General features: G+C 33.1%; 1 protein-coding gene and 1 long non-coding RNA gene across 7 annotated transcripts; both read right to left on the bottom strand.

Moving 5' to 3' along the window:
- Positions 1-5,648: 5,648 nt before the first annotated feature.
- On the bottom strand, positions 5,649-32,766 carry LOC143253176 (synaptotagmin-7-like). 4 transcript variants are annotated; one of them, XM_076506570.1, is made up of 7 exons: positions 32,761-32,766; positions 31,393-31,480; positions 27,137-27,290; positions 21,823-21,939; positions 14,860-15,029; positions 11,658-11,766; positions 5,649-6,432 (listed from the first exon to the last, which is right to left on the bottom strand). In XM_076506570.1, the coding sequence occupies exons 2-7, from the start codon at positions 31,450-31,452 to the stop codon at positions 6,125-6,127; spliced, it is 918 nt and encodes a 305-aa protein (XP_076362685.1). In that variant the 5' UTR covers positions 31,453-31,480; positions 32,761-32,766; the 3' UTR covers positions 5,649-6,124. The 4 variants fall into 4 exon arrangements, with proteins under 4 accessions (XP_076362685.1, XP_076362683.1, XP_076362684.1 ...); XM_076506568.1 differs by lacking the exon at positions 32,761-32,766 and adding an exon at positions 31,747-31,963; XM_076506569.1 differs by lacking the exon at positions 32,761-32,766 and adding an exon at positions 31,728-31,960.
- Positions 32,761-98,038, bottom strand: LOC143253177 (uncharacterized). Of its 3 annotated transcripts, none has more exons than XR_013029426.1 (3): positions 97,693-98,008; positions 38,889-39,194; positions 32,761-32,772 (listed from the first exon to the last, which is right to left on the bottom strand). It is a non-coding gene; the product is annotated as an uncharacterized LOC143253177 (long non-coding RNA). The 3 variants fall into 3 exon arrangements; XR_013029427.1 differs by lacking the exon at positions 32,761-32,772 and having other exon boundaries at positions 38,849-39,194; positions 97,693-97,767; positions 97,919-98,038; XR_013029425.1 differs by lacking the exon at positions 32,761-32,772 and having other exon boundaries at positions 35,137-39,194; positions 97,693-98,015.
- Positions 98,039-126,912: the final 28,874 nt, after the last annotated feature.

The raw sequence follows: 126,912 nt of genomic DNA, 5'->3' as shown, positions 1-126,912 counted from the left end.
AGGTAAAGTCCATTTCGTGCGAGAAAATTAGTGAATGTTATTAGGTTTGTGTGGTTAATGAGGGCCTAGTTTGCTCCTTAAGAAGAAAAGCCACCTTTTGAATGCGCTTTTGTTATATGACTTTTATAATTTTGTAATTTCGTATAACTTATCTCCCTTCTTGACGTAAGTTTGAAGGATATCTTACGACTGTCGCTTGGAGCAGGGTATTTCGCACTTTGGTTCTCTCTTTATGGTTGGCCAGCTACACAGATAACATGCCTAGTGGATGGAGTTAAGAGCTTTTAATTAAAAAACATTTATTTCCGATCCTAAAAAAGACAAAACATATCATGGTAGTTTTGTTCCAGCTGACAGCATTCTTGAAGGTGTTAGTTAGTATTGTATGTTTTCTTCTCTTAAACTCGTTAATCTTCCTTAAATAAAGTTAAATATTTTTTTAATTTCGACATACTACCATAGACTTTCTAACTACAGTATCAGTTCATTTGGTTGTAGTTGTTTCAATAGAATAGTGGTCTTTTCTAAAATTTCTAACCATTATATTTTATACTATTATTTTGTTGTTTTTCCCAAACTTCAGCATTGCGTTTTTTACTTTATTCCGTATGTCACAAATTATTGCGCATTTTATTTACATATTAGATCTTCTAATCACTCATTTTTATATCTATTAACTCAAGTTTTCTGCAGGTATCTGCCTCTATGAATACATCTTTAAAATAACATTGAAAATGACCCGTCAAAGCCAGGTGGTTAGAGGCATGATCGTTATAAGCGTTTGCAGAAGGCTGGCTGGAATGTTGTTCCAAGGGGTGAAGATGGCTTCACGAATATCATGCATTGTTTGGAATTAACGTCTATTTCTATTGCCATCCACCCCCATACATTTTCATTGGGGTTCAGTTCGGGCGAACACGCTGGAAGGTCCAAAAGAATCACGTTATTCGCCATGAAAAAGTCCTTTGTCCTACGGGCTTTGTGGATTGCAACGTTATCCTGCTGAAAGATCCAGTCATTTCCACACAAGCGAGGGCCTTCAGTCAATAAGGATGCTCTCTCCAACAGGCCGATGTAGTCAGCTGCTGTTTGATGCCCCTGTATAACCTGAAGCTCCATTGTTCCATGGAAGAAGAAAGCACCCCAGATCATGAGGGAACCTCCTCCACTGTGTCGTGTAGAAAATGTCTCCGGTGGGAAATCCTTATCGTGCCAGTAACGTTGGAAGCCATCTGGAACATCCAGATTAATTTTGTTCTCATCAGAGAACAAAACCTTCTAGTTTTCTACGTCCCATGTTTGGTACTTCTCAACAATGTTAACTGAGCTGTTTCGTGGTGTAGAAAGAGGCGTGGCCTTTCAAGACGTTTAGGGTTTTTAAAGTCTTTTTCTCGTAGATACCGTCTTATTGTTCTTGAGCTGCATTCTGCGTCCGTAAAGGCCTTAATATGGTTTGACGGTCGGCTGGTGTCTTGCCGGACAACCCCTCGAATCTTCCTGCTCAACGCCGGCGAAATTTTCCTGGGCCGACCACTTGAAATTCTCGTTCGGTATCCCTCAGGATCTTTTAATAAATTTCCAACAGCAATTTTACTACACCCAATCTCACCAGCGATGGCACGTTGAAAGAGACCTTGCTTTAGCAACTCGACAATTCTGCCACGTTCAAACTCTGTCAACTTTTTAGCCTTTGCCATGTTTTTACCCAATGTAACACAGGAGGTGTCAGTGGAAGATATTGACAACGCTAATGCTTGAACACAAATGACTAAATTTCGTTACGTGTTTAGCGATTAACGCTTCGTTTCAGTATGGTCTTAAACTTTTGACCAGCTAGTATTTAGGCTAATTTCATAGTGTTTACATTTTCCCTACTAAATGCGAAAAAGTGTGTTATTTTTATTTTCCCTTTTCTTATTTTCATCTTTCGAAGCTATACTCAAATAAGTGATTGAGTCTATAGTGGTTGCATATTTTTTCTTTATGTTCATTGGCCTTAAAATTTTGGCCAGCAGGGTATATATATATACACACACACACATACACACTAGCATTTGATAGCATATTGTTTCCAGAAAAGCTCGACTAGATTCAATTTTTAATGAAATATAAATCTAAAGCAAAAAGAAAGACTTCTTTCCCAACGTGTGTTGCCCAATACATTTATTAACATTTGACATACATTGTATGTTTATATTTATATACAGATTTGGGGAGGGGGAAAAAGATGAGAAATTTGAAACATATGTTACATATTACGAACCGTGGTGTCTGTCTAAGGAGGCCCGTCATGGCCAGGTGGTTAAGGCACTCGACTCGTAATCTGAGGGTCACGGATTCGAATCCCTGTTACACCAAACGTGCTCGCCCTTTCAGTCGTGTGGGCGTAATAATGTGACGGTCAATCCCATTATTAGTTGGTAAAAGATTAGCCCAAGAGTCTGAGAAGGATGGTGATAACTAGCTGCCTTTCCTCTATTCTTATACTGCTGAATTAGAAACGGCTAACGCAGATAGCCTTCATGTGGCTTTATGTGAAATTTAAAAACAAAACAAACAAAGTGTACGAGCACTCAGATAAAGCTAAATATCCACTTTTGAATTGTTCCTCGCTGGGATAACGGTAAGTCTTTGGAGTTACAACGCTAAAATCAGGAGTTTTATTCCTATCGGTGGACAGAATAGATAGCTCAATGCGTATTTGCTATAAGAAAGCATACACACACACACACACACTCTTGAAATGACTGGAAAATAGGCTTCAGTAATGTTGACACCAAATTTTATTTCGCAGACAGGATGTTCTATAATAAATTATGAGGAATTAATCACAATATCATTCATGTTTGAAAATGTGACGTGTGTTAAAGAACAAAAATGTAGATTTACTGTACGTTATTGTTAAGTGGCTTCAAGCACGAATGAAATGCTCAAAAATTACTTTTCACTGTGGGCGGTATAAGTAGCTCAGAGCTTTGGGTCTGAGTGAAACCAAGAGCGTAACACAATTAATCTTTTTAAAGTTTATAAAATAATATAAACTGATAAATTAACATACTTCTCCCGTCACTGGGAAAGAGTACTTTTTTTGTTGATTTTATAATTCAATTAACAGAACATGTCATGAGTGCAAACATAGCAGTGGTGAATTATAATTTGTTATGCAATGTGTGTGTGTGTGCCTGTGTGTACGTCAATTTGGATTAACATACATGCACTTACATGAGTTCTTCAACTTATTGCGGTTGATAGTTAGTGATGTTTTAGCACTTGTTTTCCTTCCATAATAATTTGTAGCCGTATTTTATTTGTATTCAAATACGTTTTGAAACTCAATATCTTTATTGATAATACGTGAAACGCCTCATAATTAAAACAACCCCAATCTCATATTCCTGAAGTAAAATTCCACCAAAGGATTATCAGTAAGTGTTAACAAAAACAGGTAAATAAAAAGATAAATCGACAGACACATAGCATTTAGTTCCACTGGACAACTTGACGAACACAGTTGGACTTGACCGTTTCGTTCACTAATTATTAAGCAGCACTGTCTATTGCAATACCTTTACTTAGTTCTTCAGACTCACAACGCGAGAAACCAGAGTGGTGGGCAGATCACAGTGAGTTCATTGTATAGCGTTATGATCGCTTACAAACAAAAATCTCTTTCTGAAATATTATTTGTATCATTTACAACTACATGTAGTTTTTATAATACAGGAAGAGATGAATCTATAGTAGTTACTCAACCGTTTCTGTTTTAACAACTGTAGGCACCACAAGCATGTAGTTATTTATGCTTGCTACATGAATTGTCTATACACACATTTTTTTAAATGTAACTCTTTTACCAAGCTATTGTAGAAATATTGCTCTCAATTCTATTGACATTTATGCACATATATATTGCTAGTTTATCAATAAATATAAACAAATGATTTCAATTACATTTCAAGCTGTTACTAATCCACCAATAAGGAATAAATAAAGATTGTGTGCTGTCATACGAAGAGTACTTTATATTAATATTTTATCTTATCTAAAGGACTTTTATTTTAATATATTTTTAGTCTTTGGGACACTTTAAAGTTGCAATAATCTACTTTTTTTGCAAAATTTTTATCTTGCATTTCAATCTTCAGTTTGTGTAATAACTTTTGAGTTTGATCCCCTGTTGCATAACTCCATATACACGGAAGGAGTAATTTATGTCGATCAATACCGACCAGTGGCACAGCGGTATGTCTGCCCATTGTAAAACTTTGTACTTTATTCAAAAACAACATCAATCTTGTCCTTGAGGAACAATTTTAGGTAATTTTTTACAACGCTAAAATCAGGTGATCAGTGGAAGTCTAAATCACTTTGTACAACGCCATTTGCCGCTATTCTCTTAATTTCTGCCAATCAGGAATTATTTGTTTCGTTTTGTTTTTTTTTCAACCTAACCTACATCAGGAATTATTTGTTTCGTTTTGGCCCGGCATGGCCAGGTGGGTTAAGGCGTAAAACTCGTAATCTGGGGGTTGCGGGTTCGAATCTCCGTTACACCAAACATGCTCCCCCTTGCAGCCGTGGGGGCGTTATAATGTTACGGCCAATCTCACTATTCGTTGGTAAAAGAGTAGCCCAAGAGTTGGCGGTGGTGGTGATGACTAGCTGTCTTTCCTCTAGTCTTACACTGCTAAATTAGGGACAGCTAGCGCAGATAGCCATTGAGTAGCTATGCGCGAAATTCAAAACAAAAGTGTTTCGTGTTTTTTTTTCGACCTACATTACATTTTATTTTTCGTATTCAGTTGATTTATGAATAGAGAAAATTATATATTTTCTTTATGTGTAATTTAAATGATGCGCTAGAGCATTCGTCAGTTACATTCGTATTAATGAACAAATGATTTCGTGAAATTTTTGCTATTAACTTGTATTTCTGACATAGGTTTTTATATGATTATTTCTATACATTACAATTTTTATATGAGTATCTTTGAATCCAAGTCAATTTTATTTTGTTTGTATTATTAAAAAGACTACATGTCCTCGACTACTTGAATGTTGTTTTCAGATTGTTAAATTTTTTATCGATTTAAAAACCTTGACAGTGTATATAAACAAACGAGTTAATAAATACACACAAACTATATAAATATGATTTTGACTGATACTCAAGCTGATGAAACAAATGTGAAGAAAACAAAAACTAAAAATATTATAACGATTTTTCTTAAAATACAATTATACAAAACGTATAGTTATATATCATGCATATATTTAAGGTTCTCGAGGATCAGTGACAAGTCCGGAAGCTTATAATGCTATAAATCTACCTTCGATACCCGTGGTAAGCATAGCAGTGATAACCCATTGTGTAGCCTTGTGCTTACTACAAATTAGAAGGATATGTTTAATTTAACAAAGATAAGATTATTGTAGAAGTTGTTATTATTTTTAACATGGAATTAACATAGAGCCAAACTTGTTAAACTGCTAATTGGTAACAGTACCATCGTTTGTTTTGTTTCATAGCCAAGTCTACACAGTTTTTGTTGAAATATTTAATCTTGTTTTGTTATATATTAAACCTTCGTGATATAAGTTTTCCTAAGTTCTTTCAACGTAATAAATAACAACTCGTGTTACTCAAATTACATGTAAACAATATCTATTAACATAAACAAAACCAATCAATCCTCCATGAATTTACTGTCGAAAATTTCCTGAAAAAGAAATGACAACACCACTATACTAATTACGAAGTTTCTTGATAACATACAGAAACTATAGCACAAAAACAACGTCGAAATCATTTCCTATCTACACGATCCATGAAGCATTTGAAGCAACATAAGATAAAAGCTGAACTACCTGCTATATATTTTAAGTTCTACTGCTTAAGGCGGTATACTTTTATACAATTAAGTCTACATATAGTCTGAAACTTCTGCTCTTTGCTTAGTCTATTTCAAAAAACGTGTTAACTACAACTTAAATGAACATTCTCGGTACTAGAAATCCTAGCAAAACTCTCTCTATATATAATCCTTTATTCTCATTCATTTCAGATCAACGCAGCAAGCAACCCAAAAACAAACGTGAAACCTGCGATATAATAGCAGAAAAGTTAAAACGATTTCAATCTGTGCCACTGGGAGCCAGGTATTCTAGGTTTGCTCAGCATATCTCCCCAGTGCTTGGTCTCAGTTGGGCCACTTCGTGAAGAGAGAACTACCTTTCCGATTACCTCGTTCCTTCCTACGGTGTCGTAATCCATGACGGTGATCACAAATGAGGTCTCCCGGATGTGCTCCCAAGGAACGACAAACCGAAAAGTTTCATTGAAAACAGGGTCCAGTGTTTTTTTATGTACTCGAGTCTTTTTCTTTTCAATTCGCTTGTCTCCCCGATGTAGCCAGACTTTAACGTACGGATCTGGAAATTAAGCAGGATTGTATCATTTAAAATTACCTAAGAGCGAAAAACATGCATATAGAAAGAGTAGTAAGCATTCAATATTATTATACCCCAAACAAGAAAATTAGTTGTGTTTATACACACACAGAAATGTATATGTTGTAAGGCTTGTTCACATTGTTTACGAACTACATTATGTTTACAATATTTATTTAGAAGCTTTGTCAACAAATGTACGTCAAGTCTAAGATAAACTGAACTTACGATGTTTATTAAGTAGTTTAACCAATCATGTTATTAACTTTTATTCATACGATCTAAAAAACAGATAACAAAGGTCTGCAACGGTTTTATTACCTTCAAATTTTTATATGTTTTACAATAATTCCTGTACGCTGAATCTTCAAATTATATCCAGTTTTCTACATCACATACAGATTTTTCACAAAACGTAATATACACTTTTACAAAGGTGAATCATTGTCACTGAAATCGGGTCATATTTTATTATGCTTAAAATGTTGACAACCATTGGCTATAGGTTTCTCTAAACCAATCGCGACGTGAGAGCCTTATCGATCGTTCTAGAACCCAAACATAACGAACATATTAATAAAAAATGTTTATTGTGATAAACAAAGTAATAACTGACTTAAGTAAAAGTAAGCTGAATTATGAAAGATCCGTTATTTAAACCAAACCTTTTTATGAAGTCTAGATTCTCAGTCTTGTGTTAATCACTAAACTTAGCTGCTGCTCACCATCAGCTCTACAATAAAAAATTTTCAGCTTTAACACAGTGACACTGTATTGTGTTGAGTAGTACTGGTTCCACTCCCAAATTTAAATAGAGTGTGTTCTTAATACGTAGGGTAGACAACCATTTGGTGATAGTTCTTACAAATAATTCATTTTTACAACAAAAAACAAAACGTGAACCTGTAAATAACAGATGGTCATTTGTTCTTGAGAATGACGTCCTTAAATTGACACATTCCGAAAATAAATATTTATATAACGAATTGTGGATAAAACTGCCAAAGAGAGAAATTAGTATAATGTCAATAAACTATAACTGTTTTTATATATGGCAGCACTACTAGATGTACTTCGGCAGGGTACTCAAAAGTGTTCTGTTTCAAAAGTAAATAGAATGAAAATTGAGAGTAACAACCCAAACATAACGAACATATTAATCAAAAATGTTTATTGTGATAAACAAAGTAATAACTGACTTAAGTAAAAGTAAGCTGAATTATGAAAGATCCGTTATTTAAACCAAACCTTTTTATGAAGTCTAGATTCTCAGTCTTGTGTTAATCACTAAACTTAGCTGCTGCTCACCATCAGCTCTACAATAAAAAAATTTCAGCTTTAACACAGTGACACTGTATTGTGTTGAGTAGTACTGGTTCCACTCCCAAATTTAAATAGAGTGTGTTCTTAATACGTAGGGTAGACAACCATCTGGTGATAGTTCTTACAAATAATTCATTTTTACAACAAAAAACAAAACGTGAACCTGTAAATAACAGATGGTCATTTGTTCTTGAGAATGACGTCCTTAAATTGACACATTCCGAAAATAAATATTTATATAACGAATTGTGGATAAAACTGCCAAAGAGAGAAATTAGTATAATGTCAATAAACTATAACTGTTTTTTATATATGGCAGCACTACTAGATGTACTTCGGCAGGGTACTCAAAAGTGTTCTGTTTCAAAAGTAAATAGAATGAAAATTGAGAGTAACAACCCAAACATAACGAACATATTAATAAAAAATGTTTATTGTGATAAACAAAGTAATAACTGACTTAAGTAAAAGTAAGCTGAATTATGAAAGATCCGTTATTTAAACCAAACATTTTTTTGAAGTCTAGATTCTCAGTCTTGTGTTAATCACTAAACTTAGCTGCTGCTCACCATCAGCTCTACAATAAAAAATTTTCAGCTTTAACACAGTGACACTGTATTGTGTTGAGTAGTACTGGTTCCACTCCCAAATTTAAATAGAGTGTGTTCTTAATATGTAGGGTAGACAACCATCTGGTGATAGTTCTTACAAATAATTCATTTTTACAACAAGAAACAAAACGTGAACCTGTAAATAACAGATGGTCATTTGTTCTTGAGAATGACGTCCTTAAACTGACACATTCCGAAAATAAATATTTATATAACGAATTGTGGATAAAACTGCCAAAGAGAGAAATTAGTATAATGTTAATAAACTATAACTGTTTTTATATATGGCAGCACTACTAGATGTACTTCGGCAGGGTACTCAAAAGTGTTCTGTTTCAAAAGTAAATAGAATGAAAATTGAGAGTAACAAATATTTATATTTCTTACTTTCGAAATTCATATATCATGCTGTATTGTAGCTTACAGAGTGCATAATTCTTATCGTGATTCATAGCATGCAAATGTTTTTATGATGTCACGACAGCACAAATTGCAACGTTAAGCGTCCCTTATGTGACACCGTCACATTGGTGCTTGTGTTTAAAGCACGTGACTACTCCAAGCAACCTTGGACCCCTTTCGGGGAAATAAATAACTACAATATTGTAAGAAATGCTATCGAATGCTTTACAAAAACAAATTTGAATATTATCAAGATAAACATATAACACAAAAACTTGCAGAAACGATACATATTTAAGTTGATACCCTCTGCATCGAAGGAATCATATTGTATTGTCAGTGACTTTAATTGATATCAACAAGTCAGAAAGTGATCAGATTTCGCGTTTAATGTTATTTATTCGCTTTTACGTTTTTACTGGAGATATGGTTAGAGAAATGTTCTCTTAGTTTTAAACTACCATAAGTAGCATATTTATCATTATTGGTAAACGATACATGCTTATACGTTTCTAAATATATTTGAGCATTAACTTGTTATTATTATTTGGAATACACCACAAAGCTACACAACGGCCTATCTGTGCTTTGTCCACCACGGGTATCGAAACCCGGTTTCTAGCAGGGTGAATTCGCAGACATACTGCTGTGCCACTCCCCAGTGAGCATTACCATTTAAGTAAAAATTCTATTACATTAAATACCTTAATGTATTACCAACAACACACTTTGAAGTAACGGTATATCGTAAACTGACATTTTCTAGTGAATATGCTAATTTTAATATAGAATAACGTTTACAGTATGTTATGTACAAGCAAGTTTTTGTTTTAGACAAAGTTTATATAAAGTCAATTTTCAAAATTAAACATTTACTTCATCTTACGAAAGTTATTTCAAAAATAAGCGATGATTTTGAATTCACAAAATCATACTCTTTAGTACAAACGAGTATTTAGGCTCCGTCATGCGATAGTTCAAATAAACATTCCAAATAAACCCGGAAATTTGTTCAGCACTGTCAGTAATCTGTGACAGAATTCATTGAGTTGAGCACTAGCTGACAATCTCAGCTGACCTTTACACCATAGAATTCTGTTTTTCAGAATGTAGAAGGGAATTTCATTACTGACGTTATCAGTTTGTTGGACGAAGTATTCACTTTTTCACATGTCAGGCACGATGAGTTGATCACGGTTTGAGACTTAGTGACGTAGCTAGTCGATTGTTTATCTTAGGTTGTAGCTTACGAATAAGGTCTGTTTCGTTTTTTTCCTTAGCATCCATTTATCATTCGCTGAGTGAGACTTATTCAGAATTGTTCACTCTTCGGTTTTTCGTTACAGTCTGTGCTTAGGTGGTCGTAAATTTTTGTTTTCCAGTTGTGGAGTCGATATTCTTGTACTTTGAATTTAAATAATCTTGAAACTTGATGGCATGACTTGCTTTCTGAATATGATAGAAGTGTCATTTACGTATCTCTTATAAACGTGAGGTTTAAATTCGGATGTACGTGACTGTAACCGTCTCGTTTCATGATGACACATGAACAAATTAGCTAGCATGGAAACAAACACAAACTGTAACGTAAAACCGAACAATGAAAACTCCAGAATACTAATCTTACTCAGCGAATGATGAATGAAAGCTGGTTAGGTCAGCATTGCAAACAAAACTGCTGTGCATGTACTGCTAAATATGCTGCATATGTCGGCTCTAATGAATAAGCTACTGATGTTTGAACTGCTAAATCAAAACATGATGTCGAATGTCAAATAAACTTGTTATGTATGAATTGCTAACTAATCTGGTTGTGTCTGAACTGCAAAGTTAGCTGGTTGTGTCTGAATTCCTACATATACTGTTTATGTGTGTACAGCTAACTAAACTAATGATACCAGAGCTGCTGCGTAAGATGGTTACGTCCATAGTGCTATATAAGCATACTATGTCTGAACTGCTAAATGAGCTTGTTATGTCTGTACTGATTAATAAGCTAGAGATGTTTATACTGATAATTATTCTATTGTTGTCTGAAGTGCTAAATAAATTGGTTATCTATGAACTGCTAAGTAATCTGGTTGAGTCTGTGCTGATTAATAAAGTAGTGATGTCTGAACTGCTGGATGAATTAATAGAGTCTGATTTGCTAAATAAGCTGGTTACGTGTTTACTGCTAAATAAGTTAACGATGTCTGAACTGCTAAATATGTTAGTTTTGTCGAATTGCTAGATAAGCTAATATGTCTGTACCGTTACTACTAGTAAAGCTACCCGTTTGGGATATTTTAATGCACAGCTAACAACATAGGCCTAAAGTAACTATAAATCTTAAGCCAATGTGTTCTGGATTATGTATTTATATCAATACTTTTGTTCTTGTATCATTCAATATTATTTTATAAAATGTTTACAGAGTTTTTGTTCTCATCAGATTACAAACAGTTAAACTTTGTTAAGTATGCTGGTTTGTGCCTACCTTACTCAATAACATGGTGTAATATACACTGTGAAGTACGTTGTTTGTGTCTGCGCTGATCAATAATCTGATGGTATCTACCTCGTGAAGTAAGTTGTTTGTGTCTGCTCTGATGAATAACCTGGGGGTATCTATACTGTGAAGTGCGTAGTCTGCGCGTGGATTGATTACCATCAGCTTTACGACATAGTAAATATCTAGAAATTGGTTTGACTTTCTATATCGACAAATATCTGAATATTGTATGGTCGTCTTGTCCTTTTTATCTCATGCATTTTAACTAAGCTTCTAGGATCTCATTGGGTTTCAGAAAAGTATGTTTAACGGAATAACCTCTCATGTGTTTGCTTTTCGACTCTCCAATAGATATTTGTTTTAACATTATCACCTACCTGAATACCCTGTAATGTCTTTGGCCTTCAGGTTTCTAGCTTTAACTAGTGTTATGGATAATTCACCAGTACGAGGTATGTATAACAAAGTCACCAGTATTTCACCAAGCTGGAAACGAAAAGAGCTAATAATTAGAAAAGTCATCCTCATTTTCCTCCCATTACAAAGAACATATACTGTAAAAGCAAACTGTTCACTATATTTAACAGTACAAATAGTTTATTAGTATTTGCTCTAATTAAACTAAAATGTGGATAAATGATATTTGTAACATATATAGCTTCAGAAATTAAGTTAATGAGGTGATACATTTTTACCTACACTAAAATTAGGAACAGATGACTGTTATCATCATCAGATTATCCTGATGTTAAGAAAAACTTGAATTAGCATGTTGAATTATAGTTTATTCTGGGTTTTTCTTCTTGGCATTTCAAAAAAGATTTCAGTGCTTACCTGAGTTATTTGTGCAAATTTAAAAAAAAAATGCCTTGAAATTTTCTAATGATTTTCTTGAAAACTTCTTTTTGTATTTTCTACTCGCTCCCTTGTAACTCCCTTAAAGCCACAGAAAGAGGAGATATCCATTGTCCTTTTGATTCATTATGAGATATGACTTGAAATTTGAAGTTTTATATGTTTTGCAGGATTACTTTCAATTGCATAGGTAATTGTCAAGCATTGAAGAGTGTGGATAATTGAATAAGTTAGTGGCTGTTTAATTGTTTTTAAGTAGCTTTTCACCTGTAGCTTTAATGCTTGGCGTGCTTTGTGACATGCAAAACACGTTTACAAGATTGTTGGTAAATGTAAGCAGTTTACTTCAATTTCGAAAACTCGATGCGACATTAAAGATCGAATGATTTTCTTTGTGAAAGTTGGTTATGGTTATGAGTTTTCTCAAAACCAAAATTTCAACCAAACAAATAATACAGTCTTGGTCAAAATGTTTGCATATTTTGTAACCGATAAGAATGTTATTATTGATATAGAATACAAGTACACTTACCACTGTCAACTGAGGAATGCATGTTATATTAAACATCTATATATGTACTTTGCATAGTGAAACAGATTCTATACATAAAATGAACGACTCATTAGAACAGCAAACAATTTTATCGGACGTCTATACAAAGATGCGTAATTCAACATTTTATGTATCACAATAAAACCTCACTAAAGCATATATAACGACAACATATAACATCAAATATTATAACTAGCGTCTGTATCCGTATATTAATTATTATGCACTCAGTACTGGTTGATCATCGTAATACTCTAATAACCTGAGTAAGACGAAATGGCGTGCTGTCGAAGAATATATTGATGTAATCTATCATGATTTCATCCCAACTTTTCACTATAAGATGCTGCAATCCAATTACAGTAGCCGTTTTAGGGTCTTTGTTAGCAATTTCTCTGCCAAACAGTTCTCAATGAGATTACAGTTTGGAGACAATGCTGCCCGTGGCAATTTTGTAACGTCCTCCTGGACGACTAATCTTAAACAATATACGCACAGTGGACAGTGGTATTGTCATCATAGAACACAAAGGTACTGCCAAACCTTGTCCTAGTGTGTGGCAAACAATACACGTACAGTGGACAGTGGTATTGTCATCATAGAATACAAATATATTGCCAAACCGTGTCCTAGTGTGTGGCAAACAATACACGCACAGTGGACAGTGGTATTGTCATCATAGAACACAAATGTATTGCCAAACCTTGTCCTAGTGTGTGGCAAACAATACACGCACAGTGGACAGTGACATTGTCATCATAGAACACAAAGGTATTACCAAACCTTGTTCTAGTGTGTGGCAACAATATCGTATTCATGTGATTCCTGTAACAGGCACTACTGACACTTATCTGAAGTATATGAAAAGCAGTTTTGTTCACCATGATGAACAGTTGCATAAACATGTAATACACCATTTCTTTTGTGTGTTTTCTCATTTGTTCTGCAAGCAAATAAAGAACACGCATCTACCATCAACTTTAAGAAGCTGGAAAAGAAATAGGACCCATCTGAAAAGATGACATGTCGCTATTGTTCTAACTATAAGTTGGCATGCGGTCTTTCCCAAGTAACACAGTGATGGCGGTGAATTCTGGTTAATATCGGTTTGTAGATAGTCCTTCTTGCAAAATAATCTTGTTTGGTCAGTTTTCAATTTACTGTTCATCTGGATATCTTGAAATGAATGTGTTCATACCACTCCTGTCGTAAGGTGTAGTAAGACTTCTTTCGACCTTGACATGTTAACGTGATGGAAACACAGTTATCTTGAGCAGTAGTTTTTCGGTGTCTACCGATAGAATTTCCTGGAACAACATTTCCTGTACTCCGATATATAGTGTTTCAGAATTTTGGATGTAGTACACTGGGAGTGCCACACTGTTCTGGCAATGTCTGTTTGTTTTATACCATTAATTGACAGTCGAACAATCAGACGTCTGATGACTTTTGGCAGGTAACGAGGCATGACTGTACAACAAATACAGAGAAATTATCTGAACAAAGCATTTACCTGTTTCGAAAAAGTATATACCAAAAGCACACCCTTTAAAATAACACAGGTATGTACGTGCCTTTTGACGAACAAAAGTTCAAAACAACTTTTACAGACCAAAATAACAACTCGTACACGTTTATCTGGTCATACATTGCATTCTCTGTTACTTCTTGAGCATTTACTCAGTAACTACTTAGACCCGGCATAGCCAGTGGGTTAAAGTATACTATTATCGTCTACATAACAGATAGTCCTATGTGGCTTTGCTTTATAAAAACAAAATCACACAAACACACTACATACACATATTTGGCCCGGCATGGCCGAACTAATTTTGAATTTTTTGCGTAAAGCTACTCAAGGGCTATCTTCGCTAGCTGTCCCTAATTTAGCAGTTAAGACTAGAGGGAAGGCAGCTAGGCATCACCATCCACCGTTAACTCTTAGGCTACTCTTTTACCAACGAACAGATGGATTGACCGTCACATTATAACACCCCCACGGCTGAAAGGGCGAGCATGTTTGATGCGACGGGAATTCGAACCCGCGACCCTCAGATTACGAGTCGAACGCCTTAACTCACCTGGCTATGCCAGGCTCGTTTTCACGAGAATAAAGAACATGGTGATTCACTGAATAGACAGAAAATACATCAACTGGTTGAGCTACGTACCTTTGAATCTTCAGCTGGCCTGATACACTTCCAGTAACAAGGTTTTTCGGACAAGTCCACGTCAGTGAGCGGAAGATAAACATCACCAATCGGATCATCACGACTAAATCGGTCATAGTCAAATATACTTAAGTAAAGAATAGACTTCTGTAGCTTACTAAGAGGATAACCTGTAAAAGAAGTTATGGTTATAATTTAAGAGACGAGAAAGCTAAAAAATTCTATCGCAACCGAGCCTTGGAATAATAGTGTTACTTACACTTTATGGTGTCACTTATTTCGATGACAGGTGAAAAGTGTCGCATGGGGTAACTGTAATAAAATCATTTAAATCTCATTGCATCTCATGGGTGTGTAAAAACTTGTAATTTGTTCATATTAAATCACAGTTCTATAAATTAATGGAATCAAGATACAAAGAGAACATCACCTATCTCACAGACTAATAACTTTGTGAGTTTGGTTTGGTGCTGAAAATGGAGTCTTGAGAGGGAAAGGATTAACAGCACCTAACACGTAAGTGGAGTTTCACGGTATATTATAGATGAAAGTTAGTTTGTTGTTGTTGTCTGATGAGGTAATGTTGATGAATAAAATACATTACTTTTATCTATACAAACTAGCCTTCATCTGTAGTATACCGTGAAACTCTACTTGAGAGTGAAAAGAGTGACAGTACCTAATACCTAAGTGGAATTTTACGGTCTACTATAGATGAAGGCTAATTTGTTGTAGTGTCTGATGAGGTAATGTTGATGAATAAAATACATGATTTTTATATGGAAAACAGACAGTATTAGCTCGACCAATTATCCCTCTTAAAGATAATATTATACCAGTGTTACCCTCCTTTTATGAACATTTAGCTTCAAGCTTCTCACTGAAATTGTCTTCGGGAACTGTAAGTGAAGTGAAATAACTGAAACTAGTAGTATTACTACAACTGATTCTGTTCTGCACAGTCTAAGAGTAGACACATAGCCGTCAGTACATCAGATATTGCTTAATGTTTAGGGAAGCAATATGGGTTAAACAGAGATAGAATTGACTTATCTGTTAATTGAATAAATCGATATATTTATCTGACTATAGGGGCAAATTGGTTAAAAACAGTATTTCAGTCTAACATAGATATAGGACGCCCAATATAAACACTGCATAGGCTGTCCTGGAAAACTAGGAATACAGTCATTAATAAAATAGTGGAAATACTAAAGGACGGATCTACTTCATGGATACTGTGGTCAGATTCAGTAAAAGTTGTTAAGGTTTAGTATTGGTGCCAGGTATATGAACACAGTAACTCGTACCAATGTGTTTTTACGTCTCTGGACTGATGAATTTCTGGACACATTAGAAATTTCCCATTGAATCAGTAGTTTAGATCTGGCTTTCCAATAGTAGCAAGTTGAAATGTGTGACAAGAGCATGCATAAGACTGTTTTAGCATTAAGAGTGGTTTGTAGGAGTTACTATTTATGCCTTTCAGCCTGCATAGTGTACCTACTACTTTCAAGAAGCTAATAAAGCTTACACTGAAATGGATTCAATGAGAAAAATGTCTGATGTCAACAACAACGTTTTACTAACTGGAAACTTGAGCTTCAGTAAGTAAGAGAAACTTTGAAACCTTTGAAGTGTGCACTCATGCATAAACAAGTAACATTCCTTTGTCATTGTATATGGACAATGCAAATATCATAAAAAGTACAATACTGACTTAAATCAAAACCAAACAACGGGTCTATAGTCTCTTTGTCTCGCACCTTATCACCGGTGTTTTGTGTATAAGTTTTCTCACATTGAATCCCCATTATCACTAAAGCTGATTTAAATTAGGTCAAGAGTGAAAACTGTGACCAAGCTTTACAGTTGCTAAAGAATGCTTTAGTTAAACTCTCATTGATGACACACCAAAGATGAGATTGTTAATTTGTGCTGCATACTGCTGTGAAAATAGCTCTGAGTATAACTGGTCATCTCCCAATAACTGAATAAAGTAATGAATATTTGCTGGTCATTAATTATTATGTCATCAACTGACTTGAAGCTTATCCATTGGTTGATATGCTGACACAGTTTGTCATTGATGTGTTGGCTGAACAATGGATAAGACGATTCAGCTTACCTGTATGGACCAGGACCCTAAGTTTAAAAAACAGCATTTTCTGAATTGTGAAAAATGTTGGGTTTGGGGAAGACATGCAGTTCACTTCATCACCTCCAGTTTGATGGTTTGACAGAATGGGTAAGACAGGCTTGTAAAGTTTATAATCTTGGATGAAAGATGTGAAAGAACATTTATTGAACATTATTATTATATACTTCTAAGAAAACGAAAGTCAATTAGTTTTTACCAAACATGCTTACATTGGCCAGAGATATACATCTTCTTCTGTATTTAATATATTATTTGCTATATACAGCAGATGTATCATAATGTCCACAAAAATATAGATTTGTTTATCAACAGATAAGAAAGACTGTGGTATGTGAGAAAACAGGCGACAACAAAGAAGTTGTTCCAGCATGAAGACTGGATGTGGCATTTGATACGTGCCTGCGCCAAGTAAACGAATCATTACTGACTAGACTGGCCCTTATTTCATTCTCTTTCACGAAATAAGGCAGCAGTAGTAGTATGGTGCATTTAAGTATGTGGAACAGACTGATAAGCTGAGGTCATATTCATTGATGAACCTCTAGTTCCCTGCCTAAACCAGGAATCAGAGGTTGAAGTTGGTAAATCAGAAGATAGTGAGAGTTCTGTTTTGAATCACCTATTCCCAATTGATGAGAAGGGGCATGTTGGTATGTTTATCTGTCTGTCTTGAAGAACTCAGATGAGGAAGTACCAGTAGAGAAACCGCATGTCAGCTTCAGTAACTGGTCTTGACGCCAACAGATACCAAATTCATATGGCTGGGATTAACTACCAGATAGCAGTCAGGACATTCTTTTGATTGTAAAATCAATTACTGAAAAGAAGTTTCATATCTTATCTCCTAAGATATCAACCATAATGAAAAAATTATATATATATATATATATATGTGCAGAATATTTTAAGACAGGTGGCCAATTACTACATTGTAATAATGACTGATATCATTAGAAATAATACCTAGAGCACCTTTTGTTTGTACTATCACGAATGATTAGTACGAATTTAAAAAATAAGCTGAAATGGCATTATAGTCATTATTTTATGAGTTTATGAGATATAAGCGGAAAACCTTTTTCTCATTTCGTCCAGCCCTACTAATGATGTACGATATTTTATGAAAGGCTTCTTGGGAAATGGCATATAGGAAGCAAAAGTCAGATCTGAAATGTTATTTTGATCCACCTCTGATTTCAAATCCAAATTAGACAAATTAATGTTTCACTTTAACGAAGGTAACTTACATTACATTTCGCTTCTTCAAAGAATGCTGGGATTCCACTTTATTAAATCTCAAAATATAAAATTAGAGATGGTTGGGAAAGCCTGAAGACTGTTTAGTTAGTAAGACGAATGTTCTATGTAGTTTTATTAGTAAAATTTTGATCACTGAATGTGGTTACATTTTTTCACGCTAGCTACCTATTGTTCTGAGTCATTCCCTTGTAGTTTCAGATGCGCTTTTTTGTGGCAAAGGTAAGTATATTATGTTAGGGAAGGTAGTGTTATTTTTCACTTGCTGCAGATGTGGTACCTTTAGGATATGATCTACCTCATTTCTCTATTTGAACGACTTTTTTTCCTTTTACCAGCCTCCTATTTATTCCAAATTCAATAAGAGTCAAAATTCAGATTTCCTCCTTTATATATTTTCTGATTGAAAACCTCTAGTTATATATGCATAATATCTGAAATGTATGTCAATGTTCTTGAGAATGCCACACTACTGCAGTCTCCAACAAATATTAGTTTTAAATGTCTATACCGATTCAGAGTCGAACGTTTTATACAATACTTTATTACAAACTTTGTTTTATAAAAGTGGATTTGTAAATTTGAGTTTTCTGCAAAACTATAGTTTAATGTCTTACTCTACTGTTTGCTTCCAAGTAACATAGCGGTATGTCCGTGGACTTTCGTCAGTCGAAATCGGATTTCAGAATCCATGGTGGGCAGCGCACAAATAGCTATTCGTGTAGCTTTGTGATTAATTTCAAACAATCAACGTATTTCGTCAAATGATTTTGTTATTACTCTAGCTTACATTCAACTTTTCTGACAAACAATATACATGAACAATTCACAAACGTTCTTGAGTACTTTAACGTCATAATCCATCAAATAAGGTTATTTCGTTGTTCCTCAGTATGCCAGAGGTAACTTTACTTTTAAAGCTGAAATTCCGAATTAACTACCCTGGGGTGGATATAGAGCAGATAACTTATTATGTAGCTTTGGACTAAACCGAAACAAACAATATTTATTGTTAAGTAGGAGGATAACCAAATAGTTTACATTTTAGAACATTGGCAGGAATTTTAAAATTATTCAATTAAAAGTTTCACAGAGATGTCATCGGGAAAGTTCAGACAGTGCGATTAACATATAAACATTTATTCTACAAGCAGCTGGTACAGAAGTAAGTCTTCGGACTTACAATTCTAAAATCAGGCGTTCGACTCCCCTCGGTAAAGTCGGGAGATTGTCCGATGTGACTTTGCTATAAGAAAACATACACACTTTACGAGTCGTTATATCTACTATATCTTTAGCATAAAAGTAACATAATCACACGTACTGAATGGTCAACAGTCCTATTTTTCAATGGGCAATCATCGTTCCAACTTATATCATACTGGTGAAGTACACATTTTACTGAAATTTCGCTTTCATAATCATAATAAATTATCCATATTTTTATTTATGCAAAGACAATTAACTGCGCTACAGGCGGCTGAGGCTATTCTTTTAACCTACTTACTTCTCGTCAAACCACTGCACTATGATACCTATGGATTCAAAATACATAATGTCGCAAAATAATTATTAAAAAGGGATTTATATACATATAATTGGGACATACATTTAAACTTCAAATAAAAAGTATCATATAGTATCTAGCTTATTTTTAAGACATGCAACAAAATATTATCATCATCAAGTTCTCACCATAATATTTGCAGTCTTACGTCATGGATATATATGAACCACCCTAAGAATATTCAAGTGAAGACACGTAATTTCACGAACTTTTAAAATTCTGCAAAAACAGTCTGTAACTTAATTGGAAAATCCTTTGAGTTTGTTTTTTTTTTTATCCCAAAACGTAACTGATTGAGATAAACAGGCTCACAGCCCGAGAACAATAATCATATAAACCAGCACAAGAAATGTAACTGGAGAAAATTAACTAATAATTAATTTAGTCATTTTTTTCTTTCATTGCTAGATTTATATTTAGAGTTAAATAATGTCTATTTAGATTATTTTGTCTTTCATACATGGTCTCACATAATATGAATAAAGGTAGAACCATACCTTAACTCAAAACTATATTGTAATAATGTAATTCTCTGATGAATGTTTTGTCTCGAAATCACAAACATTTTCTAGTGGTGCTCACATCATCCTAAATAATCCAGTTTTACATTATTCCACTTTCCGAAGGCTTCATTAACAGATGAATGCGTTGTAACTTAAAACACTCGAAAACGCCAGGTGCCGCTGTAAATTGTAAGTGAATTTTAGTGATAAAAACAAGGTGAAGCTGTCGTCATGTTTGGTAAATTTTCAAAATATGATAACGGAACATTTTCAAAGATTGGATAAATGTTTACATTGCACACGCACGTAAGTGTTTGATTTCGATAAATCATAACGCTTCAATGATGTATTTCGCAACTGTTGAAATAAACAACAGGAAAAAGGAAAAGTTCACGCAAACTTATTAACTTCGCTTAATTTTAATTGGAAGGTGTGAATCCGACCAGAAAAAGTAAAATTTGATAACAAATTCAGACGTTAGTGAAACAACTGGACAACAGAGGAATTATACAACGTCAGTAAAATACTAGTGTATATTGCCTCTAGTTGTGGGTACGAATTTGTAATTGTAATTGTGAGGTATGATTTTCGTACTTAACTTGTTTAATTTTATTTGCACTAAATATTTTTACAATGTCCGTGTGTTTCATTGTTTTCGTATTCCTTCATATTAGTTTTGTTCTTCTAAACATTCAGAAAATAAATGCAATTTAGTTTTCTACAAGACTTAATTGATTTTATAATTTGCTCTTTTCGTTCTTTGTTCAATGTTAAAAGTCATGATATGGTGCGTAAGATTTTCTTGACATATTTTCAATAAATTATTTATCCAGTTTTGCTACCTACTAAGCTGCTTTAGTAAGGTTTTAAGCTATAATTTTCCTTTTTTAAGGACTATCAAATTCATTATTCAAATACATTTTGTTCAGTAAATGTATAAGTATACATGTATCAAATTGCAGTATGATTTAATCACAAAGTATTGAAAGACCGTCAAAGTAAAATATAACAGGAAGCTTAATGGTTTCAAAGAAACAAATTTTATTAATACTCCGTAACTTTTCAAGATGACTTGATGTCATTTCGTTCTGAGAGCCGATATTTTTAAAACGTTGTATACATACCACACAATTAAAGTGTTTATTTCAGCACCTTATTTGTTTTATTTATTAAAGGTGCACAATGGACTTTTTACCTTGTGTTTACCAACAGGTACCGAAACCAGAATTCTAACGTTGTAAGCCCTAAAGTTTACCTCAAAACAATTTAGGTCACCAGAGTACAAATTTAATACATAATCCAATTTGAAACAAAAAGAGAGGGGCCTCTATTACCTTTCAAGTAAAAAAATACGGTTTACCAAAAAACTAAAATTTCCACTTACGTTTATTGGTCATTTTTTGAGATTTGAAAAATTTTGCAAAGATATTACGCGCGCGCACGCACGCACAGACTTATACAGGTGGGCAACTTACCCTCAAAATAAAATGTTTCATTCCAACGAGGGTTTAAAGTTCGATGTTTAACCTTAGTCTCAAGCTTGTGCTTTTTATCTGGAAGAAGAAACACCCTCACATATGGGTCGCTTGTTCCTAAAAAAAAAAAAACTCATGCATTTATACACCTTGTCAATGATATGTTACATTTTACACACATATTTTTTACTCTTAGATTTATTACTTAAAGATGTTTTTTTTTAGTTTCTGATAAAAAATACGGAACATGATTTTTTTCTTGGGCGTGTTGTGTTCATCAGCGAACACTTTTTTTAGAGTACTCTGCACGGTGAACTTGTTTATTGAATGTTGATGTACTTTTAGCAAATTGTATTTTTACTTGTGGTTGTGAAGGCAAACTGAGTATATTCCTACATTCTAAACAAGTATTCATATGATATGTATATTGTGTTCATCTAATTAGTTTTACGTGCTATATAAACCACTCCTATTATTTACATTTTATAGCATCGGTTAATTAATATGCAAGAAATGTTTCATGTAGATGACAAACCGTGTAAATCTGTTTACATAAGTCACTCCTACTACATTGTAATCCACTGGTCCTATATATTCACTCATATATTTTTCAATCTCTAAGTAATAACTACGTTCTAAGCAGCTGTTTCAGCTACATTCTTATGAATATTTCAGAATTTCAGAACCATTCTTAGTTGCATTATAAGTAATCTTCCCTATACCTCCATTGTAAACAATAGTATTTCTATAACAACGCTCTAACCAACCGTTGTCACGACTACATTCACTATTCATAGCTATACTTTAACAACCGTCCTATATTCCTTCCGTTTAAGCAAACACTATACCTAAATTCTAAGCAGTTCTAACTTCATATATTCTGGCGAAATGTATTTCTAGCTGCACTGTAGCTACACACAAATATTCTCTAAGTATGTTTTTACAAGCCATTTCTATAGTTACATTCTATGCAAACACATGTACAGCTATATAGTAAGCAACATCTGCAGCTACATTCTAAGCAACCATTCTTAGTTACATTTTATACAACTATTTCTATATCTACATTTTACAGAAACATTTTTTAAAATGCTTTCTATATAACCATTCCTAAAACTACATTCTAATCATTCTTCATTGACTATATCCGCTCAGTATTAGCTACATTATTTTGGATTTTACAGTTATTACTAGCTGAGGATCCAATTAGAAAACGACATATATAGTAATTGTGTCAACACTTGGAAACTTATTATATATCCTGATGTACATGCGTTTGGTGCATTAATGGTCGTTGTTTCACTCCGCCTCCAGTTAACCTGTAATTTGTTAATACAACCATCAGTTTCTCAGCTAGATTCAGCTGAAAAGTAAGTAATTTCCAACTACACCATATAAATTTAATGTAAATTGGTTCTCTGTGGTTTCAGGTGATTCAGATTTAAAGGGAATATTGAATCGTAACATGTAGTATTACACTGAGTTCTCAGGTTAACTTGAAAGATCTAACCATGCTTTATGAGTAATTCCATTGAACACAACATACCTGACACTTGTTTAAGCTAAGCAGTCTGTGGACTTATAGTGCTAGAATCTGGGTTTTGATACCTTTGATGGGTGGGAAGAGCAGAGATAGCTCGTTGTATTGCTTTATGCTTATCTTCAAACAAACAAAGCTAAGTAGCAACAAATAAGGTCTTCAGATTCTATTTTGAGGCACACAGGAACAACCACTTGCGGGCGTTGTAAGAACTTAGTGACGTTTGACATCTTCGTTTAACAACCCTGAAAGTTTTGACATTGAAAACCCGTTCTAATATTAGTTCAAACAGATGTCTTATTCTTTGGCCTTAATTGCACAATATAAAAAAACGTACAAATAAACCCAAAGCTACGTTATTTGTTTGCACAAAAGAAAAGCGACATTTTATGCAGGGTTTTGCAAAGGGAAACTTTATTAATTAAATTTTTGATGGAAAGCTAGAACGAAGATTACATCACTTAGGTTTTGATATAATACATGAAAACACAAACAGATTATTACCATAAAACCTTTTGTGACAAATATCGCAACACTTGACGGCAGTTCGCAAAAGTTGGAAAATAAATACATTTAAATTGTATCTTAGCAAAACAATTTTTGAAATGAAAAAAATTCAGGAACCCTTGAGATATTGCTTTACGTTGACCAATGTTAGTATAATATAGTTCTTTTACACTTAAAGTAGTAACAATTATAAAATAAAAATACCTTTTTGGGGTTGAAATATTTTGCAAAATGTTTTGTTGTAATGTAACTATTATAGAAAAAACAGAACAAGTCTTTGGATGGAAATGCCTTAGTTTGTAAAAGCATGACACTTAGTTGTAATTGGTTTGTGGTATTGCGTTACAATAATGCTGGTCATAATTCAAATCTAAATCTTTCTTCCCTAATACAGAGTTCAAGTATGAAAAGTGTATGTTATTATTTCAGCTATTTCATGATTATTCAGAAGTCCATTTACAGACGGAAATGGAGAGATATTGAAAAATAATTGTTAGTGATATAGAATGATGTGTTGTGGGCTCACTCTGCGACGATATAACTGAATTCGTTCAAAGTCATCATCAAGGTCATGCCCTTCAAAGATTTTATTATTATGCCTCATATAACCAAAGCATCAAGAGCAAATGCGTAAAAATTGAAACCATTTTAACCATACCATTACCAAAATCAGTCCTCAACAACTATATCTGTAGGCAGAAATACATTTCTTCCATGCATATATAGCTGTGCTTCAGGATGTTATAACTTAGGTTTGAGAGGCAAAGCTAGAATTCTGCATTAATATGTATCTATGAAGGGTTCAAAAGGTTAAAAACTTATTGAAATAGAAGTTTCCTAAACAAGATATATTACACAAATACTTCGCTGCAGCTGTTCCCAAGTAACTTAAAATAATTATGAAATATTCAAACAAACGACAGTTTAACATAATCCTAATGTATGAAGAGTGGCACCAAAATGCCACACTTTATTTCTAAAGAATGTTGCCATTCATATCAGATAATAGGAAAAGTATTAGCGACTGCTTATAACAAGATCATTTACACAAAGACAGCGTGAGGACAGACAGAGAGTAAACAATATTGAGAGTAAAAGAAGTAAAAGCATTCCGATATCTGCGATCTTGTTTTCCATCACTGAGTTAGTCAAACATGTTGTTGTAATGCTCATTAGAAACAGTTCTTTGAGTACAGAGATTGGTTGATTTCCACCATTTTGTAGTACTGTTTATCTAAGCTGCATTTAGACCTAGATGTGTTTGAAATTTTTAATTTAAAATGTTTCTTTTTCTTATTGCTCTCACCAGCTCATTGGTAAGTCTTCAAGTTTACAATATAAAAATCGGCGTTCGATATCCGTGCCTCCTAACAACTGAACTTTTGTTATTTTTATATCTTTGCAATAGACATATTTGGTGTTTGCAAAAACTGAGTAATCTCTATCGCACGATTGACCCACAGCCCATCATTATGTGCCACTAACAGATATACCTTTCAATTTCTGAATTATTTGCGTACCAATGATCTTTCGAATCAACCTACACACCCTCTTTGTTGTAAGCTGTCGTCGACGAGGTTTTTTGCCAATACCAATTTTCCTCATGCCAACTGGGATAAAACATTCAAAGATTTAGGTGAGGCACTATATGATCAGTCGTTTACTACTAAGAATAGAACCATTTGACAGTAGTTAGCTAGCATAATACAAACGATATGCAATTTCTGGTCATTGGTGCTGTGTTTTACATATATAATGTTTTGACACATATGTATCAGACAGTGTAGATAACACTTTGCATCAAATATTTATATTGTTTTTTATTCTCGTCACTTTCACTTTACACATTGTTTCATTGTCACTGATTATAAAAACGATGCAAGAGCCAGAAAGTAGTCGAAAGTTTCTCATTAATAAATATTCAAATGTCTCAATACTTTGTCGCTCTTTTGTTTGTGAATTTCGCATAAAGCTACACGAGGGCTATCTGTGCTAGCTTTCCCTAACTTAGCAGTGTAAGGCTTGAGGGAAGGCAGCTAGTCATCACCACCCACAGTTAACTCTTAGGCTATTCTTTTACAAACGAATAGTGGGATTGACCGTCACGTTATAACGCCCTCATGGCTGAAAAGGCGAGCATGTTTGGTATGACGGGGATTCAAATCCGCGAACCTCGGGTTACGCTTTGTCGTTGGAAAAGAGATTTTAAAACCGTACGATTGAATGTATTCACGGATTACTTCACAACAATTACCGAAAATGTTTTGTTGTCTTCCAAAATTTGTTGCGCATACTGAAGGAATTTACACATTTTTGTAAAAAGCTTTAGAAAAAAACGATCTTTATACTCCAAATATATATACAAAATATTTATATTTTATGTTAATCAACGTTTCGCCTTGACGGCTTCATCAGGGTTAATATACACAACTGTTTGATAGTAGAATATTCGTTACGTTATAAACACTGCTTGTAATGTTCTATTTGTTATGTTTCTTGGCAGCTTCTATTTTCATTCTGTATTTTTCTTCAGTTAATTATAAAACATATTGCAGTTCTCTTTATTTTCGTATCTCATATAAAAGTAATATATAGCATATGTTTGTGCAGCTGTATAGTATTATACCTACACGATAATATTAGAACAATAATGAAAGAATATTATTAATCAAAACTTGTTAGACTCGCAAAAGCGAAACGTTCGTTAAATTTTTAAAAAATATATATATCTTGACTATAAAGGTTGTTTATTTAAACTTTTCAACAGTTACCAAAACCGAAACAAAACAGATAAATTATGTAACAAACTAACTATTTTACATAAATGCAAAAATAATCTCAACAATATTTAAATAGTTATATACATTTAAAGTGCTTAAGAAGAAATAGTTAGTAATATGATGAAATGTTATTACGTAATAAAATATATAGATACGATGAAATAAGTAGCTAATGCTAAGTTCATAATTTTAGTTCTTTTTATTGTGTTATAATATAAGGTTTCATTTGTGGAACTGATAATGAATATCTACCGTTTTCTCACTGTCTCATTATGTACTTAATGTATCGCCTGAGAACTACTCAGCAAAATTATTTGAAAATAAATTAAATGGGCTTCAAATTAATCGTATGGCATTGTTGAGAGCCGGGTATAGCCCCACTGTATCCAAGGGTACGTGATTTGAATTAAACCAGAGACAGTAGAAAATATAAAATTCGTTACTGTTCTGGTAACAATACTTAAACTACTGAGAGTGAAAAACTTACCGATAATGTCCTTGGCGGGTAAACCTTTAGCTTGAATTACCTTGAGAATCAGAGTAGAAGAATTAAAGTTATACTCTAAGCTGAACTGAATCTGACCCGCTGGCTCATCTGGATCACACATTTCTCTGGCCAAGTCGGCAGCTGCTTCCTGTTGCTGTAAGTAAAGTCGAAATCTATATAGTACTTTCTGATTGAGAGTCAACAAACAAATCTATATATTACTTTCTAATTGATAGTGAACGAACAAATCCATATATTACCTTCTGATTGAGAGTCAACAAACAAATCTATGCACTACCTTCTAATTGGGAGTCAACAAACAAATCTATATATTACTTTCTGAATAAGAATCAACAAACAAATCTATATATTACTTTCTGATTAAGAATCAACAAACAAATCTATGCACTACTTTCTTATTGAGAATGAACAAACAAATCTATACACTACTTTCTGACTGAGAGTCAACAAACTCACAAATACAACATTTATGTTGTAATAGCTACTGTATACATATACATTGATATCATTTTTGTAATTTCAAGACCGTGACTCTGAGGTTAAGATCTAATATAGAGATAATTCAATGTCGCTAGATTAAACTTATCGCTGTGGATTATTGTACAGGCCTTTCCAAGGAAGGATATTCGTACTTTAACGTTCTTCAAAGAAACTGTGTGAGTTTAGGAAAGGAACAATCTTCGAAACTACATCTCAAACTTACTCCGAGCAACATGCCTGTACACGGAGTGAAAGTTACAAACAAAAGGTCTTTGTCTTTAGAAAACACAACGACGAAACTTGGCATATTTTTGGTGCCATCAACAAAATAATAAAATTAGGCTTAAAGCTGGTGAAATCTCACAAACAAAAAGTTCATAAACTTCCAGCAACACCTTCAATCAATAACTATCACCATATGTGAATAAACTTGAATCACAATAACCCCATTCGACATCAAGTCCTACGATGTAGTTTCAAATAACTTTTTAGGTACGCTGCTTTCAGGTGGCCTTCGAAGCTTGTTACAGTGGATCTTTTAGTATCATAATATAGTGTATTGATGATATCAAATTGAGCATATTTGAGTTTGAAGTAGTTTCTAGAATATCATAAGATCTGGAACACCATTTTTATTAAGTGTCTTTAGCCATTGGTATATCAGGCACGGAAAACTCTTTTGATAATTAAAATAGTGTTACTTTCAAAAATCAAATTTTCTTCGAGGAACCTCATTTCACCCAAATTACGTTGTTTACTATCGCTAAAACGTAAAATATAAACTTACGATATTGCCTTATACCTTCAATCGCATCACGCTATAATTGTAAATATTTAAATACCTATTATTATCACTGTGAATATTAATTAGGTGCTACTACCTCTGTAAATATTTTGTACTTTCTGTAATTACCAGCTACTATCACTGTGAATCTGTAATCACGCTTTCACTGTAAATAGCCTATCACATTCTATGTACGTTTGTGTGTGTTTTCTTATAGCAAAGCCACATTGGGCTATTTGCTGAGCTCACTGAGGGGAATTGAACCCCTGATTATAGCGTTGTAAGTGCGTAGACATACCACTACACTAGCGGGGCCTCGCATACTATAATCACGGTCAATTTTATTCACAATTTTTATCATCGTAAATCTTCAATTATGTCCAACTATCATTCAGATGGGAATTTTAAATATTTATTTCAATTCATCGCAGATATTAAATAAGGATTTTCTATTATCATTTATCTTTAAAATAATAATAAGCATATTTAAATACTTTTTATCACTCATCATTTGTTTTTATTTCACTATACCTTTCAATCACGACCATTCAACTCTTGTACTTAAGAACATTAGACCGTTGATGTTGTTTGGAATTAAGCACAAAGCTACACAATGGGCTATCTGTGCTCTGCCCACGACGGGTATTGAAACTCGGTTATTAGCGTTGTAAGTCCACAGACATACCGCTGAGCCACTGGGAGCTTAGACTGTTGATAATTTAAACAAGTATAAAATCATCTTATGAAATCGAGTTCATATTCCTTCTGTAAAAACAATGAGTATGGGGAGCTGTGCATGGCAAAAATGTTTTTGAATGTAGTTCTAATACACTTTCAAGATAATTTCAGATTTTGAATTAAAATTTCGGCGTTCACTGGAGCCACCTTCAGGTGAAACTTTGCGGCCGAAAGTTTAATAAAAAGAAATTGTTCACCACAAAACTCAAACAAAAGTTCTCATTAATAACCAATTGAAAGTGTTTTGAAATAAAATTCAAGTTTTGGTTATTGAGACATTTTAATTACCCTGTGAATTTTCACCTGAAGGGAGCTCCACTGAGTATCAAAAACCGGGTCTCGATACCCATTGTTGGTGCAGCACAGATAGCTCGTTGTGTAGCTTTATGCTTAGCATTAAACAAAAACTCAAAAGTTCAATTAAAGAGACTTTATCCACCAAGAAACTCAAACCAAAGTTGAATCCTAACAGAGTAACCTTTGGACTAACACCGCTAGAAATCGAGTTTAGATACCCCTGGTGACCAGAGTACATATAGCACATTATGTAGCTTTGTGTTTTATTCTAAACAAACAGACAAAATCAGTCAATTTATTTATGGGTACCTCAATATAACTCATCATAAAAGAACAATACTGTATTTTATATTTATGACAAAGCTACCTTCTTCCTACGTTCGACTCGTAATCTGAGGGTCGTGGGTTCGAATCCCCGTCGTACTACACATAGTCGCCCTTTCAGCCGTAGGAGCGTTATAATCTGACGGTGAATCCCACCATTCGTTGGTAAAAGAGGAGTCCAAGAGTTGGTGGTGGGTGATGATGACTTCCCTCTAGTCTTACACTGCTAAATTAGGGACGGCTAGTGCAGATAGTCCTTGTGTAGCTTTGCGCAAAATTCCAAACAAACAAACAATCTTCTGCGGTCTCTGGTTTTGAGCTATTGAGCAGAATGAAAGAAGACATTCAGCAATACTCTACCAGGGGCGTAGCCAGTGTGGTCAGGAGGAGGGTAAAATGACCACCCCAATATTCTAGAAGATACGCTGTTTTCTGAGTTTTTTAATAAACATTTCACATTCATGTAGATTATTTAACTTAGTTGTGTAGAAGGAAAAGTCCACATTGTTAGTGGTACTAGTTACGCCCCTGCACACCACCTATCATTCACACAATAATTAATTGTCACCATAAAAGCGCATCTAAAGATTAAAATAAGGAAATATTTTGTGGTGCGGCACTGATTTGAATCTGGTTCGCCAGTTCCGAAATCCAAAGCCCCATTGTAAGGTAATATTAAGATCACAAAGGAATATAAGTAGTTTAGTGTTTAAAAACGGTTATGTTATTCACTATGATATAGAAATATAAAAGGTTAATTAGTTTCCACTATACTAAACTTTTGTTAACGTAACGATAATCTTATACTGTTAATTTAAGTCTATCCAACAAAAATCTTAGACTATAGCTTTATCTGTGAATATGTTGCTCATTTTAAAATTCCATAAAAACTACAGAAATACAATATATGCATAACCATTCTTAATTTCGAACTGAGATCCTAAAATGGAAGACAAGTAATCAACAGCACCTACCTGCAACTCTTATGCTACTCTAAAACAATACTAAAATTTAATCGTAACTCTTATAATTAAACTTTTGCACCAAACATGCTCACAATTTCAGCCATGGGAGCGTTATAACGTTACGGTAAATCCAACTATTCGTTGGTAAAAGAGTAGCCCAAGAGTTGACGGTGGGTGGTGATGACTAGCTGCCTTCCCTCTAGTCTTTCCCTGCTAAATTAGGGACGGCTAGCGCAGATAGCCCTCGTGTAGCTTTGTGCAAAATTCAGAAACAAACAAATAATAACGAAACTTCGGCCTCAAATTCTGAAGCATGCTTTTAGGGCAAATGGTTGCAAACCATGAATCCTTAAATTCAAAATCTGGACATGCAAACAATTTACCCAAGACCAGCCCTTAATAACTGTTACAGAATTTGTATTTTAATTATCAAACTTATGGTAAATAACCATTACCACATTATATGGTTTTGGATTTTCAACCTGTCAGTATTAAAAGGAAAGTTGTTCTTAAACAATACGTTATATAAATTAGCGTAACAGTGATTACATAAATGAGATGGTAAAAACTTTACAAAAGTAGTTATTTATGCGCTTCATCTGAATGTAGTGAGAAATGTCTAGAGTTAAAAAAATAGATTCACTCACTTCAGCTGAGGGAAGTAAGGACTGTAGAAAAGACATGGCTCCTGAACTATTCACACTCATCCCTTCTTTTTCAGATGTATCTGTCGGTCTAAGAAAGAAACATAAATCTGGAAATTTATAAGCAGTTTCAGAAAATCCTAATCTATAGTTTCAACAGAATTTTTATAGCATACTTCTTAAAAACAAAGTTTCGGTATTACATCATCCGATGTATAAAAGGATAGCAAATATGTACTGTAAGGATAGAATTAGTTACAGACTTTGTTCATTTAATGATATGAACTGAATATGGATTCTACGCTGGTAAGTTCAGTTATCAAAGTATTAATACTTACTGTGTTATTATAATCTGACCTTATGCTCATCAACTGAATTGTCTAAGTTAGATGTTAATGTTGTAAATTTAGTCTCTGAAAAAACAGATGTGTTCTCTTTGGAAAACCAAACTAAGGTACTGGAAGACGCGATTTAAATGTATGGTATGATAAGAAACTATTGTCATGAACCTAAGTGACTCATACAAGATCCCATAAACAACGTTAGCTTTATACCAAGTGCTGGTGGCACACTTCACTTTAGAGTGTTATGAAAGCGTGCTTTAAGGTGTGCAATCCCAGATAAGAGCGACTGTTAAGATACAGAAAATATTAATATTAACGTGAACTTGTTAGACTGAAGAAATTAAATGTCACGGACCTTATAAGCAGATGCTGTTATCTTTAAAGCGAGATCCCTCGGTGTTTGTTTTGTACTGTATAAATGTATACGGTCTTTGTTTACTTTATACATCATAAATCGCTTTGTGAAGGTTTTTTTCTCATATTAAAAAAATACTTTTAAATATTATCGTTGATAATGACACACAGTTTGGTAACAAAATATAGAGTGCTTCGGTTCGTAAAACGTTAATACAGCACAAAGTATTGCTCTATTATAAAGATCTTTATAGATATTTACAGCACCCAAGTTGCTCTAAAATCGAAATTTTCTGGGAACCTAATACCTTCTCACATTTTATTTGTGAAAAAAAAACTTTTTTGCCACAATTTATTAAAACAGTTCCCCATCATAATTAAGTATAACAGAATAGCTAATTTAAAACAGAACAACAAAATTTTAAGAAAAATTCATTTAGCTTCAAATTATGAGCAAACTGGTAATTCTAGTTAAAATATTCTTATCAAAATCTACCTTTCATTAAACAAATTTAGTAAAAAAAACAAAATAAAACTGAAATAGCAATGCTAAAAATAGTAAAAGAGGCATAAATAATCATTAATGTAAATATATATATATGATTTATTAATATTATACTTTTAATTCACGCTTAGCTAATTAAAAAACAACTAAGTAATTATCGTAACTCACTCAACTTGCTGTCTGTTGTATCCAAGTCGAATTCACGTAAATAATTCCGGAAGAAAGAGTGGGAAAAGAAAATCACAAACATAAAATTAGTACAAAATCACATGAAATGTGGGTACAATAACATCAAAAACATTCCCAAGTAGAGAATGTTAGAAAGGTAAATAAGACAGTTTAATGAAGCACTATTACTGGCTTTTGGTGGAAAAAATAGATGGTTTTCAATATTTCTGATTTTTAACGCATGTGTCAAACTTTGTTAAGGAACACCATCATATGCTTATCATACATTGAACCACACGTTATAAGAAATAAAATGGACAACTTTAGAGTAAAGTTCGAAAGAAAGGATTTTCGTATAATGGGACTAGCTGAAATCCTAATAAATGAAGACAGTTTTGAGGACAGAAATGTCTTTAAAATACAAAATTATAGGTTGCTTAATCAATAGGGATGGAATAGTAATAAATAGAGAGAAAAAAGTTCTATGTAAAATTTGAGTTACCGTCTGTTTAAGCTGATGACATGATAACTAATAAGGGGAAAATACTTTTAATAGGAATTCATTACCGTTCATCTGATGAAATTAATGATAAACGTTTGAGTGTGATAAAGAATGTTTGATTGTTTCTAGTTAAGCACAATGAGACACACTGGGCTATCTGTGCTCAGCCCACCATGGGTATAAAAATCCGATTTCTAGCCTTGTAAATCCGCAAACACACCGCTGTGTCACTGGGGGGGGGAGGTAGTTCTTTAATGCTGTGCTATTCATAGAGTAGTCGTGATCTTCAATGTAATAATTTTATTCTCCACATGTGATATCTCTAATTACTAAATATTGATCATAACGGTTCTTAAGCTTTGTATTTTGAGACAAGTGACCGGCAAATTTAAAGCTTTAGATCTTACATCAAATTATGCACCTTACATTGGAATGGGGATAGTCATGCATAAATTTAATTCGTTCTTATACTTAGCATGTGGCACCTCTTCAAATAAATTGGTAACAGCCATCAACAATTCTACATGTAACAAAATGTACTAGTGGTGGTGTCCATACATACACTCCACATACTTTCAGCACTTTAGGTGGCAGTATGGTCATAAGTCAAATCGTCTTGTCTTATATTCGATTCAGCTCGATTTCATATTTATCGGAATCATAAGGAGCTTTTTAATGTTTATAATTTAATTCGTTGAGTAACAGAGAACACAAATATTTGTTGCACTCTGTCCACAAGTCTACACAGTGTCAGCATATGACTAATATCAGCTACAGGATAATAACGACTGATAATAAAGTCCTTATATATTCAACACAAGAGTTTCTTTACTTGGTGTAAAATCTACGAACACTGCATAAGATACAATCTTAAAGTAATAGTAATTTATAATACAAGATATACATTTTGAAATCCTAATGCATATTTGTCTGTTTCATCCATTTTATATACAGAATTTCGTTTCATTATGTCTACCTACTTCATCCATTTGGGCTTTAGAATTTAATTCCAGTCTATTTGTCTATTTAATTTATTTGTTCTTTAGAACTTATTTCCAGTATTATTGTTATTGTCATATCTATTTGTTATAATTCCAGTTATAAATTTTCTTAAAATAAGCTAATTAGTCCCAGTCAATTTTTTCTTTCATCTTTAAGCCTCTTATTCCGTCATGTACTCTGCTGATACTCAGTTCTAATCTTTTTGTTTAATTTATAAGTCAGCGCCATCTACTGTTGACTTCAGCCAGTATGCCATTCCTTTCCTTCACAAAGTCATATTTCTAATCTGCTTTCCGTTACCTATATGGTGGGATAATCTTTGGTTCCAATAATATTGTCGACCTTATCCAATTATCCTCTTGATTTATTGTGCAAAGTTTTTGTTACTTACCGTACTATTCTAATTCCTGGCTTACAGTACACATTCCTGGCTTACAGTGCACATCTTTGTCGCTGACTTTTTTATTTTAGCCTTTCTGTCCATTTTATTCCCATTCTCCACTTCCAAATCCTGGTCAAAATTTCTTTATTCCTCTACTTCACTTTCCTTTATTTCAACATTACTTTTTATTTTCTTTACGTACTTCACTTTGTACTTTGGTTCTATTTTCTACGCCCCTTTGCCCTTGTGCAAGACTGACTGCTAATTTCCATCCAGTCAGCTATCTACTCCGTTTATTATTTACTTGCAAACTCTCTCTATTCAGTAGGTCATTGACCTTTAATTAGAAGCTGTTTCACCAGTTCACTTATTAGTTCTACTAACTTTTAGTTGTGTCTGGATTTATTTTCACCTACGGGCTAGTTTTCTTTTTCTTTTCTTTTTTTTTCTAAATCTCGCGTTTTAATAACCCTTGATCTCCAGCCTTCTCTTTTTCCATTATGGACAAAAACATAATTTATAATAATTCTACAATAATAAATTTATAATATATAAATATGTACGATTATCAACGCACAACAATAATTCATTATTTTAATATTAGTATTTATAAATAAAGAAAACACCTTGTTAACTTTGATCTAATTTATCATAAGAATTTTATTATTAGCTACAAATGCTATTATTTAAAGTATAGAAAGTTAAATACTTGCTGAGATGCTTTATTATTAGGTAAGATCACATTTTAAACAAAATTGGAGAGTGCTAAAATGTACAATTTTTTATTACGTTTAGGAACCACTGAAATGCTATTCCACAGATAAATTATTCTAACGGATAAGTTGAACAGTGGATTGATCTTTGTTAGACTGGTTATTATGAAATCATATTGATATTTTTCTTGTAATCTTTCAACTTCAATACATAATTAGTAAATTTTTGTAGTTCATGTGTTAGAGTTTTTTATCTGGGATAATGTTGTAAGATAAAAAATGTAAAAGTTTCCTATATTTTGTTGGATAAATACGAATGTTCATTTTAAATTTACTTCGCAGTATTGTTTAATTTACATTATACGAATATTAAAGTAAATTATTTTTAGAAACGACAATTATGGTAAGTTTTCTTCCATAATTGTTTACAAATCATTTGTTGCGTAGTTAAGTTGTTGTAAATTGACATTATGTTACTCGGACATTCTGAAATTTTCTCGTTGCTTTAAGTGAGTGATGTTAAATCACAATGTGTCGAAATGTGTAGAAGGTTCTTGGCTTCCATCGGACATATATATATATGACGACCATGTTAGTGCAAATACGTATGTTAGTGAAAGTGCAAGTAAGACAAAGTTACTGAGAGATATAATCAAATAGATCTAGATTGTGTTTGTAAGTTTGGTCAGAAAGTATGCATAGTGTCGACATTTCAAGAGTAATTATCATAGACTGTATTACAATATCAGAGTAAAGAAAAAGTAATTCGTCTTGTCAAATGTGTTTCAAAGCAACTGAACTGTCCTGTGTGAACTTTTACCGAAAAAGAGAGCTATTTAAAGTTTTGGATCCAACTGTAGTAATTATATTGGTATAACTAATATTTGTATATACTTTTGACTTATTTTAAATGTATTCTTTTAAAACACGTTAACTATGTGATGCAACAAGCAACTACAGAATATTCAGTCTTGGAGTTGATGTACAGAAGAACAGTACGAGGTCTGATGCAGATATTCAAAGAGTTGTAAACAGAAGAAGAAGAGTCAGAAATGAGGATCACATAACAGTACATTATGGACCTCAGGATTTGTGTAACACAAGATTGGACTACAACCAGGGATCCTATCAAAGTGAAGCCCCAGCAGATGCTCTATGCAATGAGAAACATGATCAAATAAGAAGTCGAGGTAATGTCAGAAGCTGAAGAAGCTTCAATGTCAGCTCACTGTTCACCAATCGTAATAGTGAAGAAAAAGAATGGCTGAACCTACTTGTAAATACATTTTCAGAAGCTGAACCTTGTAACGAAATTTGACCCTGAACCTATGGGCAACCCAGAGACTATCATGGCAAAACAAGAAGGGGCATAAAAATATATATGTAAAAACGGCTCGTTTGGGTTGAGAAATTTTTTATGTAGAGGAGCGAACAACGTTTCGACCTTCTTCGGTCATCGTCAGGTTCACAAAGGAAGGGGCCTAATTCTTTTCCAAGGTTGACCCCAGTATACGTTATTGGAAGATCGCAATGGAAACAGGATCTAAAGTGAAGACAATCTTTGAGATATTAGACAGTTGTTGTCAGTTTAAAAGTATTAATTTTGATTAGTCAATTTAGCAGCAACATTCAACCACATAGTGAAGAAAATGTTGCACAAAATTACCAACACTGCACATTACATGAATGACATTCCAACCCACACAGCGAGATGGAAAGATCACCCGAAGAAACTTAAAGAGATGTTCAGGTAAGTGAGGGTAACAACTCTAAACATTAGATAATCTAAGTGCTACACAGATTATTCTGTTCTGGACTTTGTTGAAAAGACGGTGGACGATTGACAGATAGCTATGAAAAAGAAGCTAACTCACATACAAGATGCACCAGCTCCAATCATACAAGATGCACCAGCTCCAATGGTGAAACAGCAAATTACTGGGGCTAGTAGAATACTATAGAAAGTTCATCCCAAAGTATGCTGAATTCACTGCACCACTAACTGATATGATGAAGAAATGTTAACCCAACAGAGTCAAGACAGTGCGAGGATCGTGAGATGAGCATTGTACTCGTAGAATTTTAAATTCTACATTGACGTCATCAAGAGAACTGCAAATGTTGGTGCGAGTTGTATGAGTAGAACTTGTGTATGAGCTGAGAACAGTCTTTGTACGTAATATAAAAGAATTATCTTGAAGAAAGGTTTGTTCTTAGGTATACATTATTTTAATTTTAACACGAGGATGTTATTTAGTTTATATTACGCAATCAAGTAAGTTATTTTTTAGAAGCCATAGTTATAGTAAGTTTGATTATGTAATTGTTTACGAATTATTTGTTGCATAGTTTAGTTGTTGTTAATTGACGTCACAATACCTTCTGACTGTTTCTCATTGCTTTAAGTGAGTATTGTTAAATAATAATGTGTCGAAGTTTGTAGAAAGTTCTAGACTTCAGTCGGGCAACATATAAATATGACCAAGTTACAGCAGTTAAGAAAGTTAGTAAAAGTGAAAGTTAAACAAAGTTAGTGAGAGATATAGTTAAAGAGATCTAGACTATGTTTCTAGGTTTAGCCAAAATGTGTGTATAGTGACAACTTTTAAAGTATTACAATCGCAGGTTTTATTGTAATAACGGAATAAATAAAATTAATGTGTTTCAGATTTTGTTGTAATAACGGAATAAATAAAATTAATGTGTTTCAGATTTTGTTGTAATAACGGAATAAATAAAATTAATGTGTTTCAGATTTTGTTGTAATAACGAAATAAATAAGATTAATGTGTTTCGTCAATTGGATTTTAAAGTAACTTAATCAGCCTATATAGACTTTTGACGAAAAAGTGAATTATTTAAATTCTGGATTCAACTTGGCAATTATCTGTGTATCGAACATTTGTATATACGTTTGACTTGTTTCTAAGATATTATTTTAAAACAAGTGGATTTTGTGCTGTCAGTTTATTGCTGAAATCTATCGCCAACGACTCAAATACATCTACTGTAAAGAATCGCGGCCTTATAAAAACCTTATTTCTATGTCAGAAAAGTGTAAAGGAGGGTTTTGCTGTTCCTAAAGAATTTTAACTGAAACATATAGTTGATCTAAAATAGATCCGGAAAAGTTCAACTTTTAACGTGATATAGTTTTTAAGAGCTGTTCATTACAGAAAACTGTTTTAGTTGTTTGGATTTATGTACGTTAATTCCACAAACTCCTGAAAACGTTCATGCTGTTTTTTTATAAGAACTAATACATTTTAAAGTAATTTAATATTTATCATCATCTATAAACAACCATTGTTACAATACGTTTTGTGCAATCTTCTTTAACAATCCAATCATTGATAACTTGAGTAAATCGATTTTTAATAAATCAATAACCGTGTCTGAGATTCTCAAATAATTGTAAAGTAATTGATGATGTTTAAATTATGTTTGAATAGTTAAAAATACACTTTTGTAGTTGTTTTATTAGTTAACTATATTTTTTCTATTGGTTTTTTTTACACAGTTAACTTACGGTACAACTTGAGTAGTAAGTGGTGTGTTCAATGATGGTATTATTCGCAACGGTCCCTGTTGGGTTCGGTCTTCTACATTGTGTTGAATCAAACCTTTCGCGTTATTGTGGTGGGTTTCTGGCTTGTTTTCAGTCGTCGCTCTCGTCATCTGTAGTGGTTCTGTTTCATCCGGACCGGACTTTTTATTCCGATAGTTTTTCCAATAAAAACAGCAAAAAAATAAGCTGATTCCAGTGGTAAACAAAACCGCTAAAGATCCTAGTACTGAAGCCACTATGATAGTTGTTATGTCCATATTGTATACTCTGTAAGATTTATAATAAAACAGACGTCTTATTTTTTTAGAATGGGAAATCATTTGTTTTCAGTCAAAAGCAACAAACACTGAATATATTAAAATAAATACAGTAATTTAATACATTTGTTTATCTGCCACAGAGACGTCATTTAATTAAAATAGTTTAAAAATCACGCTTGATCAGATGTAAGGTTTACGGTTATGAAACTGCACAATTCTCTTGTTGTCTAATGCAATCTGAATTTATGCTTTTAAATTTCCTTTTTAATTCCAATAAAAAATTTAAGCATTCAACTACTCATTTTTTATACTTTACCAGGTACACTGGAATAACAACACTGAAACAAAAAAAACTGGACTTAAATCGCAAGAATATTAGTGTAATTTTGGTAAACTGAATAATATAATTACTAAATAAATACCTTTCGTTTCAATTACTGTAACAACACAAACAAGTTAGAAATATGTTAAAGACATTTATCTATAGGTAAATTTAATTATGTGTTCGAAGTCAAATAAGCACTCTATTTTATCAACAAAAAATACAAATTTTCATTAAAAAGGTTGAAAGTTAACAAACGAAAAGGATGAGCTAACCCGATTATGTTTCACAAACACACCATACACATAATCTAGGTGATTAGGTTTGATAACAAAACCTAGGAATTATGTTATTACGTCAGTGTAAGTAATTCGTTTAGAAAAATTTGCTTATGTTAAGTAATACGACAAAACATTTAAAAAACGTGACACGTTTCGCCAACGGACAAAACCCAACAAAACAGACTGTAAAATACGCTAACTGATGAAAATTCAATAATGTATTTTTTTACAAAAATTAGTGTTATTAGTTAAAACATGTACTTGAATGCATGTAGTTCAGCAAGAACCTGGTTCAAAGGGGGCATGATAACATGCTACTTCGAACTCTTTTTGAGAGCAACAAACACAGAACTAAAGATAATATACAATTGGTTCTTAATGTTAAAACTGTTGATTAAGTAGTTGGAATCATTCAGAAGATGAACTATCGATACACAGTTGTAAACACAGACCATATTTTGAAAACGACATATGTTATATTGAGGGAAAGCCAATATTAGAATATTTATTTTCGATTTATGAAACAGATTGATATTGTGTGTTTCTTATAGCAAAGCCACATCGGGCTATCTGCTTGATATTGATCGTTTGATACTGAACTCAGTTGTATTCTCGAAAGAAATTGTGAACAATAAAATATAAAATACTCAAAAATATACAAAACCATATACATTTAAATTAGAAAAAACACCAAAATATTTGTCATGGTTAATTCAACTAACGTGGTGCAAAATACAAATTTTAAATAAATATTAATGAGTAAAGAAACTGCAAATAGTAAGCTAAATTCAAAAAAGTACATATATTGTTAGTGTATTGATTCGAGCAACTGTCTAAAGACTGAATATAAAAATTTTAGTATTCAAATAACGATTAAATTGCTCACACAGCTAATAAGAGAAACCAATGAATTGTCGTTTCTTTACCTGGAAATTTTTTAACATATCCGACAGAATCTTCGTTTAAGAGTTAAAGAGAAAACTACGTAATGGGCTATTTGTACTCTTACCAACCACGCTAGGCCCGGCATGGCCAAGCGTGCCAAGGCGTGCGACTCGTAATCTGAGGGTCGCGGGTTCGCATCCCCGTCGCGCCAAACATACTCGCCCTTTCAGCCGTGGGAGCGTTATAATGTGCCGGTCAATCCTACTATTCGTTGGTAAAAGAGTAGCCCAAGAATTGGCGGTGGGTAGTGATGACTAGCTGCCTTCCCTCTAGTCTTACACTGCTAAATTAGGGACGGCTAGCACAGATAGCCCTCGAGTAGCTTTGTGCGAAATTCAAAACAAACAAACCACGCCTATCTAAACCCGGATTCTGGCGTTTTAAGTCCGTAGACATACTGCTGTGCCACTGGGAGGCTTGTACAACACGCTGAAAACACAGCTTTTGTCTTCAATACTTTCACAAAGGAAAGAAATATTATGTATTACGTAAATACAGAGTTTCCAATTAAATAAAACTACTTGGCTTATTGACTTTTGTGCTGAAATTTACTATCTAACAAACATAAGCGAACGTCATTATTATATACTAATAGAGATATTCCGCAAAGGAAGTAAATGCTGCATAAAGGACTCTGTTAGGTAATGTACCTCTTCGTTCTTTCTTTTGTCATTAAATACTTAATGGCATTATTAAATGCTAATTGGGCTTTCAGTGAAACAGAAATAAGTCCGGAGGATTACATCTCTAAAAGCCGGTTTTCGATATCCATGGCGAGCACAGCACTGATAGCCCAATGTGCAGTTTCGTAATTAACTGCAAACAAACAGGATATCAATTACATATCTTACTTTACGGAAGGTAATGGCTGACAAATTTAACTGATTAAGTACTTGTGTCTTTAAAATCAAGCAAAAAAGTCTACAAAACTCAAAATGTGCTTTTTATTCCCCTTTTCGAACACAAATACTAAAAGGTAATCCGTCGGACACCTTCCGGTTACCAAGTACGACAATCGAAACAGCCAACTTAAACACAAAATGAATCACATTTACAGTGACAAGTCCAGATAGTTAATAGCACTTTATGTTAACAAAGTTTAATTAGTAGAGAGTGCATCGTTATATGTGGGTCTTGGTGCCAAGGAAAGCATGTTTAACTCCTATGTATTTCGCTAACGACGGACGAATTTCTTGCAGTGTACTACAGTTACGAATAAACATAAAGTTGAATGATGATGCAGCAGTTCTTCAAGAAATAATCACATAGTGAAGGTTGTTATATTACGAGAAGCCGAAGGACTTGATATTTTGAACAATGAGTGTTCCAATGTCCTCTGTTAGTCGATAAAACACGTTAAACTGCATTATAGGACAAAAAGCATCGAGACCACGCTCCAGGCCAATCCAGTTAAATGATTCATATGCAAATAATACAGTTGTATTTATGCAAGAGACACTTCTGATTCACAAATTTATTGCAAAAAGGCTAAGTATCTCTCTTGGTACCATTAAAAATCTAATAAAAAGAATAGAAAATTAGCGAAGACTCACAACCAAACAGCTAAAATATTTCAGTCGCAGCTTGAAATCAATGGATTTTTTCATCAGACAAATGGCCAAAAAAACTGTAACCACAGTAATTTCATTATATAACAAATCTGTCAAATATTCTTGATGCAGTTTCAATAGAGTTTTTAACGAAGGGTTTCCCTAAATATTATTTTGGAAATCATTGTTTACGTACAGTTGAGGTTATATGAAAAGTTTGTAAAGACATACTTTATATTAAGGGCCTTTGTTAAAGCTTGTTAAAAACAAAAGAAATTGGAGTACCAGACAGTAATATGTAATCCTTGTTATCAGACCTAGTATGATCAACGATAGATGAAGTTGTTCAACTGGCAGCATGAAACCAGGAACGTTATTCATGAAAAGCTTGATTGATTAGAATAAATTAATTTCCAAAATTAAAATACCTTAAAAGTCTTTCACTGCAGTTACATTTCCGTTGTTAACAACTATAGACTCTTTCTGGCTTTTTGGTGTAATAATGTTTCAAAAAATGCTGTCATTATTTGCTAAAGTTAATCCAGAAAATGTAATGCAACACGACTGTTTTTAAAGGTTTTAACTATGTTTAGGATATGCCCCAGAAGATGTAAAGTTGGTAAGCATCAATTATTGTGACGTATTAACACTACTTCTAAATACTAGTCAAATTACAAAATTATCTACTACCTTATTTATTAAGCCAAGCATCAGTTTCTTCTCTAAAATTGGTGGATTATTTCACGAGAAATATTTTGTACATCTGCAAACATAATGGCCAGAAGCATTGAAGGGATATAAGTAGTAGGAGCAATACTGAAGAGATTTGCATCCTCAAATGTCGAAGCAGTGATGCACAACATCCATCAGTATAAGCAGACATCACAACAATGCACTACACTGTTGGAATAATGATGTTAAAGATGCCTGCAGTTAAGTAAAAATTCCATTTTCCAAAATTCAACTAAGAAGTTCTGATGTCTAAAAGACCCAATATTGTATATAGATGTTCTAGAATTCTGAGCCTTTATCTTTGTTGCCAAAATGTGAATTTTGTAACAAACCAGAAACTTCAATGAACTCTGTCTTATTCAATGTCGGCTCGGTATGGCCAGGAGGTTAAGGCGATCGACTCGTAATCTGAGAATCGCGGGTTCGAATTCCTGTCACACCAAACATGCTCGCCACTTCAGCCGTGGAATTGGTATAATGTGACGGTAAATAACACTCACTATTCGTTGGTAAAAGGGTAGCCTTAGAGTTGGTGGTGGGTGGTGATGACTAGTTGCCTTCCTTCTGGTCTTACACTGCTAAGTTAAGGACAGCTAGCGCAGATAGCTCTCGTGTAGCTTTGCGCGAAATTCAAAAACAAACAAACAATCATATTCAATGTATTCACAGTCTTATCAACGCGCTGGAAGATTCTGAAATGACACCATATGTATATGGTTTTCAAATGAGACCCAAAATTCAAGTTATGAAAAAAAACAATGAGCTATTCGAAGCGCTCGAATTCTTAGTCTCGTTTTAAAACCCATTACAACTTTTTAGGTGACCATGTATGATAACCTCTTAGTCATATTACATCTATATATTGACAATATATAATTGTTGCGAACATCACGAACACACCATCGAGCTCATTGAATGACTTGCAAGAAGCCAGCAAAAACCTCTGTTAATGGAATATAAAGAAAAATTCCCATTCAATTAGATAAAGCTTCTCTTTCTCTTTACAGTGCCGTATTCAGACAGAAAAGTTCTACATAAAAACTTTGTTACTTTTCCTAATGTTATGGTGAACAGCAGATTGATAATGTCTGCATATATTGACCACTTGAAAGAGGAATCATTGACAATCCCACTCTTAAAATATACTGTATATACAAAAACAAACAAACATTCAAAGCAAATACATAAAAAAGTTTTGATCACACCTAAAAACATTCACCAATGAAGCCACTTCAATAAAATGCCCAACACTAAAACATAACAACACCTTAGCCAGCACCAATAAAGAAAAAGCAGAAGCCTTTAGACATCAACTACAAAAAAAAATTCAAAACGCATAATGACCCAGACATGAACAACTATTTCTACAACAAAGTAAACAACCATGTAACAAATAACATAGAATTACACAAACCATACTTTCCAATCAATATTTTTAACAATCACTCAAACAAGCAATCAAGAATTCCAAAAACAAATCACCAGGAAATGATGGCATACAAACAATTCTCCTCAAAAGAGGCACTCCAAAATTATTTGACCATTTGACCAGCTATCTTTAATTTATTTTTCTACTCTGGTAGCAACCCAGTTTCTTGGTTTGTTTGTTTTGTTTTTTGGAATTTCGCACAAAGCTACACGAGGGCTATCTGTGCTAGCCGTCCCTAATTTAGCAGTGTAAGACTAGAGGGAAGGCAGCTAGTCATCACCACCCACCGCCAACTCTTGGGCTACTCTTTTACCAACGAATAGTGGGATTGACCGTAACATTATACACCCCCACGGCTGGGAGGGCGAGCATGTTTAGCGCGACGCGGGCGCGAACCCGCGACCCTCGGATTACGAGTCGCACGCCTTACGCGCTTGGCCATGCCAGGCCCAGTTTCATGGAAGCAAGCTAACATATTAATGTTCCACAAAGAAGGAAAACCAGCTAATAAACCAAATAGTTACAGAACAATCAGCCTGACCAGTTGTGTAGGCAAAATTCTTGAAAGAATAATAAGTAGTAGACTCTCCACATTTTTGGAGATTACTTCAAAATTACCAGAGGAACAAAACGGATTTAGAAAATTTAAACAAACAACAGATCATTTAATTAGGTTAACTGAAACGATAATAAATAGCTTTAATAAAAAAGAATGCACTGTCGCCTGCTTCCTTGATATCGAGAAAGCATTCGACACTGTATGGCACAATGGTCTTCGGTTCCGTATGAATGAAATGGGACTACCGTGTGGAATTATTTGCTGGTTATCTAACTTTTTGGAAAATAGAGTAAACAGAGAAAACGTAGATGGAACTTTCTCGGAATTCTTCACTCCATAAGCTGGTGTTTCTCAAGGAGGTGTGGTTAGTCCTATTCTCTTCATCATGTATGTGAATAATATGCCACTCAAAGACCCAAACCATGGATACTCGTCACATTTCACTGATGATATATGAATTTGGAAAAGTACCCCTACATCAGAAATTGCGGCCAATAACATACAACTTCATCTAAATGGAATAAATGAATACTGCCAAAAATATAGAATCAAAATAAACACAGCAAAGACACAATTAGTGATATTTTCAAAATCAATGAAACATTAAAAAGTACAACCCAAGATTTACGTGAACAGAGCGCTTCTCCAGACTGCTACATCTGCAAAATTTTTTAGAACTAACATATGTTTTTAAACTTACGTGGATAAAACATGTAAATAACATAAAAACTAAAATTTGACGAAGAATAAACTATGCTAGGAGTCTAATAGGTAAAAATTATGGAACAACACCTGAAAACATCCTTAAAATATACAAAACATATATAAGACCAGTAGTAGACTGTGCAGCTCCTGCATGAATTAACGTAAGTAATAAACAACTGCAAACCAAACTACAATCATTACAAAATACATTAATTACATCAACATATAGAGTACCAAAAACCACATCCTCAAAGTTCATGCACAAACACTCTAATACACAAACAATACCAAATAGACTTCTACATAGTACAATAAAATATTTCGATAAAAATTGGAAAAAAATGACCTGTTATGCGAACTAGACAGGTATTGAATTTATGATGAAGAGAGTCCTAAACACCTCTCCCCGATAAACTTATACATTAGATCATTAAGCTAAAATTAAGTATTTAAAAAACAATAAAAAGCAATATAAAAACAAATATAAATAAAAAAACATGCTAGGGCTAAAATAAAACAGGCCACCTATATTCTAGACTTGGAAAATCTGATAGAACAATATACATGGACATTGCCCTGAAAAGGGCCTGAATTACGCTTATCACTCTGGCCCTCATGTATTTACTTTAAATATACTAATAAGTCCACTCTAACAATGAAAAGAAAGGAGGAAGAGGTCTAGTGTACCTAACCCTTCCGGGTATACAAATTTATATACCCAAACACCTAGATAGGGAGAAGTACATAAAATAACATATTCGAAATATATTAGCAAACCCGAAAGATAAATGGAGACTTTTTATCATACTGAACCCTTGATAAGTACCGACCTTAAAATGTTGATTTAGCTCTTTTGCCAGTATCGACCAGACACTAACGAAGCACCCTTTTGTTAAAATGTGTAATAATATACAGTCTACAAAATTCAAGAAAATTACTCCATTACTCCGAATATGTTATCTTTTGAAGACGTCTACATAACATGTAATATCTTAGATGTTAGAATTTATATATATTATAAAGTTTGGAAACATTATTCCTTTACCTAGAAAAGTCCACAGCAGTAAATTCACAGAGTCACAACGCTAACATCCGGGTTTTTATTTCCGGCAGTGAATAAAAAAGATAATCCAATGTGGATTTGCTTTAAAACAACCAAAAACAACTTATATGAATAGATAAAAATGTGAAGTTTTTTATTAAATTATAGACTAATACTTGAGAAGAAACTTGATATTTGGGAGAAGTTAAAATCAAGTTGTAAACCGGTCTTGTGTAAAGTATTTATTTACAAACTCAATACGATAACATTGTATAACAAATTACTAAGTTTTAATAACAATATTTGTTTGTTCGTTTGAAATTAAGCATAAAGCTACACAATGGGTTATCTATCCTGTTCCTAGCGTTGTAAGTCTGCAGACATAATACTGTGCCACTGGGGACTTTATAATAACACTAAAATTATGTGCAAGCTATGAATACATTATTTTATACTATAACGCACTTTGTGGTGCAATGAAATATACATACAACTTCATTTGACAAATTATTTTGAGAATAGAATTATAATTGTAAATTTACTTAAATATTTCGACAGTGATATACAAGTTTCTATTTATCTGTGATACACTTACTCACAAGAGCCTTTAACACTTTTTAATTGTCAATATAAATTGTTTTTAACATGCTCAAAAGCAAATCGCATATATAGTTAATAATAATTTTAGCTCCTTCTCTCAGAAGATGAAGTCACTAATTTAAGATTCTGGGCACTTGTTTGGAAGATGCTGGTACAAATAGTGTTATATATGTTTATTTATTCCTGATCAGAAAGTCCAATCTCACCTCTTGGACTTTTCTTATCACAATGAATGGTGGAAATTTGCCATCAGTCTTATAACACACACAAAAGTGCAAATTGCAATTTTTTTTTTTTTTACCTGTAACAGATCGTTAACCATGGACCCTCAAATCCACTAGACTAACCTGTTTGTTGGTCCTAGAAACCTCACGTTATTTAATTAATTGGATACAAGTGTATGGTGTTCGTCAATGATACAGTTCTTTCGGACGTCATGTAATTTTATTCAAATAAACAATTTAAATACAATGTATAAGATGTTAGTCGGTATTTAGCAACGTTACTTAAAAATCAGGTTCACTCTGTGTACATAATTTAATGTTTTGTGTTTTATGTTCCTTATGTGTTTTGAAGTGCAATTAAATTTATGCATTTTTATTTTGGTAATTATAATGTGTTACTGAGTGCCTTGTCACAATATACCTCGTTCTGAAATTGAAATTTTAAACTCAACACGGAAAAGGAAGTTTCTCATCAAATAAGGTTGAAGCTATAGTGTGATGATTCTTACTATACTGTTTTAAGCCAGGTGACATTTATTTACTACAAATTAGGCTAATCAAAGGACATATAATAATAAAAACAAATACTTATTTTATACGTAAAAAGTAGCTAATACTTTAATGTTTTGATATTAGTAAATAATGAACGTATTGAAGCGAAATTTATTCCTAATTTTGTGAAACTGCTTTTACAGAAGCACCTATAGTTCTGGTGAGTATATGTTTACATAATTAATAAATGTTTAAGAGGCACTTTTTCCCATTATTATCTGGGACTGCTTGAGTTGAATTCCTCTATATTTGAGAAAATAATTTTTAGATAAGCAACTAATCAATATATTAAAATTACAACTTATTTAGATTATGTTAAATTCCAATTGTTGAAATGCTATTTTACATACACAAGTAATGAATGTACTGAAGCAACATTTTATCCGTATTGTTATGCAAAACCGCTTTTGTTGAAACCTATGTGGCTTTGGTAGAATATCTGAAATTACCAGGTCGCAACAATTACATCACAGATAATTAAAAAAACAGCAGACGCGTTAGGTAAGTTGTGGTTCAATCATAAAGCCTTGGATTATGTTTTAAAGAAAATCCTTTCCTGTTTGCAATAAAGAAAGGTTACAGAACATGTTTTCCGTTCACTTGTTTGAAGAAATATTTATGTTTTCATACTAGACTGATATGAAAAGTTTCACATAGGATTTACTTTTACAAGCCATCAGAGTGAGGACTAACACTTTTAATACATAGTTTTATCAAAACAAAACACACCACTCCTTGCTGCAGTTACTCTAACGCGAGTCATAGACACAACGGAATTCAATCATTTGTGATCTAAGCATATCGACCTCTTTCTATGAACACTGTTACATTATAGATATTAAGATAAATGTATTTTCAAAGATTTTAAGTGCAACAAGTAGTACCACTAATTATACAAGTACAGACACTGTTGCCAGACGGAGAATGTATTCCGTTATCTTCATGGATATGCCGATAGATAAAAAACTGCGTAATTTATTCTCCTACAAGGGGTAAATTGAAATGGATTTTAAACTTGTAAAAGTAGGAAACTGAATAAAATAACGATTTTAACTCATTCTGAGCCATAATCAAAAACTAGTGAAAGTTCCATGACGATTTCAGCTCGTGTGACGGATTTAGTATTTTATATTTATTTCAATACTGATGTTAAATCTCTATTTAGAAAGACATGTAACTTGTACTGTTAAATGTGCGCTGCGAAAATCTCGTCTATTCACTAACTTTGTAGAAAATTCTTGAGTGTAAGAATCAACAATGTATTCATGTATGTAAATACCAGCATTCTTGCCTTAACTGAAATTTCTAGAAACTTTTCTCTCAAGATTATAAACCAATGCGACATGCCAAGAGACAAATTAATATTGTTGGTTTGTTACAACTGGTGTACTATAAACCTCGAAAGCTATAACTGTAATAAACGCTTATTAATCGGGAAACTACAGATATTTGACCAGGAACGTTTATAGATTTTGAACATTACAAACTGTTTATCTTCAGTGAATTAACTAAAATTAGTATTTCTTCGAAGATACTGTATAACTTCAGTTGTGAAAAACTTACGTGTAGAGAGCTACTAGCTACCCGTTAAGTGACCTGTACCGATATCAACTCGTGAGCCCTGCTAGGATATCAAGGAAGTTCCGGATCACATAAAAGACTCATTATTGTTTGTAAGTTTGTAAAACGTTTGTATATTAATCATTATTTTAATGATTAATTAAATTTTAGCATCATACTATTTATAAAAAGTATTATTATATATTATATTATTAATTGTACATTAAAATATATTTGCATTAAGAAAGTGTGTGGATCCATCTTGTTAGCAAATATACATTTAATACGTATCGATGTTTAACTAACTTCTAAATGTAAATTACAATTTAACTCAGTTTCATAACGTGACATAATAAGTTGGAGGCTCGTCCGAGATAAATTATAATACGTAACAGTCAAGAAGCTGGCATTGTTTATTTACAAACAAACAAATGCACCTACAGAAACCATTTAATAATACAGATGTAGGGTTAAAAAGGTTGGAGTAAAAAAAAAAGACAAAATAAGCCATCATTTTCACATTTTTAAGTAATTACAGTTAATTTAATTTTCATTCCATAAACCACGCTACTTTTAACACGAGGGGTAAGTGATTTGTGAAATTTCATAAAATATTCTATATAACTTGTTTGTTTGCCGTTAAGCACAAAGCAATACAATGAACTATCTGTGTTGTGCCAATTACGAGAATCGAAAACTGGTCTTTCGACACTGGGAGAATTGTAAGTAACAGAATATTTCTGTATATTTTCAGTTAATAAATAAGTGAGCAGCATTAAGCTTTTATTCATACAAAAAAAAACCTTTTTCGTTTCAAGTAACCTATATTATGATATTAACTACGATACAAACGTCGTAATATATTTTCAAATGAATGAAGAGAAATCAGTGTAATAATTGACCAGTACAGAAATATCACATTCTTTTGTGTCCGTTCTAAAACTGGTTTATTCTTCCCATAAAATTAATCGTGCTCTTTGTGTTCAGGAACTCTATAACGATACTAAGAGAACTTACAAAATGTATTGTAAGAAGGGATATAATGTGATTTCGAGCTAGAAACGTAGTTATGTATCCACGATAAAAGTTTGTGAAAATTTAAGGATTCCTCATGGTGAAAACTTTCCAAGTACTTACAAAATACATTCAAATACGGTGTGCTTTTATCATCTTATATATATACGTGCATTTAAAATGTACTTATAATGTTATTTTCATGTTTCCAAATGTAATGTCTTGAAAACGTTACTGTATATTTTTAAATAAATACTTAACTCAAAGGTAATTAGTATAAAAATATCCAAATATCATATAAAAATTATAATACTGAATTCAGATTATCGTAACATATTTTATTAACCCAGAATGGAATAAAATGAAAAAATTAAAAGAAATGAAATAAAACACATGTCCCAGCATTTTTCGCTGTCGACTAATTGTTTAAAATTCCAGTAGCTTCATGTTGGTGATTCTTACCCATATGTATTTCTATCATTTCACTAACTCATGGTTTGTAAGTTGACCAAAATTAGAATATGTGAAATCACATTCTCACGCAAATAATATTAGACACTTTAAGTCTGGACTTAGAAGGGGTATATCTATATTTATTCATCAGAGGTAGTCAGCTTCATGTGGGTAAATAAATTATATACAAAAGATGTTCCATTATTATTACTCTGAACTGCTTTAGGCATCTGGTTAAGAAGCATATAGTGTTAATTAGGAAGTTGAAACTTCTCAACTTGCGTTGTTTTTTAGTACTCTTCGTCACAGAGCTACTAGTGAAAAATAGCATTATTCCAAACTTAAAGTCGAAAATAATTCTGTATATTTTCTTGTACCTTATCGCGAGAAAAACTGGAAAACGTGGTGATTCTGACAGGAGACACATAAATGAGAAACGCCAGAATATAACCACTTATGCGTATTATTTAACACAGATTACTCTTTCATAATGTATGCGTCAATGTTAAATATATTTATGAATAAATGAATAACGTTTACAGTAAACTTATGTATCAGTATACGTTTATTTCGGTATCATGTATTTTGGTGTGCTGATGTATCACAGGGTATCCTAATGTACTAATGTGTTAATAATATATTTAAGATATATTGATTTATAAATTATGTTTTGGATAAAGGTATTTAATGTGCATAGAAAACATCTCAAGTATGCAAACCTCAGTACTCTTCCAATGTAATATCATTGGGTAAGTTAACAAAGCACCATATAAGAGCAGAAAAAAAACAACAATTGATGAATGGTAATAAACAGAATTATATATTAGTAAACAGATAAAGATTGTTTCCCTCTAGTTTTTATTGCAAACTTATTTAGACGTAAGCTCCTGCAGTAAAAACAGGAATTCAACGATATTTCAAGCCATTAACAATTGAGAATTCCTAAGCAGCCCCTGTAAAATATCATAAGTTACAGAATAAGTACTTAAATCTGACCATAACTAAATTAAGAACCAAATGTGGAAAACAATGAAGTAAAATGATATTCTGCTTTAAATTTCACATCATTGTTACAATGGTTGTTTCTACTACAGTTGGAGACATATAATGTCATCTTGTTCTGTTTCATGCATATACATATAGTGCCATCTACAACATTATAATTCTTCTGCTCTTCGTAGTACATAAATATAAAAATAAACTTAAATTATTAGTTTCGTTTGGTTTATCTTGAATTTTACGCAAACCTCCACGAGGGAAGGCAGCTAGTCATAACCATCCACCACACAGCTAACACTTGCGCTACTATCTTACTAATGAATAATGAAATTGATAGTTACATTATACCGCCTCTATGACTAAAAAGGTGGGCATATTTGGCGGCAGGAGGATTCGAACCCGCGCCTTTTAGGTTGCGAATTAAACACTCTAACTATTTGGCCATGCCAGACCAACATAAGCAGTACATAGCTGTTACACTTAGCAATATGAAACTGAAAGACGAAATGTTAAAAAGACTTAATAAATAGTCTAATAATAATGCATATATGTAAATAACAAAACGTGGATATTAAGTAATACTTACTTCTGCAGACTTTCAAGCCTAAAAACCGTGTTTCGATACCCGTGGTGGTCAGAGCACAGATAGCCCATTGAGTAGCTTTGTGCTTAATACAAAAAAGCAATACTTTAAATAAATTAAAATTATTACATTTAATACTTAAACCGTTAATACGTGTGTGTGTGTTTTCTTATAGGAAGACCACAGTAAGCTCTCTGCTGAGCCCACAGAGAGGAATCGAACCCCTGATGGTAGGGTTACAAATCTGTAGACTTACCGATGTACTAGCGGGAGACCAACCATTAATAACGCAACAGTAAAGAAATTCGTTAATAAAACAAAATTCTCTGAGATTTACCAGAAAGACGTTACGTAAAAGTACAAAAACAGAACAATGTTACAATGGTACATGTCACGACTTAGTTAATCCTCCTTATGCTGTAATACCACTTTGTATTCTTTTTGTTGTTGTTATTTTTTATACGAGTCAAATAACTTGTGTTTTATTTTGTTTTTCCAAGAAAATATATTTCAATTATTGGGTAGACATTGGCTTCTTTTGTTGACGTTGGAGGCATTTATCTACGTGCTTCAAAACATGTTCCATTAGATTCAAATTTGAGTTTTGAGGTCAAAACTTTATCATATTTAGCTTATCTCTATGCTTTTTTTTTTCTAGTACTGGGGTAGGATGCAACATCTTTAAAAAAGCTGTAGAATCGTTCAGCTTTCCTAATGTAAATAATGTCAGTAGGCGTTGTGTAAAACCTTTTCACCATTTTGGTACTATAATAAAAATCAATTTTGGTCTTCCTGAATAGAAGACTGCCCTCCAGAATACAATACTTATCACTATGTATCACAAAATGGCTGATGTGGATATTAACACTTTTATTGATAAGCAGAGAACAACGTTTCAACCTTCCTAGGTCATCTCCAGGTTAACAAAGAGAGAGTTTCCAACTGACCGCTACCAGACACATGTCTCAGAGACAACAGTATAAACGGGAACGGGATTGTAGGGGGCGTTGCAGTTGGATGTTAGGTAATTAATTAGTATAGGCATAAAAGTGTTCCTTTATATTGGTTTCATTTTGGTTTTAGTTGCTGTATAAGTAGGGCTTCTTTCATTTTGCGTTTGTTTATATTTGTTTCCCTACTTAATATCTGGGTGTTTTCTATAGTTATGTTGTGTTTATTTGATTTGCAGTGTTCAAAAAAGTGTGAAGGAGTTTTTTATGTTCTTTGAATCTAGTTTCTGCTTGTTTCTCCAATATAGAAGTTGTGGTAGTTGTTGCATTGTATTTTATAAATTATGTGGGTGTTGTGTTTGTCAATGTGTTTTTTATATAGTATGGATTTTAGTTTTGTACCAAGTTTTTAATACATTTGGTGTTTACTGGAATTTTGTATTTTGTTATAAGTTTTTTTCCAAATGTTGGTAATTTTTTCGCTGATGTTGGGAACATGTGGTATACAGCAGTATAGAGTTTTGTAGTTTGTTGTATCTTGGGATTTATTTTTGTTTGTTTGTTGTTGGTCTAGCTGTGTGCGTATAATGTTTTCCACGGTGTCTTGAGGAAATTTGTTGATGTTGATGAAGTGTTGTTTTATTTTGTTGATTTCATCGTTAATGTTATTGGGTGAACATAGTTTTGTGCCTCTGTTTATTTGGTTTCTTAATATGATGAGTTTTTGTTTTGTTTCATGTGCTGAGTCCCAGAGAATGTATAATCCAGTATGGATGATTTTTCTTTGGATTTCTGTTTTGAATTGTGTATCGACTGTAGTGATCTTGAGATTAAGAAATGCTATTTGGTTAGTGTTTTCCTGTTCAGACATAATGAAGTTTAAACAGATAACACAGTACACAAAAAAAACACAAAAGGCTTACACTTTTCATATAATCGCCGTGGTGAAGTAACTTTTTGATGACGAGAAACCCACTTGAAATAAAAATGTATTTCAGAATGGGTATGAATCTACTCAACAAAGGACTCATCTCAGTATAACCTAGAAATATTCCATCCGTCGAAATGAAAGCCTGCCTGGAAGACCTAGCTAGAAGACTGGTAATCTACTCTACACAAACTGAAAACACCAACAAAACAACGGAAAACAACCACCAGAAAAAAGACAACTTCGACAACAATTCCACCGACAAACAACAAGCCATCTTTACAGGTAGAACTGAAAATATCTATTTTCCAGAAATACCTCAAAACAGTATTTAAACAACTTTTTCAAAGAAATTTCACACCAAATCATCAATATAATTTCACAGAAAAGGAAACTGAAAAACAACCTCACACAAAAATATATTAATTGTATAAACAACTTAAAACAAGACAACAACATTAAAATATAAAAGCAGATAAAGGCAATGCTATGATTATAATGAACATAAATGAATATATTTAAAAAATTAACATTTTATCAGATACAAACAAATTTAAACTAATGAACGCAATTCCAACAAAACTACATGAAAACTAACAAAACAAAATACTACTACAAATGAAAAAAAACGCACAATCTCAGAAAACCTTTATTCTTACCTACGAAAGACCGACTCATGCATGCTATAACTATACGGCACCCCCAAACTTCAAAACCAGATTGTTTACTACGATCCATAATGTCGATCTATGAATCATTCAACTACAACCTCGGTAAGTATATAGCATGGACATTTTCTAAATATGTAACATCAGCCGGTTTTTTTTCAAAGACTCTTTTAACTTTTAAATCTATTTTTAATCAACTAAACCGTAAAGCTTTAACGCCCAGTTTTGATGTAATCTCCCTTTTCACAGAAGTCCCAACAACTGAAGCCTGCAAGATAGCTTTAGAACTTTATATCTAAGACCCCAGCCCACTGACACGTCCCCAGCAACCAATTTGCAACCCTTATAGAATTTACTGCCGCCAAAATTAACTTTATTTTATGTTCAATAACCAAAACTACCTACAAATAAATGGGCTAAATATGGGGAATCCCGTTCACCAGTTCAAGCAAACATTTTTATAACACAGATTGAACCTCAAGCGATCAATTGAGTCTTACACCCACCACTATACTGGTACAAGTATGTTGATGATACAATTGCTGAATTCACATCTACAGAATATACACTTAGTTTTTTCAACTACGTTAACTGTATATTCCCCAACATTCAGTTCACATGTGAAAACTAACAAAATAACATTTCTTAATTTCAATAACCGATACACAATTCAAAACAGAAATCCAAAGAAAAATCATCCATACTGGATTATACATTCTCTGGGACTCAGCACATGAAACAAAACAAAAACTCATCATATTAAGAAACCAAATAAACAGAGGCACAAAACTATGTTCACCCAATAACATTAACGATGAAATCAACAAAATAAAACAACACTTCATCAACATCAACAAATTTCCTCAAGACACCGTGGAAAACATTATACGCACACAGCTAGACCAACAACAAACAAACAAAAATAAATCCCAAGATACAACAAACTACAAAACTCTATACTGCTGTATACCACATGTTCCCAACATCAGCGAAAAAATTACCAACATTTGGAAAAAAACTTATAACAAAATACAAAATTCCAGTAAACACCAAATGTATTAAAAACTTGGTACAAAACTAAAATCCATACTATGTAAAAAACACATTGACAAACACAACACCCACATAATTTATAAAATACAATGCAACAACTGCCACGACTAAACTGGAAACTAGATTCAAAGAACAAAAAAAAACACCTTCACACGTTTTTGAACACTGCAAATCAAATAAACACAACATAACTATAGAAAACACCCAGATATTAAGTAGGGAAACAAATATAAGCAAACGCAAAATGAAAGAAGCCCTACTTATACAGCAACTAAAACCAAAATGAAACCAATATAAAGGAACACTTTTATGCCTATACTAATTAATTACCTAACATCCAACTGCAACGCCCCCTACAATCCCGTTCCCGTTTATACTGTCGTCTCTGAGACATGTGTCTGGTAGCGGTCAGTTGGAAACTCTCTCTTTGTTAACCTGGAGATGACCTAGGAAGGTTGAAACGTTGTTCTCTGCTTATCAATAAAAGTGTTAATACCCATACCAACCGTTCTGAGATACATTTTTATTTCAAGTGGATTTCTTATCATCAAGGATTGTTTGTTTGTTTGTTTTTGAATTTCGCACAAAGCTACTCGAGGGCTACCTGTGCTAGCCGTCCCTAATTTAGCAGTGTAAGACTAGAGGGAAGGCAGCTAGTCATCACCACCCACCGCCAACTCTTGGGCTACTCTTTTACCAACGAATAGTGGGATTGACTGTTACATTATAACGCCTCAACGGCTGAAAGGACGAGCTTGTTTGACACGACGAGGATGCGAACTCACGACCCTCAGATTACGAGTCGCACGCCTTAACACGCTTGGCCGTGCCGGGCGTGTCATCAAGGAATACTTATCTTTGTATTCAATGGCTCAAAACAGATTCTTTCGTTTATTTTCACCAGACATCAGGATTTTTTTACAAGCGATCCTCTTTTAATATTTTAATCAGTTTAAAACTCGTTAACAGTAGACTGAGATATTTTCATTGATCTTGCAATGTATTGTCTGATAACAAGTCAATATATTTCTTCTCACGGCGCCTTTAAGCTAACTGATCTATGACAACTGGTTTTCTATTACTACTCTTGAATTATTCTCAATTGTATTAACTTTATAGTGGTTTAAAGACAACAGTCTGATAGCTTCTATCTAAACAATTACTTTCATGATGACCTATGACCCTTTCCTTAGTAAATAGGCTCACAGCTGCTGGTTTCTTGCTCTTCACTTCGAACAATTACGATTGGAGATAGCACATTTGGACAATTGTAGAACAGTATATATTTGTCAGACAATATAATTTTCTCTATTTAACAGACTATTGTCAAACTACTTCAATAACAAGTCTCTAAAATAAAATCAAAATAAACAGTATTTGTATTTTTACTACAAAATAAGTGCTAAATTAAAACGTTTTAGTAGACTGAAGTTAACAAGATTGCTAAAATTATCACGAAGAAGAAAGACGGACTGTCCAAGTCTTAGTTTGATGACCTGCCTTATAAAATCTTATCTTTCAAAAATACCGACATAAGATCTCAGCGAACCTTTCAAAATATATATTTTTTCAAGCCTTACTTGATTATCCAACAAAATTCTATATAAACTTCGAGAATTTTGAAAACTTTTGAGTGTGAAGAGAGCAATACAATCGGTTTGTTCTGTTTAGGTGACTGGTTGTTTCTTCTGCGCATTTTCTTTGGGCGTATCAACCACTAAGAGTTGATATTTAATCATACCTGTTTTCTCTTATAGAAGAGAACATCATACTCTTGAGTGCCGCGTATATGTATACATAAGTGTTAAGCTTGCATTCTAAAGACAAAGTTCTAATATAATTAAGTAACGACAACTTGTCAAACCAAAGATGATTATATCCCTTGATTAATAAATGTTATCACTTTGTCTACTTCTCACTGATAGACGAAATAATGATGGCGTAATTACTCAGTACAGATTACAATATAATATTTAAAACATTCACATGTGAATGAACACATGGTGTGGATGTTCTGAAAGAGCATCAAGAGATGCATTTGAACTCCACCAAATGGGTGTAAAAACTCAGACTATTTTTTTTCCAGAACTAACCATATTAATTTGAGACGTCAGTTTACGAGAAAAAAAAACTTGTACTAATACTCCGTTGATCGTTAACCCATCCAAGGATCCTAGAATGAAGACAGCTTCACATTCTCCTGAAGCATTTTCTAATATACTTGACTTAATGAGTGATCTCAAGGTGGCGTGTTCTTTTATTCATGTTAAAAGTTTCTTTTTGTAAAATCAATATAACTTTGTTGACAGCAAAAACAAAAACGTTTGTAAACTACCAACGATAACTGTAAAATTGGAATCTGAACCAGTGACCCTCAGAGTGCTTGTCAAGTGCTCTAATTACGTGGTCTTGCATATAAAAGGAATATAACTCATCTCAAAAAGAACTCTAATCGTTTAGGGCTTGTTACAAGAGTATTTTGGGCATTCGAAACAATCAAACAGTAGAGAATATTGGATTTGTTATTCATAAGCCTCATACTCCTTTTATAGAGAGGCCCAGCATGACCATATGGTTAACTCATTCGACTCATAATCCGAGGGTCGCGGATTCGAATCCCCGTCACACCAAATATGCTCGCCATTTAAGCCGTGGAGCATTATAATGTGATGGCAATCCCACTATTCGTTTGTAAAAGAGTAGCCCAAGAGTTGGCGGTGGGTTGTGATGACTAGCTGCCCTCCCTCCACTCTTACATTACTAAATTAAGGACGGCTAGCGCAGATAGCCCTCGTGTAGGTTTGCGCAAAATTCCAAACAAACCAAACTTTTATAGAGAACTATGTGAGAGTTGTCAGTGTCTTTATTAACTGCTATCGACTTGGTTGGTCTCAAGTAAAACATAGAAGCTGATTCTGTTCTTTCACACTGCATGTTCGAACTTGTGAAATAACCATATATGCCCATTGGTCTGTATAGTCTCGGGTGATATTGGTTTATAATTAAAATATATGATTTTTTTGAAATGCAAGGAAGTTAACATATATATATCAGGTCATCCCATAAGTAATGTCCGAAAATTTAATACAGAAAGAGGATCATCACTATTGTCTTTGTAGAAGGCTTTAATGACTAAAATATGTAGTAGGGCATGTATAAAAATGTTCAGATAAATAAAATAAAATAACTCAACTCCACTTTTTCAGATCAATAATCAAATAAACCCTTAGGAAGATGGATGTGTTTGAGGAGCACATTAGGCATATAATGCTTTATGAGTTTAAAAAAGGCAATAGTGCAGAAGAAACTACACAAACCATTCAAAGTGTTTATGGTGTGGAGTCTCAAATAAAAGAAAATGTTGAAGGTGGTTTCAGAAGTTCAGATCAGGTGACTACAGCTTAAGTGATGCGTCACATTCAGGAACGTCATGTTGAGTTTAATGAAGACTTGCTGCTGACTGCATTGATGAAGATTGTGTTGTAACAGTTGAAGAACTAAGCTTAATTTAACCCATTCAACAGTTCACCGCCATCTGCAACAGCCTGGAAAGATGTCAAAACTTGGGAAATTGGTCCCTCATGATTTGAAAGTAGCCTGCCTTAGAGCAAGAGTGGACATTTGCACTTCTATGCTCCCTACTGAATGTAAGTCGCCCTTTTTGGACAGGTTAGTGACTGGAGATGAAAAATGAATATCTTATAAAAATGTTAAGCGCCGCAGACAATGGGTCAGTGCTAAAGCACAGCACAAAATGGACCTCCACCCTAGAAAAGTCTTGTTAAGAGTTTGTGGGATATTGTTGGTGTGATCCACTTTGAGTTGCTGCCATTCAATGTAACGATTATATCAGACTTCTATTGTCAACAGTTAGAGCGCTTGAACGTTGCACTGAAACAAAAGAGGCCTGCTTTGATCAATCGCAAAGATGTTGTGTTTCACCAGGATAATGCACAACCCCATACAGCAAGGATCACATCTGCAAATATTGAAGATCTAGACTGGGAAAAACTTCCACATCCTACATATTCTCCTGACAGTTCCCACCTGATTATCATCTATTCCAAAGTTTGCAGAATTATCTTGATGGAAAAGAGCTTGGACCACATAAAGATGTCAAAACTACCCTCTCTACATTCTTTTCCTCCAAACCCCAGGAATTTTATAGAAGTGGCATTTAGAAGCTTGCGAATCGTTAGCAGAAAGTAATTAATATTAATGGAACATACATTATTGACTAAATAACATTAAAAGCGTTTCAAATTCTTTCTCTTTTTCTGAACCTAAAATCGGATATTATTTAAGGGATGACCTGATATTTAAATCAACATTTTGTAATCAACTAGAGAAAAATATGCAATTAATTAAATGAAAAAATAACACCTATATTTCTTGTTAAAACAATCTAGGTGTCAAAATATTTCCTCATCTTTACAATGTACAAGACATGCTACATCAAATTAAAGGTAAATCATTATTGTTTCCTTTTAAATATCCCAAACTAATAAATAAAAATTATGGCATTCCAAATTATTGAGTTTAATGAATTGAAACAACCCGTTTGGTTTTATTTTACTTTGTTTCCCATTTATAAATTAAACTGAAATGTAATAATAAATTTAAAACTTTTAAGAAAATTTAAATAAAAGCAAAGATGGAGGAAAGTGAGTTCAAAGTATGATAAGAAACTAGTTGTTAAACAAATTGACTTTTTTGTTTTCTAAATCAACAACCTTGTCCCTAAACGACCAAGAATCAGTATTCAAAATTTACAAATCCTCGACAGTTATATTTTACTGCTCAAGTTATTTAAAGTAGAATTTTGTGGATTTTATGAACTGGTAGCTACGAAGATATCTAACTGATAAACTCTCGACGTAGTATATAAAACTTGAATAACAAAAAACCATCTAGTTACATTGTCAGATAAAGACTTTGATAAGACAAGATGTTTTGGAATTTCGTTACCGAATTTTTGTATCAAAATTAGGGTGTGTTTGTGTGTTTTTCTTATAGCAAAGCCACATAGGGCTATCTGCTCAGCCCACCGAGCTGAATCGAACCCCTGATTTTAGCGTTGTAAATCCGGAGACATACCGCTGTACTAGCGGGGGGCTCAAAATTAGGGATGGTTAACTTTAGTCCTTTGTGTAGCTTAGATAAAAATTTCAAATAAACAAACTGTTCAACTACTCAACAGCGTTCGGTATAGATAAAAATTTCAAATAAACAAATTGTTCATTAAAGAGTTCAGTATCTCTAAGTTACACTAATAAGCATGATTAAAACACAAATATAACACGCATTTCACCATATAATGATGTTTTTTTTATCTCTACAAACGCAATGTTTCATTATTTTTGTTGTTGTTTTTTGCTTGAATACGGATTTTATCAACACTGTGTGAAATACCATGCAGTCAACTCAGTACAATAGATTTACGCTGTGAAATGAAATTGATATTACTTGGACAGTTTAATTACTGTGAAAAATGTGTCTATTAATATAATACCTTGAACTTTCTTTTTAACCTAAACAAGAGAGAATTCTCAATAGCAGCAACACTTGAGATTCCTTTAAGCAGGATTTGAGTAAACTAATCTTTGAGACTTCCCCAATTTTTATTTCTGTGCGACAGTAATACCAAGCATGGAGCGCTAGTATACCAGATTCAATTTCATTACTCATCAAGATCTCTACCAACCTATTTTAAAGCTGAAATTAGGCAAGATTATAATATTATATTATTCTATGAGAACTCAGGTGTGTTCAAATGCATCAATCGAAAGGATTTGACCTCTTGAGTCGAAAACTGTAATTAGATCTCAAATCGGTTAATAGATAACGGAGTTATACGTTAAACGTTTGCACTTGAAAAAAAACAAAGAAACACGGAGGCATTCTATGAGCCAGTATGCCGCGGCTAAACAAACCAATATGAAGACGATGTCTGCTAATCTAACTAGCATGAATAATGTATCTATAAGTCTAACTACCAAGAAGATATCTGTCTTTTAGTATAACGAGTGGCACAGAGGTCTTGTATGTTAACTTAACTAGCATCAAAATTGGTGTTTATTATTCTAACTAGCATGGAGAATAGCGTCTTAAATTTACTACCGTGAAGACTTGTATCTATTAAACTAACTAATTTGAGTATTTCTCTCTGTTAAGCTAATTCTAAATGTTACGAAGATTGACGACTCTCAAATTAATTACCATGAAAATTATTGTATATTGATACAGCCATCTTGAAAATTTGGTCTTATACAATAACAAGTAAGAAAATTTGGGATTGTTAATCTAACTAACTCAAAGACTGATTGATGCCTGTTATCCTAAAGAACACGAATATTTGTGTATGTTAATCTAAATAGCGTGAAAAAAAATTTACTAAATCTAAATATCATGATAGAGTGGTAACATAATCTAGGGTCGAAAACAGCGAGAATACTCAATTGACGAACTGAAAGAAAATCGCTTTGGTCGTTTGGCTGTTACTCATAATCAATACTAACTATTATTAATTTTATTGAAGATTTTAGCAAGTTTGCTAGAAGTTATTTTATAATGGCGTGAAAACTGATTCCCAACAAATTATTTATTAAAATAAGGTTCAATAAAAATTACATCAATCAATTTTAGTATTTGAATAAGTAACAATAGTGTATAATGTTTTGGATACAAGTATTATATTACTTTTTAATACGGTTCGCTCATCCCAATTCTGGTTAACATTGTCTTAATCATTTCGTGACGTTGAGAAGCTGTGATAACATTTCTATAAAAAAATTAGCTTGAAATATCCTAGAAAGTGGATCAACTTGTCAGTTTACTGTATAAACAAATATATTGAGGATTACGTTGTATGACTTTGATAGGCAGTACTGACAAAACGACAAACTGACATCAGATAGGTGTCGGCTAGGATTAAAACGCAGTAGCTGGACTGTCAGATTAGCTTAATTTTCAAACAGGCAAACACATTCTTACCATTAGTCTAATCGGTTTTGACGTGTGTTTAGAACACTGGCCTGTGTGTTCAATGCTTATTTTTATAAATAAAATATTATCATTGCTACTACGCATTTATTAATTTTTTCAAGATCAACATATCATACTTAGTTAGAACACAACGTTTTTCTTAAACACATTTTATTATGTGCGTGTGTGTGTACTATTATTAATTCTTGATTCCAATAAGAAATAAAAACAAATTTATAATTGTGTCATTAAAACTTCACGTGTCTTTTCCCGAAATATATGTGTACTTATTGATCGTTTAGTAAAGCTCGTTGACGAAATGATGTGCAGGAAGTTTTGAACTAATTTAATTTTTAATGCAAAGGGATATCTGCGCTGTGCTCACTGCGATGTTCAAACTGTTTTTTTCTTTGCTTTATGAGTTATCAAGACAGATCAGCAACAACAAAAAATGCGCAACCAGCCGAAGAGAACATAAATACTGACGTAACAGCACAACAACCACAAGTCCCCCAAACAAATAAGATTGAAAATAATACAAAAACAACATCAGAAACAAACGAAAAGTAAGTAACACATATAATCATGGATATTAGTAAAAACATATTCACCATATTACTGGCGAATATTCCAAAGTAGACAAAAGGCTGTATACAATTCATATTCACTATAGCTCCAAAACTCATCTACCACAGATAATTACATCAATCACAGGATACGTTCGGCATATCGAACAACATTCAAGGAGTTCTTGGCTCCAAGAAACCTGAGACTGAAGACATCATTCTGCTGAATAAACCAGATATTCCAGTTGTAAGTGAAACATTATTATATAGAACCACCATACTTAAAATACGTAGCTTCTCAGTTATAAGAATATGTAGATGAAATAAGCAATATATCAATAGAGGAATAGTTCTATAACACAAAGCATTTCTGTCCGTAAGCGTACTACAAATAAATGCATAGTAAGTGAAACATTATTATATAGAACCACCATACTTAAAATACGTAGCTACTCAGTTATAAGAATATGTAGATGAAATAAGCAACATATCAATAGAGGAATAGTTCTATAACACAAAGCATTTCTGTCCGTAAGCGTACTCAAATAAATGCATAGTATTCGATATATTTATAAATAATGTGTATGTTTACCCACTAAGCTTATAAATATAGAATTTCTGAAAAATATTTACTCTCATATTACAAACTCAATGTTTACATAATACATTAATAATTAACATACAAATTTTAAATGCAGGATAACAAATACAAATGGAATAATATTATTAAATTACTCGATACTAATATAGCTTTATTAAATTATGTAACTCCAATGCACACATCGAATGAGATAGTAGTAGTGAGATATTAGGTCTGTGTCTAAACTCATTTAATGAGAACATATAGTGATAGTAATTATTTACTGATTTGATGTGTCGTCCATCTCTCTTCCCATAAAAGAAATAAAACTCATGAAACAGAAAAAATTAACTAAGAAAGAAATTCAAACAAATTTGAATCACTATTAAGTCAACTATTACCCAAAACAATTACTTACACCGCCGCAAATCCATCAGAAATAGATACATATGCTCATACAATAACTAAATGCCTTACTAATACTGCCAAACAAACAATACCAAAACACAAATGTATAACAATAATCCAGACCTGGGAACCATACACACAGCTATTAACAATGATTTAAAAACGACAACAGAATATGTAAAACGGAGATCAAGAAACATAAGTACAAACACATGTAACACAAGAACAATGGAATCAGTTCTGTTCCCAACTAAAAGACAAAATATAACCCAAACAATTCTACATCCATCTAAAATAATTAAAAAACGGAGAAAACATAAATACCACTGGAAAACAACAAAACTATAATAAATACAAGTAAAGAGAAGTCTTCACACTACAGTTACAGAACACGTTCTGAACACATCACGAACTGCCCCCCCCCCCTACAGTGGCACAGCGGCATATCTGTGGGTTTATAACACTAGAAACCGAGTTTCATGGTGGACGGAGCACAGATAGCACATTGTGTAGTTTATGCTTAGTTACAAATAGACAAACATGTATGAACATCATACGAAGCTAAACCTCTAAACTGGATACATTTCAATTTCTAGGAAGCAAACGAATGTCTTAACGTTACATAAGTAAGGGAAGCCAACCAATAAACTGAATAGCTACCGACCAATCAGCCTAACTAGCACCATAAGAAAAATTTTAGAACGAACAATTAGTAACAGACTCTTCATACTTCTGGAAACAACATCTACATTATCTGAAGTACAAAATGGATTCTTTAAATTCCGACAATTAATCCATCACTTATTTAGATTAACTCTATCCATTACAGGCAGCTTTATCAAGAAAAAGACGCACTGTTGCAGTTTCCTCGATGTAAAGAAAGCATTCGACACTATATGGCATAACGATCTTAGATTCCACTTGTTAGAAATGGAGCTGTCAAGCGGTATTATTCGTTGACTATCCAACTTTTTGGAATACATAAAATGCAAAACCTTCACGGAGTCTTCCATTCCTGAGGCAGGTGTTCCACAAGAAGGCGTAGTTAGCTCTAGTATATTCATTATGTATGTTAACAATATGCCTCTAAAAGATCCAATTCACGGGTGCTCATCATAATTCGCAAACGATATGGTAGTTTGGAAAAATGTTTCCACTTCATCTACAGTAGCCACAAATCTACAACTACAATTCAGTTGGACAGCTAATTTTAATGCGATATTTTTGTCAGTATTCAATGTCCCAAATAATCGATTAGTAATAATTTTTGTGAAATTGACACCAAAAATGATCATCAAAACTCTACATGAACGGAACACTTCTCCAAGAGCTAACATATGGCTCTAATTAACATGTATTAAACATTTAAATCATATCAAAACAGAAGTTTGGAAGCGATTGAACTATGCATCACCAACATGGATAAACATAAGCACCTAAACAAATTAAAACTAAACTACAACACTACTGAATGCAATACTTACAACAGCAAATAAAATACCAAGATCAACATCCTCAACTATTATGCACAATTATGCAAATAATGAAACGTTAACCGATAGTCTTACATAGTTCGTTAAAGTATTTTGTCGAAAATTATTACAAGAATGATTTACTATGCGAACTTATCGTTACTGCATACGTGACGAAGATAACCCTAAGCACCTCTCCCTAATTAATATCATATATTATAACGAATTTATATCTGCGCTCGTTTCAGTTTTATGAACATGACATATAGTGTTAGATGTGTATTGCGCAAGTCCTCCTTGTTCTCTATATTTGTAGAAGATTCTCGAAAGAAAAAATCAACAATATACATTTTACGAAAACATTAGCGTATCTTCGAATACTGTTGAACGTTCGAGAATTCCGCCTAAATGGTATAAAAGCTAGCCGAAACACAGTAATAGAACAATGTTATTCAGCTAAAGTCAGTATAATATAAGCCTCGGAAGCTATAATTGTGGTTAACGCTTATTAATCGAAGAGCTACAGAATTTGACCAGGAACGTTTAAAGATTTCGAACATTACAAACTTTAGTGAATTAACTACGGACGTTAGTATTTTTACGAGGACATTAAATATCTTCATCTGTAAAAAGTAAACTTGTAAGTGATGTGAGGCCAGCCAAGAAAAAACCCAGAACATCAATAAAATGTTCACTTCTTGACCAAATAGAAGACTCATTATTATTTGTAAAACTCTTATATATAAACCAACGTTTGTAATAACCGTTATTATAAATTATATTGTTGTTTGTATATTGAAATATGTTTGTGTGAAGAAAGACAACTGTGTGTATCAATATTATTGGCAAATATAAATTGATACATATTAATATTCAAATAAATTCTAATTTTAAATTTCCGGCTTTTTGAAATTGTAATACTTAATTAACATAAATCAAAGACTCGTCAGAAATAAATCGTAATACGTTACAATGTATAAAAAATTATCATTAGTTTAAATTTGATGTGAAAGCATTAAAAATTGTGTGTGTGTATATAGATATATATATGCTCTCGTAGAAACTTACAATTGATCAAACAGGTGAAAAATGCATTTTGAACTGTTTGCGAAATGTTGAGAGTTAAATAAAACAAGTAAAAATGTATTTAACATATTAAAATAATTACTTATATGGACATGGCTTTGAAAGGAGTCACACTGAGTGCGTTAACTAACTGAGATTTGATTCTCTTGTAGTGATAATAATAACAGTAAACAGGAATCATTCACCATGTACTGGGGGGAGAAGAGTACAAATGAACCTGACCATCCCAGGTCTATAAGACCAAAAGCCTTATAGTGACAAGTCATCAAGCTTACCACTGACTTGCTGGCGAATTATATAAACCAAAGAATCAAAGATAAGTGACCCAGCATGACCAGGTGGTTAAGGCACTCGACTAGTAATCTGAGGGTCGCGGTTTTGAATCCCCGTCACACCAAATATGCTCATTCTTTCAGCTGTGGGGGCGTTATAATGTAACGGTCAATCCCATTAGTCGTTGATAAAAGAGTAGCCCAAGAGCTGGCAGTGGTTAGTAATGACTAGCTATCTTCCCTCTAGTCTTACACTGTTAAATTAGGGACGACTAGTGCAAATAGCCCTTGTGTAGCTTTGCGCTAAAATCAGGGGTTCGATTCCCCTCAGCGGCCTCAGCACATAGCCCGATGTGGCTTTGCTATCAGAAACACACACACACGTTAACTGAACTGTACTGATATTAACTCCAAATTAATTCACTTATTGTGAACCATCGACAAATTCAGTTGAATAACAGATAAAATACTTAATATTGTTTGTAGCTTTGTAAAGCTTCTTGTTTGTATATCAAAATATATTTATGTTAAGAGAGAAAAATTGTGTGTATCAGTTTTATTGGCAAATATGATAAATTTGATCCTTATCGATACTTCATTAATTTCTAAATTACAATTAAGATTTCTATCTATTTGGAATCGTTATGCATAACATAATAAATCAGAGGCTCGTCCGGGATCAATTATTATATGAAACATAATAAATAGGGGGGTTTGAATCAGAGACAAAATTCTATCTAAATTAAAATTCAAATCTTAAATCAATTTATAATTATTAGTGCCAAAAGATTTGATCATGTCTGATCACTAAGATTTGTTTGAATCCCCCTCCAATGAAGAACTAAAATGAAATAATAAATTCAATTGCTCGAAATTGCCAAAAGTATAGAATTAAAGGTTAAGAAATCAATGACAAAATGAACTAAAAAGACGTATTACTGAATTAGTAATTGATCATGATTTGTTGTTTCAGAAAGCTTTAGGGGAACACTCTAGTTTTCCACCAGCCAATCAGAGTTGAGTGATAAAGATAAGTTAAACATTCAGCTAAAACTCAAACAAATAGACCTTGAATAAGTCCGCATCGAAGCCCAGAAAAAAGAAAGCCTGTACTGAATAAAAAAAAAGAGAGAGAATAAGCAAGCCTCTATCAAAACTCAAATAGAAAGTAAACGTCTCGAGGCTGAACAATGTCGTATAATTTCTTGATATAATTTCTTTCTACACTTTTACCCGAAATCTTTGATTAACAGACCCAGTAGTAACGCGTCATTGCGTGCATTTTAGGCTCTTCGGAAAGAATAGTTTCGCCCACTGCGCGACTAAAGGTCTGCGAGGATAGCTATGTTGTCTTTACTCCGATGAAAATCACGCTCCGTTCAATTAACATGAACATCTATAACAACTGGGGCACTATCGCTTACTTAACACCTTGAAAGGTTATTAATATTAGGCTAATAATTTTGTATTTAAATGAAATTTCCATTTAAATCCATTAATGAATGGATTAACGAGATTCCCACTGTCCCTATCTACTATCTAGCGAAACCACAGCCAGGGGAACGGGCTTGGAGAAATCAGGACTAGAAACGTCTTTTCGTAGGAGTGTTAACACACAGGTGTGCAGCCATGTCATTACACTCTAAATGATCGTGTTTTGTTAATAAATATTGTTCGTTTTCTCACCAGTTCTTGTTCACATTTGTCGTTTTCAATATATTTATAAATAGTTATAACTTATACACACACACAGGTATATAAATATACATGAAATAATCATCGGAATATAGGCCTAGTTTTTTAGTTTCTTATCCATAAAATTTTTAGTAATTCAGTTTAAAAAAGAACTAAAATTTAATTTTTTTATGTATACGTAAGTATAATGCACACGATAAGATATATTTCAAATGATTTGGCTTTCATTTGAAATTATAAAATATTTCAAGCAAAATGTTATGACTGTTTACTTTGGGAATGACTCTGAATTAGAGTTTAGGCTATTTAAAGTTTATAAATATCTTGAAGTCCAAGATTTTTTTTACTTTACTTAAAAATCACGTTCAGTTGATAAATTACATACATTTATATTATTAAGACACTTTTAGAAATAATTTTGTCCTTTTCTCTAGTAACATAAAAAATACAAACAAATGAATTAAATTATTAAACTGTTTCTAAAATATCAAACCCACTATCAGCTACTTCAACTTCCAGAACTCGGTAAATTATACTTTCAGTCAGATAATTTCTTATTTAAACGAAACTTCTTAAACAACCTGTATAATATATAATTACTTAAAACAATTTCGTATTTGTTAAATTGGATTTTGTTTTATTCTAATTCATAAGACAACAAAAAGGAAAAGCACAATCCCTATTATTGCAATATCTCGTTGCAGGAAAAGATGCTCTTCTGTCGCTGCAACTTTCAATTATGTCATTCAAGTATAAACTGTGCAATATTAACTTAATTTTTATGTTGTATTTCGGACTTTTTTATTTATATAAATATCACATCGAGCCATATTGCATCGTTACGTTTTTCTCCTTTAAAGGTTTACCAGTAACTTAAGCCTCTTGCTAGAAGCTTTTGTGTTTTCTTATAGCAAATCCACAAGGGGCTCTCTGCTAAGACCATCGAAGGAAATCGAACCCCTGATTTTTCCGTTGTAAATCCATAGACTTACCGCTGTACCAATAGACTGCTAGAAGTTATAAATTACCCAACATATAAAATTATTGACAGTTTTAAATAATAAATTCTGCAAATCAGTACCACAAAACTAGCACAGCCTCACGTTCAAATGTGTTGTGATCTTAAGATAGTACAGTGAAAATGAAAACATAAAACTGACCAAGTTTGATTGCGTACCACTGTGAACCTTACATTTTCTAAAATCAATAAATGCTGAGTAATATATTTCATGATTTACTATTCAAATAACATCCTTTACTTGAATAACTCAGTAAGAGCATTAGGGCCTGGTATAGAAATACAAGCTATACAGTCTTTTTAACAACTGTAATAAATGATAATAAACTACTTTGTAAGAGTTAGTTAACCTTCTGTAATACATCAGATGAAAAGGAAGCGGTAATGCTATAGTATTTCGAAGATCACCAAAGACACAAAAGGACAACAAATTCCAGAAAATATATTTATCACTCCGTTGAACAATCAATATCAATATCAACCATTGATAAGGCATATTACTTAACCAGGAACTAGCAACAAAACAGGTTGTTCAACAACCACCAAGCAAGAAGGCAATCAATTTTTTAATTACATAGCAATGACATATACAATTTCAAAAATACCTACTGACAAAACAGCCAGTTCGATAACTGCATAAGTAATAACATATAAAATTTAATAACTACCTAGCATCAATTACATACATATATCTAGGTGGATAGAGCAAATAGTCTGGTGTAGCTTTGTTATAAGAAAACAAAAACACACAATCTAGTGACAAAGCAGTCAATCTACCAGCAACATAAAAATAAACAATACAATTTCATCACAACTTAGCGACTAGCCAGTCAATTCGACAATCACATAGCAACAACGTATACAATTTAATAACTACATAGCGACAAGGCAATAAATTCAATGGCCACCTGTCGATAAATCAATTTGTTTTACACCCATCCACATGGAGATGCGATAATCGATTTCATATCATTTCCCTACAAAATAGTAGCGAACATATTACCAGTCTAGGAAAACTCAAACATTACACATTTTTTTTAGTAATATCTCAGTATTTCGCAGTCTAAATGTAAAACTTTCACTTATTCGTATTAGACAATAACTGGCGATATTTCAAACTAATTTTTCTATTAAATGTACTCAACCTTGAGTAAGGTGTGTGTTTTCTGATATCAAAGCCACATCGTGCTATCTACTGAGTCCTCCGAGTAGAATCGAACTCCTGACTTTAGCGTTGTAAATCCGTAGACTTACCGTTATACCAGCGGAGCACACAAGTAAGGTAGAATCGACTGATTAAGTACTATACGTATGTTATAGAGTACACCCCTACCCCATGTATAAGCCTTTTCTCACAGGTACCTGTACACGTATTTGCATGTTTTTGTTTTATATATGTATATTGTTTTAAATAAGTAATATAGCAACTATAAAAAGACGTTGCATTGATTAATACGTATTGTTACGAATTGTAATTTATTCCGGGCGAGCTCTCAAGTTATTAATTTACGTATTATAAATTATCTCGGACAAGCCTCCAATTTATAATGCTGTATCTTATAAATTCAACTAGTTTGAAACCGAGTTAAATTGTAATTCAAATTTTGAGGTTACTTAAGTGTCGATATATATTAAGTTTATAATATTTGCCAAAAAGATTGATACAGTTTCCTTTCTTAACACAAATATATTTTAATATACAAACAATAATACAATTTATAATAACGGTTATTACAAATAATGATTTGTGTACAAAAATTTTACAGACTTACAAGTAACACTGAGTCTTTTATCTGGTCTGTCATTGAATATTTTATCGACGGTTCACGATGAGCGAATTAGTTTCGAGTTGATATCAGTATAGTTCAGTTAACGAGTAGCTAGCTTGCATTTTATTCTTGGCTGGTCTCACGCCATTTACAAGCTGACTTTTCAATAACGAATATATCTAATATCCTTTTAGAAATACTAACCTTCGAAGTTAATTATCTTAAGTGAAACGGTTTCTAATGCTCGAAATCTATAAATATTCCTCATCAAGTACCTGCAACTTCCCTACTAATAAGTGTTAATCACAATTATAGCTTTCGAAACTCATCGTATATTAACCATAGCACACCAACAGTATTAAACTGACTCTCCACGTCTTGTGATGACTTCCTTTTATAATCATTAGGCAAGGTTCTCGAAAGTTCAGTTGGCAACAACATAAAATATATACTATTGATTTTTACATTCGAGAATCTTCTAGAAATTTAGGAAATGGGCTAGAATTTCGCAATACACATTTAACAGTATAAGCTACACGCGTTTCTAAATGTACATTTAACTGAAACAAACAGTGGTATTAAAACGAATATACAACAATAAATCCATCACTGTATATATATACATATATATACACATTTTATATGTAAAAATATAGGGACGTATATTAATAGCCACGTTGTACATCAAGTAAAAAGTCTACTTAACCAGACCTATTGCAAAAGCAGTATGTTCTATGTACTACAGGTTCGAAATAAATTCCCTGAAAAATATTTAATGACCTCTATTATTTTACCAGTTACTGCATTTCAAATGTGTGAGAAAATTGTTCAAACAGATCTGATGATTTAGACCCATAACTTGAGTAACAGCGCTATGTTTAAAGAGTAACGCGATTTTGTGATAACCATTTTGCACTCTTGCTTGACATGTGCTGCAGTCTTCGTTCTTTTAAATGAATAATTTCATAGTCATGTTGTACAAGCTATTTCCTTATATGTAACACTGCACTGTAAATAGGAGTTTACTGATAAAACGTGTAAAATTATGCCATTAATTCAAAAACACAACGGTCGCACTCGTCGATGCAACCAATTCAAAATTCTGCATTTTCGAGAAAAAGCGTAGGTACTAAAATAAACGTATAACGGTAAATCCGTTACACCTAATATTAAACCTTGGTGACATTTCTGTTACCTAATGATACAGCTTCTGGTAATCCTATTAACTAATGTTACAGCTTCGTGGTAGTCCTAGTAACTAATGTTATAGCTTCGTAGTAGTCCTATTAACTAATGTTATAGCTTCGTGATAGTCCTGTTAGCTAACATTAAAGCTTCACGATGGTCCTCTTATCTAATATTATAGCTTTGTGATAATGCTGTTGCCTAATATTAAAGCTTTGTAATAGTCCTGTTACCTGATATTTATTAACATGTAGAACAAAAGTTAATAGGACAAGTAATTCTGTTCTTTTTCACAAATTTAAATTAAAAATCAGGTTACGATACTTGTAGTGAGCAAAGCTCAGATAGCCTATGGTACAGGTTTTTGCTGTGCTTTTATACAAGTGTTGATTAGAATTTCGAAACTTCCAAATAAACCACTAGATGCTTAGCAAGTCCGGCATGGCCAGGTGGTGAGGGCGCTCAACTCGTAATCCGAGAGTCACGGGTTCGATTTTTGTTGCAACTTTCCTTTCTTATTCGACTCTCATATATGCATGAACATTTCAAATTAATATGCTGGGAAACATGGTGACAAACTAGGAAATATGCTCTGTGTTCTGCCTGTAATAATGAGTTGATTTCTCTGGAACAATATTTTCTGGTATTTGCTGAAGCATTATACTCAATAGTAGTTGAAAATTACATTACTGAAAAGACTGACATATTGATATATGATAATTATTTGTCTGTAAAAGATAAGCATTGTATAAGGCCTTGAACTTGTCTTATAGATAATAATTCTATATTAGGGAAACAGCTGAACATTTACTACAATTCTTGCATCAATTACAAAAAAAAATCAACAGTATTAGTCTGATATAATTAACTATGACTTAACTTGTAACTGATTATGTATTTCAGCAGCAGACATTTTTTTTAGCATTATATATTCTATATACCACAATATCATACATATACATGTGTATGTGTGTGCTTATACTATTACATGTACACTGTTAAATATTGATTTCAGTGTAAACATGTTTATTTGTTTCAGGCATGGGATGGCGATGTTATGATCAATAGTTTCTTTCAAAATTTGGCAAAGCTAACATCTTAATAAATACTAACGGTCATATGATGAAATCCAATTCAGAAAACAAAGTTTTAAATATACATATGCTGTTTATTTTTTAATTTAATTATACAAAATAAATATACTATCTAAGATACTAGGGGGCTAAAAAGATATTGATAGATATAGATTACTGCATACTATACCAGTAAGATATCTTTTTAAACTTAAAATTTTAAAACATGTATAGTGAAGTGTGATATATGTATGGAAATAAAAGCAAGTCAGGAGTTTAAATATAATATTCCATTGTATAAAGTAGAAATCAATTATTCATAAGTATTATAATTATGTTCACCAAAATTATTTAAAAAGTAACCAATGCAAATAAGATGTGAAATGACCTTATGTAAATATAAAAAGGTAATGTAGTGACTTATCTCATACAGAAATGTACACATTTACCATGTGTTTTAAAATAATAATTATTATAAAGTTTTATAAACATCAATATAATAAAATTTTCATTACACTTCGTATAAAAGCTCACCAGTGTTAAACTACCTAATTCGTTTTGAATTCATGTTTATGATGACCAAGGCTCCTTTAAATAGGCCCGGCATGGCCAAGCGCGTTACGGCGTGCGACTCGTAATCTGAGGGTCGCGGGTTCGCATTCCCGTGGCACCAAACATGCTCGCCCTTTCAGCCGTAGGGGCGTTATAATGTTACGGTCAATCCCACTATTCGTTGGTAAAAGAGTAGCCCAAGAGTTGGCGGTGGGTGGTGATGACTAGCTGTCTTCCCTCTAGTCTTACACTGCTAAATTAGGGACGGCTAGCACAGATAGCCCTCGAGTAGCTTTGTGCGAAATTCTAAAACAAACAAACAAACTCCTTTAAATTTGTAAATAATAGCCATTTTTAACAATTTCCATAATCCTAAGCTACATAGAATGAATACAAAATAACAACAACGCTATGAATAAAGAAAATTCCACTAAAGTTTCTCATATGTCAGCTAAACGGCTAGCGTGTGCGTGTTTTCTTATAGCAAAGCCACGTCGGGCTATCTGCTGAGCCCACCAAGGGGAATCGAACCGCTGATTTTACGTTGTAAATCCGAAGACATACCGCTGTACTAGCGGAGGTCAAACGGCAACCCTAGTATTAGTAGTCAAAATAAGAAAAAGAATCAAATACCCAAGAGAAGCTACTTAACTCTTTCATCTCGCCGAACCTAGTAACACTATTCAAACTTTCGCAGAGAAATCAGAGGCGCCTAAATCGAAATGAATGTAAAATACACGTGAAGAAATAAAGTGTAATAACAATATAAGCAATGTTTCTGAGTCTGTGAATATTTCATCATTAAACTCAGAAAGTCTAGATAGCGATAAACCAAATAGCCCAACTGAAATAAGACAAAATATGATGACACCAAAAAAATAACTGTTCAGTAAGTCTTGTGGACAAGCCATTAACACAAGTAGATACAAACACATACATAACAGAAACATAATCAAACAATAACAACGAAACTCACAAAGAACTGTTCAGTAAGTCTTGTGGACAAGCCATTAACACAAGTAGATACAAACACATACATAACAGAAACATAATCAAACAATAACAACGAAACTCACAAAGAACTGTTCAGTAAGCAATGTATGTATTCCAATAATTATTATACAAGCATTCTTGTTGACCTAATTAATAAAATGCAAATATTGTGTATGAAAATATGGTACATTACTCACATACCTTTAACTCAACTAACATTTGGTTACAACACTAGTGAATTCTGAAAAAAAGTATTTTCGTAAATAACGCAGATTTTAATGACGTTACAACAGCTATGTAGTGTATTACACAATTGTTACTTAATTATATAAGATTGTCGAACATCTTAAGTAGAAGCTATGCAAGCATATTAAACATATATACTTATTTAAACTAAAATAATCATTGTATTCTGGTATTCTTCTATTATTTCTCTAATTCCTGAATGTGCCATCCAGTGGCACAGCTGTGTGCCTATTGATTTACAACGTTGTAAACCGGGTTTCGATACCCGTGATGTTTAACTTCAAGCAAACAAACGCGTGAATGCAAGACTTACAATTAATCAAACCGGAAATGCTAGGTATCGCTATAAGCTGTGGGTGGATTACGCCAGTAAAACTAATGAGGATCTAATGCCAACATTTGAAATATTTTTCTTAATAATAAAATGGACTTGACAGCGTTTTTATTTGTTTATTTTTCGATAAAGTTAACGTTTTAACAAATTCTTCTTACATTTTGTGAATAAACATCTAGAAGAAGGAAAGACAGGTATGGATTAAGAGTTAGCTTAAGCAATCAGAAATCTACAACTAGATTACTCGGGTTGATATTTGATAGGTTTGTATAGTTATTGTACACATTCTGCGATGATTAATATTGAAACAAAATTAGGAAAGTATCCTGATTCACTCTAAATTGGTGTTTATAGATGCACTAATATACATGTTCTTATTCAATATGATATAGTTTGGGTAATTTCTGACTCTAATGATACATTTGTTAGTTTCTGCCTATCTGCGACTGCTCTCTCTAATCGATCATAATAAGACAGTATTGGACATTGAAACATTCTACTTAAATTATTTTAAGGTTATTGAAAGTTGTGACACCTGAGTTGTTGGTTTAATAATTTTTTGAGTTATGTCATTGTATATAATTTCCAAGTATTTTCACTAAATAAAAATGATAAATAAATAAATATAATTAATTTAAATTCTACAAAAACGAGCCTTGCCTTATGTTTTACTCATGCTTACTTTATTAAATACATCTTTCTACAAATAATTCATAAGGACGTCCTGGTATGATCTTAAACTTCTTAGCACATATTTCTTTCAAAAACATTACCCTTGACTTAAAAACTCTTAAAGAGTAATAAGCGATTTTAAGAAACAGTGGTGTACTTGTGGATATAATTCAATACTCTGGTTTAAAAAAAATAGCAGCATACGCATTTTAGTAATAATAAACGAATATATTTTTTTTAATTATTGATTTGCAAAACATTATTGGTATTGTCAGAAGTTTAATTTACATAGTAACGTTAATTAAGTAAATTGCAATATTAGTTAGGTGATACATTCTTCGTCATGTACGTTACCTATAAAGTGTGTGTTTGTACCTCTAGCGGCAAATAATTGTTTGCTGAAAGGAACAGTCATTATCATGAATCACAATAGCGCAGTGGTTCTCAAACTGTGCGCCGCTGCGCCCCAGGGCGCCGCCGGATATTTCAAATTTTCGAAGAAAATATAGCGATATCGATATCTGCCGGATACGGCGCGAACTACTAGCTCGAGGTAATTCACAGTTTTAACATTAGATCGTGCTACATTCCTTTCGATGACGTCCTCGAATGTTTGAGATATGTTTTTGTTCACTTGTACTTTCGGCTACGTCAGTAATTTCTCGAAATTTTTCGTTTCTCCGATTTGTATATTTGTATATACTTGTCAACTTTCCGGGTCCGTCAGTAATCGAAATAACTGAAGGGTGTTGTGATCAAGTGTCTGCGAGGTCTAGCGAAGTTCAGTGAATTATTTTGTTGATTTTTAGTCCTTGTGCACAAAAATGAAAAGATTTTGAACATTAATAAGACATGTAAGAGTAAAGAAAAGGACGGCGAACCACAGACCAGTGGCAAAATTGTGAAGAAACGGAAATATGACGATAGTTATTTAGATTTTGGTTTTACTTCGGTAGATGTCAATCATGAAGAGTGTCCACTCTTGATCCGCTGCAGACTCACTACATAATCCACAAGGAAGCCTTTGCGTCAAAGCGCCTGAGTCCTCCACTGAACGTAGTCCTGGAAAATGTGTTGAAAGTGGTGAACTTTATACAAACTCGGCTACAGAAGGCAAAGATTTTTTAAAAACTGTGTGAGGACATGGGCTCAGAGCACACATCTTTGTTGTACCACTGTAGCTCGCGATGGCTCTCCGTGAGAATGTACTGTCCCGTGTGTTCGAATTACGACAGGAACTCTACTCTTATTTCAAAGAAGAAGAACACGAATGTGCTAAAAATTCTTGGATACTGATTTTTTGTCAAAATTAGCATACCTGTGCGAACTCTTTGAAAGTCTGAAGGCGTTGAATCTCTCTCTGCAGGAAAGCAAGACACTCGCAGAGAAGTTTTCAACCTTCAGGAAAAGTTGCTATTATGAGGAAGAAAAGTGAATGAAGGTGGTGACAAAGACTGTTCTCCCTGTTGCAGCAGTTTGTTACATCCAATGAAGTTGATTTGAACACGAAGTAAAATCTGATTTTGAGGAGCGCTTAACACAGTTCAGTGACTGGTTTGAAAATTACTTTCCAGAATATATAGAGAAGTTTGCATGGATCCTAGACCTATTCAAGGCTAAGGCCCCGTCTGAAGTAACCTTTGCAAAAGAAGAAAATCTTATTGACCTGTCTTGTGTCAAGACTTTAAAAACAGAATTTGGCAACATGAAACATTTGGATATCAATAAAAGATAAATAACTGCTGCTAAGTACTAAAGCTCAGCGAATCCTAATTCCATGTGCGACGTTATATCTCTGCGAAGCTGTGTGCTTTCAGTGGTTGCTGTTATAAAAAAGCAAGTACCGCACGAAAATCAATGTGGAACAGGAAATGAGGGTGGCAGTGTCCAATCTGATTTCAAGGTTTGAGAAGCTGTGCAGTGCCAAACAGGTGCCTATATCCGATTAGTTTGTTTGTTTGTTTTTGAATTTTGCGCTAAGCTACTCGAGGGCTATCTGCGCTAGCCGTCCCTAATTTAGCAGTGTAAGAGTAGAGGGAAGGCAGCTAGTCAGCACCACCCATCGCCAACTCTTGGGCTACTCTTTTACCAACGAATAGTGGGATTAACCGTCATACTATAATGTCCCCACGGCTGAAAAGGCGAGCATGTTTGGTATGACGGGGATTGGAACCTGCGACGCTAAGATTACGAGTCGAGTGCTTTAACCACATGGCCATGCCGGGTCGAGAAAAATAAAAATAAAATATATGGCAAGCGATAGTTCTATAATTAAAAGGTTTAACTTCTTATAATCTATTTTCTCAAAAAAATTGACTAGCAGCTTGCTTTTCATTCTTGTACAGACAGAGCATTCAAAATTTTGTTGTAATCCCATTAATTTGAAAACAAAACACGAAGTAAATTATATAAAAAACTTTGCTAAAGATATAGGTAATAACATTTGATACAAAGAACATACACTTCAATTTCAATCTAACGATATATTAACTTTAAACAGTGCCTACTATAGCAAAATTAACTGTACGATAATATCACCATGTACGAGGTCTGTTAAAAAAATACGCCGACTATTTGAATTGCGCGGCTCCAGTTGGTTCCAGGGAAATCCGCTTGGTGTCGCTAGGTTTGCACAGATCAGCTGATTACGGCGCCATTTCCCGATTGCAGATATCTTCATTTGTGTATTAGCTACGCGGTTTTAAGTGAAGTGCGATTTTTTCGTTTGGCGGATTTCAGAATGAATGACCTGAAGAAGCAACGACTTGCTGTGAAATTTTGTGTTAAACTTGGAAAATCTGCGACTGAAACTTTTGCTATGCTTAACACGGCTTACGGTGATGTTGCTATGAAGCGTACGGCATGTTTCAAGTGGCATGTACGTTTTAAGGATGGTCGACAGTCCATTGAAGATGATGAGCGTCCTGGACGTCCTTCCACGTCAACTGACGACCCACACGTCGACAAAATCAACACCCTGGTGCGGGCAAATCGACGTCTGACTGTCAGGGAGCTTGCTGAAGAGTGTGGGATATCAGCTGGATCTTGTTACGAGATTTTGACCAAAAAATTTAAGATGCACCGTGTTGCTGCGAAATTTGTGCCTCAGAACTCGTGCGTTTTTGGCCAAACACTCGATCACTGTTCTTCCCCCCCCCCCTATTCACCTGACCTTGCTCCTTGCGATTTTTTTTGTTCCCCAAACTCAAAAGACCCTTGAAAGGAAGAAGATTTGAGACGATTCCCGAGATTAAGGCAAATGCGACGAAGGAGCTAGAGGACATTACAAAAGAAGCGTACCAGGACTGTTTCAACAAGTGGAAACACCGTTGGGATAAGTGTGTGCGTTGGGGAGAAGAGTACTTTGAAGGGGTCTCAGACCTGTAACTTCTAAATAAAGTACATTTTGTTTTATGACATCAGTCCGCGTATTTTTTGAACAGCCCTCGTATACAGCACGTAACTAGCGAAGTCGCCAGTGTATTTTGAAAACATAGTTTTGTTCCAATTTTCAATTGATTTAATAAAATTAAAACAACACTTCCTAGCTGTAAAGATAAAGAAACATTTTAGATGAATACAACACAAAATATATTCATCAAACTAAATGTAATTTATATTATCGTCTTAATGAACATAAAGTTACGTCAGTAATAATAAAATATTAATTTCTCCTCTTACTGAACACATTATCGAAACAGATCAATAATATGAAACAATAATTTTAAATGAAACCAGTACTCAAAGTGAATTGATATTATAGAATTAATATAAATTTTGTGTTATAAAATAAATATTGCTTTGTTGAACAGAAATGAAAAGTTAGCTGGTCATAATGTACAGTTTGGAAAGAAATATTGACTTCTAATGTACAATACTCATACCATTCCCACAGATTATAATGAGCTGAACATTTGTAATTACAAAAGTACCCACTTGTCATATAGATATTTACTCCTGGTGATGGTAGTGTAAAGCTATAGAAACACGTGGAGTCTTTTTTTTATGTCGGCCGTCGGTCAAATAAAAATTTATTTTGGATTTTAACAATTGTTTAAAAATTATTGCACGTTTTGTCTTCATTGAATTGTTCATAAAACCTAATAACGGGACATTCGACAAAACATTTATTACGTCAGTAGAGTAGGTTACAAAGCAATTAACACAACACAAAATTTTAATTAAGGTGCAGAAACAATGCTGTAATACCAAAAGGCATCAATATCAACATTAAGCAATTTGATATTAAGCTTGAAACTTCATGTCCCCCAAGAAAAAATAATAATAAACTTCCGAAGTGTTTGCAAAATATAACCCAAAGTTATTAATAAATCTGATGTCAGACTTACAGACATTTAATTCAATGTGCTGATTTTAGTTACACAGATTCTACCCATTAAAGATACGGTAGCTAGTACTGAACCAAGTATTGAACAAATCAAAAAGAGTAAACCTAAACCTATTAGATATCAATGCCAGAATAAAATATTGAAACGAAATATCAAATATGTTATCATTCAATGAGCAAATTTAAATGGTGTCTACAATAATCTTAAATGAACCTAATACTAAAAGAGAATTAAATATTAGATAGAATGCAATAAATATTTTGTGCTGTAAAATGAATAATTCTTTGTTAAATACAAAGGTTTAACTGGTGATAACACATAGTTTGAAAACAAAATATAGTCTTATTATGTATAATATATATATATGTACTATTCTCAGATATTACAATGAGTTAAGCCTTTTTTTTTTCTTTATAAAACTACCCGTTTATCATGTAAAGCTACTGAAACATATAGTCTTTTAATAGTGGCTGTTGGACAAATAAAGTTTTATTGTGCATGTTAAACGCTGACCTTCTTCTATTTTAAAATTCATTAAACAAGTTGTCATCACTGAATTGTTCTAGTCAGTTTGACAGCGACTAGTGATTAAGGCACTCGACTCACAGCCTGTGATCACGGATTCAATTCCTGAAACTCAAACGTCCTTGTCCTTTCAGTCGTAGGGAATTACGTGACAGTCAGTCTCACTATTCGCTGATAAAAAGCAGCCCAAGATAACTAGGGTGTGTTGTGTTCATTAAGTGTTTTCTAGTCTTTCGCTTCTAAGGGGCCTGGCATGGCCAGGTGGTTAGGGCGCTCGACTCGTTATCAGGAGGTCACGGTTTTGAATCCCCGTCTCGCCAAATATGCTCAACTCTTTCAGCTGTGGGGGCGTTATAATTTAACGGTCAATCCCATTAAGTCGTTGATAAAAGAGTAGCCCAAGAACTGGCGGTGGGTGGTGATGACTAGCTACCTTTCCTCTAGTCTTACACTGATAAATTAGGGACAGTTAACGCAGATAGCCCTTGTGTAGCTTTGCGCGGAATTAAAAATAAACAAATAAACAATCGCTTCTAAGTTAGGACGGCTAGTGCAAATCCCACTCAAGTAGCTTAGCCTAAAATTCAGTAAACAAACAAACAAACATTAAAACCCTATAAAGTTATGGATACCACTTGTGTTTACAACAAATCACTCCATACTTTAACAACACTTTTAGAGAAGTAAAGATGTCGTAACCTGAGTCTAGCCTGTTTGTTTTTTTCGACTCTTATTAAACTTCTGTTCTTCGTCGTATTGTATTAAGAGTAAAATAAAAAGAAAACAAACGTCGTTATCCTACTAACTCTCAGATAAACTTATAGAATTAATCTTAATTGATTTTCTCAGGAGAAAATAATTTTTTGCTACTTGTTCAGCGTTGTATTTATCAATGGTATATTTTTTTATTTATGCTATGCTTTCCACTGGTATAGGAACTCTGTTCTTAGCGTTATAAGCATTCAGACTTACTGCTGAGCCACTTATTCGCACACAACATCCTTTCCATCCCTTGAGTTACCCTAGGAGTCCTTCTCTATACCTTTTCCAATAAGTCAATATTCATTTTTAGATGATGACATCAAAACTACCCACGGTATTCCAAGTGAGGCCAAACAAGGATTTGTATAAAGAGAAAAACATTTTCTGACTTTTGATCGGCATATCTATATATAGACACCAAATTTCTATTCACTCACTACTCGCAACAAAGCAATGCCTTGATAGTTTGAGTAGCTTACCCACCACTATTTTTCAGTCATGTCACTGAGTGTGTTTATATTTATATTAAGTTAATATCCAACTTATAACCTAAATGTATTACTTCGCACTAATAAAGCTACAATTAAAGGTCATTTGGTCAATATTTGTCTAAATTATCAATTTATCTAAATCATTCTATATTATCGTACTTTTCTCAATAGAGCTAGAAATATCCGGGAGTTTAATTTCATCATAAACTTTACTAAATTGCTGATTAAGGCCCTATTAGTATCATTATTTTGAAGTTTGGTGGAAGAATCATTGGTTTAGATTTAGAAAGACGAGAAAGCACCCAGATTTTCGCCAGTATTTAAAGGATTAAAGGATTACAGTAAATTACATCATTTGAAAGTTACTGGAGTAAGTGCTGCGGATATAAATATGAAAAGACCTCTCATGATTATGAAGCGTTGTAATTCAATACACGGAGGAAAACAAGTGAGAAAGAATATGTTTGATGTGGGTTTGAGAAAAGAATATAAAAAACATGAGTTTAAAGAAAAGAAAAAGTGAGGGAGATATGATAGAGAATGAATGAACCAAGAGAAATAAAGAAAGATAATAATACGCTGCCTTTAAGAAACGAAACTAGTTCAAAATTTATGTGTTATTGATTATAGCACTGAACAGCAATATTTGTATTCAAACTGGTATGAGTCGATCCCTTATAGTATTAAGCATAAACTAATTAAAGTAAATGGATAAGAAATAAAAGCAAGCTCGATCGTAACAAAATGGTGTCAGAGTGGCCTTAAACAATCGTTAACGTAGATAAGAACTATGAACAGCTCAACTGATCCCTGAGATCAGTTAAATAAAACGGATACATTTTGACTAAACTCCATTAATAACTATAGTTTATTTTCTCTTATCTAACCATCTTATAATTTAATTAGTTAGTATTTCCTAAACCTCTCCTAATATGAGCTTTGAAAATTTAAATATACCAAAACCACATTCATTATATCACCGAAAAACATGTAACATATTCGAAATAGTCAACAGATTATAAAGTATATTTTCACACTGTGTTATTGGTATTTTTTTCAGTGATTCTAATGTCATGTCACAAATTCTTAACATTAATACCAAATCCCTTGTTTCCAGACACATATTGTTTACTGTTATGTTACGTTTTGTTTTTGATGCAATGAATTAATTTATATTATGCAACACTCATGAATTTCTGTAATGTTCACATATGTGTGCAAGGCTACACACATATATTTTATTTATGTAGCATATATTACTATATACATATTACCATTACGCATTGACATATATTCTTGTGGTTTATGATAAATTGTCTTTAGTTTCTATATGAATCACTTTAGTAATATCTCAAAACTGTATCTTAGTGGTAACAGTATTGCCATTTAGAAACTATCCAATCCAACTAGATTTTCATTTCAGGCAACACAAAATAAAAAATAACTGTCAGAATTCAGTGAAACTAAGACTTTTCAGGTGAAGTTCTAACCATACTGCAATAATATTCGTGCTATCGTTTCTCTATCTCATTAGATACTTAAAATAACCCCAGCTTTTTCATTCCGAGTACAATCAGCGGACTATCTGGGTTTATAGGAAAAAATATATAGTGAGTACGAGGTGGCATGCTCTGTAGCATTAATTTTATAATTTAAGAAATATTCTATCTGGAAAGATACTGTAAACCATAACAGGTTTTTAAGGTCTAAAGTAGTGGTTCCCAACCTTTTTCATGCCCCGCACCCCTAAAACATTTTATTATGTTCTCGCACCCTTCACAGTAATTATTTATTTAAGAATAAAGGTGAAGATGGCCAAAGTAAATTTTTATAATTAGTTTTTAATGATATATAAACAAAATCGAAACATTTGGAAAAGAAAAAATATTACAACAAACTAAAAGTTGCATAAACCCTACATGGCCTGCAAAAAATAAATTTTCACCCATGCATGAAATGAAATTTCTTTGAATTTGAAATGTTCAAATGTTCATAAGCCAATTTAAATGTAATGACTCTTTTGTTCCTGTTTATTTCTTACGAGTTTTTTTAAAGCGTGGCACTTTGTTGCTGATAGCAATCCGCAAGTCTGCCGATGCACCCAAGAGATTTCTAGATTTTGTCTTGATTGACAAAAGGGCACTAAATCCAAACTCGCATAAGTATGTCGTCACAAATGGGATGAGCACATTTAGTGCGTTTTCACAAAGTCTTGGAAACATGTCCATTGCCGAACACCAATATTGTTCCAAAGTTTTGCTTTCAAACTGCATTTCAAGAACTTGATTTGTGCGCAGTTCAATAAGATCTCCCTTCAGTTCTTCATCATCCGACATATTTTCCAAATTGAAGGAGTATGGATTCATAATCCATTCTTCAGAAGTTTCCAGTTCTCCTCCAAACTATCCATCAAATGACTTTGATAGTATTTCCAAATGATCCACAATTTATTCACACACACATGGAATTAGGGACTCATCCTCACCTACCATTTCTTCGAGTGATGGAAAATTTGAAAGATTCCCTCTTTTAACTCGTCGACCCCAAAGATGTAACTTTTCTTTGAAAGCATTTAACTTTTCGTAGCATTTCAATATGTCTATGTTTTTTCCTTAAAGAGATACACTCAGATCATTCATACGAGTGAAAATATCATTCAATAGGCTAGCATTTGGTTGAACCCTTGTGATCCTATTTCTCCGGGCAGATCATAGTCACGTTCCTTCAAAAAAGTTTTGACTTCTTCTCACAGTTCAAAGAAGCGCGTTAAAGCTCTCCCACGTGACAGCCAGCGGATTTCTGTGTGGAAAAGCAAAACTGAACGCTCACTTCAAAAATCTTCACAAAGCGACTTGAAGAGGCGGTGGTTCAAAGCGCGACCCCTAATCCAGTTGATGGTCTTCACAGAAGTATCAAGGACCTTTTTCAACTTTGGAGGCAATGTTTTTTATGCCAGAGCATGTCGATGAAGAAAACATTGAGTACCATGCAAGTGCGGAACCTCCTGTTTCATCAGTGAAAAGAAATCTTGATTTATTTCCTAGCATAGAACACACAGAACCAATAATTTGGATATCTAAATCATATTTTGCAAAGAAGTCCTTCACACATTGGAAGAAATCTTTCCCTTTTGTGGTTGTTTTCAGATCTTCACAGAACAGGTGCGATGAGGTGACTGCAATTTCCAACATCATTTGTTTCGTCCAATTGGAGAGATATTTTTAAGGGACTAGCCCTGATATCTGCGATAACTTGGTCCAAAATGTCCGAACTCAAATCACCAATTTGGTTTTGAATAACATTATTTGATAATGGCACTAATTTAAGCTTGTTTGAGGCTTCTTTCCCAGAACAATTGTTGCCATTTGTAATGCACACGGTTTGATCACCTCTTCTGCAATTGTATGGAGCTTCTTTGATTTGGCTACTTTATATGCCACGTGGTATGAAGCCATCAGCAGTGGTTTGTCAGCAGATATAAAAACTAATTTTGAAATGGTTGCTCGAGAATCAAAGCGGGCCCTTCTACCTTTCAACGATTCAACATCATGGCCTGCAACAGCTGCTCCACCATGCCAGTTGTTGAAGTGTTCCTGCAGCTTAGATGGCTTCTAATTTTCGTTTGAAAGAACAGCGTCACAAAGCATGCACTGGGGTTTTTGCAGATTCTCAGTTGTTCCGATGCAAGTGAAACCAAACTTCACATAATCATCACTCCATTTCCTTTTCTTTGACATAATGAAGTTTTTGCACGAACACAGAATCAACAATGCACTGACTACCATAGCATCACGCATGGGTTTATATACTCTGCGAAACTTTCTAGAACATTCTCGAATATACGTCACATGACGTCATCGATTAACTCTGGGTATTTCCGGAAGTGTCTCGAGTCACGATCACGTGAATACATAACATAGATAAATAATAGACACTTTAAGACGGCGTTCACGAACGTAACCTATTTAGTTGTGCCGAGTATTTAGGTCACGTTTACGTTTCGTGTGTTGTTTGTTTACAGTTGTACATTAAGATTTCGGTCTGCGCCGGTGACGGTAAAACGATAGTTTATCGTAACAAGGTAAAAAGCTACTTCTGTACCAAGAAAAATAAAAATCGAACGTAATTTTTGAATATATAGAACAGGACCCTTAATATAAACAAAAAAAAACTGAAATGTTATTTCGCACTCCCTGGAAGGCTATCTCGCACTCCCAAGGGATGCGAGTACCCGTGGTTGGGAGCCACTGGTCTAAAGTAATGGTTAACATCAACTAACACGAGTTAGCCCATACATGTGAGAATCAGTCACAACCTTGACAAACCACCAAAGCAGCTAATCACAAAACTAGTGAATCTGCTGAAAAGGTTAAGGTAAAAGAAAGTAAAATATCGAGCAAACTTAAAAAAAAATATATTTTATGCAATTATAAATTATATTATATTATATAAATTTATTTACTTTATTCATTAAAATATGTTTCATAAATTTATAGATATATTTACATTTTTTTTTTAAATTTAAACTGATCTTCTAACTTTTCCATGTTTATATGCACATAATAATTTTCAATTTTGTTTCAAGATTATTTATACATGATTGAATATTACTGCCTTTTACTATTTCCGTGCAAGCACAGTTTAATTTTAGGGCATTTCAATGTTGAATAGTGATTACATATAGTGATTGTGAAGGGTTTTGATTTATGAAAAACAAGCTGAAATACTCGTCAACTGACTCGGAATGTTTAGACTTCATAAAACAATATAAGTTTAACAGCAATAATATATATCAAAGTAATAACATGAAAATAAACTTTAACTCAAATTTGATCGTTGGTTTGAGGGCAGGCTTGAAAAAGAAGGGTGAAAAGTGTGGTATGCTAATGTAGACTTTTTTTAATACTCCATGAAGTCTAAGTTTATTCAGTTTTAGCATAAACACTACGTACGAAAGACCACTAATAAATCTATCTATCATTTCTTTATTGTTCTCTAGAGATAATACCTGTTCCCCCTACAAAAATATTACTGTAACTTACCATATTCTTCAAGAAAGTCAGTGAAAGCAATGACCTTCACTGGATGAGTAGATGATATCTAGAGGTTACAGCAATCGCTACAATGAGTGTAAATGATCAGTCACGTGAGTGGCGCCAGTTTTTATGATCAAATTTAACGTTTCCTCTTACGTAAGATGAATTGGATTCACATAGTCCTGCAAAGTTTATAATGTGAGCCAGTTGACACGAAGACATGTCAAGAGAGAAAAATCTGCTAAATGATCAATTGATCTGAAGGACATGTTCGTACCGTGTCATACAAAAATATAAACATTTTTGTTATTTATCTTTTCATATAACTAAAACTTCTCTTTTGCACAACACGTCCCGCCTACCTACTCTTTCAGATGAAATTCAGACAGTTTAGTTAAACTCAGACTTACCGGATAATTTTCTTGTTCTAAAGCAAACCTACCTAAGACTCTTTGGGAGAATCAGGCAATCTGAGAATATCACAAGGTGTCAGTCAAATCTACTATTCAGTCAGAAAAACTCGCCCTAGTGTTAGTTGTGGGCACTATTGACTAGCCGTTTTCCTCTGATCTACAAGTTCAGAGTTATAGGCGGCTAGCAAAGCTAGCCCTTTGAGTAGCTTTAGACAAATATCGTAAATAAAGAATATGTTGTATCTAGATACTGTAATACTTATGACCACGTGTTTACTCTCAAATTAGATCGCGTATTAGCAAGATATTTGTTTTTCATAAAATGTAACGCATTTAGCTGGACTAATATACTGTAAAATGGCACTGAATATATGTTTCCTTAGACAGTAAGGCTCCATTGAGTCTAGCACGATTAAAGCACGGCCTAAATTTGACAACTGATCGCATACCAAGCAGAGTTGACAATTTTCAAAACCGACCACACTACAAGAAAAGCTCATTAGGTCCCATTATTTCAGTTTATGATAGGTCTAGAAGTAGTGATTACGCAACAGTTTAGTAACGTATCACATATCCATGGTCATTAAACAAGCTCGACATAGTCATATTTTTAACAATATAATATAAATCAACCCGTTATACTAAATAAAAACATACTGACAGGAATAACATACATAACTATTCGTGATGCCATTTTACCATAGCTTTAATTGGACAGATGAGACCTTGGAAAAAAAAAATGCGATTGGTGAAACATTTCCAAAATTAAAATAAGGAGGGACCTCTTTTTTTTTAACAACAACTTCAGTCGGTTATCATATCATTTGCTATAACACTTAGCTTCAGAATTGGTGTACCTAAGTGTCAATGTAACGTTTTTTATATGTGAGGTACACATTTTATTTATATTGTAATATTATAAATATGAAAACGTGCTCTACTAAATCACTTTCTCTTTCGTCCTTACTGAGCCTATGTAGTGGTTTATGATATGCATTGACAGACGATCCCCTAGATATACCGTTAGAATACATATGCATATTTAGGTGAATGACAACTAGCGCTGCAGTGTACACATGTGTGCATGATGAGTGGCTGGCTGCGTTTACTACCTGTACGTACTTCTACATTTATATACTTCAGCCAATAGCTATTTGTGCATTATTTTGCTCGCACAGTGCCCTAGAGTACAAACACGTCTGCAGCATTCTTCAAGCTGCTTTATTCGACCATTTTAATGTTGCTTCAAATAAAAAAGAATTACAAAAAATCATATAAAACAAATCTCTCATACATGAAGACAGTAAAAATATAAAACCGTAGACAAATATCGTTATCGTTCTTCACGATAAATTTCCTTTCATACTATTATACAAATGTTGTAAAACCGTTTGATATAAAAACAAACAAACAGCAACACCACCAGATTCTTGTGGGTGTTTTTTCAAGTTCTGTATCTTTCACATAATCCACAAATCAATCTTTGAAACTCGTGTGCTCAAGTGTCAATTTAAAGTGTAAATATTACACAATATATTATATTTAAACAGCTTTTGAAGAAAGGCACTGAACATAAACTATAGTGTTAGTAGTTGTTTTTATAAGTTACCATATACAAAAGGGATATTTGCGCATAAACGTTCCCGCTGTTCAAGTGAAAAACTAAACAGAGTGCAACAAGTTAACAGTACCAACTACCAACTTCGTTTTTTACAGATCGGTTACATTAAATCACTAGGCCACACCCGGTCGATGTAATTTAGTCTTTTGTTTATTCAATAATCTTAGTATTTTTAAGATATCAATTTAAAAGAATAATCTAGAATTTTATGTTAGCTAACAAAAAGTAATTATCAATATATTTTTATATGCACTCCCTGCTGTCGTTATGTAATACATTCTTAGGTTGCAAAATGAACTTTTATTTTTCATTACTAAAATAAAATTGTCTTCTCGACAAACAATAAGAAACTGTACCTACAAAAACTGTGAGTTACAACATTAGGTAAAAGGAAAAAAACTCTCATTGGCTTAGCGATAGCCTTGAAGGCTTATAACACAAAATTTCGGAGTTCGATACCTGTAGTGAGCATAGCCAAGACAACCTAATGTATGACTTTATGTTCGAAAATAAATAAAAGTTTGTCAGAAAGTTTCCTGTAACCGCAATTCGTCCAGGATCGCACTGTTTTAAGATAAATCACGTTAAAAGCTCAATTACTTGACGAAGTGCATTTACTCGGAATTTTATAAAAAAAATATTTTCTTTTAGCGAGCATTTAACACATATTTTAACTCTAGATTTTCCAACTTCCTAATTTACCAACATGTATCATATTAACCTCTCTCTTTTCACAGAAATCTGAAATTTCAAAAAATCACGATAAAAAAAGGACAATAAATGTTAAGCGCAAATGTGGATACAAATACATACGTACAGAAACTTAACTGGCTTAATATATCTATCACACTTTGTTTAGAGATTTACCATTGATAAACACTGTAATGACCTATAATCCATGTAATGATTTGTTACATTTTAGGGAAAATTAGAATAGAAAAAAAGATGTGAATACAAATTAATATAAAACAACTTGTAATAAGAACCAGGTAACAGAAATACGTTAATTACACGTACATAGGTATTTTGGTTGTCAATAAAATAAAGTTGGATATTTCCACTTGAAGCAATATAATTTTAAATTTGGTATTTTATACATTCATCAAAGTGTAAACCAACCGTTTTTGTTATTTTTTATCAACTTTTAAATTAATTATTTTAATTTATGTTATATTATATTAATTTATTTTAATGTCGTGAGACATTACTGTTGGACCTATTATATTTAACAATGGCCTATAATATAAATAGTGTTCCGACTACTACAGTTTTTATTTTATTCCAACCAGCCCGAAAAGCTCTGGATTGAGCGAAAAGTGATATCTGTAAAGGATATGACACATATGGTGTAGTTGGAATAATCTTATTATACAATATTTTAATTCTTTTGAATCCCTCAGGATATATTTGTTCTTAATTAAGCACAAAGCTACACAATGGGCTGTCTCTTTTATCTGCCCATTACAGGTATCGAAACGGGATTTCCAGGATCGAACGGGATCGAAATATAATTTAAATATAAAATTTCAAATATAATTAGTTATGATCACTCCTCGTCACCTTGTAAAAGGCGTTCACACTATAACAATCAATATTTTTGTTGAAATATATCAAGTTCTTAGTATTTATCAAACTGTTAAGATAAACGCTTTTGTTACGTTTGTTATAGTGTAAATATCCGTACCTTCTGTTGTGTTTCTCAAAATGTTAAGGTCAGTATTACCGTTGTGTTTAATAGTTCTAAGATATTTTTGTGTGTTTATTAAAGTATAAAGATGAATGCTTTTTGTTATATACAAAGCATTAATATTAGATTTTAATGTTTACAAAATAAATTCATTGATGATATTGTATAACGTGTTCTATAAGATTTATCATGACGCAGCTTTAAACTATAATAATTACAGTATAAATAAATATTATTTCACAAAATTTGTTTGCTATCTTAGACTTTCTCCCTTTCAAGAACATGTATGTAAAAGTCTAACATGAAACACTAATCTTACTAAATAATATTTAATAGAAGCGGGCAAAAATAAAGAAGTTTCACACTTCACGAATGACTATCAGTTCCCATAGCAACAAATTGCGTGACCTTCAGTGTTCTGTATTTACCCTGATCGCTTCGCTTAAAAGGATGTAAGTTAATGAAGACACCGAAAAACAGCCATTATATGTATGATAGACAAGACGCTACTGGCAGTACAAACTGTTCACAAAATTAATCAGTAATGTAACTTTACCACTAGATGTTATAAATATGAAGCAATACCACAGGTAATGCAATACTGAGCATCGAAACCAAATTATCTTTAGAATTATCCAAAAGTGTTACATTGTATTTCTTACACGATATTTCTTTAAACTTTTACAAATATGTGTAAATTTGTTCATTAATAGTCAACCCTAGCATACCTTACATAAGATATTATTATAAACTATTATTATTAGGTACGATCAAACACAAAAACAAAACAAAATAATTTACGTAGTGTAGTGCACAGTACATGTTTAATAACGACAAACAGCTAGTATTCAGTACAAATAATTTATTTCTTTAAATTTTCACATTACTGCTTCATCAAGAACTAGATAATCTACCGATAAAAATACTTATCTTAACAGTACGACAAAAACTGACGTAATTCTAAAAAATAGCAATATGTCTTCTGACATGCAACACTGTTATAAAAAACGAAAAATTAATATTAATAAATGTGTGACACGAATATTAATAAGGTAAAGAAAATATTAATTTAAAAGTCTAAATGAGAAGATGAGTTACATGAACACTCATAACCACGTATACAGTATACAATGTAGCACAGTGCCCTTAATATCAAATTTGATCCACACAAAGCTGGATTCCGTATTGACTTTACTAATATTTCAGATCCATCATTTTGTTTGGTGTGAACATGACATAGTTTTCTGTGAGTTGTAAGTTGCCATGATACGGAGAATTGTGAACAGGAGACCAACTATATTGTTCTTTTTTTCTTTATTATTGGTCACAAAGTCTTAAAGTGATTCTTTTCAGAGTTTGAACTGTTAAATCTTTCAGGTCATATTCATGAATGTATAATGTCGATTTTTCCAATATAAACTTTTTTTTTTTGCGACGGAGATTCGAACTCGCGAACCTCAGATATAGAGTGGAACGCCTTAACCCACCTGGCCACCGTCATTGTATGACAGCAGTCACTCATTACAGTTTGGTTTTCTACACTACATTTCGTTGTTGTCATTTTCGAGCAGACTGTTATTTAATATTTCTTTGTATTTTGTCTAGATGGTTGTTTGGTTTTAATTACGTTTCGGGGTATTTGTTTATTATAATTTGTACATAGATTGCAGTCACAACAGATTGGTAGAAAATCACTATCTATATCTTCAACTATAAAAGTAAAATGTATACACGGATATAATATATCGCTTCTGTTATTTGTTTAGGTTGTATGTGTTGAGGTGTTATAGTTGAGTGGGATGCTGTCAATAGCTGCTAAGAATTCTTGCAAATTTCTGCTATCATGGCGCATCAAAATACTTTATTTTTACCGTTGAAGTCTCTTATTATTCTGTAGTTATGGTTCTGGGTTACAATATTTTTGCAACAGGTTTATACCTAAGTTATTTTTCAGAAAGTAATCTAAATAGGTCAGTTATTGTAGGAGTAATGTTACTTTTTAATGTTAATTCTAGAGTCATACTTTCATTTTCAGAGGTAAAGCTGATATTACTTATGGATAAAGTGATTTTATAGAGGGCTAATATGCCCCTTTTCGGTGTGTGTTTTATTTGTCTCTCATGTCTTACAGTAACGTAATTACTTATGTTAAATGTTATGTCTTTTTCATCAGTGCATCTGTAATCATTATTACATCTGCTGTGGTGTGACTTAACGTAACATTGCGTTTGGGGACAGCATGAAACCTACTGGTCAAATTCGGCTATTCCAGCCTCCTAACTAAATAAAAACATTCCAAGAAAACAAGTTTCAAAGGCTATCCACCACATTAGAAAATTAAAACTTTACTAACTGAAGATGACTCCTACCATGCAAACATTTATATTTGTATCCCCTAGTCCTACTATTCACTACTATGTATGAAAGAAAATAATACATCAACAATATCAATTCCTTTTGCAATCTTAAACACCTAAATCAGATCTCTCCTAACTTTTCTTTTTTTCCAGAGTAACAATTTGAGAGATTTCAACCTCTCCTCGTATGAGAACTCTAGTAACCCTTCTCTGAACCCTTTCCTTAAATTCAATATATTTCGTAAGGTAAGTTGCTCAAGACTGAATACAGTATTCAAGTGCACTTCCATTGTGATATACCATGAAAAGTGGATGATTTTTCTGTACATTTTGAGTGTGATGTAATAAGAGCTTTATTTGGTCTCACTACGAGTTGGTCCAGCAGAAGCAAATAGTTAGGACACCCGAGTCGCAATCTGAGCTTCGTGGATTCGAATCCCCACCAAACATGCGTGCCCCTTTAGCCGTTGGACGTTATACTGTTGTGGTCAATCCCACTATGCATTGGTAAAAAAAATGTCCCAAGAGTTGGTGCCTTCCCTCTTGTCTTACACTGCTAAATTAGGGACGGCTAGCGCAGATAGCCCTTGTGTAGCTTTGCGCGAAATTCACAAACAAACAAATGCTATGGAATGTGTTATGTGCAATGAACAGAGTCTGACCTCAATAAAAACTTTAAATGTGAGGTTGCACAAACACTGTATGATCTCATTGTACATTTTAAATATGATATTTCAGGAATAGTGTTTGACATCATTGTGAATTTCAAATACCATATACTACTAACAGTATGCTCACTATGTAAGTTTTAAATCTAATATATTATAAACACAGTCTGACTTCACTGTGAATTTAAAGTGTGATATACCATGCAGAATGTTTAACCTCACTGTGAATTGTACATGTAATATACCACGGTCAACATCTTATCTCACGGTGAATTTTAATTGTAATAAACAACTACCACTGTCTGACCTCAGAGCGAAATTAAAATACATTAAAAGAAGTGTTTGACCCACTGTGAATTTACGTTCTGACACAGCAAGAATAGCGTGATTTCATTTTAAATTTTATGTTATACACCACAAGAAAATGTATACCTAAAATTATACTAAGTACAATTTACTGAATATTTCATGAACTCACTTGAGATAACATTAAAAAAATAATAATAAGCAGTTCGATAAAGTATGACAAACATCTGGGCTCTTGGTATCTTGTGCTAGTAAAAAAGAACTGTTGAATAGATTTAGTTACTACATCTGGCCTTATAAAGTATATTACTAGAAATTAATAGTAATTTCAATCACAAATATTGTATGAATTCATTAGATCTATTCCTAGATATTAAAATTAAATACGGTTAACCAGTAAGTGGATACCTTTAGTCTCTCTGGATCTTATTAGCTTTCATTCTTTTAATATCATAAATAACGTTCATTCACGTTATCTACATAAAATTGAAATCCAGAATGAATTCCTAGAGAGCGATATTCTGGTCTCGTTGCTTAGAGATAAAAAGTAAACAAGTTTGCTGTTTCGAATAATCGTTACAGTAAACCTAGGAATTGCTCAAATTTTAAAAGAAAATTTATCTTTTCTTTTCAAGCCCAAAGCTTTCTATAACTTATTTGTATGAGAATATTTTAGTTTTTATTTGTTTTAGCGCAAAGCTACACAACAGGCTATCTGCGTTCTGCCCATCACGGGAAGTTGAACACTGTATTTTACAATAATAATTTTGTAAAGTTGCCGCTAATATACTGAAAGACTATATTAGAATGAAATGTTATACTCGAAATCTGAATCTTCCTTGAAAAACTACTTATAATTAATGCAACCTAAATCTCAGACCTTCTTTGATTAAATGCGTTTTTTTTTTAAATATTGAGAATATACTATTAATACGACTTCAAAGAATTATATCTCACGCTACACAATAGAAAAAATTTTAGATTATTTAACAGAAATTTAACAGGTTCTTCAATACAGTGACAAATTGACACTAAGGAAATTTTTGCAGACAACATTATAATTAATAAAATAATAATGTAGTAACTGTAATTTTCTTCTCCCTCTTCCTCTGTTAGATCCAGCTGTTAATTTTGTTTTTTTGTTTTAAATTTTGCAAAAAACTACTCGGGGGCTATTTGTGTGCTAATGTGGCATTAATAAGCTAGAGGAAAGAAAGGTAGTCAACACCACCAACTCTTGGAATACTCTTTTACCAAAGAATAATGAGATTCACCATTACATTATAATACCCACACGAAAAGCATGTTAGAGAACAATAATTCGAACCCAAGGCCTGCAAGTTGCAAGTCGGGTGTCCTAACTTCCCACCTTCCACCTGTCGAAAGAGCTTGGATTTTATTATTCTATTAAATGACGATGACGATATAAACATTATTTAGTATAGTGATAATTATTGGGAGTAATATTGAAATAGGAAGCTATTATAAAAGACTTTTTAATTTAGTAACATCTACAACAAATTTTAAGCACATAATAATTGCAACAGTTTGTTTGGAAGTTGTTGCAACAGGTAGCTAAAATAACGTTTACTGATTCGATGGTAACTACCGAATAGGAAAGGTTTGCGATGAACATCAAAACTTTGTTAAACAATAAAGATGTACTGGTGAGATGTTGGTTATAAACGTTCCTTGTATATTTAGGTTATTTTAAAATAGCTTCTACATAAAATGTAAATTATATTAAAACACAGGAGCGTCTTAATTAACAATGTAAGAGAACATTTTCCTTCTTCTCAGAAGTTTATTGATATGTAGAAAATTAAATTTATTCCTTACACCTTTGAGTTGCCACAACATAAGTTAACTTACAAGTCACTGCACAGATCTGTTTTTTAGATCGTAGATCACTTATACTTTGTCAACAGAAACGCATTCAGCCACGTGCATCAACGATATAAAACAGTCTTCACTTGAAAGTTTTTATTTAAACTCTATGGCATATTTTTACTTTTTATTTTTGTACCAACACGAAAGTATATTCATTCTCGTAATGATGTAATGCTATGACTTCTAATGCCAATTACACCTTAATGTTAAATAAATGTACATAGAAAGAACCAATTTCCGAACAGTGAATAATTTGTCTGTAGTTTGTACACTTGAAACTTCTGAGTTCTTAAAAAACGATACAAAACAAACTTTTCATATTCAGCATTATGTAGAACATACTCACGGATATTCTTCGTCTTGTTCACCTCAACAAACTTTCTGAACTTCAGCTACCACACTTAGATTCAACAAGTTGACACTGTGTTGTGTAAAAGCAAAATATATGTAGGAGTTTATAATCCACAACTTCTCAACCACTAGCTGTGTAATTAACATGTTCACTTAATCTTATAGTTTTACTTCTTTTTCTCAGGGATATATCATAGTTAAGTAGATTTATTAATACTTACAAGACTTATTGTTTCTCTAAAACAGCTCTAACAATCTCGATCTAAATAAACCCAACAGAAGCAAGTTCGTTCGCTTCACACTCACGCTCGAATATCCAAGGGATACATCCTTTATTGATGGCTAGTGCCATCTAGTGAGCTTATAGTAAATAACTATATTAATGTATTATTTAGTCTTTAACGGAATGAAAAGAAACGAAACTCACGTAAGGACTGAAAAACGTTATGAAATTTACTTTGTGAATTTCATTTTCTTTTAACCGTTAAAAGTAAACCTTCTTATCTTATATGAAATTTTAACGAAATAAAAATTGGTTACTCAGTTCTGTTGTGCTTTCATAAACTGCTAAAAGGTATAAAGTGGGTAACTAAGTTGCCATTTACAAGGCAATAATCCAACTAGTAGGAAAATAGGCAATAATTATAGAGAGCACCAACGCGGTCTTTCTATCGCAACATAATAATCCCCACTAGTACAGCGGTAAGCATACGGATTTGCAACGCTAAAATCAGGGATTCGATTCCCTTCGGTGAACTCACCAAATAGCCCGATGTGGCCTTGCCATAAGAAAACACACACACACGCAACATAATACCACAAGCTCAATTAATTTCCTAGAAGAGATTAATAAAAGCTGTTAAAGAGTTGTGTAATAATTTATTATATCATTATGGGTTTTATTAACTTTACTTTCTTCAGGGTTAAACTGATGAAAATTATTTTACTTTCTTTGATGTGGAATGTTACATACAACCGTTAAACCGTTAACATTGCACAAGAGCTCACAGGTTGAACTTAGACAAGTGGTTATATTTTTTATTTTGCAATCGTACATTTAAACAAGTATTCAAATATTTCGATGGCTGTATTGAACATTTCAGGTTTTCATTAATTAACTATTTACATATATTTTAACCTAATAGAAAGGATGAATTGGAGAGTTATGTGTGAAATGCGATACGTACTTTCGCAGAAAAGTTTCATATACACATGAAAGCTATGAAGTACTCAGTAATGTTTGTGTCTCAGAGCAAGACAACATTGGGCTTTCTCTTGTACCTACCACGGAGAACCTAACCCCTAATTTTAGTGCTGTAAGACCGTAGCTTTACCACTTACCACCAGGGAAACATATTGTTTCAAATAGCAGTTTTGGTGCTTTCTTTCTACCAGTTGATAATTATTTAAAGTTACATTCAACTTGTAACCAAAAAGTTTTAATGAATGCAGTTATTTCAATTTCGAATTTAATAGTTTATTTGTTTCATAATTGTGCTAAAGCTACAAAAATGGTTATCAATGCATAAACGTCCCTAATTTTTAGCTTATAACTAAAGAGAAACAGCTAGTCAACACCTCTTACCGCCATTTCTAATATGAACGAATAGTGAGGTCTGGCCGTAACTGTTGTAGCTCACCCTCAGATCCAAAGTGCTGATCACATTTTTAAGCCAGAGTCGTGAACCCAGAATCAAAGTCTGGGCAAGCTCACTAGTAGATCACTTACAAATTACAATTGTTTTAGTTTCCTTTTCCTAAGCGGATTAAGAAAGGAAAATCATCCAGCTTTCAATACTCCAGGTAATGGATTTGATTAGGAAAAATCCTACTTCAAAACACTAGATTATATGAAAATTTTTTTGCACTTCTATGAAGTATTACCATCGGGTTTTATTTTTATGTAGTAATATTTTTAAAGACGCGTGAAAAGGTTCTTTGCAAGTAGAAATCCTAAAATGTTAATTGGCATGACATTTTATGTTAACCCTGTGGCATCACTTTCGGTTGTCTCCAGAAGTATAGTGTCTAGCTGGTTCGTCATACTGAATGACAATATTTCTGACTTATCTCAATATGACGCTGTTTATGTCCTTTGTAAGACGTTAACAGTGGCGTCCTGCACAATATGTGATTGTTCACAGAAGAGGAGTCCACTACAACTCATTTGATTTTAATGTACCTTATATAAGAATTGGCTTCTTCTTGTCTTTTGCAGGTAATCAACATTACGTACATAAATATATTCAATTTTCACCTCTCAATACATTACTGGCTAATATTTAATAACCAAAGAAACTCCCTCACCAATAGTTGACTAAAGACTACAAATATTGTATTTTTTTTTAACTAGTTCTTGGTCAGTAACAAAAAAGAACTAGTGCTATTCCCTACAATAACTTATCGGTTCAATTAAAAAACGAAATCGCTTTAAAAAACCGTTGTCCTCGTACACTAGATAGAATAGCGAAAAAGAAACGCAAGGAGAAATTGTGTACTTAAATATGAAAGTCATAAGACGTAACTCTTTCACTGTAAAAACTACGCTGCAGGACTATTCTTAAGATGCACAATCGTCAGACAGAGCACGAACGGACGAGAAGACATGGACTGTAATGAAGTGGCTAGACTCAAAACAGTTTTAACATTACGTATTCGACCCCTGTGAACCGTTATTTTAGCACCCCACCTTCGCTCAATTGATAGTACGTGTAGTGACATTTATATAGTTAAATGTTGGGATCGTTCAAAGTAAATACGTGATACGTGTACTCTGTTTCCTATGCAGAAATAACCCGCTCTCATGTTTGTATAACCTGCTTGGGAAAAATTATGATACATCTGTGCTTCAATGTGTCACAGAATTGTTAAACATCTTTCATCAAATTTGACCAGGTTGTATACAGCTATAAACAACTTGTAATCTCCACTATAGATGCTTGTATTGGAATTTGGGTTCAAGTTTTTAAATGACAGTAACTTGTGTGGCAGTTAGTTGCACAAACAACCAAAGAATCCGGATTTATCGTTGTATGGGTTTCCAAAAGCAAAATTAAATGAACTGCGGCAGTAAAACATGCAGACCTGAAAAACACTGACAAGGCTTATAAATAATCATCGTACCATAGGCTATGCAATTCCCATTTATATCTAGTTCGTACTACCTGTATATACAATGACTCTTGTCACAGCTTTATTGCAATGATCTTGATTAAATCTGTAGCGAATGTTTTGTGTTTTCCGTAATCTAATAAATACTATGATACAGGCCTATGCAAGCAGTGCTAGGTGGAAAGACGCTGTGGACTATAGTAAGGTTTTATCAGAAGACAGGTGTGAAATTGTAAAGTATACTCAAAATTTTGGTTTCACAAGGCACGAGGACTTCTCATGCAATACAATATGATGTAGCATATCTAGACTGTAAATTTACCACTGACAGAATATAAACAAAAGCTTAGTCACTAAAAACAACTTCGACTTACCGTGACATCTTTCACCTAGACGGCCTCAAAATACTTATAAGCGTCAATCGTTTTGTAGGTCTTGAACTGTTTTCCAGTGAAAAAAAATATGTTCTAAGTACTAAATAATCTACAATATCCATATCCCCTGTGGATCTTTAACGGTGATCCGTAGGCCTAACGCAAATCATCCGTTTTTTAATGTTAAATAATTTTCTGAGATTTAGCGCCATTGTCATTGCTAACAGTTTTGGTTTGAAGTTCGCGCAAAGCTACTCGAGTGTTATCTGTACTAGCCGTCCCTAATTTAGCAGTGTAAGACTAGAGGGAAGGCAGCTAGTCATCATCACCCACCGCCAACTCTTGGGCTACTCTTTTACCAAAAAAATAGTGGGATTGACCGTAACATTATAATGCCCCCACGGCTGAAAAGGCGAGCATGTTTGATGTGACGGGAATTCGAACTCGCGACCCTCGGATTACTAGTCGAGCGCCTTAACCACTTGCAGCGCCTGGTGGTTAACAGAATGGAATAAGAAGCTATCGCGTCGAAACTGACTTTGCAGCACTTTTCTTGCTATTTTGACTTGCATATACTATCTAAGTTGCTAGTAAATTCGCAAAAAAATTAATGGAGAACTAACTGATTGTGCAGCGGGACCCATTTTTACACGACTAATTTTAAAGTCCAGTGTGGCTGCAAATTGTTTTGTAGTGTTTACTTTCGTTACTTTACTTTTGTTTATGTGTATTCACACAAAGGGAAAAAAAAACTTTATCTTTTAGCCACCAGATTATACAGTGAAATACGTTTAGATCCATCTAACTTAAGACTGCAGACAACAAGCTACTCTTCTCCCACTGCACTGTTTCCAAATAGATATTACTCACCATTCAGTCAAACAAATAATTTGAACAGCATATATCTGTATCATATATTCACTACCATTAAGTCGATAAAGAATAAGTAAACCAACTGGAAATGATCCGTTATCTTACATTATTAGTAGCTTTCCCCTCAATTAATGAAGGCAAGTCTGAAGACTTAAAACGCTAAAAACAGGATTTCATTACTAGTGGTACGTATGGCACAGATAATCCATCATGCAGCTTTGCGCTTAACAGCAAACAAATATACATAATAGTAAAAGATAAACCCGAAAATTGAAATCTTATGTTACGTATTACGATTTCAAATAGCCAGAAAGTTGAAGTTAATTGAATGACAATGTATTGTGTTTACGTTTTCTTATTGCAAAGCCACATCGAACTACCTGCTGAGTCCACCTAGGGGAATCGAACCTCCTGATTATAGCGTTGGATTAATAAATTAAGTAACTTTCATTAATGTTTTCCTTTAACACAAGCAAATTAATGTTCAACACTTTGAATATGATGCCCAGATACTGACGAGAGCAAGCCTAAGACTGTTTTTACCAAAATAGATGACTTGCATGAAATTTTGTCATATCATTTGGTCTTTTAATGTATGTATTCACCATTTTTAAGAGACTAATGAAATTTGTATTAAAGAAGTCATAATGAGAGACATTCCTTAACTACTTCGACAATGCTTTAGTGTAGAATCGCGCATTTTAAACTGCAATTGAGAACTTGAAAACGAAATTTCACCAGATAATGAAGGAAGCTTTAAACTGAAACTTGGAAATTACTTGTTTACATGCATGGAAGTATAGTTTCTCAATCACAATTTAGAGAGAGATGGAGTAGAAGCAGATCTAGCTAAAAATGTATCTCAGAACGGCTGATATGGGTATTATCACCTTTATTGATAAGCAGAGAACAATGTTTTGACCTTTCTAGGTCTTCATATTTCGAGTGGGTTTCTCGTCATCAAGAGATTTAGCTAAGGTAGTTACAATGAAAAATTAGTCTCAACCTGAGACCAAGCAAGAATTTTGCAGTTATTTCGCTTTTGCATCATATTACTGACCATTTATATCCAACTTCTCCAACATAATAGCACCATTTCCGCCACTTGAGAAAGTAGAGATGCAATTTGGATGATGTTAGGAATTTGATCAATTATTTCAGTCCTTAAAGCTTGTTTTAGTGGACATACCAGTACTAGTCTGTTAATGACAAGACTGTGAGTTTCTGCTAAAAACTGAAATAAGCTATAATGAAATTAGAGCAGTGTGATCAAAGTTACAGATACTGTATAATGAATAAAAAGCTTGTTGCATTTGGAATGTTCATAAAAACTATTACCACTACGTGTATGGTAGAAGATTCACAATCCAAGTAGGCCATGATTTGTTAAAGTGGTTAATAAATAACCAGGAGGGGTGGTAACACATTACGTCATAATGTTACAATATTATCACTTTATTATAGTGCATTTCCTGGGCTCGCAACATCGAAATTCAAATGGGCTATCTTGAACTACGATTCTCTGATTGTACTGCAGTTAGTGGTGTCTACAGCTCTCTTTGTAATAAAATATTATTCAGACTTTACACAATACAAAGATTAGGAGCGCCAATGTGTTACTCACATTTATTCTAACATTTGATGGCAGTACGTTCAGCCATATGCTTTGCAAAGGTGTGAATGCTCTACAGTAAGGATGAACTGTTCAATCTTAGTTGCATAGAATAGCGCTGAACACCAATGAAATCAGGGAGATAATTTAAACAGTCAACTGTTTGCTGAGTCATATAAAGTATTAACTGTCGTGAAAACGAAAAATTTACCTCATCATCTCCAGCCTGATGGTTTCTAAGACCGTGTAATACAGACTATAAGGTAGATCCTTGTGAAGTTTCTTAATCTTAACAGAAGCTACTCAGAAGAACACTTGTCATACGTGTTGGTGGCATAAAGAGAAATGAAACAAGAATTAACAGGCTCTTTGCTCTAATTCTGCTCATACTTGGATGAGAAATACCCCTCTCTATTGATATTATTTACGCTCCACTCTCACGAGAAAATGTCTCACAACTTCCATAAAAATACGTGGTGTGGCAAAGGCCTATAATAATCATTGCACATTGGTTTGTCCAACAGCAACTCGAGAAGGCTGCTCGATGAGAGAAGTTTTATGATTAAATGTTTTGAAAATAATCTGGTTGTGGTATATGTTAGCAGCACAGATGCAACTTGAATCCAGCTGGACTGACTAATACCTCATATTCCAATAATTTGGCTCATTAATTTATAAGTTACAGCGAAGTGAGGCACGTGAAAGTGTACACTCCACGTTGATAAGCCATGTTCATACGTTACAAATAAAATTTGATGCACTAGCTTGATCAGGAGTCAAAAGACGAGAACAATGAATCAGAAAATAATGATGATGCCACTTATATGAAATTATATGACAGTACATGATGAACCAAATAATGAGTTGCCAAGAATTGGAGAAAAATTCAGCCGTGTTTGAATGACAAGTTGCTGACGTCAGCATTCATATAAATATAGATGATACTAATTGATCAGAAATGGTTAGGACAATCACTTATATGTGTGATCACTGACTGAAAAGGCGTAATTATTCTTGTATTCCAAGCTATCTAGTGGAACATACTGTGTAATATATGCGCTACACTGTGTGATTTCCACTTGAATATTTATTTAAGACAATAGCTTGGTCGAGAAACCGACAACTGAAAGGATTTAGTGACCAAGCTATTGAATAGAATTCCGATAAAATGCATTATAGAATTACCACTCACCCATCAACAGCTAGGGCAGTCATATGATTGAAATCACTGACTGAATGGTTGGTGTGACTACTGCTTTCCAATCCACCGAGTAATAACATTAAATATTTTGTAAATTATACACCTTATAGTTACAACTAAGTCAACAAAAAATAAGCTGGCTGGAGTAAATAAATATAGTACCTTGTACATCAGTAGTTTGTACCAGTGAAGATGGTAGCCAGGTGTTCAAAATCTCAGTTGAAGAGGCTTTATGACCCCTGCATTTTGAGCTATCGGGTACGATTGTTTGGTAGAATGTCTTGAGTCCATATTCTGGGTATTACTTGGTGAAAATATGTAACATAAGATTCTGAAATGTTGAATTTTGGCTTTTCTTTTAATATAAATGTTAATATTTTTGAAGGAAACTATACACAAAATTGAAATATAACCCATAATTGTCGAATTTTGCCTCCTCTTGGAATTATTATGCATATATTTGAAATAAAACAAATATCTGCCGCACAAAGAAAACTTGTCAATAGATATTACAAAGGTGGACATACCAAATGTTACAACAATATTCAAGTTTATTTTTAGCTGGAATAGTTTTGAAACAGTGAACTTTTGAAGTTAATGTTGTCAAGAACTGGAAAACTGAACGTTTGGCATATTTTTCTTATACTTTTTTACTTTTACAGTTGTCTGGAATTAATCAGTGATGAAATCAGGAGTGTACAGGGAGAGAAAAATGTCCCCCCTGAAGTGCAGTATTTTCCATTTTATCGTATTTTAATTCACTTCCCCAGCTCACCTCCCACAGCAGACATGTATTGGGTTGAGGAATAATTCGTGAGCGTTTTTTCAAGTTAAAAAAATATATTCATAAATGAAACGCTTTCGCAAAATAGTTCATGTCATTTGGTAGATAATTTTTTGCTCTAATAGATGGTGTGTTTGATTTTCATATGTCTTTAATTTTTGCTTTCATTTTCAGCTCATTAAATGGAATGTCAAGTGGACAAAATCGAGCATTTTCGACACCATCTGCTTTTCGCATTTAATTTCTTGCAATTTCGTTTAAAACAATGCATACTATATACCTAGGTATTACATGAAATAAAGTATCATAATAAATGTTTTGGGTGTAATGTGTTCATGCATTGAAGTATTGTATAGTCTTGCATGTAATGCTTGAATGAAATGCAATGTCAAGTGGACAAAATCGAGCATTTTCGACACCATCTGCTTTTCGCATTTAATTTCTTGCAATTTCGTTTAAAACAATGCATACTATATACCTAGGTATTACATGAAATAAAGTATCATAATAAATGTTTTGGGTGTAATGTGTTCATGCATTGAAGTATTGTATAGTCTTGCATGTAATGCTTGAATGAAATGCAATGTCAAGTGGACAAAATCGAGCATTTTCGACACCATCTGCTTTTCGCATTTAATTTCTTGCAATTTCGTTTAAAACAATGCATACTATATACCTAGGTATTACATGAAATAAAGTATCATAATAAATGTTTTGGGTGTAATGTGTTCATGCATTGAAGTATTGTATAGTCTTGCATGTTATGCTTGAATGAAATTATTTAAAAACGCTCACGAATTATTCCTCAACCTAATATTACCACATTGTATATTGTTCTCTTTCTCGCAATCTTTTTGCTAAAGAGCTTCTTTTCTTCCTTACTCTTTACACAAAAAGTACAATTGCAAAAAAAAATGCATAAAATTGACTAAGTGGAGTTAAAACTTAGTGTAAATTTAATTTTATTATTGTAACTTACTTATGGCATTCTGTTATTTCTAAGTTAAACAAATATAATATTTACATAAATATGTTTTCCTGCCTATTTATTTATTTTACTAAAGTTCGTTTTTTTGTATAGAATAACTTTAATTGTGTAAAATGATCCTGAGGTGGTATAAACATTAAGAATGTAATTGCTTTGTTTGAAATTACTAGATGTAAACGTGCGATGCAAGGTAAAAGGTTAATGAGAGGTAATTCAAAATACACACATATAAACATACAAATAACATATAAAATACCAAAAAAAGAAGATCCACAAGATTTCTGGAGTGCAGATCCTGAAAAGGTGTATTGTTAAACAATAAATAAGTTTTAATGATTCCCGTACAAAATTACTTACCTTTTGACCTATTTTTACTTTTTATATCATACATCAACTTTAAATACAACTTTTTGGTTCTTCTATATTGAATGCTCATTTTTTCATGTTAAAGTAATATTTTTATTTTCTATACTGAACAGCGATTTCATTTAGAAAAGAATACTTGTTTGAAGGACCATAATTTTAACCTTTTCTAAACGTTTCCTTGTTTGTTTTAGGAAGTTTTAAATTCCCATGTACTTCAGATCTTGTTTCGTATATTAATGCTATCTTTACTAAATGGATTTAATGATTTAAATCGTATACTTTGCAGAGTGGTAGTATATTTAACTTTTAGAAATCTGATTTAGTATGGTCATATTGCGATAATGATAATATGTATTTCATAGCATTATTTTGCACTGTATTATAGACTCTTTAAGTTTGTTAGCTAGGTACCTTCCCAACAGATGATACCATATTGAATAACTGCATAAAACTAATTACAATATTTTTATTTCATTTCTGCAAAAATATTTTTATATAATAAAATCTTATTGCTGATAGTTTTAATTTTTCTTCATTACTAAATTCATTTTCTTCATTCTTTCTAATTTAGTCTATGATCTAATATTACTCTACAATTATTAACGATTTCTGACTTTGTGTAATTCAATCATTATTCATATCCTTTTTAATAGATAAATGTTTGCAAATGCAATTCTCTTAGATGGTTTCTTTTTATAGTTAATCATAATACATTTTCACTAAACCACCTTCTCATGTATTTTAAATCATTGTTAATTTTTTATTAGCTCATTGTCAGAACGTCTATTACAACTTAATACAAGTCACCGGCAGAAATTCTTAATACTTTATTAAACCTACTTTTGCATAAATCATTTCAGTATATTAAAAATATTAACGATTTTAATACTGATCCTTAAGGTACTCCAGTGGCTAAACTCATTTCATCACTTATAAAATTATTCATTTTAACAACTTGTTTTCTATTAGATACATATGATCTCAATCAATTTAAAACTATACGTATTATTCTAATTTTATAAAGGTTTTTTAGTAACACTGTTTATGAAATTGTGTCAGAAGCTTTTGATTTATCTGGAAATATTATTTTTTCATCATTAATCGTTTGATATAACTTATTAACCATTGTAACAAGTATATCTTCTATATTCATATTCTTACTCTATTGATTTCTTGATATAACTGATAATCAAAAAATCAAATCGTCTATGATTATTTAACTAATCTTTATGTCCTATTTTCAAGATTGATATAATAACAGCAGTTTTTTCAAAATTATCTGGAAAAAACTATATTTTCTTTGATAAATTAACTAAATACGTTATCACTTGCGTCAGTTTTTCAATATTATATTTGATAATTTCTGCTGTAACTATATTTTCCTGCAGCTTTTCTATTTTTTAAAGGGTTTATAGTTTTTCATATTTATCAGCTGGTATAAGATACATTGATTTAACAATATATTAGGTTTATTCCTTGTTTCATCTAATTGGTTTGTACTGAAACAATAACATCAATTTTTACTTATAAATTTCTCTGCAATATTTAATCAAGAATCATTAAATTAATTTACATATAAATAAGGCTGTTCAGAAAAATTGATATGCTTATTTTCTACCTAATGTTTTCAAATATTTCTGCACATTGTGAGTGTGCCTCTGTAATATCATTTATTATGTCCCTTTGTTTTTAATATCAGTTTTAGTGTCAGTTAATTTTTGTATATAATACTTTATTTTGATGTGTTTTATTAACATTACTTAAATAAATTGTATAATTTTTAACTCAACCAATTCATTATAAGCTGGTAATGTATTTTCTATATTTCGGTAAATTTTATTTCTATATAGAATAGAATGTAATAATCAGTTAGTTATCCATGGTTTTAACTTATTTTCTTTGTTAATTTTTACACACCTGGTAGATGATTCAATTATATTTCTAATTTTATAGTAAAATCTTTATATGCATCTTGTATGTTACACTTTTGACAGATACTATTAAAATCAGTTTTTTTTTAGTTTTGTATCAGTGTTTAATTTAATTATAATTATTCATTATTATTCTCAGTTTTACACATAGTTTTATTCATTAAATGAATTTTTAGAACTGTGGTGAAGTGGTCTGTAATCCTACTTTTTAAAATTCCTACTTTTACAAAATCTATTTTATACGTTATTATATGTTTACGCTTTTTGAATATCGCGCAAAGATACACGAGCGCTAGCCGTCCCTAATTTAGCGGCCCGGCATGGCCTAGCGCGTTCAGGCGTGCGCTTCGTAATCTGAGGGTCGCGGGTTCGCGCCCGAGTCGCGCCAAACATGCTCGCCCTCCCAGCCGTGGGGGCGTTATAATGTGACGGTCAATCCCACTATTCGTTGGTAAAAGAGTAGCCCAAGAGTTGGCCGTGGGTGGTGATGATTAGCTGCCTTCCCTCTAGTCTTACACTGCTAAATTAGGGACGGCTAGCACAGATAGCCCTCAAGTAGCTTTGTGCAAAAATTCCAAAAAAGAACCTAATTTAGCAGTGTAAGACTAGAGGGAAGGCAGCTAGTCATCATCACCCAACGCCAACTCTTGGGCTACTCTTTTACCATCGGTTTGAAATACAACACCTGAAATTGAATATATTAACAACTCGTGCAATATTAATGACTGATATAATGTTTTGACTAAGATGTATAATTAGGCATAAAAATACAATTGGCTGCCTTGCTCAATATTTATGAAAACATTAAATGGAATAAAAACTTTTCAGCAGTTCATTATATCCATCAGTAACATTATCCTCCTTAGTAAATATAAATTGAAACAAGTTGAAATCTGTATGCAATCCTATGGGACTATTCGACTACAGAAACACCATTCGCCTTTTTAAAACAAACATCCACCTATAGAACAGTTGTAACACATCCTCTTAGTAACACCATCTGCCTGTGTAAAGCAAACGTAATATTGTTAAATGTATACATAAAAACTATAAACATAAGTAATGATTTGTATGATGTCCTAAAGAAATGCAGTAACACTATCTGCCTTTGTAAAACACACACACAGTACTTCTGGACAGATCATCAGCTTATAGAACTTCTTTTATAACACTACCAGTCTTTGTAAGACATAAGTATGTGAAAAACTACAAAGTCATAGTACTTATAATTAAATCTGGAAATCAAAGATATAATAGTATGTTGAGACACATTGAAAAACATTTTGCTTTTATTAACACGATGCATAAAAGACATAAACTCTTTAAAAATGTGTTAGAGAAAATTATAAGATAGCACATGTAAAATGAAGTTTCAGGTCATCCCTTAAGTAATGTCCGATATTAGGTTCAGAAAAAGAGAAAGGATTTAAAGGCTTTTAATGTTATTTAATGAATAATGTTTGTTCCATTATTGTTAATTACTTCCTGCTAGGCCCGGCATGGCCAAGCGTGTTAAGGCGTGCGACTCGTAACCTGAGTGTCGCGGGTTCGCATCCCCGTCGCGCCAAACATGCTCGCCCTTTCAGCCGTGGGGGCGTTATAATGATACTGTCAATCCCACTATTCGTTGGTAAAAGAGTAACCCAAGAATTGGCGGTGGGTGGTGATAACTAGCTGCCTTCCCTCTTATCTTACACTGCTAAATTAGGGACGGCTAGCACAAATAGCCCTCGAGTAGCTTTGTGCGAAATTCAAAAACAAACAATACTTCCTGCTAACGATTCACATGCTTCTGAATGCCACTTCTATAAATTTATTGGGGTTTGAAGGAATAAAATGGAGACAAGGTAGTTTGAAATCTTCATCTATTCCAAGCTCTTTTCCATCAGGATAGTTCTGCAAAGCTCGGAATAACGATAATCAGATGGGGCAAAGTCTGGAGAATAAGGAGGATGTGGAGATTTTTCCTAATCAAGCTCTTCAGTCTTTGTAGATGTGATCCTTGCTGTATGGAGCCGTGCATTATCCTGGTGTAACACAACATCTTTACGATTGATCAAAGCAGGTCTCTTTTCTTTCAGTGAAACATTCAAGCGCTCTAACGGTTGACAATAGAAGTCTGATATCTCACCAAACACTTAACAAGACTTTTCTAGGGTGGAGGTTCATTTAGGGCTGTACTTTAGTCAAAGTACCTGCACTGAGCCATAGACTACGGAGCTTAACATTTTTACAAAATATCCATTTTTCATTTCCAGTCACTAACCTGTCTAAAAAAGGTAAGCTACGTTCGCGAGAGTGCACAGAAGTGCAAATGTTCACTCTTGCTCTAAGGTTGGCTTCTGTCAAATCATGGGAGACCCATTTTCTAAGTTTTGACACATTTTAAAGATATTGCAGATGACAATGAATTGTTGAATGGGTTGAATCAAGCTTCTGTGCTAGTTCTTCGACTGTTGTAGCACAATCTTCATCAAGTACAGCCAGCAGCAAGTCATCATTAAACTCATCAGAACAACCTGAACGTGGTGCATCATTTAAGATGTAGTCACCCGATTTCAATTCTGAAACCACCTTCAACATTTTATTTCATTGAGAGACTCGGCACTATAAACACCTTGAATGTTTCGTGTAGTTTCTGCTCTACTATTGTCTTTTTTTAAACTCATCCATTTTTATAAGGGTTTATTTGATTAATGACCTAAATAGATGGATTTGGGTTAGTTTCTTTTATTTATGTCAACATTTTTATACACGTCCTACTACATATTTAAATCATTAAAGCCTTCTACAAAGACAGATTTGATAATGCACTTCCTCTATTAAATTTTCGGACATTACTTATGTGATGACCTGATATTTTGTCAGGAACACTAAACATCATGGTTATACAAGTAGATGAGCAACGTATTTATACCATAAAGCCAAACAAGTGATACCTTAAGGCTGTTATTAAAATAATAGTTTTACTTTTAACTTTTATACTACACTGGGCTCTTGGAGCTAAACAAAATAAAACACAATATATATCAAAGAAGTTAAGATACTCGTCCTTTGTGTAGCTCATGAACTTAATAAATGTAGAAGTGGGTTCTATGATGAATTACACAAATACACTACCTTCACACAATATATTTTTGACATAAAATCTTATTAAAATATTCATTTTTAATAGTAGTTTGTATAATATCTAATAACTTGATATGTATATATTTAAAACATGGTATCCACGTGCAATGGTCAGGCGACTACGTAAGAAGAAGTAACCAAAGTAGTGGTGGTAGTGATGCTATCTGTTTCGTTCTTTCAACATCTAGCTTTTACTGTTCTTGCACAGTGTTTCACGTGGTTAACTAGTTGACAGTTATCGGCCACAGAAGTGTGTTATGGGCCGAAGTTGAAAAGTAACGAGTCAAAGAAGGAAGTGGGTATAACTCATAAAACGGCTTTTGATATCAGTCTTATGGAGTTTATGCAGTATTTCAAAAGTAGTGGTCATTGTTTTCATTGCATTCCTCCATAGAGAGAATAAGCGTACTTTCCGAGATACGTACAACGTTTGTGTGCCCTCCCCCACGTACCGTGTATGTTGAGTTATAGAAAACTTAATGTTGTTTAGTTGGTGGTGTAAGGTTGTGTCTATATCTAAGAATCTAGTTTTGTTAGCTTTCGTCGTATATACTAAGTGATCTGTTATAACAACTATAATATGAGATAGGTGGGGTGTGAACTACACATTAACATGCTTCTTGTTCCAAACTATCATTCAAAAATTGGTTGACATTGGCCCAACGATGTAGGACTAGTTATATAACAAACAAACTAACCCACTGATTTTTGTTCTTTCTATATGTATATTCATATTGGATTTATCTTGAAGACAGTGAAGAACGTGATTTTTGTAAACGATTAAAAATTAAATGTCCTATTTTGAACCATCACTTTCTGAGAAACATAAAACTATTATTGCATACACCACCTCTACTGATAAAAAGTTTTTTACTTTAATATTTACAAAAAACATCAGCATTAATCTACTGTCTGATGTTTTAAGTTCACTTTCTGTGTTTCATATATGTTTCTTGTAATTTTTTTAAATGCTCATTTGTCTCGTCTCTCAAGTTTATCAAAAAAGGTTAAGCTAGATACATAATTATATAACCTATTACATTAGACAAGCTTCGACTGTACTTGTTCAAAATCTGTTACATTTGAAATGAATCACTGACAGTAACTGAAATATGAATAATAAATTTCAATTGTATATTATAATTATAATACTTGCTATAAAATACATTATTCGTGTTATCTTTATTACATTTATATTTTGTAAATAATCAGTTGTTGTTTTTAGTTGTTTTGATTGTTATAAATTTCACCAATGGTGATCATTAATTTCGAAACTGAACACTTAATGAGGATTGAGATGAGTTTTTCAAGTATTAAAATTACTATTCTGTATCTTCAACTTCGTTCTTTTGTTTGTTTTTCAATTTCGTGCAAAGTTACACGAAGGTTATCTGCGCCAGCCGCCCCTAATTTAGGAGTGTAAAACTAGAGGGAAGGCAGTTAGTCATCATCACCCACCGCCAACTCTGGGCTACTTTTTACCAACAGATAGTGGGATTGATCGATTATTATAACGCCCCCACGGCTGAAAGGGCGTGCATGTTTGGTGCGACCGGGATTCGAACCCGCGGATTACGAGTCGGATGTCTTAACCACCTGGTCATGCCGGGCCCTTCAATTTCATGATAAAAGAAAAATAAAGAAAAAGCCACAAACAACAACCACTCATCTGAAAATAAATTCTAAATTAGGTTTAATTTAGGCTTAACTAAATCTAAATATTCACAAAATAATAGTAAAAGTTTAAACTTTAAGTAAAACTTCGTAATATTAAACAATATTAATAATTCAATTTTTTTAGGTTGAACATAAAGACTCTTACCTGAACTTGTTACTTAGTGCAGTGTCTTCCTTCAATCCATATTTCTAATAAGAGCTGTATGATACATATATCAAAAACTGTCCTTACCTGGTGTTGCCCGGATATTACCTGAACTTAGGACTAAATTTTAGTTATTTTTAATCAGAAAAATCAAATGTTTCTTGCAAATGGCATTTTGTATGATAGATGTGGCCATTTGTCTTTGCGAGATTGTCGCTCTTTCTCAGGCTCGTGCTGATAATGAGTAGCTCGTCTTTTTCATTGGATGTCAAGGTATGTTTTCCTTTCTTGTGGAGTCTCTTTTTTTCTCGACATTATACTCTGGGGTTCATAATCCCTATAAGAAATGTTTATTATTTATAACTCCTCTTTCTCCTCCCAAAATATTCTGAATAAAAACCAATTTACTTTTGCAGAATTTCGAGGGTTCAACTTGTATATTCTACAAAAAAAAGTTATTCTTGTTTGTCAGCATAAATAACAGCATTTGATGAATCTTATTCTGACATCACGATGGCAGTATACATTTTTATAAAATACATATAAATTTGTCTGATATCATATTCACTTAAATCTCATCAGAATCAAAACGCTACATAGTTAGTCTAAGGACCAAGTGATTAAAGTTTTGATAACGATTCAGTATTTGTAACAAAAATATCGATTACTCAAATAATTGTACAGTAATAAACTAACTAATATTCATTTTACACGAGTAATCAAAGCTGAGTTTTCGAAATTATATAAAACATTTGAAAATTAAATCAGCCATGGATTTTAATTACAAATTACAATTAACCTTGAATAAGCAAAACAAGACTGGTAAAGTGCCACACATAGTCGAACATTAGGAAATATTTAAATATTTACTCATATGACAATGTAGATAAAACAAATATGTTAATCGTTTATACAAAATGGCTAAACAACCTGGAAATTCTATTTCAGTATTTTTCAAGTATTCATGATAAAAGACAATACAAACTTTTTTCAAGTTTTATAAATCCAGTATGGTTACAATTCAAATAATCTATTACGTCCATTACGCTAAGTTTCGCTCTATAACTCTCATATTTGTTGTTTAGATGTACTACATCTTGAAGGTGTAATCATTTAATGCATAAAGAAATGTCGGTAGTGTTCATATTAATATTTGAATGATTTTTATCTGACACTGAAATTATGGAATACGTCTTTCAAAGTTTCACAGATCATACATATTAATTCAATGAGACAGTTATTTTAAAATAACCAATATTTTTCTTTCACTAAATATGATAAATGAGCGACTTACTTATTACTATTATTTAAAATACGAGAACATTCAAACTGTTTAAAGTTAAGACACTAATAACAAACTGTACGCATACAACCTGAAAACAGAATTTTAAGAATTGCAAAGGTCAGAGACAAACAGTGTAGACACTGAGCTTAAGACAAGATTGTTTGGAAGATGTCATGGGGCTACACATACAGTGTAGGGCTGTTAGATATTTCAAATATGTTTGTTCTGAATTCACCAGTTTACAATGTAAGTACTGCTTTTCCATGTAGAAGTAGAGCAAAGTTCAGAGAAATATAAGCAAAACATGACCGTCTGAAGTATTTGATATTCAAGACCACAGACGTCCTTATTATGAAAATATACAAAAACAGAAAACCGTGGGATTAGCATGACAAAGTCTATTTTGCAATAACTGGCTAGCTAGTTCAAAGATTGTATGGTTTGATAACAATTAAATGTTTGTAATATAAATATCGATTGCTAAATAATTGATATTCAATTTATAAATCACTAAATATAATACCATTAGACCATAAGTATAATACACAGTATATTTAATTATGAACTTCACGTATATACATTATACTTTAATTAATAAAATTTAAATATTTTTAAATAACATTTAAAATATCAATTTACTACTTAGTATAGATTATTATGAAGACTATCAGAATATTTTAGTACTTTTAGAATAACATGAAAGTTCTATTTAAATATGGTACATTTATTTTACGGAAAACAAAGTTATTATAACACATTGTCACTACTTTTGTAATTAAAATATGTTTAATGTTTACGAGAAAATGTTATAGAAATAAAAGTTATGATAACACATTGTCACTATCTTTGTATTTACAATATGTTTAACGTTTACGAGAACATATTATAAAAATAAAAGTTAGTTATAATACATTGTCACTATCAATGTATTTAAAATAGATGGTTCACTGTAAATGTGTAGTGATGCGTATCAGTTAAGTACAATTTTGTATTTAACTGAACTATTCATTTCTGAAATGCAATTATTGATGATGAAACATCAATTATCACGTACCATGCCTGATATGTTGTCAGACTGTTTTAGATGGTTTAGAACAAAACGAAAGATTGATTTCATTAAATTATGTGAGTTTTCATTGTTAATTTAATTACCTCACGTTTAAAAATATTCTTGCTATATATTAGGCGAGATTTCAAATACTTAACAATGGCACCTTTGATTTATCTAGCAGCAGCAATGAGGTTATTTAAAATTAAAGACAAAACAAAAGTTTTGTTTGCATAAAAATTTCCATAAAGATTTATTACACTGACAATCAACATCATAACAACTACGAACAAAACGTACTAATTGTACGAAATATCTCTGGAAGCACCATGTTGACTTCACCCTTTTCAAAGAACAGTTTCACATGTATATGTTACAAAATTCCCAATTGTTTTCCTTTAAATTAAATATACACAAATGATAAAAATGGATTTAATTATATTAGAAGCCTGGTAATTAATTGAGCTACAACTAAAAATTATAAATGAATTTATGTCAAATGATCTTGTGGTCACTTAGGCTGTGAGCAAATAATGAAACGTCATTGTCTTAATAATGTAATAAATAGTTAGAAAGAAGAGACTGTCACTATTACAAACTGAATTTTTTAACATTTTAATCACTTGATCCTTGGATTATATATGCACTATTATAATTTTATTTTCATTATAAACTGCCAATCAATGTGAGGCAGCATTTTGTTTACAGTAAAGTGCCTATCTAATTAATGGGCTGAAAGGTTCAAACAAACAAAAACTAACTTATCCTTATATATTTAATAAAACTTTTTAAATTTAGTGTCAGATAACTACACCTATAACTGAAGCTCAGATGTATAGATAATTATTTGAAACAATCTAAGTTTAAATTTATTTAGCTTGAAGTTGGAGAAATGCAATATCTTGGTTGTATTCAGAAAGATTCAAACTCAAAGGAACCAAAGAAAGAGATTAAGACAAAGTATGTAAAAAGAAAATATTAAAACCAATGAGATTAGCACTAAGTTGACTTTATTATGTAAATTCCACACTTTACGCCTAGAGTAAATATGTATTAAACAGCACAGAGTAAAATCATCATTTATTTTATAATTTAAATTATATACACTAGATGACGTTATTGCACATATCCTAAACTAGTATTATTGATAAACTAAAACCTAAATAAATACTAAAAACAAGAACCCATTGACATTAAAACCAGACTATGGTCAAGAATAGCCAAGACGTGCAGAAGAAAAACTTGGCTTATGGTGTCAGTTTTATAGTCTAAAATTGTATAGTTATAGAATTCAAGACGAAGAATTACAAGGACATTGAATTTCTGAATTTCTGAAAAAAAAGGTAATTGCAGCTTGATAGTTATTTGAGAATCTTCTTTAATCGTAGTTTCCATAACTTTTTCAAAAGTCTTCCCTAATTGTTGTTTTCATAGGTATTCCAAAGATTTCTGGATTTTGTGTACGACGTGAGTTGGTTAGTGTTTCTGACAACCTGAATTTTTATTTATTTATATTATTAATGGACATATATATATATATATATATATATATATGCTTAAAATTAAGAAAAAGGTAAACAATTGGTTTTCTGTGCTCTGCTCACCATGAGTGTCGAAATCCAGTTTGTAGCATTGTAAGTCCACATACATACTGTATGTCCTTGGGGGAAAACACACGTGTGTGGTTTCATACCACATATGCACACTAGAAATAAGATGAAAACCCTATAACTCGAGTGCTTTCGACAGGTGGACCTTTCTTCAGGAGGAAACTGAGAGAGGTGGTGTAATCGAAAGAATGATATATATAGGAGTTTAGTAACATCAGGAAGGTCATTCGGTTTCCAGGAACTCTATTTCTCTATGTACTATTGTAAGCATCTTACTTCCGGTACAATGTATCCGCTGATGAAAGTGTATGTTAAAAAATGTTAGGGATACTTTGACTTAGAAATGGCTAGATATATGTATATTTAAAACTCTACTTAGGTGTTTAAGTAAAATAAAGGCGACACCTAGAGACTGATTGAAAAAAATATGTTATACTAAACAATTTATAAAAGAGATATGAAAAATTATCTCAAACAAATAGTAAGTTTTAGGAAATTCAGTTTTTATATAATATGAACAAATAAGCAAACAATAAAGATATTTTCCTTTTCTGACAGAGTTAGAACCAATGAACGAAGATCACTGATTCCAGGATCTAAAATAATTAATTCCGAAAGGTTGAACAGTGTTTAGATTAGCAATCTCATTTATTTCTCTGTCTGTTGTAGTTTGGAATCTTGTTTCAATGCCATTGATAGTAACATCGTTAATAGAATGACCAGGTTGGTTAAAGGTTTGAGCAATGGAGATATTTTTGGTATTAATAGAAGATTTATGGTTGTTGAAACATTCTAAAAGTTGTTTGTGTGTGTCCTACATATTGGTGATTGCATTTATTTACACTGTATAAGATAAATAGTGTTGTTGTTTCACAAGTGATTTCTTTAGATATTTTAAAGTTCTTTTATTGTGCTTGTCAGAAAATGAGTCAATAGTTTTTATGAACTTGCAGGTTTAACAATGGGCTTTATTTCATGCACAACAAACAATTTTGGGTGGAATGTAGTCCACTTTTGTTTGAACAAGAATATCTTTTACTGCTTTTTCGGAAGGAGATAACGGGAAATAAGAAATTGATTCAATTACTTTAAAACACAAACTATATTCCAACTAAATGTGTGGGTGAATATGTTTCCACATAATGCTTGATGTTGGTGGTTCTTTGCAACATCTCTTTCATCATGCAGATGAATGTTACTGATAAGTTAACTAACCCAAAGGTCATTCTCTTCATTGTTAGTATTTATTTGACGTCACAGAGGCTGTCTTCTCTTTCAATCCTGTCTCCATTTTACTATGGTTGATTTTGGAAAATAATATGGCATTTTACTGACATTCATTATTAAAAACAGACTGTTTTAAGTTATTGCAGAAGTACTACTCTAATTGCAACGTCTAATGAATTAGCCTAAACAGTTAATGGTTTGTTGAAATCTGGCATTCTGAGGATTGGTGAACTTTCTAGCATTCTCTTCAACTTCCAGAATACCATATACTGTGATTGTTACTAATTCCCTTTTGGAGTTGATCTTTCTTGATCAGGTCTTGACCATAATAGCCTCTGAAATCATTTGGAGTCGAATTTCGACACGAGGTTTAGCTTCCAGAAATCTGTTAAGAAATGCTTTGAGTTGTCTTTCAACTTCATGATTACTATTGATGGACAGTAGGTTGAATTCTAAGGCTTAATGATTATGGCATCTAACATTGTTTGACTTCTTGCTTAATCATCTATCATCACATAAAACACCTGGTAGGTCTTCACTCTGACTGGAACCCTGATCGTAGTATTAGTCTTGTGTTACACAAGGTCTGTCTTGTCTGATTAATCTGTGGAGATATATGTATACTGGCACAGTAAATCTTGTTGCCTTCTCTTCCGTTTACCAGTCAGTTCTTCACTGATGTTGCCATCTTTGTAGGTCTCATCTCTACCCAGCAATGTTAAGTCTGGAAGGTAATCTTCTATGTCAAACTCCTCATTTGATTTTCCATCTATAACAGCCACACCTACAATATCCAATATGCCTCAATAGCTACACCCACCCTTTAGATCTTATTCCCTCTCATAATACCTTTTCAACAAATTGACATGATAGATCTTGGTCTTACCATCCATTTTCACCTTGCTTGTGGAACTTCATGGTAAAAAAATAATATTGCCTATGGATACGTGTTCCAGTCACATGGTCTCTAGTGGCACATCTTCTTTAGCATGTTCTTTAATATCTTATTAACTGTTACACAAAGTCTGTTACATTTGGAGTGGCATGGGATGGTAAATATGTGCCTTGTGCTGAAGAATCTTCACACTTCTTGTATCAATTGTGAAGTAAACTGGGTCCCTCTGTCATTCAAGACTTCGTTTGGAAAGCCAATGTTGCAGAACACTTCCAGGAGAGTTTCTGCTTCTCTCTTCATCTCGATCTTTAGGAGTTCTATGACTTCTGTCAGCACGTACTTGTTATCCTTGGCAGATGCAGGTTATAGTGGTCCAATGCAATATACAGCTACCATGCTGAATAGCTCTTCTATGAAAGTCATTTCGTCAAGTTGTACCTTAGCTACAGATACTGTCTTTTGGCAAATATCACATGACCTGCATAATCTGGTTATGCCTCCACTAACTTCAGGCCAAGAAAGATTGCTGGCAATTCTGTTTACCACTTTTTTGCCACTAGGTGTCCTCCAACAATCGGATTGTGAGCCAGTTTCATCACTTGAGTTCGATATTCTGTTGGTACTGTAATCTGGCAAACTTCCCAAATAGAATTATTCTGTCAGTCCCATTCCACTTTGTGCTCGACTTTCTCCCAAGCATATCCCAAAATTTCTGCAGTGAAAGGTCTTCTTCTGTGCTCATTTCAGTTTCTGCAGATTTAAATTCAAAATACCACAATTAGGAACTTGCAGAAGATTTACATTGTGTTTTTTTTCCTTTTCTTAAGCTATTCTAATGACCACAGATGCCTCATTAGTCTCCTTTCTGTCTGAATTCTCCAAAGTTCTACTGTTAGATATAGATGGGTTCTTTTAAACAAATAACCACAAGGTTTTCCACACAGTATGGAGTTTCCATCATTATCTTTCCTTTGGGAAACTCTCTCATTGTCCTGTTAGTCAGTACACACAGATGTACCATGCCCATTACTGGCCATAAGATAGTAGACTAATTCTCACAGTTGTACCCAATGTCTTACATGACTTTCACTTACTTGTTTTCGACATAGGCTTTACTGATTGGCATGTTGTGGTTTGTTGGCACCTCTTGATATTTTCCACATGCTCCAGTCACCACTGTTATTGTTGATCCGTTTGCTAACTTGAACTGACCATCAATCATGCATTATTTAATCATGGTGACAGCACTTCCTTCTTATGATGTACCCGAATTCTATTTATTTTGGCAGTAGCATACATGGTAACATTTGCTCTTTTTTTGTTTCTTGCGTACCATCTTTTCATGTAGCTACAGCTGTTTTACGTTGAGATTTCTGCTTTTGCTTGTTCTTGACAGACTTGCACTCACATGTAATATGTCCAATTTTATAACAATACCTCATCTCATCTCCATTTAGTCTGTTGAATTATTGTCACCATCTTTGGTAGTATCCTGCTTCTTGTCACCTATCCCTCGTTTGAGCTTTAACTGGTTATTCTCGGAGTTGCCTGGCCCAGCATGGCAAGGTGGTTAGAGTGTTCTACTCGTAATCTGAGGGTTGAGGGCTCGAATTTCCTGTCACATCAAACGTACTCGCCCTTTCAGCCTTTTAGGTGCTACAATATTATGGTCAATTCCACTATTCATTGGTAAGAGAGGGGCCGAAGAGTTGGCGATGGGTGGTGGTGACTAGCTGCCTTCCCTCTTCTCTCATAATGCTAAATTAGGAAAGGCTAGCTTAGATAGTTCTCATGTAGTTTTGCGCGAAATTATAACAACAAACAATCAATTCTATACAGTTTTGTCTTAAACATATAGTTCAGAAAACTACTGGAATAGTTTCATTTTAATTGCCTCTATCATGTATAGCAGATACTATCTGATATCCTAAGGAGATATTGCAGTAATGTCGTACGTCTTTGTTAAAAATATCAATGACTGGAATGCCCTTAACTGGCTAAATGAATGATTTATGTTTGTCACAGCTCAGTTTTTGTGAGGATAGTATTTTTCACATAGAGCGATTATTTTCATTTTTTATCAAAAGTATCCAGTCTGTTCATTCCTGACATAGCTAAAAGTTTAATTGAGTTTTAAACTTCAGATAAGTTTGTGATTTTCCTGTTCGATCCTCCTTTTGTTAAGCAGACCTGTCTAATACTTATGAGGAAACCAATTCATTGCACCATTCCAAACTGTGTGATACTTTCCATAGTCAGTTAAAATATTTTTATTTGTTGATATCGAAATACTGAATACAATTCTATATTAAGAAAAGTTACAGATTACTGAAAAAAAAAAAAGACCAGTACAATGAAGCATCTACAAAACATATATTGCGAAACCGGGAAAGAACTGTACAGGGCATACTTAGAAAAAATATATGCTGTGAAATTTTTTTCACATCGAACACATACATGATTCTGATTTAACTATTCTTGCGATAAAACATATGAAAAAATACCCTCAAACAACAGCTTACTGCCAAAACTAATCAGCTTCACCTGAATAATTATTGTAATCGCTCCTGGTGTGCAAGAAACAAGCATACCTGTATTTGAATATTTAAAAAAAAAATATTAAGATTTCACCATTATTGCAGGGTCCGGCATGGTCAGATGGATTCGACTTCTAATCTGAGGGTCGCGGGTTCGAATTCCCATCGCACCAAACATGCTCGCCCTTTCAGCCGTGGGGACATTATGATGTTACGGTCAATTTCACTATTCTTTGGTAAAAGAGTAGCCCAAGAGATGGCGGTGGGTAGTGATGACTAGCTGCCTTCCCTCTAGAAAAAAACACTGCTAAATTAGGGACGGCTAGCGCAGATAGCCCTCGTATGGCTTTGCGCGAAATTCAAAAAACAAACAAAATAAACCATTAGTGCAAAATTATTTCTAACCATAATGACAAATCGTTAAATCTTGGTGAAAGACGCGTTTATACACCACATAATAAAGGTTTCTTCTGCCCTGGTTAATAAATTTATTAATACGCTTAATGTTATACGGGTAAAGCGTGGCCCAGTAGTTACCATGGCTACTGTGGATCAGAGGTTCCGTTACCGAGAGAAAAAATAATCGCGTTTCAACATTTAGATCCTGGGTGCACTACACGAGTGTCGGTTAAATCCCACTCTCTGATTTGACAAAAATATGTTAGTAGTTGGCGGTGGGTGGTGCTAACTCAACATCTTCCCTCTAGTCTATCGCTTCAAAATTATGGATGGTTCTCGGGGAGCTTTGAGCAAAATTTAGCCAGTTATTAAAGGAAAACACTGCAGGAATTGATAGCTTTAATAGTGACATCACATTCGGCATGAATAGCGACATTGACAAATTTTACACTATTTCATGAGTGTAAGTTCCAAATGTAAATTCTACCATTCGATTTATGACGAGAATGGATTATCAACTAGGTATAATTTTTAGGTCGTCCAGAAACAGTGGTTAATGTAGGTAACGCCTCCTCCCTTAAAATAACCGAAATAGCTCCCAGATTTTTATGTTTGTGTGAAATGGATTGACCCCTTTTCATTGTAGATGCTATTGATTCTGTGCCAAGCTATGCTAGTTTAACAATTTTACTTCATTGTACAGTCTCATAAGTTGTGACGTCAGCAGCTATTGTGATTTTAACATGAGGTGTTGCTTGCATAGAGTTGTCTCCATACATCCAGTCAACTTTTAACTTGTTTTCATTAATTGTGATTACGCCTTATATGATGTTATTCAGATTTGTCATCATTCTTAAATTACATTCCTGTTAAATTTACCATGTTAAGTGTTTAAAGGTGTTTCTCCTGATGTCAGTTAGTCCTAGTTGATTGCATGTTATAAAAATTCAAGTCAACTCCTTGTACACCCGAAAATACATCCATTTGTCTTGCTCTGTCTTAAACAAAAGTAGGCAATCCTGACGCTTCAGGTTTGAATTTAACAAAGTAATTGACATAATTTGCTAATAATCTCCAGTCAAAAGTATTTACTGGTCTGTAAGTAATGTTAAATTTCATAAATCAATCACATTGTATCCCATATCCAGCACTTGGTGTAATTTGGAGTGGCCCAGGTACCAGTCAGTGACTAATGCCTAAAGAGATATTTTGAGCCGTACTAACCACTTGTGAAAGAAAATGTTTCAACGAGAAGCAGTTTAAAGAAAAAAAAAACAGATTTAATAATTATAACCAATTCATTGTACAAAAGTATACTTAAAATGATAAAAAACAAATAAACAACAGAAAAGACAGGAAGACTGGTTTTGGAAGAGTTCTAAAGCATTAGTAAAACACAACAAGAGCCCAATTAGTAAAAAGAATAAATACGACATTACATGTGACTAACGACATAACAGCCTTATTAAACGTATATAGAGTTAATTATTTACTTTGATCGGTAGCAGATCTGACGAAGCAATTTAAACATTTCATTGACTTGGTTCATTTTCTTTTATATGAATATAATATATGATATAATACATGCAACCTCAGCTGTATTATACTGAATTCTTTCGAAGTAGTTAATATCATTCGACATTCCTTATTGTACCGACTACAACAAAATAAATAGTTAAATACGTCTTCATGAAGGATAAAGGTGCGGCACGAATTGGAAATAGTTTTAAAAAATAAACTGCGATAATGTTTAAGGCTACACTAGCCTACACAACATGTACATAAAATAACCTCATTTCTATGGCAGTTGCAAGAGATCTGGAATGATTCACGAAGGGCATTGTAAACTAGATATTTACGACACTCTTTTCTCTGTTTAGGACGGCATTTCCAGGTGGGTTAAGGTGTTCGACTCGTAATCTGAGGGTCGCAGGTTCGAATCCCCGTCGAACATGCTCGCCATTTTAGCCGTGGGAGCATTATAATGTTACGGTCAATCCCACTATTCGTTGGTAAAAGAGTAGCCCAAGAGTTGGCAGTGGGTGGTGAAGACTAGCTGCCTTCCTTCTAATCTTACACTGCTAAATAAGGGACGGTTAGCGCAGATATCCCTCGTGTAGCTTTGCGCGATATTCCAAAAAAAAAGTATTTCTTTAACTCGTCTGCCCTATTATACTTCCCAAAATATCTTAGGAAATAAAAATCTTTGTGAACTAATCTGATCCTTTCATGTATAATATTTTTAAGCAAAATTGATTGTGTCCAAAATATCAGTATGAAAAGGAATCTAAACAGTGTCAAAAGTGTGATATTTTTGAGTGAAACCATTATAAACATCAAGTATTTTTATAATCAGATCTTATCTAGATTTGAACTTGTAATGACGGAAGAATAGCTAAACTATCACTAAACACAGGAACAGAAAAAACTCAGTCATAACTTATAAGTATAATGCAATATAGAAACATGATAAATAGTTATGCATTAAGCTGTATGAATAAGCAATTCATCGTTAAACCAGTATAATTGTTAATACTGGAAATTGAAAGGGGAACTGATATTTTCGGAAATTTGAGAAATTTTTAATCACCTAGAAATTTAAAGATGATTTAGTACCAGGGTTGTACATTTTAATAACGGTGGCATCTATTAATCACATATGTAAGTAATGCCATAATTGTCCGATTGCTTAGTAGTGTCCTTTAGTGAGGGCTTAAAATATTATTATTATGAGCAAGGACACAACAAATGTACATTGCCATACGGATATTTTGTGTTTTCTGTAGATAATAAAAGACACCACTTTATTATAAACTGAAACAACTATATAAGCAGTTTTTAACTCCCTGTGTCATGAATATAAATACTTTAAAAGGGAGGAAATTACATCTTGTTTGTAAACACATAACAAAAGATATATTACTTGATCAAGATGTACGAAATATATGAAAATAACTGCTAACACTTTTCCAAAAAATATGTTTTCTATTGAAATAGTAATTTTATTATATTGAGTGTGAATACGGATGACGTGTATTTATTTCTAATTAGAAGTAATGTGTTTTATAAAAAGATAATTACCTTACAGCGTTTAATAATTCAGTGTAACTAATAATATGTGTAAATGAACACATCTCTGTGTGGTCCACAGTGGCTCGGTAGGTCTATGGGCTCACACCGTATAAAACAAGGTACACCGCACAGATTGCCCACTGTTCAGTTTCGTGTTTAATAAGAAAATAAACCTCCGTGAAAGAATTTTTTACCACAGAACTACACCTTAATGCACGCCAGTGAAAATCTGTTTAATGCAGATAGGGAAAAGGGCGTATATCCTTCACATATATATATATATATATATTCATTTCAATGAAGGGGTAATATCGGTTTCATAGCAACAATATTTATTTTTAGGTACCTTAAATACGGTAAACGATACATCTCATAAAAAGAAGCATGTTAAAATGTTGAGTGCAGTAATTTATATTGACATATAACTAAAAACTATGTGAAATGCGGCCAGTTTATAAACGATATTACTTGGTAGTATTTGTATTTACCGTGAAGCTAGTAAGACTTTATGTATGCCACCATCATTAATTTTCTATGGCTGACCTTAAAGAAAGTCAGTAGCACCCAATATCCACGCTGTTACTCTTATAACTCACAGATTATGTGGTATAGCGTGGATTTGAAACCAGTTTAGCTCGGAAATATAGAACTTTGCCACATGGCAAAACACGTGCCCTATTGTTGGTTAGTGATTTGCACATAAAATATCAAGTTAAAATATCAGGATTATAAGTTTTTGAATAAACAAATAGCTAAAATCTAAAAATAAAATCTTGTAGCATCGTAAACGACCTGTCATTTGCAAAGATTAGTCTAAAGTATTAAAAACACAAGGTATTCATCTGCGGGTGGCGGGTTCGAATCCCTGGTACGGAACCATACCCGCCCTTTTGGCCATGATGGCGTTTGATGTGACTGTCAATTTCACTATTCGATCCTAAACGAATAGCC

Source organism: Tachypleus tridentatus, chromosome 6 (genome assembly GCF_004210375.1).
Source record: "Tachypleus tridentatus isolate NWPU-2018 chromosome 6, ASM421037v1, whole genome shotgun sequence".
NCBI classification, from domain to species: Eukaryota; Metazoa; Arthropoda; class Merostomata; order Xiphosura; family Limulidae; genus Tachypleus; species Tachypleus tridentatus.
The sequence above is the reverse complement of the archived record's forward strand: the minus strand, read 5'-3'. Positions and strand labels throughout refer to the sequence as shown.

Coding starts and splice junctions, on each gene's coding strand:
- LOC143253176 (XM_076506568.1), bottom strand. Junction 15,030..21,822: donor TGAAACATTTTATTTTGAGG/GTAAGTTGCCCA, acceptor CTTCTTTTACAG/GTTATCCTCTTAGTAAGCTA. Junction 11,767..14,859: donor GGCCAGCTGAAGATTCAAAG/GTACGTAGCTCA, acceptor TTTCGTTTCCAG/CTTGGTGAAATACTGGTGAC.